Raw genomic sequence first — 144,179 nt, forward strand, 5'->3', positions numbered from 1 at the left:
GCACAACTTTTGTTTGAGCATAGCTTCTTTTTTGTCATTTTGTCGTTGTGTTGTAACATTTCATTGTTAACTCTTCTGGGCTACAGCAATAAATAGCAGCTTTGTCGAGTGCAAAACTGAAGTTAACATGTTCTTTCACCTGAGCAGCGAATCTCTGCAGCGAGATATAACATGGCATTTGCTCTGTTTTTTTTTTTTTTTTTAAGAAAGAGCAATGAATATTTTTCCTTTTACAACACACCTTTTCGCTATGTTTCATGGGTCTTTCACATGAAATCCAAATAAAACACCATAAAGTCTCCGTTTGTGATGTGATGAAATGTGAAACAAAGATTCACTGGTGTAATTACTTTTTCAAGGCATCACAAATGAATGCTCTAAGTGTTAATAGCGGTAGAAACACTGACAGACATTATGACTGCATGAATAACCATAATACATTTTCAGGACAAAAGGATCCTATTATCAGTTATGTTTCCCCAGTCTTCAAGTCAGCTGGACCAAGTGATGTAACTGTGGAGAAATCACTTTAATGTGTCAAAGAATCTGGTATGAAATGAAATGCAGGGGGGGTTTATTGAGATAATGGGACTCCTGCTTGTGTTCCATTTCAATTTCAACATGTGGCCACAATCCTTGCCACACAATAATTTAGTTCAATCAGAAAGACAATAAGCCAATTCTTTACAGTGCTGTAGTTAATGGCCTGAGATGCGATTACATGCCACAAAACCCCCTTTCAAAGGTTCTGGCCTGTCTCATGTCATTTCACAAATACTGTAACGTGTGTGGTCTAAGTTGAAACGGGGCGCCTTCGCTCTCATTGTCGGCGATCAGACAAGCGAAAGCACATTTTCGATTTCAAATTGGGCGAAGGGAAACGTAGACACATTCAAAACTATGACATGTTGACACATCATCAGCGCCACTGGATCCAGCTCCATTGTCCCATAAAGTAATTTGTTAAAAGGGCTATAGTTTACCAGAGTCTATATAGTGTTGGAGCTTAATGCGGGGTAGAGAATTTATTTGCGCTCCAGTTAGGTTCTTCCCAATGACCTACTTGCTTTAAAATAAAACCACAGTCGAGTCATGGCAAACAGTAGCAGCTAAGTTAAGGAAAGGCACAACGATGAAATGACCGCCGTGGAATGATAAGCGCGTCGCCCATACCGGCTTTCCAAAAGCGAACACTCTATTGGAGCCGTTTCTACAGGAGTATCCAAAAACCTACTAGTCCCATGCCCCGTCTCTTTTCTTGTTGCAATAGGCCACAGTGCTGGTTCAGGCTGGAATAAAAGAGGCCAGACACTCTGGCAAAGCACAGTGACCTCTGTTTAAGGAAACCCACACCTTTGCATCAGCATTTCAAACTGGCACCCGGGCATCGACCCAAGTTGGCATTCATAGGAAAAACAAGGTCCATTAGCGCTATATTCTGCCCTCCAGTCAAAACAATGTCTTGATTTAAGCCTTTATTTGCTCGCGCTTTGTTCACAAGAACAAGATGTTCATGTGTTAAATCAGCAATGGCCAAAACAACCTTACCCTGTTCTGGCACTGATATAGCCAGCAATGAAAGCACAAGGAAACCCCCTGATGGGAGTTCAAACTGAACAAATATATAACGCTAAAAACATCATCTGTGAGATCTAAAGGAGGAAAATCAGACAGTATTACCAAAGAACCTCATTATCATGCAAATGCCATTTATTCCATTTTATCTTACCCTTCTCAATAGCCCATATGGCAGCGAGTCCGCACAGAGGAAGACACAGGGAGACCTCATGCTGGGCAAGCAGCCACATCAAAATTCCTCCATCTGTGGTCAATTGAGTTTGTGTGTGTGGATATGTGTGTGCGCCTGTGCAGTTGTGCGCACATGCTAGTACCTGCCTCCAGTCCAGCAACACGAGTGCTAGCCCTCATATCGCACTGAAGATGACTAACCATTGGATCCCCCAGAGGAGTGATTATTGCTGAGCCTGGGCTGAACACAAAGGGATTGATCGTCAAATGTGTGATGTGTGCCCCCCCAACTAGAGAGACGGGGCACATCGCTGGACCCAGATAAGTCGAGAGGTTAAATCAGGCTACTGAAGATGTCTGTTATTGGATTCCAAGTGTGTTCTGGAGTGCAAAAAAAGAAAGACTCGTTTAATAAAATAAAAGGATATAAAATGGGGAAGAAATGTCTTTGGTGTATCCCTTATAATACATAATTAATGAAAGTGAATAAAAGACTATGTGACAAATAAATAAATAAAAGATGACTGAAGCCTTATCATCTTGCAGAACTGATATCTTCTGATGCTAATTCAGTTGTGTGTAGAACATGTCAATGTGTGGATGCGTCATAAGTTTCTCCAACTGAACAGAAACAAAACTGGTAGCACTGTTGCCCTGCAGCAAGGCGGAAATGTTCTGGGTTCAAATCCCAGTCTGGGGTCTTTCTGCATTGAGTTTGCATGTTCTCCCTGTACATGCATGGGTTCCCTCTGGGTACTCCAACAATCCAAAACCATGATTGTTAAGTTAATTGGTCTCTCTAAATTGTCCTTGGTGTGTGTGTGTGTGTGTGTGTGCGTGTGTGTGTGTGTGTGTGTGTGTGTGTGTGTGTGTGTGTGTGTGTGTGTGTGTGCGTGCGTGCGTGCGTGCGTGTGTGTGGTTGTTTGACCTAAGTGCCTCTGTGAAGACTTTCAGCCTTCTGAGGGTGAACCGAGCGTCTTGCACATTGACTGCTGGATATAGACAACAGCCCCTCTGCCACCCGTCAAGGATAAGTGGGTTCAGATCATATTTATTTATAAATATTATAGAAAAAACATGAATCCTTAGATGTGTCACTTATGGCCTGTCAGGTAAAATCCCAAAACGGAACTTTTAAGTTTGCTCTTGTAATGTGACGATTCAAAAAAGTTCAAGGGGTGTGGCTACCTTTTACTATTTTTTTTTTTTTAGTGAGCATTTTAAAGAAAAGCCACTAAATAATCATTTCTCTCTGAAATACAACAACACAACAAAACTGACACCACTGCAAATTAAAATCTGACCAGAACTGCCTGAAACACAAACAGACTCATTGTACACAGAGAAACCAGTCACCGTTAGTCTGATGTGATTACAGTGCATGATAAATCATGAATCTTGACACCAACCAGATATATAAGATAAGCAGTTTTCATGTTGTGTGACGCAATCAATTTAAAGGGAATTACAGAGCTCACTGATTATGATCAGAGCCTATTAAAGTTAAATGGCACTGTAATCAAATTGATTTACACATTTGGGTTGTGATACGACCTCCTTCATAACCCCCCCGCAACACACACCCACTGCAAACAAACACTTCCACCGCACAAACACACTCATGGTAGACAGGCATAGAGTGTATACACACAATCATTGATGCTGCATGCACTAAAAGAGGAATGAGAAATGAACACAGACCAACTGAAACGGAGAGCACTATGACTATGTGAAGATAGGAATTAGGAAATGTGAGAGGTGTGCTTGGGCACATAGGGGAAAAAAAAAAAAAAAAAACATCCAGAAATTAATTTCTGCAGATAAGGAAGCATCGATATTGTAAATTTTATTACTTTGATTAGAATTTTTTTGCTTACTATAATAGCCAAAATCCAATAATGGGCTGTGTTGATGTCAGATTCAATCAAGCTGAGACTATGACTGACCACGCACACACACACACACACACACACACACACACACACACACACACACACACACACACGCACACACACACACACACACACACACACACACACAAACACAAACATTGTCTAAGCTAGTAGTGATGAGTCCAGCTCAAATCCATCAGTTCTGTAGTGAATTGAAAGAGCTCAGATCTCATTTTGTATTACATATACAATATAAAAATGTATGTTTTTCATTTGTTTTTGCGTTAAGTGAGAATTGAAAGTTTGGTTAAAATAATTTGGAAGGGTAAGAATGCAGGTTTCTCTTCTTTGGGGGCCAAGCTTGAAAAGAGCAGAACTTCCATCACTACAAGGTTATATTTCATCGATCTGCAAAACTCTTCCAATGAGTGCAAATTCAGGACGTCTTGCACCAGATAAACCCATAACTACCTACAGCTTGACTTCTAGTATTATACCAAGGTTTTAGTAACGTTTTCAAAAGCAACTAGATCAGTGGTTCCTAACCTTTTTTGAGGTACCGAACCCACCAGTTTCATATGCGCATTCACTGAACCCTTTTGTAGTGATAAATAAAATATGATTTTTTCCCCCCCCAAATTCAAGACATAGGGGTGACCCAGCTAGAGTGTAGTTGGGTCACCCCATGATCACTAAGTCTTCTTAAAAGGTAGAGTCTCTGAGAACAGTTCTTCAAAATATAGTCAGTGTTTTCAGCAAACAGCTGACTGTCCAGGAACGACCCAAGGTATTTAAAATTTGCAACAGTTTCAAAAGGTTGGCCATCGAAAGAAACTGGAACCACTTTAAGGTCTTGTTTAGATAATTTAATTAGCTCTACATTCTTAACAGAATGAAAATTTAATAATAAATGTCATAAGGTGGTATGGTTGGTGGTGAGGAGAGACGCTGAGACCCAGGTTATGGTGAGGATGAAGATTTAATGGTGATGCTCACAGTCCAAAAAACAGGCAGCACGGCAGAAAGACAGGCACACAGCCAAATACCGGTAGCAACTGCGACACAGGACTGAGACGAGAGCTAACGCTATCCAGGACTTCTCAGTTCTACTGGAGCGAAACACAAGACGTGACACAAACGACACTGACTTCGACACATACGACGAGGATCCGACAAGGAACACAGACAACAGGTGGGTTTAAATACACATGGAGGGTAATCAGGTAAGTAGACACACCTGGGAGACAATCAACGGGGAGGACAGGACAGAGACTCACAGGGAAACAGGAACACATTGAAAAACTCAAACACACAGAAAACCACGGATCATGACAGTACCCCCCCCTCAAGGGCGGATACCAGACGCCCACAAAAACAGAAAAGTCCAAAAACACAAAACAACCCAACAGGGTGGGTGGAGGGGCGACGGAAGGAGGGCAAGAGTCCATAGAAAAAACAGTCCAACAAAAAACAACCCAACGGGGTGGGCGGAGGGGCGACGGAAGGGGCCAGAGTCCAGAAACTGTCCAAAACAAAAAACAACCCAACAGGTGGGCGGAGGAGCGAATCCGGCGGGCGTCGCCGGCGCAGAAACCGGAATCCCGGAGGCGGGTCCGGCGGGCGTCGCCGGCGCAGGAACCAGAGACGTGGAGGCGGGTCCGGCGGGCGTCGCCGGCGCAGAAACCAGAGACGTGGAGGCGGGTCCGGCGGTCTCTTCCGCCGGCGCAGAAAGCAGAGACGTGGAGGCGGGTCCGGCGGGCGTCGCCGGCGCAGGAACCAGAGACGTGGAGGCGGGTCCGGCGGTCTCTTCCGCCGGCGCAGAAAGCAGAGACGTGGAGGCGGATCCGGCGGGCGGCGTCTCCGGCGCAGAAGGCCGAGACGTGGAGGCGGATCCGGCGGGCGGCGTCTCCGGCGCAGAAGGCCGAGACGTGGAGGCGGATCCGCCAGGCCGGCAGGAAACTCGGGCGGAGCAGACGCAGGAAACTCGGGCGGAGCAGACTCAGGAAACTCGGGCGGAGCAGACTCAGGAAACTCGGGCGGAGCAGACTCAGGAAACTCGGGCGGAGCAGACTCAGGAAACTCGGGCGGAGCAGACTCAGGAAACTCGGGCGGAGCAGACTCAGGAAACTCGGGCGGAGCAGACTCAGGAAACTCGGGCGGAGCAGACTCAGGAAACTCGGGCGGAGCAGACTCAGGAAACTCGGGCGGAGCAGACTCAGGAAACTCGGGCGGAGCAGACTCAGGAAACTCGGGCGGAGCAGACTCAGGAAACTCGGGGAGCTCTGGCTCGGGGGAAGGCTGCGCTCCGGCAGCAGACTCGGGGAGCTCTGGCTCGGGGGAAGGCTGCGCTCCGGCAGCAGGCTCGGGGAGCTCTGGCTCGGGGGAAGGCTGCGCTCCGGCAGCAGGCTCGGGGAGCTCTGGCTCGGGGGAAGGCTGCGCTCCGGCAGCAGGCTCGGGGAGCTCTGGCTCGGGGGAAGGCTGCGCTCCGGCAGCAGGCTCGGGGAGCTCTGGCTCGGGGGAAGGCTGCGCTCCGGCAGCAGGCTCGGGGAGCTCGGGTGCGGGCCACGCCACTAGCCGTGCCGCTTGTCGCCCAGGCGCCAGCCTGGCTGCCTGAAACCCCAGCACCACGGGGACTGTGGCGACTGGAGACGGGCAGACGGAGCTGGCTGGAGACGGGCAGACGGAGCTGGCTGGAGACGGGCAGACGGAGCTGGCTGGAGACGGGCAGACGGAGCTGGCTGGAGACGGGCAGACGGAGCTGGCTGGAGACGGGCAGACGGAGCTGGCTGGAGACGGGCAGACGGAGCTGGCTGGAGACGGGCAGACGGAGGTGGTGGAGCAAAGGTCCAGCTTGGAAGGTTGGGAACCTGCAGACAGCACCGCCCTTGCTGTCTGAAACTCCCGCTCCACATCCTGGAGTATCTCCACTAACTGCCCCTGAGGGAGATACGGACCCCACTTCTCCAAAAAGATTGTGATCCGGGTGGCTGCGTTCAGCCGACCGGCCGCCGAGTAGGGCTTGGCTAACTCAGCCTGGTACTTCCTGATTTCCCCGATCAGGAAGCGACGCTCTGCTGGGTCCATGTTGTTAATCGCGTTCCTCACCGGTAGTGGTCGGATCCTTCTGTCATAAGGTGGTATGGTTGGTGGTGAGGAGAGACGCTGAGACCCAGGTTATGGTGAGGATGAAGATTTAATGGTGATGCTCACAGTCCAAAAAACAGGCAGCACGGCAGAAAGACAGGCACACAGCCAAATACCGGTAGCAACTGCGACACAGGACTGAGACGAGAGCTAACGCTATCCAGGACTTCTCAGTTCTACTGGAGCGAAACACAAGACGTGACACAAACGACACTGACTTCGACACATACGACGAGGATCCGACAAGGAACACAGACAACAGGTGGGTTTAAATACACATGGAGGGTAATCAGGTAAGTAGACACACCTGGGAGACAATCAACGGGGAGGACAGGACAGAGACTCACAGGGAAACAGGAACACATTGAAAAACTCAAACACACAGAAAACCACGGATCATGACAATAAAGACTTTACCGTATTCTGATTTAGTAATGTAATTATATTAGTTGTGTTACCACCCCCACGCCACTAGAGGCAGTACCAAACCCGAAAAGATGCGACTAAGGAGCAGATTTAGAAGTACACGAAAAGCTATAGAATTTGGTAAAAACTGAGTTTTGCTGAAGTAATTAAAGACACAAGTTCAAATCCATGCTGAGAGTGGAGCTCCTTCAATCAGTGCTCCTCCTCAGCACTGATTGGCTAAGCAATGTGACGTGATCCTCTGCAGCAAGTGATGGCAAAGCGGGGCGTCATCACGACTTTACACAAGTGTGTCTTTACCTCCGCGGCAGAGGCTCCGCCGAACCCCTGAGACCGACTCACCGAACCCCTGGGGTTCGATCGAACCCAGGTTAAGAACCACTGAACTAGATGTTACAGTTCCCATAATTTAACCTTCTTTTAATGAGATGCTAGAGAATGGATCGGAGCGATTGGAGTTTTGTCCTTTTTGCAGAGAGCAGAGCAACAGCGTAGAGCGCTAACCTCACCTGTTTCTGAAGGGTGTTGATTGTTTTCACACATTTTTTTTTCCTTCTAACATCAACAGGTTTGTGGGTTGAAATGTCTTGGCAAAGAAATTAAATGAGTGACACTGATTTCTGCAAGTTTTCTTTAGTCTTTTTAAGGATTAAAATGTTTCAATTTGAGTCATTTCAGTTTTATACCTTAAAAAGTGCCAAATTAAAAGTTGCACCTAGGTGCTAGAACTGCTGTCACAGATTTATATTATATATATATATATATATATATATATATATATATATATATATATATATATATATATATATATATATATATATATATACACACACACACACGCACACACACACACACACGGAGGTCTAAACATGAGAAAATAAATCTGATGTCAATGAATTTAATGTTAAGTTCAATGCACTATTAGTGGTCAGGCCATCAGAAAAGTATTAGTCAACTAATCATACTTTATGTTTTGTGGCAGGTATCACTTTTCACTTCAAGGATTCATGAATTATTATTTATTTCTTCTAAGTCTTTTCAGGAAACCTACGAAAGAAATCGGTTTGCAAAACTAGCTGAATGTGTTTGCAAAACTAGCTGAATGTGTTTGCAAAACTAGCTGAATGTGTTCTCATGATTCCGGTAAGTGAGAGTGGTTTTGTATATCTGTGAGTCTTCTCTCAAAACACAGGATCCCTGCTGGCCTGCTGCAAACTGCACACCTGCCTGCAATTCCTCCAACAAAACCACCTCTCGAACACAGATCCTCATCGAGACATCTCCATTCACACTCCACCGCTGTAGGATCATCATTCCTCCCTCACCTACATCCTTCTACCTTTCCAGCCATCCTTATTTCAGTACCTCCTGTTATTATTCTGCATCATTTTTATTTCTCGCCCAATCTAAGTGCTCTTCTTCCTGAACCACCGCCTGAAAAAAAAAAAAAACAACCTCCTAGTAGTACTCATATTTCTGGTAAATACTGAAAATAAATCACTTTTCATTCTGCCGTCCGCTGTGCAGTTCTACGTGTTGGTCAGGAAAATACCTCAAAACCTGACATGTTTATTATTTAGGGAATTTAAATCAAACTGTTCTTACCCACGACCAGCTCTATGAGGCGAGTGTACATTTAAGGACGTTTGGGTCGGGAGAAAATCATATCCTAATAAAACCTGTTCTAACTAACAATTATGATGCTTACTGCAGAGGCTAACACACAAAATGTTTAATATAAGATCAATTAAATGCTCATGCATATGCTAAAATGCTAAAGGCACCAAGTACAGACAAGTTGACAAAGTTGTGTTTAACTAAGCTACTAAGTAAGGAAGTAAGGTTAACTTATTTTAATTCATGTGGATCTTGAATGTAAATTAAAATATACTTAAAAGTTAAGATGCTACTTCTAGAAATCCTCTTAAAATAAAGCCATTTTGAAGTTACAGTTAGCCATCTGCAGTTGGCTTGTTTCTTACCAAGTTATCTGCTTGGTTTATCTTCTAGGTAATTGTGTTTTACTTCTTCAAATAAGTAAAACAAAAAAAAAAACGTCGCATCAATTGGCTGTAATTCACATTCTTATTAAATCAGCATATAATCTAGCCTGCATATAATTAAATAAATGCAACAAAGTCAAAGCAAAAGCTACTGAAATGTCACACAAATAGCTCAACAATAAAACAAGTTCTCATGTTACACAATACGGATGCTCTGTCTGCGCTGATGAAGACTCGGCTTATCTCAGCTGCCCAGTGTGATCTTTACACCCCCATCCCAATGCACATGAACTGTACAAACATTAAACATAATGGTGTTACCAACTTTAGTCCTATCAAGTCTATGAATCAAAAATAAAATAAAAATAAATGTCATGTAGATTATTATAACAGCAACAATTAATGTGCATTTTTAGAAGTTGTAGTATAATCAATTAGATCATGTGATTTTTTTTTTTTTTTTGGATTAAATGTTTGTAATATTACCATAACTCTAAAAAAAAAAAAAAAGGGTATTATTTTTTTCATTAACATACCGTGAGGACCTCATACCAGCCCATGTACGTTCATAGCTAATAATATATTCAGCTAATACACCACATATGGAAATTATTTTCACTGTAAGAGATCTGTGCCACTGATAAAGACATTGCTAACACTCCAAGGACCAATAAGTTAATTCTAACTGCAGGCGAGCTGCGCCTGACTGCAAGCATCACTTTGTTAACCGGCAAAGCTAAAATGGATTCTGAGAACGTCATGTTCCACTGCGAAGCACCAGCAGTTTCTCAAAATGTAGATTCCCAATTGTCAAAATTTCCCTGGTATGACTAAACACACATCCATGTCAATATTTCCAGGGCCCGGTGATGCAAAAGCTGACAGTCTGGGGTTTATATATTGCGTTTTATCCAACTTAAATGGAGTGACACATCGTGCTCTCCTCCCCATTTTTTGCTTGTCAGTCATCTTTACTGCAATGAATAAAGCTTTGCGCCGGTACAACCTGTCACTCTGCCACTCAAGCGCTTAAAAAAGACTTCATGTCACAATTCAGGTGGAGCTGGGGAGGAATTCCTGCGTCTCATTTGATTTCTCCTTTCCCGTCTAATCTCTCATTTTATGTGGGCTCTGTGTTATCTCCCAGAGGTGGGAATCACATTTTAATTAGGTCTATCCTTGGTTAGCAGTTTATCTCTGCATCTTTCCGCCGTATGTGCTGCTCATGTTGTGGGCTTTGCCTCTTTGTTGAGGGCGCTCAGTCCCCCACTCCCTGTCAGAACATTACATATCCTCTACCTCCCCCCCCCTCTCCCCCACCATCTTGTGCCACCTTTTCATTCTTTAACTGCTCCATCTCCTCTCACAATCTTGTTCTCCCGCTGCTGACAACAAAGAGCACCCAGTCTCAAAAAAAAAAAAAAAAAACCTCTGTGTTTTGCAGATGGGAATAGCACAATAAACAGGCACAACAACAGAAACAATGGAGGGGGAAAAATGCACGTCTTTCACATGCTGAGGATATGGAGAAAATGGAAATGATCAGCTCCTGGCTCTTGGGTGACCAGCAAGCCTGTATATGGAATGACTAAATCTATTTAATGGGTTCTGAAGCAATCTCTGACCTCCACTGGGCCAGAGGGAAAGGCAATATTGGCAAGACTTATCCTCTCCTGCACAGCCACCACCAACTCCATTCTAGAAGTACGGTGTCTCTAATGGACACAAGCATTTCCAAAAGAGATAAATAAACTAAATAACCAGACTCTACCCAGCTGTCAAATAAACAGCCCATGCATCACAACGCAAGTTGCTGGACTAATAATAGAACCCTGCCGTCTGCTGTTCTGCCGTGACGGTGACACGTTTTATTCTTTGATCCCTCAACAGGCTCCTACATTGCTTTGCCTTGAAGAAGTCAAGGATTTTGTTGCACGCATAGATAACAGAGACGCCTTGAAAATATCAGATAGAAGGTAGAAATTATACACCCATACAATTAGCTTTATGTCAAATTACCTTAGACATTTTTTTGTTTTTTTACCACCCTTTAATAAGGTTGTTCAGATAATCTGACGTGGATTATTATCTCTGAAGAGATCAGCAGCAGTTAATATTGTACCTGTTATACAGTAGATAACTCTCTTAGTGTCTTTGACGTGATAAAACTTTACAATAAAAGGTCAAAAACAGCTGAAATAAGAGAAAGCTTATTTATGTTACCTTACAACAGTTTTACTATAAAAGTGTTAAAGCGAGATGAACTGTCAGCACCCTCTTAACCCACTCTGAAACCCTAGTCATATTTTTACATTTGGTTTTTATTCACTTGATCTAATACTAAAACACTAAAATTTGCACTTATGCATTAAATCCATTTATTGTAGTTTTTTTTGATAAAGAAACAATAGATAGATCAATCAATAGATAGATCTATCTATCAATAGATAGATAGATAGATAGATAGATAGATAGATAGATAGATAGATAGATAGATAGATAGATAGATAGATAGATAGATAGATAGATAGATAGATAGATAGATAGATAGATAGATAGATAGATAGATAGATAGATAGATAGATAGATAGATAGATAGATAGATAGATAGATAGATAGATAGATAGATAGATAGATAGATAGATAGATAGATAGATATAGTTCTAGTTGCAACTGCCTCAAAAACAACAAAAAACTAATGCATGCAGGATTGCAAGCAGAGTTTGTATAAGGAAGAAATGGTAATGATGCAAATATTTTAAACCACCTGCCCACCTAACTAACCTTCAAAGTCATGTTGACTTACAAATTCAATTAGACGTGACATTTCATTTGAACATTTCTTTCTTGCTTTTGACTCTTTTCATTTTATGTTAAAAGCTTCACCAATAATGTGTAAAACTGACTTAAAATAGCATGTTGAATTTCCTTTGTTTATCTCCTGTAAAGCACTGTGCGTTACATTTAGCATTATGAAAAGTGTTCTATAAAAAAAAAAAGAATTCTCGATTTGCAGTGTACATTTGTAACTTTCCGAGAGTATCATAGCATCAGTCTCATTGCTGCTATTCGTTTAATTGTAGCTCTTAAGGGACTCTGGGAAAAGGCTTACCCTCTAAACTGATAACCTATGCACAAAAAGAAAAAAGCCCTGCATGATGATGAGATAAAACCACATTAATGCAACAAAGCAGTGATATAAAAACATAATGAGAGAGGTGAGCTGCTCTTGCCCAGCAGTGAAATACCTGTATGTCGAAAACTGGAAATATACCATGTGATTCACTAGCATTGGTAATAAACAAGTACTGGATTATGTTTGGCAGCTTCAGGTAGTACATGGTTAGTGGTCGGTTGTGACATTTTTTCCTTTTCTAATGGACATCCGCTGAGATCATCGGCTTCTGTAGGGATTATTGTGCACAGAAATAATGGCACCTGCAGACCTAAGCTGCTGTGTAGCTTGTGTCCACCCACAGCCAAACATTGTGTTGTCTGCCGGGATGTCATGGGTCAGATTTATTTAGAGGGCAAATGCTCCATTAGTTGAGCTTTTTTAATTAGCGCACTTGCGAGAGAGGGTCATTAAGGATGTCTGACAGAGGACCTGCTGATGAGGGGGGATGGAGGCACTGCTTAGACAACACACACACACACACGCACACACACACACACCCACATACACATGCAAACACTCAAAAAGGCACAGATCTGCTTAAAAAACAATTTTTCACACAGTCAACAACAAACGCGCTCGATGCAGAGGTGAGAACATCTGCACTACGAAATGACTCCAGAGCACAAAAACATCCCTCAGACATACCTGTCCTTAAAAATAATAACATGATAAACTATTCATACATCTTCAACTTTTTTCAGTTTCTCGTGCTCGCAAGCTTTGATGTGTCTTACAGTCAACTACGACATTTGCTTGGCTTGAACATAATGCGGGGATCAGGAGGTGAACACTGCGCGTGTTTAATTCTTATGGCACATCCCGTCTCACTGGAGTAGATGAGAAACCCTCTTCACACTCCGGGGTTACATGTTGAGATCCACAGGGCTCGGTGCTTGACCCAGTTCCCTTTCCTATACGGCAAGAGTTCTGATGAAAATTGCAACTTCAAGAGAGCGACCATGTTTGTCCTCCTTTACTTCTTCATTGGCTCCCTCCTAAATCCAGAATAGATCCCTTAACTATAATCAAGCTCCATTTGTCAGGGATCCAATTGTTTCATTTGTTCCTAACAGAGCTTGCCGTCAGACTGCAGGTGGTTTTTAGAGTTGCTGAAGGTAGAATGGTGTTAGTCTGTGAGGCATGCATCGTGTCCCTCTCAATAGCAATTGGCTTTTCTTTTGTTCTTTCTTTCATCCTACAGACTTGAAAACAGCTTCAGAGCTGATATGCTTAGTTTTGTTTCTCTTCCAGATGAAGCCTCAAAAGGAGCTGCTATTGTCACTAACTGTTGTAAGATTTTTTTTTTTTGTAATATATAAAATACATCATTGCTTTTAGCATGAATGATTGCTTCAAGTCGGTGACTTAATTCAATCTGCTGGGTTTCACTAGAAAATCGTTTAAAGTTGAATGCATTGTTTGACAGATACGATCAATTTGTAACTGTCTTGGAATTTGTTTGAATGATTGGATTGAATTTTTTTTTTCTTTTTTTTTTGAACAACTGCAAACCTTCCACATGGCCATTCACCTGCATGGGCAGAAAGATGACTTGATAAGAGAAGCAGCAAAGACCCCAAAGATAACTTGGGAGGAGTTGTAGAGAGCCACAGCTCATGTGGAAGAACCCGTTAATAGGACAATCTTGTTCACAGTCTACTCCACGAACCTGGCTTTTATGGAAAAGCGAACAGAATAAAGACATTGTTGAAAGGAGGCCAGATGACCACCAAGCCTACTTCTTCCGAGTGATTTCCAACTCTTTCTACTTTTTGCCCTCTTCTCTAGTTGGTTCCTTGTGTAGCCCAATCTCTTGATGTTTGCGTCCAAATCCTATTGCCGGCTATTTTGAGGGAATCCTATCTTCCTCCTTCCTGTGGGGCTCCAAGTCACAGCTTGTGTAGTGATTTTATAAGTGGGCTGGAAAGGAGTATTGCAATTCCACAGCCAACGTCTCCCTCCCAATCTCCCTACACAGGCAGCTGGTTTGTCTATTTCCAAAGGTCACTGTTGTTGATTTTATGTGGCCAACCAATGTTTAGCATGGTTCAGAAGCATCTGTTGATAGAGACTGCCATTTCTTCATAGCCCTGATTGTTATCCTCTGGGTTTCAGGTTTGAAACGGTGTTTCGACCCAACAATGATGTTCAAATCGACAAGTTTCCTGAATTCCACAATTTTTTTTGTTGTTGTTGTTGTTGTGGTTGATTAAATATTGTCCTTGGTTTTGCTAATGTGAGTTTTTACAGCTGCGTTTGAGTCACAATGCCTGGTTAGATGAGACCAGAAAATAAACTTTTTGCTCTGACTGTGCAAAACTTTAACTTCACACCATTCAGTGAAACACGAAGAAGGCAGATTTATGGTTTTGGTATGCTTTTATCCAACAGAAAGTAGAAGAAGCCCGGCAGAAATTGGATAAGTGGTAAGAGAATCAAAACATGATGGAACCTGCAAAAGACTTAAGACTGGGATGTAAGTTTACCTTCCAGCAGAACAATGAAACTAAACGCATTGAAATGATCAAAGTTTAAACTTAAGTTCTGAGCAAAGCACTTCTAATTTCAACATTTTTATAAACAGAATTTGTTTGATAGTTGTGACTTTAACGCAGCACTATTCTAAAAAATATTTTTTTTATTACTTTGACAGTGAAAAACTAAGACGCTTCGGCTTTACAAATGGCTTGGAATCATGATAATAGTTTTCTTTCACTTCACAGTTATGCTCCACTTTGCATGGACCAATGAATTTAAACCCCACTGGAGCACACTGAAGCGTAAGACTGTGCAAAAATCAGAAAATAACACAAGACACGGCACACCGCGAAGCTCAGCACTGTACCGTTTTCTGGGTGCTCTGTTTCTCCAATGCTGCCATCTGGGGTGGTCCTCTCGTAGTGGTCCTCGGGCAGGGTCAGGGGTCCGATGCGAGGACCAGATGAGGACTTGCTGCTGGGGGTCTCCGAATCCTCTAAGCCGCTGTCGTAGTAGCTGTGCTGCGAGGCGTCCTGCAGGTCCTGCACGGGGTTGGCGGTGGAAAAGGTCACGCGACGATGGGGATGCTGCAAAACACAAAGCAACAGATGTTATTTTTTTTTTGCCCCCCCAACACAAGCAAACACGGCTTCCGACTACATTTTCCAGTTCTGTTGTCTCTGCAGTGGATCGCTCCCCAACGGCAAATGTTATACCTGGAATCGCTCCATTTAGCATCACCGATCACCCGCTCTCTGTAAAGTTCCCTCACCAAAAAGTTAGAAAATAGTATCAAATATTAAAAGGTCTTTTGGGCTATTATTATTCTAAATTTTACATAAGGAATAAATATGTGAAGAGAATTTGGATATTTATTTCTGTAATAAGAATGTGCAAATTGGCGGCAGCAGAAATGAATAAACTATCACAAAAACTCCACACCAACTCAGAAGACTTGAATGTGTAAATAGGGGGCAAAGACTGAAACATATTAAATATTATTAGTGTCAATATCAAGAAGGTTGAAAGTCGGTTATTATCTGAAAAATAAAGCATAAATTAAGTCAACCCACTTGAAAACAGCACCCATGTTTAAAAAAAAAAAAAAATTATTTTGCCATCTATAATTTTGAAATCCTGCCTATGTCTAGTGTACATAAAACCATTGTGCAAATGGTTGGAGTGCCATGAATAAAGCATGTACATATGAGATGTTTACCTACAGAGACGATGCCTATTCATATGTGTGAACCTGAACGCAAACATTAAAAGACAAACATCGCCGGGGTGTGTGGGGGATAGCAGAAACCGAGGAGCGTCAAACATATTTTCATAGCTGTTATTATGATCATTAGTCAGTTAGAGGATTCATTTTCTAAATCTGTCACCACCAAATGAATTCTGATGACAGTGATTGGTGCGCTAATCAGTAGCCCCAGTGAGCTTCTTCCTCGCAACACATTTTAATATCCCCCTCCCCAAAGCTCCCCCCCCGCCCCCCGCCCCATTTCTTCTTCCGCACTGTTTGATGTTTAAACCAGCAAAAAAAATAAATAAATAAATAAATAAAAAGCCCAAGCAACATTTTCACAATTTAACACAATTCCCAAGAGGCTCTAAATAAGTATAACAAAAAAAAAAAAAGAACCTCAGAAGAGTACTGAGAAAACAGTTTGGGACAGGCATCATTATGCAAACCTTAGAACGCATTATTAGGGGCTCATTTTTGTTGTTGTTGTTTTATGCCGATAAGGTTTAATTAAAGATTAAAACAGCGAAATGAACAAACAAAATAAAAAGATGAATTCCAGAATGCGATTGCTTGAAGAGGAGCGGAGCGGCGCGCGATGAATCATTGGAGATCGCACCCTTTATCAAATTGAATGGCTTGTAAATACAGTTAGGAGACCATTAAATTTCCTCATCCAAAGATCGGTTTACTAATGGCTACTTACCACCGATCCACAACAGAAAGATGACTCCTTGCAGGGCGCGCGTAGTCTCGCTTGCAGGCCACTCCCCCTCCCCGCCCCCACACCCGCACCTCTCGTAAAAGTCAGGAAAGCACTGATACAGCAGAACAGGCCTGCCTCGGCTCTACCGGTCAGCCCCGATCAATACGAACGGCCTGCACATTTTTTTTTTTTTTTTACCATTTCACCACTTTTCGAGCAAACAGTAAAGAAAAGAAATGCTTTTAAAGCTCAGGTGAGAGCCATCAACACCCTAATGCCATCAGCAATGTTTCCAGGAGGCCGTGCGTCTTCCCATCATCTTTCTTTTTACACACACACACAAACAATGCATTTGTAGTGAAATAATGATTATTAAAGTACTGGAGCAGTGAGCGATTTTATCTGCCTTCACCCCTCCTTTTCTGACGGAGGTACTAGAACAGAGTCCAGTCAATAAAACTGCACATGCGACTGGGTTGAAAACGTTGGATTTTTCATTTAACGGCAACATTACAGTGCCTTGCAAAAGTATTGAACTTCTTCTGCTTGCAATCGCAAACCTGAATATATTTTCATAGGATTTTACGCAAACTACCAACACACAGAGTTGTGCACGATTATGAAGAGGAAGGAGAAAAAAAAAATGCTTGTTTTTAAATAAGTATGAAATGTGTGTTATGCACACAGCATGTGAAGGGACTGGGGGCTTTTATGATTTTTCTTTGCCAAAATTCAGATATAATGGAGTGAGAGCTCTCTTCGAGTCTTGGCTCAAATTTGCAGTTTGATTTGATTGAACAGTATCACTAAGGTTTGATCTAAACTATTCCAATTCTTACTGTACTGCTAGTATTGTGCTGTTGAAAGGCGAACCGACACCCCGGGTTCAAGTCCTCAGCAGCCTGGGCCGTCGAGTTTTGATAGCTTCACAGTTGTACACAATAATAATAATTTTTTGAATGATGTATTTAACCCTTCGCTGTAAGATGTTCAAAGGTTGGATCATAGCTTTAGAACATAACTCTGGTTGGAATGTCTCCACGACCTCGATCCTTGATCTTGCTGTTTGTTTAATAATGTCCTGTAACAAACCTCGGAGGCTTTCACACAGCAGTTGGATTTGCGCACTTCCAATTACAAACGTGAACTCTACGTACAGCTCAGGCGTCCGTTGAAGGCTTCCACTGGAGTTTGTGTCGACGAGTCAAAGTACAGGGGCTCGAATGCATATCTATGCCACATTTTCTTATTTTTCATCACAAAATGATTCCTCCACTGCTTGATTATGCACCGTGCTTTGTGCTGATGTCTGAAACAAAAATCAAAAATCAGGTTTGTGCACATTGAAGCTTGTGATTGTAACATGGTGGAATGGAAGGGGTTGAATAGTTTTAGCAAGGCGCAGCACAGAACAGAAAAATGTGAAGCAGAGCTGTTTTACACAGGAAAATTGTGCTACTTTTTTTTTTCAGCAGCATATTTGCATGTAGGGTTCTCAAAAAAAAAGAGAAAATAGGGCATCGGGAGATTGCAGCTTGTTTTCTTTGGTTTAAAATATGCTCTGTCATTGGTACATCTAGTCTTGTACAAATATGTGCTTAGTAACTCTGCTTCATTCTCAAGAACACACTATAATACCTAAGAAGTACATGAATTTCATGGACTATTTGAAATAATTCCAAACTAAAGCAGGAACATGCAGCAGTAAACAGTGAGCAGCAGCACATCAGGTGAATATGAGTCTGTCTTCTGGAGCCGACTAACGTGGCTCCATATGCCAATGGTGTCCATTCTTAAAAGTGATTGGACGCTCCCATAAATATGTGAATTTTAGGTGCTATTTAGCTGCTCAAATATGGATTCAAGCTTAAACTTCTCCTCCAGGCGTCACTCCAAAGAGTCAGCATGGTATGATAACTAACTAAAGCTGCAGAGATGTTAAATAGATTCTCATTTAAGTCTGTGCAAAAAAAAAAAAGAGAAAAAAAAAAAAGAAAAATCTTTTGCCAGGCCTTGGGGGGCTGCAGGGATGCAGCAAGACGGAAGGATGGGAAGAGGAGGCTGAGCGGGATTGCGGGAGTTGGTCAGGCAGACACGGACATCGCTTTGGCTGGAGGGGACAGGCAGACGGATTAGATTCTGGGAGACTGCAGGCGGGGAGAGCGGGGTTGTTTGGGCATTGTTGTAGGAGCAAGAAGCTGTGGCGCTGAGAATGGGAGAAGGGACATTAACTGTGACATCTGAATTCATAACCCCATTTAGATTGAGCTAAAATGACCTCGTTTGTAATAAAGCAATCCCAAAGCAGATGGAAAGATACAGCCGGATTGTGTCTTTGCAAGGGGGAACAAGACACATTTTAATGCTGTAATAAAAAGCAAAAATCCACTGCCTACCTAGAGCCCAGATTTTTTTTTTTTTTTTTCTTTTCGTAAGACTGCCAAAAAGTATTATCCATACTGCAGTGCCACAGGGTAATTTCAAGTCTATTGATATTCAGTTAGAAACAGAAGCTGCCAATTAGATAACAATGTTTTTATGCCTTTATTACATTACCATATGCAGAACGCTGTGGTGAAGTAAAAAAAAAAAAAAAAATGAAAGTGACTAAAAAAGCTGTTTAGTTTGGAAATGTACAAATTAACATAATTTTCTCTTCTTTTATTTACAATTTTTGGTCAAGAACGGTGCGCTTAGGCTCAGTGGTGGAGCAGGCGCACCGTATGCAAAGGCTTAAACCATGGTTCGATTCCCAGCGCTGGACCATTCGCCACATGCCGTCTGTCTCTGCTCTTCTTCCTGTTTAGCTGCAAATCAACAAAGGCCACCAGTGTCACTAAAACCTTTGAAGAAACTGCAGACCCCATAAATACTCTTCATCGTGTCTGGAAAACATGTTTTATCACCTAATTTATATAGATTGCTTCAAGACCTCGTGAAGCAAATAGACAGTTTTGTAAACTCATACAAAAAAAAAAGCTTGCAAGCTCTCGCTTAAGAATGGCTGCTCACTCATTTGCAGAGCACGGTGTCTTGTTTATTTTGTAGACTAGTTTTGAATTCTTGGAGGCCTCTTTTAATATCTGATCAGACTCAAAGGCTGCTGCACGCTTCCTTCTGAAGGCCTGGTGTTCAATCATACTTCAACAGTCAGAAGCATGCCAAACTAAATCCCTAAGGTTGACATAACAAAAATCTGTAACACTTTATTTGAAGGGCTGTGCATAAGACTGGCATAATACTGTCATAAACATGACATAACACCTGTCATAAGCATGGAGGCGACTTGGTGAATGTCTGTGACTGTTGTCATGAAGTGTCATTCGGGAGATAATGACACTTTTAGAATAGAATAGAAGTACTTTATTCATCATTTAGAGCAAGTTGACGTTTTTAATTAACTTTTAAACAAAGCTTTAGTACAACTTTGCATTAAAATTGTTACTATTTATACCGAAAAATGCCAAGTTGGCGATTTTAACAAACTTTTGATGCAACTCTTAGTACACCTTTGTATTATAAGGGTCATTATTTACCAAATGACCCTTCATGACAACAGTCATAAACATTCATGAAGACTCCTCTGTGTTCGAGTTTGTGACAGTCATGTTAGTCTTATGCACACCCATTTAAATAAAGTGTTAGCCAAATATCTCACAAAGATCTAATTATGTGCACCTAATGAGATACGTCATGTGCAATTTTAGTAATTTTATGTAGGAATAAACACGAGGGCGTGGCATTATTTATTAACATTCTAACATTTTAAAATGTCTCGTTTTCAGTTTTTGTGCTGTTAACATTTATATTGCATATTCGTATGACCAAATGTTTTGTTGTATGGTTTTAATATTATAATCTACAAACAAATGACCTGTTCCAGGCTCCTCCCTCAACCCTCTCTGTTGTACTTTAGTAGTTAATCTGAAACAGTGGCTGTCACACATGAACCATGTTTATGACTACAGCAACTGAAGAATTGGCAGAGACAGAGGAGAATCCGCCCGACTCTGGCAAGACGGCGGGAGAAAGGATTGAAATTCTCTGAGAACTTTTATACAACTGGCACAACTGGCAAGCTCCACAGAAACATTTGCTTGTTATCACCAGAAACTTTCCTGCAAAGTGTGACATGAAGTTTTGGATTTTGTTTGCTCATTTCTGGCTTTAGTGACAGAGAGACAGAGAGAGAGAGAGAGAGAGAGAGAGAGAGAGAGAGAGAGAGAGAGAGAGAGAGAGAACTAATGCAGTTCAGCTTTTATCTCTGGTCTTTGTTGGAATCCCCAACATTTTCTTTTTTCTACTTCACCTTTGTTTAATTTCCCAACCCAGTTTCCACACCTGCCGTCGTTCACTAAAACTGCCGCCGTAATTGTCCTGATATCCTTCACAATCATGCTTTCCAGCCACTTCTAAGTGTGTGTTCCCACAGACGATATTGTTCTGTCTAAAACATATTTCGACGTATCAGATAAAGGCATATCTGATACAAAGTCGAGAGCAGGCAACAAAACGGTGCCATAATCTGGCCTGAAATTGGAACTGATAAGGAGTGAAATGAAATCAAGCGCATGATTGCAAGTTATGATATATGTGATGTAGAAGTTAAATTAAAAGTGCATTAAAGGCTGGGTTGAAATCATTATATATATATATATATATATATATATATATATATATATATATATATATATATATATATATATATATATATATATAATATATTTTTTTTTTTTTTTTTTTTTTTTTTTTCATCAGAAACCTTGAAAATTACACAAGACTTCCTCAGAATATTGGATACTTTACACTGGACCTCAAGCAGCTTGGTTTGTGTGCCCTTCCACTCTTCATCCAGACTCAGGCAACCCGATTTTCGAATGAAGTTTTAACAAATGACCTTAATTTGAAAATACGATTGAACCACTCACTAACAGTTCTTGTCCTCTTCCACACAGGTTGGGTTTCTTTGACGTCTCTGGTTCTGGAATTGGCTTAAAGCGAGGATGGCCATAGTTGTACTCCCTGTCCACCATACATCTGCTCATGGCGACTTTTGAAACACTCTCTCCTTCCACTCAACTTTCCATGAATATGCTGGGAAATTGCACATTGTAAACAATTGCTGATGTTTACTTAGCAATAGGCAATGTACCCTGTAAATTGTTGTTGCTATCATATATGCTTATCATATTAAATAACATTTTTGGGACAGAGATAGCACTTTCTCGGGGGGAGTTAATTAGCTACAAGCTAATGATAATCAAAATTGAAAGAACTACATTCTTGAAATATATCACCCTGTAAGTAATGAATCTGTGTAATTTATGGGCTTCACTTTTTGAATCAAATTACAGAAATAAATTAACTTTTTAATGGTAGTCTGATTTATTCCAAGACACTAGTAGTTAATTTACCCAGAAACATTTGAGGCTGGTATCTGGCTCCAAAAGCTTTAAGCCAACCCAGCAAGGAATGCGAGGGCCAAACCCTTGGCGTAAGCAGCCAGGATAACATCTTGGTGACCAGCATCTCTTTTACAACTGCTGATTTGCAGTACGGATTCCTGCTGGGATAGCAGGTCTCCACTACTGCTGCGCTATCATGTTACATCGAGTTTCGCCCCCCTTCATTCAGACTGCCATGGAGGAATCTGAGACCTCTCTGCCATCAGGTGCCCTGTCACCCGGCCAAGTCTTGCTGATTACAAATGTACTGCACGGCTCTAGAATAGAAAACTGCTTGATTTTCTGTACTTTTGGACAAAAAACACGCCATGTGGGTTGCAGGGTGGTGTTATCATTATTATTATTATTATTATTATTACTATTGCTGTTGTTGTTATTTTGTTCTCTAGCATCTAACTTGAGATTCCAAACTTAATGAATTACATTAACCAATGAATTTTAATCTAAATTGTATGTCTGTAAACTTGATACAACTCTGATTGCATTTCCATTTATGCTTTTCCTGCTGCGCCCCCAAAACATATTTGTATCATCTTTAATTAAAACATTCAAATAATCCTTTTAATCAATCTAGTAATCCATATTTTGCATAAACTGGTGTATAATAATTTAAAAAAAAAGGATGCATCCAATACATAAATCTAAATGAATTTCAGTTTACTGCTCTATATTCCAAAACTGTATCGGGGGGAAAATAAATAAATAAATAAAAATAGTGCGTTTCCTGGAGATGAATTGGCAGCGGTGTAACGTTGAGTAAAAGTTCTTCTCTTCTGTGTCCAGTGAGAAATGTTGTAGTCTTCACAGGTGAAGTGTTGACAAATGTTTTCAGTTAAATTTTTTATTACACTGAGGTGTTGCTCAAGTTCCTCCACCGTTGCCAATGAAGTGAACTGAATATAAGGATTTACGCTTGTGGAAGCACAGGCAAACATGTCTGCATTTCAGATAAATGATTAATAAATAAAAAGACCTCCCACATTTATTACTGAGTTGGCTTCATCTACGAAATAATTAGGAATAAACAATATTTTTTTTCCTATTATAGGAGAACCATCAAATAAGGAGCGACGGGGGGTTGATTCGATGATTTACGCTTACCTGTGAATGTCATGCTAATCATGGACTTTTAATTGTGCATTTTTTAAAATGTTTTATTATAGTGGCCTCACACCAAAAGAATAATAAATTAATAAAACAGAAATTATATAAAAGGTGTGAATTTACTGTCAATCTCCCCTACTTCAAAGAGGTTGAAATTATTTATTTTGACCCAAATAAATATGTGCTCCTATGCTAATGTTTGATTGAACTCTAGCTAACAGAGAGTAGGTCATCCCAGAATCTTAATGTTAGCTTGTTTTGCTAAATCAAAAAAAAAAAGAAAAAAGAACATTTCTGATGTGTTTCGGATTGTGTTTTGCCGAAGCACCCACTTTGTCCACCTTTCAACCCTTTAGTAGCTGATTTCAGGTGACGTTAACGAATTTGGGTGCAATCTTCATTATTTCATCAAACGTTTACCGTGCAAAAACAGAAACTCACTCTCAGCATGATGCTACTCCAAATATGCTTAGCAGTTAGTTCTTGGACCTGAAAGCCTTACCTTGACTCCAAAATAATACAGCATGATGTTTGTCTTCTTTACATAAAACTTTTCTATATATATCTTTAACTGCAAACTGTAACAGCCAAAATAAATATGACATCCTTGACAATGATCAGTCTATGTGAACTTCTGATTGGCACTGGATGTTTTATATAAAAAAAACAAACAAAAAAAACAAAACATGCAGATGGATATGAAGTGAATTATCACCGAGTGTAGTCCACAAAATCTGTCGCAGGGCCTCCCTGCCGAAGCATCAACTTTTCAAGCTGCGGGTAACTCATGTGGCCCTGTTTATCAATACTGAGTTAGGTATATCGTATGTGCACCGGTGCTGAAAGGCAGACTCCTTCCCATTGAATCACAGTTGTGTGTGCCTCTCTCTGATATTATGAAATGGGTTTTCTGCCCATGTTAAAGGAAACGGCTGATGTCTCAGTGCCCCTGTGATATGAAAAATTCAATTTAAAAGGATGAGAGAAAGAATGGTGCACGGCCTATTTTCATTCCCTCACACTGAAAGATATGAGAATGATGTTCCATTGTGTGGAGGAAATGATGCCAATCGTGCTGCAGAGAAATTCCTTCATAATTCAATTCAATTTCTTCTAAATCCCAATGCCAAGCTCCTGTGCCAAAGAGAGGCGGAATGACAGAGACAAAAAAAAAAAAAAAAGGAGAAGAGGAGGGAGGGCTGAAGACTGAGACGGAGGGGAGAGGCACTACAATTTGGGACTAAGACAATAAAGATGTGGGAGACATAATCGCGGAGGGGATAGTCTGAAGGAAAGGTAAGAGAAAGAGGCAAAACAAAGAAGGAAAATGTTTGCGACGATTATTTTAATTGGGTTTAGCCAGTGGAGGAAGAAGCAGAGAAAAACACTGCTTAAATTTAAAAAGGCAAATATCAATCTTGTTTTTCTTCTTTTCTTTTTTAGTATTTGTAATTTTAAATCAGAGCGGGAGTCAGCATGTCCTTTTGGTTCCAGTCTTTGCGGGTACATCCTGGCGCTGACATTTTGGCGTGTATGCGGGAATCAATGAGCTGCTGCCTCTGAAGGCAGAAGAAAAAAAATGAGCTGCACCAACAAATATGACAATGAAGAAGTGCACCTCTCAGTGTACGCAGCAAGCATAAAACCATAAAGACTAAAGCAGTTGCAAAGGAAATTCACATGGAACTGTTTTTTATTTCCCATATCACCATTATGTCCTCCATTCTCATCTCATCTACTGCTCTTTCTCTTTTTTTAACACACACACGCACACGCAAACACACACACGTGCACACACGCACACACACGGTTGTTTTTGTAGGTGCAATAGCTCCGAGGCAAGCAGCGTGGAATTGGAGTCTTCAAAGAGTCTTGGATTATCAAAGAGACAGCTACCAGAAAACTAGGGGACACACTGGATAGGGGGGAGGAGGGGAGGAACATAAGCATGAGGTAGGGTGGAGGGTTGGTGGGGGGGGGTTGCAGAGGAGTCAGCAAGGGTTGGGGTGGAGGATGAAGTGATCAGACAAGAGAAGGAGATTGGAGGAGTGGGGTGGGTTGAGGGGGGGTGGATAAAGACCAGAAGTCCCTTTGTTCGTATACAGTAAATGGAGAGAGAGAAAGACGGGGAGGGGTTGGAGGGGGGGGAGGGCTGGAGTGAATGCATTAAAAAACAATCACACAGACCTTAATGGTCTTGATAGGCAAGACTGGATTTGCATTCTTCAGCGCCTGTGCCTGTTCAGGAGCATTCTCTCGCTCTCTCTCTCTCTTTTTTTTTTCTTTTCTTTTAACCCGGAGAATTTCATTACAATGGGAGCGCTGGCCTTGAAATACCATAATGTTGTCACAGTGAAACCAAGTATTACTGCAGCAGGACCTACCGAGTGTGAACATACCTGCCACATCTAATGACAAATCTGACTGTTCACGCAATTCCGCGAGACAGGATGTGGGGGTGTTGGGGTGAATGCATCAGCCTTCTTCAACAAAAAAGCTCTCCGTCAGCCTCTCTGTCCCACGATGAGTTATGGATGTCTCTCTTTTTTTTTTCTTCTCCCTATTACAAGAACACTTCTCACCACAGAATGCACTTCCAAGTTGGTGTGTAAAAATGATTCCGGTAGCTGCGCTGCTGTCAGCTTTGGGGCATTCTCCGGCAATGATCCCATCCCGCTGCCACTGGCTTTCTCACATCAGAGCCGGCCTGAGGTGTATGCGAACTGTATGACTGCTTGGAGGGGGAAGGCCCCCGAAGGCCTAGTTGGGGGCCCCAGAGCAGTGGGAATCTCCACAGGACAGGTTTACAATGACATATCAAAAGAAAACTTTTCATGTTTTCAAAGTCTTATTTTTTTTTCACTGCAGTTGTACTTTACTAATACTTTAATCATTTCTTCCACTGTTTTTTTTTTTTTTCTACTCTTGTCAGAGCTGGGGTAATATTTCATGCTCGCCTGAACTGTTTGTAAGTAGATCAACAAGTAATAGCTCTGTATTCCCTGTGTTTGCTTGCCAGCTAAGTCCAGTATGAGAGTCTGACTATATAATTACCCTGAGCAAATATACCACAATTTCCCGATAGTTGGACAGAAAGTTCAACATTACGTAATTTTTAAACAAATATCTATATATTACCACTGCTGCTAAACCAAACACTGGTTATTAAAGTTAAAATAGTATATTTAATTAATTTGGTTCACATAAAAGACAGAACTTCCTACTAGCAAAACTCTGAAAACAAAGACTGCAAATGACAATTTTCACTTTTGAAAATCACTAATTCTAATCTAAAAAGACTATAACCAGCATATGTTTATTCAGTCTAGGTTTGAGCGCTCTGTATATTGAAGTCTGACTAATTCAAAGGTCATCCTGACTTAAGAACACTGAAAAAGTCCACTGAACCACTTGGCACCAGGATACATTTTCGTGGCGAAGTCGAGACCAGGCATGTTTTCTGGTTCAAGTTCACTTTGCATCCCCATAATCAGAACCAAATAAGGAGGAGACACATTAGGTTTTCATGCTCCTCTACTGTGGAACAAACTTCCAGAAAACTAACTGCTGAACTGTGGGGCTGTATGTTGTTTTTATGATTTTTTTAAATTTTTTTATTTTAGTGTAAATTGCTATTTTTGCTTAAATGTGCTATACAAATTATTGTGATTGATTGAATGACAGATTGATACACTGAAATTATTTTCAATATACAATAATTTTCCATAGTTTTGGGCTTTAAATATTTTTAAGCACAAGTAAAAGTTGATATTAGCTTGCCGACTGTACTTTAAAAACATCATTATCTTAAAATTGAAGAGTAGAAAACTTCAGTTTCCACTTTATGTTTATCCAACTGGACATACTTCTTTGTTGTAAGGGTGGGAAAAGTGTAACGACTCCTTTTCAGCCAGCTGACCAGCAGTCTCCTGTAAAGCCTGGCCTAGTGGCAGCACAACTCTATGTTCCACAAATTCAGGTAACTTGCAGTTTCTCTGTCACCTTTTCAAACGGATGTTAAACCCTAGGAACAACGTAAAAGAAAAGTTTTGGGTTTTATCTAAAATGGTTCACGAACAGACTCCTGACATTCTTGGTCGTGACAAAACATTAACCTGTATTCCGCCTCTCAGATTCTCCCAGGTGTATAATAATTGGCTTAGCTGAAAATCCCCCCCCCCCCCACCCCATATGAATTTCTGCTTAGGGTCTCCTACGATCTCGGGTCGGCCCTGCAGCACATAAACCTCCCACCTTCACTGACCTGGTTTGAGCCAGATCTGATTCCTTTAGTGTCTAATGAAGGCGTAAAATTCTTCCATCACACGATGCTGAAATCAAATTATACTGCTTAAAGTAATCTCCTCCGCACAACTCATACTGGCAGAAACTTGTGTGAAGAATTATGCCCTCCCTCCCATCCCGCTCCTGTTTGGTAATTTTGGGGCACGCCAACACTGCACTGGTGGTGCAGTCATTTGTTCTGACAAAAGGAGGAGGGGTGCAGCAGAGCCATATCTATGGAGAACAAATTGGTAAATGTCACACGAGCCACATGTGGAGACGTTCTGCGCTGTTTTAAGAGAGGCAATGTTTTTTTTTTTTTTTTTTTGGATCTTTTCCTTCTCGACTCTTCCGGAGTGGTATGCAGCTTGTGTGCGCATGAAAAGCTCAGCGCAGTTACCACGCCCAAAGAGCCCATACAAGGGAGTTAATCTCTCCCACAGGAGGCTGCTCTTCAATTGGCTGTAGCACCTCGTGGGCAGTCCACGTTTTTCATCTGTTATCCTGATACTTAGACCACATTGTGACACATTTGCATAATGTTTATGTAGTTACCCCTTCTGGCATGCTGCACGCAAAAGAAATAACCTCTCTCTTCCAAGCTGCACTCTGTGACCATCACTTGGCCATCTGAGCAGGCCTTAAAGAGACTTCAATTAGCTTGGAGTGTGTTAAAAATGTTCTGCAGGAACAATGGACAATTATGTACATATTTTTTCTTTTTAAATATGTTTTTATATTTAGGAACATTGTTATAAAAAAGAAAAAGAAGAAGAAGAAGCATACATCAACAAATAACTATGCAGATGCAGAGAAATGTGTTATTCGAAGATACATAAAAAACTGCCGTCTTTAAAAAAAAACAACAAAAAAAAACTATATGTCTAATTTTAGATATTTATTCAGTGGGGGAAACTTTGCCATGTTGAGAAATAATTACTCTCAGCAAAATCCCCATTTGGCCAATTATTAGGTCTGCTGCCAATAGTTGGCTGTATAACTCAAGTTTTTCTATAAGATTTTGAGATTAGGACTGGAATGGGCAGCCTCTGTTCAACTGTGTCTCTATGTTGATTTCAGTATACTCCAAATGATGTTTAAAGACCAAGTCATGATTCTTTTAGGTTTACGGATAAATTCCATGATTTTCTTTTTTTCTTCAATTAACATGTCCCTATGCCATGATGCAAAGCCCTCTAACGAAGTTCAGGAACGGTGTCACTCTTGCACAGCCTTGCTGGCACGTAAACGGTTGTTATCTAAACCGAATGACCAAGGTTTCACCCTTTGGTGCAGCTCTTATAGAGCATGGAAGATTGCGCTGAACCTCCCTAAACATCCTCCACACACACATTTTGGCAGAATGAATATGAGTTCTTGTTCAGCCACTGGTGGCCAGTCGCTAAAATAAATGACTCCATGTATCATCTTTTATACCCAAGGCAAACTAATTACTAATTAGAACGTTTTTTAGTCTCACATTAGTGTACCTTAAATAATAAAAAAAAAGGAATTTTTTACATCTTAGAGCAGTAAAAAAAACAAAAAACAAAGATTTTTGTGCAAAAGTATTGAAACAGGAGGAAGAAACTAAGTGCCTTAAAGCCACTTAGTAACTGGTGGTTACAAACAATTTAAATAAAACTATGTTATATTTCTGTTATTTTAAATATGTTGTAAATAACGGAGTATGTTTCTCTAGTAATTATACAATCCTCTATTTGTTCTGTCAGATGTAATTAGCAGAGGTCTCAGAGGTTATTTGTATTTGATGTTTTTGCCGCTGTAAGGTGCATACACTTAATATTCACATAATGACACGACTATCTTTCAAAGTAAACAAATGGGAATTTATTTACTATGCTTTGAAAATGCTCCCTTTTTCAAAGTATAGCAATTAAAGTAAGAATGTATGTGCATTTCAGTGGCAAAAATAGAGTATAATGTCAACAACAAGAAAAATAATTAAAAACTCAGCCAGTTCCTAACAAAAAAATAAGATTAATATGATGCTTTTTTTTCATTGTGTCATCATTTTAATTAGCAGTCCGTGACTTCCTGATTTGCTGAGGTGTAGCAAAGGTCAATATCTCTTCAGGTGGGACGCCTTATTTAAACAAGCAAGTTTAAGTAAAGTGTCTGTTAATCATCACACATCAGGAAAAAAACTACAAGAAAACATAAAATGGCCTAAACCTGTCCAGATTTTCAAGGCTGGAAAAGATCCATTTATACTTTGTCGCCGCGCATAGTGAGAAGGATTTTGAGGAAGGCAACATTTATTCAATTTTGCATTTAGTTTGGGCTTTTTATGCATCTTTAAAGTGGCGCTAATGAATGCGGAGTGCATTGTAAATGACATTTCTGAAACAAGATGACAAGATGGAGAAACAGAAATGTCATATTCATTGTAGTCAGGGGAGATTTGGAGGCGAGGGATCAAGCCGGAGAAAGGATCAGTGGTGAAACTTAATTGGGAAGGCCACAGGATTAAAATTCTGATTGGTTTAAGGCTTAGGGGGTGATGCCTTCCTACCAACACTTCTATTGTCTTAAACCGTGTGGAGTACATATGCTAATGTTAATTAGCTAAAAAGGGCGCCAGGCAATTTTTAGGGGTTGAGGGGTTGAGGAGGTTGCAAGAAAAGCGTTATTAGAGATTTTGCAAATTAATCCATGTCCAAAACACAGGCAGAACAAAGCAAGTTTGATAGGTTTGTCTGGAGGACACGCTGAACAAAGTATGAGAGGAGCATAAAGGGCGAATAAGCTTGAAGGCACTATTAGACATCTGATATCCCAAAATACAGCTCTGGTAAAATATTACTGCACTGAAGCGACGACGGTGTCGAAACCGGTGTTCCCTAAACAGTCATTTCCTTCATCTTTGTCATTTATTATTTACAGTATAAAGCACCACATAAGTTAGGGATGTTATTTGATTTTTGCAATGTGTAGCTTTTTGATGAGCAGACTTTGCACAATGATTTAGAGGAACATTTGTACCTTAACAAAATCTCTGGAGACCATAAGAACAGGTGCGTTTGGAAGAGAACTGGTGGGAATTAGTGGGGCTATATAGCACTGCGGATACGGGCCCGCTGGGTACACAGTTAATGAGAAGCATGGAAGCCTATGAGAATGAGACTAATATTTAGAAACCTCGACTATTTAAAGACGGGAATCTAAACTTTGTTCTTATTAGAGTAATCTAAGCTTCCACATAGAAAGCTATGATTGCTTTGCTTCATTTGCAAACACATTATGCACAATATGTGTTTTATATGAAAGCCCCGGCAAAACTGAAACACTACAAAGATAGTGGTAATGATTTGTGTAAAAAAAAAATACAGCGAGAGTCATTGTTTCCCACCCTAACAAGTATGGAATCACAGCACCGCGCACGCAGCAAAACTGACGTTGATTCTAATGAATAAAGAAATTTGGTTTAAGCTGTAAGCCTGACAACATCTCACCTCAGCAGGATATTTTTGGAGACATATATTTGCACCGTGTGACTCTGCACCTCCGAAACAAGAAAATCACTTGGCTGTTCTGTGAAGTTTCGACGGAAACCCTCAGTCTGCCACTGTCGAAGTGTTCTGCCGGCTTCTTATGTGCCTGATTTCAACGCTGAATGTAGCCTACAATTTATCCTAATTAGACTTACCTCAGCGCACCTCAGGTTAAAGAATGTACATTTCATACTAAAGGTTTGACAAGATCAGCAGGAGTTCTTGAAACATTAAGACGGCACAATATTTCTCCTCTTTCTTGCAAAGTGCTATCCACTTGCTGTCAACATGTGACTGGAGAAAAAAGTGTAAACTATAATTATGAGCATTTGGTATAACTGCGAGTACTTTTAGCTTTACATTTTCTGACTTTTTTTTTTTCTTTATTTAGCACGGCTAAAGCAGTGCTAGTCTGAAGACTTACCCAAAGCTTTCGCTTTCTGCTACACTGTTTACAGTTTGTTCTCAGTCATTAACTTTCTAATCTTACAACTGAATGTAATTCAGAGGAATTAAAAGCAAGAGATAGTGAGGTTTTTCCAGTTCATTCGTATGCATCAGTTGTTAAAAAAAAATATTCACTTTGGAAAGTAATAGCTTTGCAAATGGAAAAATAAAATAAGCAAAAATCATAATTTTTGCAAAAATATCTGGGTTAGCATGTACTGGGCCTCAAGTAAGCATTTAAAAAACACTGCATAGTGTAGTCAAAATTAGACTGGAAGGTTCTACAACAATTTTAATGATTGAAAGGTCACTCTGCTGCTTCAATTTTTTGTGAAAATAAAAAAAAAGTGTTATCTTTGTTATACTGCCATTTCTTCTTCTCTTGCTGTTTTGAAACCAACAAGAAAACTATATATATATATATATATATATATATATATATATATATATATATATATATATATATATATATAGCCCCCCAATGCTGTGGTTATGTTTCTAACCTGAAGAAACATCCCTAAAGCAATGTGGGGATCTAATTTCAAGCGCTGTGCTGCTAAACAAAATGTAATTAAAACAGAATACAAAGGAACTGTTGTAAAAGGGAAAAAAAACGGAAAGGGAGCTGCACCAGTGGAGCCCATTTTCCAGCATTCTGATTGTGTGGAGAGCAAGTTACTACAATACTACAAACGGTTCATTTGGGTTTCTTTGAAGGCTTGCCACCGACTCAAATATCTTTGACTCAGAGGCTATTGAACAAATCACAGCCTTGTCTGACATGGATTATGACTGAAACCCACACTCCACGATACATTTTCTGTTTGTCTAACCTTGCGAGCAGTTGCTTCAAGTTCTGAGCAACCAATCAATATTTACTGTTTTTAAGCCCAGAGCTGAAGCTGCACCTTAATAGCCGTCCGTGGACCAGTATACACTCCGTCAGTGTATTCTTGTCAGGAAGCTAAATTACGCCAGAGTTTATGTCCGCAACCGACTTGATACTTCTTTAAGTACACTCTTACTGTAAACTGTAGGCTGTCTGCGACGCTGTGTGCATATATCACACTTCTCAATGTCTTATAATAGGCTGCACTGTAAAGTTCACATCTTCCAAAATGTCTCTCTGGAAGACATATCGGGAGTTGATAATGCCAGAGGGAAGAGATAAACAGAGGAGGAGATGGGATAAAATAAAGAGTCAGACATGAGATAAATTAATCCTCAATATCCACTCCCTGCTGGGTACCTTATTGCCTCTCAAACTTTCCATCTTCAGAGTCAATATCTCTACTGCTGCTGTATCTGACTGCAAAGCATGTGGGGACTTTCAATTGTCTGAACCGGAAGAAAGGTGGATTAGAAAGCAGGATGGAGGAGGGGGAAGGCTTTCAGCCGCACTTAAAGCGCCTAATGTGCGTGCACTTGTTTGTTTAAGCATACACATGCATGTGCAGCACTATTAATAGCATCTCCTATGGTCCTGCTTGTCTCGACTTGTTACCTCGCACCCAAAACGTCCCAATTGGCAATGCATTCCTGAGAGCCCGGACGATTTGGGGGCAGCGCGTCTCCGTCTCCTCCTCACACTTAGCCGGGTCTCGTTCTAAAGCGACTGAATGAGGGGCCTTCATGCGCCGCCATCGCATCAAAGAACTGAAAAAAAAATCATGCCTAATTAGATTCATAGTGACCTTTTTCATCCCAGGCAACCGGCGCTCAGTCAGTGCCGAAGCAAAAATGTGTTGTCGACATTGATCTTTCTGCAGACCTGGGGATTGAGAGGACCAAGGCTCGGGGAAACAAGGCAGAAAAACAACATATCAAACCCATCAGATGAAGAGATTACTCTGTTTGCCGGAGCTTCTCCCTGTGTCGAGGCCTTTCGCAGTTGGCATGTTTTTTTTTTTGTTTTTTTTTCTGAATATATCTCTGTAATCCACCTTCTGCATCATAATCATATAGCAGGCAAACTCTCACTGAAGTATCAAGGCCCACTTTATTTATCTATTTATTCTTTTGTGGCTGTTGCCCATTTGCCAGACCTACACATGTAATCCCGCTGCATTTCTCACTGCCACATGTTACTTTTCTATCTCTTCTCCCTTTGCATCCTGCTATTGTCCTCCCCTGCTCTTGCCACAACACTGACACTGACCATCAATCTTCCCGGGGATATCATACAAAGGATAATTTACAGCTTTAGGAGGGAGAAACAAAATATATGAGCAGATTTTACAGCTTTAACAAGCGTCATCTCCATAAACGAAGCACAGACATCAAAAACGCACCACATTTGTAAGTACAGTGTATATATATATATATATATATATATATATATATATATATATATATATATATATAAAACAATAAAAAGACTTTTCTTTGTTAAATGAAACGCACAGTTTTTTGTAAAAGTGCTCAACTTTTGTATTTTGTTACATTACAACCACTAACTCCAACATATTTTGCAGATATTTTATGTCAGACAGCAGCAAGCGGTTCAGTATTGTGGACAAAAAAGATGCGTGGGTTTCAAAAGTGTGTGGAGTACATTTCATCCCTCCTCCCATTTCCCCTGATGCAAGTCTTTAGGGGTGTGAACTTTATCTAAAGACTGGAATTTATGCTCATTCATCTTTGTAAAGTAGCTCACGTTCAGTCAGACAGTACTGGTACCATATATGGACAACAGTTTCCGAGTCTTGCTGAAGATTCTCAATCCAAATTTTTTGCCTGATCTGTCAAGGAAATAAAGACTCTCTATTCCTGTCCATTCTATCTCAGCTCTGGTTGTGTGTTTAGGGTTGCTGTCCTGTGAAGAGGCGAATGCCCCCCCCCCCTGTATTGTTCAGGCTTCCTTAGCTTCTAATAGGTTTCCTTTCAGAATTGTCCTGTCTTTCATTTCAGCCATCTTTCCATCAACTCGTACTAGCTTCCCCATCTCCACTGAACCAAAGCATCCTCACAGCACGACGGTTACGTCATGCTGTGGTTAGTTACAAGGTGACGTGCAGTGTTAGATTCAGAAAATTAAGATTCTCTCTCTTATGACCAAAGGACAACCTTCACATTCTTATTTTGTCTCCTAAATTGCTCTTGGCGAAAGGCGAAGATGACTTCTTATGGCTTTCTCTTAATAGTAGCTTGCTTCTTGTCAGCCGTCAAGACGATTGGCAATTACAAAGATTTGTGGAATGAATTGATGATAGTTGCCCCTTTTTACAGATACTCCCACCTGAGCTGTTAATCTGTGCGGCTCCTCCATAGTTGTTTTTTTTTTTGTTTTTTTTTTCTGATTCTTTGACCAAAGTCCTGCCAGTCAGTTTAGCTGAACGTTTATATCTTGGTAGGTTTTCAATTGTTTTATGATGTTTTTAAACTCTTGGAAACTTGGAATAATGTCGTCTTACCCAACTCTCCTTTATACTTTTCCACAGCTTTAATCCAGACTTGGGTGGGTTTCTGCTTCTTCACAATGCAGCTTGTGCATCAGTAGGTGTATTTGTGCTGAGGTGGGCTAAACACAAGACGCTCACTTTTCCAGTTTTCACTGTACACTAAGTCTACCACGGAAGACTCCATGTGATTTTACCATGTCAAAGAATGAAAATGTTAAAAAAAAAAAAAAAAAAGTACAAGCAAGATACTGTAAGCAGATATGTGACACTGTAGCTGTGCAGGGCTGGTAACTCTGTGGGGCGATATTCGACGACACTTGATACAGATGTCTTGTGATATTGATGACAGGTTTGATTAATCCGCTGATGAAATTTGGGTGGAGAGCTCTGCAGTGGGGTTTCGACAGGGCCACAAGCAAAGTATCTAGTATGAATACTCTATTGCCAAATCCTTTCAGAGCTCATTTGAGTCATATCTGACATATTTGTGGCTCATCATGTCATATTGTACCCATCAGAGAGCAAGCACCATGAACCATTTAAGTACTGTGGGCCATGCTGTCATCTCCTGTTAGTAACATATGTCTGATCGACGCATAAGAAGAGGCACTCGAGTTGATTCTTTCATAGTGCGGGTGAAGATACGAGAGGCCGGCACTGGCAGGAGCAGCGTCTGCAAGAATGCCTATTTAGTCAAGTAAATTATTGACCACTGCTCTGTATATTGAATGACATGCAAAGGCTATGTCGGAGCAAAGGGAAACACTACAAATAGGAGTCTTATCAGGATACTGTGTTACGGTATCCCTTTTTTCTTTCTTTCGTTCTTTCTTTCTTTTTTTTTTTAAGTACAACTTAACAGTTGCACCCAAGAAATCTATAATGATCCTTTGTGTGCTCCTTAACAGAGTTGCCTGGCAACAGAACTGGAGCTCTGCAGTGAATTAAAGTGTCAAATGAAATACATTTGTAATCCAAGGGAAACATGGATTAAGTTTTAGACGGTAGGTGTGCCTCATGGACAAGATTTCAATAGCTAAGGTGGGCAAAGTGAATTGAGGGGGCAGGAGGGGAAACAAAAAAAAAACAAACAAACAAAAAAACAAATCAAAACAAAGCAAACAATTTTCTGGTGCCGTAATAACTTTGCTAACACTGACTCACATCGGAACGTGTGAGTCAGTGTTGAATGAGCACGAAATAAGTGCAGTTAATGAACAGCGTAGGTTTAACATTTGTGTCGTGTGCATTGAGCCAGACGCTGAACAAGGAACTGATAAATCACAACGTCTCAGATAGCAGCGCCATACCTTTTTTTTTCCTCCTATAGAGCTGATTGAATCATACACAAGTTGCTGCTTGAACGGTATATTTCCCCGTTTTTGTCAACAAGAAACAGCATGATAGATGTTTGAATAAGTGGTTCATAGAAAACAATGGTGCTAATATGCTTTATGCATGAGAGTGAGGAGAAAAAAAAAATAAAAAAAATAAAAAAAATCCTAGCTTTCAAGGCCCTTATCCCCTCCCCTCTGTCTCAAATGCCACACATACACAAATAAGCAGAGTGCTTATTTTCTGCCAAACAATGTTAAACATTTACACAAAGGGACCCAAATGAGCTGCTGATTGAAGATAGAATCAGCGCCCGAGCAGCCCATCGCAGAGCGCTCTCGATCCCACATATGCATGATTAATACATCAAACAACATCAATCCTCCTTCCTCTCCTGCTTGTCAATGGGCGCACACCCGCTTGTACACGCCCACGTTCGCATTATGGCGGGCAAGCTCTCGCGAATGCAAAGACAAGCGTTCACCCCCAACCCTCACACAAACACACAGAGAGAGAGAGAGAAAGAGAAAGAGAGAGAGAGAGAGAGAGAAAGAAAGAGAGAGAGAGAGAGGGGGGGGGGAGGGGGGCATATTGTACCCAAATCCTTCCAAGACTGCGCATGAAACACGCAGACACTGCCCCCTCCATCATGGTTAATACATCAAACAGCATTAGCTTCCTGGATTCCTGAAGCTTAGACAGATATGGTTCTGACAGCACATGATTCCTCACTGGCTGTCTACCCCCCCCCCCCCATATCCCCACCACACGCCCCTTTCAGCTTCCCTACTTTCTTTATTCCCTATGAAGTCTGTTTGGGTGGTTAAAGAACATGCTGCCAAAATAGATTCACTTACGTATTACCTTTTGCTTTTTGCGTAAGCTAGTATAATGTCATGTTAGAAAGACATCTCCACAATGAGATGACATTGCAGTGGAGCTTAAGAAGCTTGAGAGATGTAACAGTAATACCAACAGGCCTCTGATCAACAAATTATTTATTTTATAACATTTTTTATGACATCACCAGCTATTTTTATTTGTAGATACAAAAAAAAAAAAAAAAAAAGTACTTCTTCTTATACCAGCTCTGGTTTAGGAAAATATGTCCCATATGAATGAGGGAACAAGCAGGGGCCTTCAAATGCATTCAGATTTAACCATTGCAATTCAAATCTTTTTTTTTTAGGGTTGCAACTCTATAGCATTATTGGATCTTCATGGCATGAATAGAACAGGTGGCTCATTGCATCGCAGGCTAATAAAATGGGCATTCATTAGTATATCTTTAGCATAAAGTGCTGTGTAATTACAATGACAGGCTTGCATTTCAGCTCCATTTGATTGTACAGCGCTTTCAACGGCATATTGATTTGAACTTGATTATAAAGATCCAAGCATAAATGATTAAACAGGAGTCTTTAGCCAGAGATGGTCACTCTGGATTCATACTTGGACTATATATATATATATATATATATATATATATATATATATATATATATATATAATTTTATTTTTTTCTTTTTATGTAAACATGTGTGAAAACAAGCCCGTTAATAATAATACAGACTGAGATTCTGATAGGTGATATGCTGCTTCCACATATTTTCCTGTGGAAAAAAAAAAAATTAAATGAATTTGATATATTAGCTGTTGGCGAACTGTAGGCTGTTAATGGTTTATGACAATCTGTTCATCTCAGCTGTAGCTTCAAATAGCGGCCGCACACAAAGCTCTCCACCTAAACGCTGTATTAAAAGGCTTTGGCTCGTTTCGGAACAAAATAAATACTTCACTTGCCTCCAACAAATTAATCTGTTTGTTAAGCTCGCTGTGTCGTCGCAAAGGCACTTCGAATTTACCAAAAATAAAACCACTTTATTTTCTGTTCATCGTCGTGAATTCGACGTTCTCGCTCACGAGAGTCAAGACATTTATTCTGTCTCTCAGAAGGTTTTAAAATAGTAGGCAAATGTTTGTACACAAAAGGTTAAATGTCTGCTTATAAAATTAGCATAAGGACAGACAGCACACAATCTGAGCTTCTTAAAGCTATATCACAGGCAAAGCAGATAGAAAACCGTTGACTACGGTCTTCATACAGTTGAGACCTGAGCTGAACTTGTCGACATCATTTCATATCTTGCACCGAACCCCAGTCACAATAAAAACCATAAACGCCACTGACAAAGCGTCCATTTCTAGGACGTTTTCGCCAGCAAATTAATAAACATTCTGTTCCCACTTGTCTCCATCTGTTTACCAATCTCTGACAGCTCAGGAATTTGAGATAAAAAAAAAAAAACAGCATTTAAAGTTTAAAGCCAAGTAGTTTTCCTTATTCCAATACAAACTCCACCATGCTGTTATCTGCAAACTGTTTGTTATCTAATCGTTTTTTTTCCTTCTTCTTCTTCTAGAGTGATTTATGAATGAGCTTCTTGGGCAACAAAGACAGATTCAGCACTAAGTTTTTCCCACAATACTTTCATTGGCTTAAAGTCGTAACGTTAAGGCACTTAGCAGATTGCTTCATGAATTTGAACGCTACCCAGTGTGCATAGCTGCTCAATAAATGTAAAAAAAAAAAAAAAAAAAAAATGAAAGGAGGCAGTGTGTGTGTGTGTGTGTGTGTGTGTATGCGTGTAGGTGTGCGTGCATGTGTGTGTGTGTGCTATGGATAGCCTACTGAGCTGCTGATAGTGTAGCTTAAGTGCAGGGAGAGTCACATGTGATCCGCTATACTGCAAATCCTCAAAAAAAAAAAAAAAAAAAGAGGATAAAGAGGCTTTAAAATCACATTTACAGCACAGGGGCAGCATCCTGCTGATAAATACAGATCATGGTGTTTGACCCTGTCCATCAGCACACAGAAGTGCTTGTGGCTTCCTCACTATAGAGTCACATAGCGCACGCTCTCTCTCACGAACAGATACGGGGTTACACTTCAGTGACTCTAAATAATAGCACCAGTTTGCGGGACCGGAGGAGCGACCAGGGCCAAGTCAACGGGGAGTCCGGGATTTTTCCACGCTTTTGCTCCCTCTTTTAACATTTCTTTTCTTCTTCTTCTTCTTCTTATCTGCGAGAGTACACGCATACTCCTAATTTCGGCACTGAAACATGAAAGGGACGTCTGGCAAAAATATGTTCCAAGTCACACCAATCAATAGGCTTTTATAACAGCCAGCATTCAAAACGACTTCCCTGTCTGATATTCAACAGCGACCCTGAAACATAAATGCACAGAGAGCCTCTGCTGGAGATTTTGCAGCAGTACCTGAATCAAGTGCACAGAATTACAAAAGTCCAGCAGAAGCAGCTGAGTGGTGGTTAGATAAGTGGTGCACGGTTGTGAAGTGGAAGAATAATGACATGGAATTTTCTCAATGTTTAATCAAATCTGAAAAGGATAGCATGCATTGTTTTTTTTTAACCAACTTCACAGAAGTTTCTCTAGGATCAAAGTGTTGCCACAATTAGAGCTGTAAGGATTTGTCCCTTAAACATTATTTAGAATCTGAAATTTCATAGTTACAGTATATACAGTTAATTATATTGGAAAGATTGTCTGTGAACAGCGATTATCCAGTACTGACATACATTTTCAAATGGACTCATATGCAGACTTTTACTAGACCGTTCTCATACAGGTGTATGCTTTGACATTAACTATTCCATTGTAGCTCTGGATATACAGTATACAGTGTGCCATCGTAGTGTCTCTGCCTCTGCTTAGCTCTATCCATCCTCTAACGACCTCTGAGCGACTTCCCCACATCATGATGGAGCCAGTACCGTGCTACACACGGAAACATGTTCATGGTGACGCGCAGTGTTTGTTTTTCCACTCCACAGAGTGTTTTGCACCACCAATGAACCTCTATTGCAAACAGTCATACACTTCAGTGACTGTAATTAACAGATCCGGTCGTGGGACATAAAGAGCAGCTTTGGTCCCACAAGTCAATATCAACTCCCAGTTTATGTCTACTCTTTTCCTCCTTTGTTTGGTCCTTTTTTTCTTTGAGTGTATTCTGCTACTATTAACCTTGAAACACGAGTGTCTGGTAAGAAATGTGATACAAGTCCCACAACCCAATAGGATTCCTAACAGCCAGCATTCCACATGTCGCATATGGAGCTGACAACCTTAAATGTCAATACTCTGCACCATCTGCTAGACATTTTTCAGTGCTAGTTGAATCACCTCAGCGAGAACACAGAAATCAAACAAAAGCAGCCACGTGGATCTAAAACGTCTCCGAGATGTACTGTCTGCTAAAGGCCCCCTTTTTCTGTCACAAGATGCATTCAGCAAAAAGCGTAAACAAGTCACCGGTTTCCCTTTGCAATAAATACTAATGATGGCATACTCTTAGTGAATGGCTTTCATATAGTTACGTTTAGGATTTAATGACATACATTCCTACAGAGAGATTTCTCCAAGTGTTTATGAAATATTAATTCTGTATTGCTGGAGAGAAACCACTCAAAGCTGCGATGAAGGTAATTAATTAGCATGGTGGGGATTTGTGGCGTTTCATCAACCTTGAAATGGCATATTTTAGGAAGATTTTATTTCTACCATTAGTTCTAATTAGCAGACTTGCCGCTATTCGACCGGTGGTTCTCAGACCTTTTATCAAATGTACATCCTCTACAGAGGTGACTATTACACCTACTTAGGCGGTACACAGATTACTCTAAATATACCCTATGTGGTACTTTATAGGCGTGACACTAATGTGTTTCCTTATTGAGTTCATAAAATGTGAAGAAAAACAATGTCACTAGCTTGTGTTCCCGATAGTAGTTAGGTTGTCAGTTAGCAAAACAAGACCCGCTAGTTTTCTCACACAACTCTTATTTGTGTTTGGTATTATTTCAAGACACACACCTGTAACTTTAGAGGTAAACAAGTAGCTCTTTTTTTTCTTAGTTTACAGTTGTCTGCCTCAGGTTACTCTGTGAGTTTTCCTCTGCCCTTTGCCTTCGAGTAGCTTCTATTGTGTTACAACTAATCATTTTTAGTCATTTTGACTTACTGACTATATTTAAAAACTTTTTGTTATTTACTTTGTAAATGTATGTTACCAACATGAACTTGTACCAACGTCCAGCAGCAGTCATTGGGACGCACCCTGGACAGGCTGCTGCTCAATCATAGGGCAATACAGAGACACAAGGGATGCACACACTCAGACGTAAGGGCAATTTAAATAGAACAACTGACATGACAGTCATGTTTTGAAACTGAGAAAAATGGACTACCGCAGACACTGTGCAGCCCTCTAGACATAACTAATGTAAAATTATGGATGTGGTCTGTTATATTGTAATAAAAATGATTTTTTAAAAAGTTAGCATCACAGCACCTTTTGTGAGGTTTAACAGAAATATCTGAATAGGAGACTACCGATTCAAGTAACGGTAGTCTCCATAGTTGAGGGTTGTATTTGGAGAAACCATTCTGTGTTGACTTCATCATTTCTCTAGAGCAATTACGCTGCTAATAATACAAAGATTTATTTTTAAAGTGTTGGATTTTCAAAAACTTATGCCATTTTTTAAATTTTTTAAACAACGTTTCACCAGGCCGTTAGGATAAAAGCAGTCCCACAGCATCACAGTAACTCTACCGTATTTAAAAGTGAGCATGGACAGCTTTCCTGTGAATATTTGTAAAAACACCTAGTTGTTCATAGCGTCACTTAAATTGACTTTGGATAACTGGTGTCGGGGTACTAACAATTGTTTAAATACAACTATTAATTTGACAATTTTCCCCAAATTAATAAATATACACAAGATCTTTTAGTGTAAAATTATGGTAATGCAATAAAAGATTAATTTACAGATTCTTTTTTTTTTTTTTTTTAAAAAAGCTAATCTATCATGTAACCTCAGATATTTTAATGCTTTTACTGTCATAAAAAAGGCCACTTTTGTGAGTGTAAGCTGATTTACTGCCATCAAAGGTCAAATGCCACGGATCTGACTGAGATAATGAACAACCACTCTAAGATTTCAGCTGTGTTTTCTCCCCTCAAACATTAGAGGCATATGAGAGAAAAAAAAAAAAAATCTCTATTTCCCCCGTGGCATTTTAGTGACATTTTGATGTGAAGCTTCTCTGGTGAGCTGGGCAGAAATCTACTATATATGTTCAAATAAAAGATAAAAAAAAAAACACCCTCTCCCTGAAATCCACCAATTGTATCATCTATGTCAGACAAACTGCCGAAGACAAAATCCACATGCATGCTCTCAATCGATGAGAAAATGTAATGTGTGTTCTTTCACACAGCTTCATTGGGTTTCTCTCATAATTAAAGTGTGTTTTCCCACTGCGATGGGGGCTAATGCTGCTCCTGGGCTTATTGAAGCAATGTCAGGGAAAAAATGTTGCAGTTTTTTATTTATTTATTTATTTATTTTTACGGAGGTTTGGAGGAAGTTTGTCATGATATTTCCCTCTCCAAAAGTGAACGAGAACAGACCTGGGTGACTCATTGGCACTACAGTGGTATGCTCTTGCTTTATTTATGAGGGCTGGTGGTTTTCTCCTGCATGTCTCCCAGGTCCAGTGATTCATGAATGGACTAGGCGCCTGAGCATGCAATTGTGGTGGTGCACTGGGAGCAGTGGATATTGAGGATTAATTTCTTTCGTGTCAGACTGTTATTCCCAGCCACCATCAAATCCATCTCTCTTTTGCGCCCCATCTACACCCGCTTTCTCATTTCTTAGTTTAATAGTGTCAAGCACAATTATTTGTCAACTACCTGACAAATGCTCGAAATATTGCAGCGGAATATGCCTCTGATATACTGTAGTCTCTATTATGCATTCGGTGTGAGCGATGATTTAGATGGCATTAATCAAAACCTAGATTGTCTTTAGGTGGATTAACTGCAGGGTTTCATTACATGCAGTGGGAACCGAGTTAGACGTGAACAATTGACCCATTATCCCACAAGATGATTCAACCGGAGGATCAACAGCGTGAATGAATCCATGTATCTCAAAGTGCAAAAATGCAACAATGCTCTTTTTTGTCCTACCGCAAGATCTGGACATTTTCTGGCTTGCAGACTAAACTGCGTTCTCAGGGTGATCAAATGGGGAATGCCTATTCAGTTAATGGACCTAAATGTTGAAAAATCATGCAATATTCTGTCACAGCTGGAACTGTAACAGAGAGCATTTGAAATGTACCCCGTGAAGCCAGCTTCAGTCACACAATGTGTCCAGAAGCGTCTTTGAAAGAGATGAATACGTCCTGGTTTCCACAGCGTGTGTCCCTAGATATTCAGTTTTTTGGCAGATTGTTAAGCATTCCTTTCAAAGTAATGTTTCTTCTGTATTGTGACCCACAAAAATCAAACGGCAGAACAAACAGCGACATCCACATACGGGGTTATTTCTACAGCTGGTGATGGTTGCTCCGCTGCTGGCATGCCAGTCAATCACGACAGGAATAGTTTAAGCAGTACCTCTGGACTGCGCTTCAAAAGATATGGCAGATACTCTCCATTTCACCTCAGCAAAAAAAAACAAAAAAAAACAACAACAAATATTTAAGAAAAGCTACTATACCTTTTGTCGTTTTGCTCATGCTTTAGCAAACCTAATGCCTTCACTGTGTACCTGCCTTGCATTTCAACGGCTTTGGGAAATATAATGCCTTAGGTAAAATATCCTCCAGCATCACATTCCTTTAAAACCCTGCAACATACAGTGGCAGAAAAAAAGTAATTGGCCTCACCTATTTTTTATTTTATTTTATTTTATTTTATTTATTTATTTTTGTCACAAATGTCTCAGAACATTGAGCACATTTTAATATCAGCCTTTTACAACCCTATGGAGGACACTTACCCTTATTTCTTTAGAGGGTTATTTGCTTGGGCACTTTGGACACGTTTTTTTATTAGGCATAATCTGAGTGTGTTTAAGTTAAGGTCGTTAACTAATGGTCAGATGTGCTTTTGCAAGAGAGCAAAATCCAAGGTTCCATCATTTATAGCAACCGGTCCAAGTTCAAAAGAAGAAAAAAACAAAAAACAAACCCAGACCAATTTGTTTTGGTGTTTGTTTTGATTTTTGTGTTGGATTTACATCAACTGTCATACCACCCCAACCTTTAAACCATTTCCAGTCTTGTCCGTTTAAAGTCCAAGGAGTATTTTCCCAAAAGACTTGATAATCTTTAGGAATTTTACTTATTTATTGATTTTTTTGGTCAGTTGTAGCTTTTGCTTCAGAGCTCTCCTGAATGCTAGTTTTGGGGCAGGACCAGGTTGCTTTATATTAACTCATCATTTTAAAACTGATTTTCATACCTCAGTTTTTCCATTGAACAATAAAATTTTTTCATCATCTTGAAGAGGTTTGACAAAAGAAAACAGAGGAAATCTGCAAAAGGGGTAAATACTTTTATGTGGGACTGGCAGAGGACACAGATCTTTTTTAAACATGTACGATATCCATATCTCTACCTTATCCGTATACTTTTCTTTTTTGTTTACCACAACTATTATAACAGCAATGCCCAACTACTAGCATTACTCAAACTTGTCTGCTCTAAAGGAGATACCTCAGGGTTCCAGATGCTTGAAACTGACAGCACGGCTTACTTTTGAAATAGTTCAGGTTATTACTATCTGACCACTTCCTGTGGCATTTCATCCCCTGGCAAGGTGAGATATCACAACAAATGTAACACGCACCACATTGACACAGGCAATTTCACACCCTTTGTCCCAATACACACACAGACACACTCACTATTCAAACTTGGAGTACATTAAAATCATTATACACACTTCAAAGAAATCACAGAACTCGACGTGCTACAAAAATCAGCTTAATTTATCCACACTTAGACCTGTGCAACACAGATTTTTGAAAATGTCAACATTATTGGCAAGACAGGAAAAACTGTCTGAAAATTAAAAGTAAAGTAAAAGTGATTGAATACCTGTTCAAAGTCGCAGTAGGTCTACACATTGTCAGCTCAATTATTTGCTCCTTTGTTGCATTGTGCGAAGCACCGTAACATGGTAACAGTTAAACTCCGAGATCCAATATCTGCAGTTAAACTGAGCTCAGCCAATAAGATTTACCCAAACAAAGCACTTCTGTTCGACCAAAAGTGCATTTGCATTAATTATAAAAGAAGCAAGCGCAGCAGACTTCAAAAGACTGATGAGACTAATTCCTATTGGTCCACTTTGTGTTGTTATTAGATAGCTTCCTGGCTGATCAATGTGTTAATTTGATTTTTAAAGAACAAGATGTATTGAATTTAGCAATTACTAAGTGCTGTTCAAAATGACAGCGGTGACGCTACACTTACACCCACAAAAAGCCATTATGTGACTCACTGTAGCTTTGATCTATAAGAAAACATATGCAGATCTGCACATAACCCTCACATCCTAATCCTATTTTGTGGTAAAGCAGTTTTTGAAAAATTGTTTCATTGCTGTCATTGTAAATCCAGAGCATAGGTGTTTATGGCATGTCTGGGATCTTCCTGTGTCCCTAAGTTACCTTAGGGAACTTAAAGAGCAAAAAAGTGATGCTCTTCTTAGTTTTACATTGTACTCTGACATTCTCTGAAAAAAAAAAAAGTATGCCTAAAAAAAATCCAGTTTTTGGACACACTACTCCAGCAAGGTAAATATGACAAGGTAAGCTCTGGCTTGCAGTAAGGTGAAGCTAACAACCTTCCAAAACAATGCATTAGGCCCATTTCCCTGAGTTATCTGGGTGAAAATGGAATTCAAAAAGCATATGTGGCACGTCTGTTGCATCAGTATATTTTTCTCCCTCAAGAGACACTTGAAGGGGAGATCGTTTTCATCATTACAAAGTTAGATTTGACAAGACAGGCTTAATTTTCGCAGGAAACAGTAGGACACTGGATTGAATTGAAGCAATATATAATCAATGTTTGGCATGAACCAAAAGAACATAAGTGTCGTGCAGTTTGTTGATATATTTAAGGTTCCATGACCGCCTAACTACACTAAACCAAAGATCAAATCTTTGAGTTAGTGTAGTTAGGTGTACCTGAATTTCCAACCACATCACATTTAACATCGCAGTTTTACAGTTTTACCGCAGGAACACACACACACCTTGTTAACTGTGCATAATTCTCAACAACCGCAGCTTAAAATTCAGGCAATCAAACAGTGCAATAAGTGATAATCACAAATTTGTCTGTCAAGGTCTTTAGCAAAGGTTTCTCTCTCGTATCCAGTGACGTTTCCTTCTTTTTTTTTTTTTTTTTACTTGAGAGTTTTATATTTGAGAGTTTGCTTAAAGTATTTGGAGTTTAACAAAAACTCTGTGTGTCTGTTCTAAACTCTTCTAGCAATATAGATATGGCAACTTTTTATTTATTTTTTTATTTTTTTACAAATGACCCAAACTGTTATAAAAGACATGCCAGGTCTTTATGTACAAATGTATTAAAGTCATTGTAACACAAAAGGAAAGGAGGAAGGCATGGAGCGTTTGGAAACTTGCTGTTGTTACATCCAACATGCTTGAGGTTGAGGGTTGAGCTAATGTGCGAAGGTCCGTTGTGCAACAGCAGAATCGGTGTCTCTGTTCAGTGTGGAACTATCCAGCTGAAGTTTGACTAGTCTAAGTATTTCAGTTTTTAACACGAGCTGATGAAATGTAGTCTAGAATCAATAAATCTTTAGTTTAGTGCTGATACGGAGTCAGGAAGTATATAGTAACTACACCAATGGTAGCAAATAACAATTTCATCCTTTCAGTGCTTACGAATAAGCCATTTTTTCCCCCAACCAAAACCCAAACAATAAACAATTTAGATGTGCCTTTTATTTTAAAATGATTCAAGTCTAACCTCACACATGCTAAGACATATCATCATTTGTTACATAAAGAGACATCAAATAAATATATATATTTTTAAATGAAATTATGAATACCCTAAAAATCTGAAGGTATGCACAAATTCTGAAAACAAAACAAAACAAAAAAAAAAAAACATTGCATTTAATAGAACATATTAAATGCTAAGTGAGGAATATCAGTTTGTTGTGGATTAAAATGAACACATCACTCTAACTGGGTCACAGCTTTCAGCCATTTCCCCACCCCATTTCTGATGTACAGTTTTATAATTCCCAAAGTACCGACTTGCGGTTAGGGATTGGTAGTCCTGCACCATATTTCACTTTAAACAAATAAACTGCAGCCTGAAATGGCAATCTCTAAAAATAAGTTATTGTTTCATATATTTAAACTCTAAGTAAGTTCTCCTTCTGTGTGCTGTCAGACCTGACTAGATGCTCTGGAGGGTTGTGATGAAGCCAAAACCAACACAACTCAGGTAGGCCTGAAGCCAACAGGAAGTATATATATCCTAAGATAAATATTAGAAGAAAAAAAAACAGGCAGAATAAGTCCTTGAAGCTGAATGGCAGCAGAACAACATGACCCAGCTATTCTGTCTCATCACAGCATCTTTTTTTTAATTTATTTATTTTTTCAATGGTAAATTAAAAAGACAGAATTTCATTTCTTCTCTTTTCATTTCTTTCCTTCCACCTTTCCACACTTCACTTTCAAAACCCCGGTGCTCCGTCACTCACTGTCTGCGGTCTGCTGGGTGCAAGGGCATGTCTGACACATTTCCATTAGTGGGGAGACTATTCAATTACCATAGCTCAAGATATTTAAACCTCGCCAATTACCGAACATCTCCTCTTTAAATTATGCATATGCAGAGCTGATAAGGTGGTGCGCAGCGATTTCTGTTTTTGATATGTTGCAAAATGCCCCGAAGTGTCAGACGTGACTCTTCAGAGAGAAAGCTACCTATTTTGTTTGATTAGATCTGCCATATGAGCCTTAGAGTCATAGTGGGCGACGTCAACATGAGTGCTCTACCATGAAGCTTTTCTAGTGCTCATCATGAGAATTATGCATTTTGCCCTTGATAAGAGAATATGAATGTTTTCAAGTTGGACGTTGCTGACCTACAAATTATACATGCATTTGTTAGTTTAGTAAATTTGGGCTTTAATTTTTTTTCTTTTAAATATCACATCTAGCTGACAAACTGCAGGTACTCTGAGAACACCTTATCCTTTTTCATGTCTCCTAGCAACCTCCATTTCAACACAACTTTAACAATATATATATTTTTTGGACTCAATAGTATTGTTGTCTTTTCTACTTATTAGAAACTTAATTTATTCTTGGTTTTGCCAGTTCACTGAAATACCAATACAGAGATGTGAAACTCTTCACAAAACAGATTATATGCAATGTATTGCGTTGTTCATTCGTCCACCAGTCACCTATTTGTGTAGCCATAAAGAAACCAAAAGTTCCATTATTGTGATGTTATTAAACTTTTTAAAAAAATAAAATCTTTTACATATTTTTTTAAAACAGTTTCAATGTCCTGATAGTATATGAGACAGATAATCTGTGAAAATGTTGACTTCCTCATTCTCCTCCCAGTGGTACTATTGCCTTCTGAAGAAATGCACCGCTCCCGGTCAGAAACAACCAATCAGAGCCAGGAGGAAGGTCTTAGCAGCCTTGTGTGCATCCGGCTAAATGTGCTAATGGCAGAGAAACAGCTGTTTATCTGCCGTCATCGGTGGTGATGCTAATTAGTCTGAGCAGACGTGGCAGGCTCTGCTGATGGAGAGAAGCTGAAGCATAGCAGAGAGCAAGCAGGAGGATGTGAGTAGTGTGTACACCAAGATGATTGAGAGCACTAAGATCCTCCTCCTGGCTCTGATTGTTTCTGACTGAGCTGTGAATTTCTGTAGCTAGCACTGGGAGAAGGCAGAGGAACTAGACTTGTTTCACAGATTATCTGTCTCATTGTTTACTGTTCTACTGACATACTAACAGCTTTAATAAATATAACATATATTTTTATAAAAGTTAAATGCCCCATCTTCATTTCCTTGCGGTAGTACTAGAACAGACATCTGTGGCTCTCTGGTTAAACAGGATTTCACTTATATCTTCTTACAGTGATTAAATAATTGCAGAATTGGCATTTTAATTTGTCTTCTGCATCTTATATTTGTGATTAGCACAAGAAGCATGGCCAGTATGGTTCACATTACCAACAGTCATCTGGTGGAACAGTGGGATCCCTGCAGAGTTAATTGACCTTTACGTTAAATATGAGGTTTCTAAAAGACCAGCAGCATTTTCTAATGCAGCAAGACTGATAAAAGACAGAACGGTCCTCTCCGGGTGATAAAGCTGACTGCATCACAAAAAAGGTTGCTCTGTTTGTTTTTTATCAGTTCAATTTTCAATTTATCCAGAATAAGGGGGGGTGGGGGGGGATATTTAGTTGTTTTTAATTGTTCTTATGGATAAATTGGAATTGCTAGAATCTGTGTCCGTTCATGAAATAAGAAATAAGTGCCTCTGTATTCAAATATAAATAACATCATAGCCACTTCCCTTACCACACTGCAAAACGAGGCAATGCTTTAAGATTCATCAGCATTTTTTGTCCCATCTTCTTTTCACAGTTTAAAGATTGTTGCGGTTTCCTGTGGTGAGTGCGCCTATTTTACTGGAAAAAGCTCAAACGTTTCAAATGTAAAATGTATGAGTTCACCTAGTTTTAAGTCTGCCTAAGCAGTTAAGATTGTTTTTTTTTTCCTGAAACACATTTAAGCCTGGAAGCACTCAAACTGATAGAATTACTAAAGTAAATCAACAATTTGTTGGTACCTGGAGAAAGGCTTAGTTGGATTACTGTATCCATTCTGCCCACCACTGCAGAGCAGTAAATTCAAATATATGGAATAGAAGCTTCCACCAGATTTTAAATGGCACATCTGGATGCACAGAGAGGCTATTATTCTATAAATTATACATAGAAGTTTCCAACATTTTGATATTCCACATACAAAAAGGGCCATTTCAGTTTCCATTTGTCTAAATAATCAATATTTAGTCATTGGAAAATGAAACTTTTTATTTATTTCTGTAATTTCATAGTGTTTGTCCCTCAAACTGCCTCCCTGGTTTAAATAAAAATCACTCACAGATTATCTGTAACTGGGTCATGCACTTCCAAAAACAGTAAAAAAAAAAGCCAATGATGGTGCAGCCGTACGCTGTCTGTTTCTGTGAGGCCTCCATGAAGCTCTTGTTGCATGCTTTATCCTAACTGGTGGAGACATTACAGGAAGCCTTGCATATCAGAGCAAAGAACAAGCCTCTGGAAGTGCTTATATCAGTGATGAACAGATGAGCCCAAGGCAGGCAAAACTTTCCTGGATTCTTTTAGCGAGGGAAACACTTATGACCAACACCAGCGGGCATCACAGCAACATCATGTAACCTCTGATCTAATCCTACAGGAAATGACAAACCTTTGATAAGAGGGAAGGGGTGACTTCAGGGAAGGAAAAAGACTGAGCTGATGAAACGCTCGCATTACATCAAATATTGTCAGTGAGCGCCGAGTCCCATGAATTTCTTGGGCTCTGCGAGAATATTCTATCGGCTCGTGAGTCTTTACAAAACAGCAAATGTCATCAAGATGTAGATTAGAGGTGTCAAGCTGTTATAGCTCTAACGTATATATGTAAACACACGCGCACGCGCACACACACACACACACACACACACACGCACACACACACACACACACCAGATTGAGAGTGAATGTCTGAGGCTTGATCTCATTCCAGACTTGTTCAATTACCGCTGTGGTGATTGGTCACCACAAAGAGAAAGAAACCAATAAAATACATAGAAAGTTACATAACACTGCAAAGACAACAAGTCTAATAAGCAGGAATAAAAAAAAATAAGTGTTTGGATGGGTGGATTAGATTATTTTTTCTTGTTTTACGTCAATTAGGATCTGCTAAATTCCCTGATTTTGATGTTTTATTTTCTTTAACTTCAGAAGTTCCCGTAAGTCTCAATTAGTATCATTAAAACAATTTCTGAAAGTCTTCACGATTATCTCGTAGGCATCTGATAAATATGAAGATGCAGAGAAGAGAATTGTAAGACTTGGGCACAAATTCCAGATGCCTCCAACGTGCCTCGTTTGACCGCTCAAATATTTTAAAGAAGCATAATCACACCATGGGAATGTTGTGCCATCATATCGTTCAGGAAGATGAGCGGATCTTTGTGTCAGATATGAAGGAGTTTTGGTGCGAAATATGTGTATCATGCTGAGAATGAAAGCAAAAAAACCTTGTGAAGAAGCTGAATGAAACCATTAAGAGACCATCATATTAAATACAGTGAAAAGAGTCTTTTACCAACACGAGCTGAAAGGTCACGCAATGAGGAAGATAGCATTACTCTACAAGCAATTGAAAAATTGCTGTGCAGTCACGGACAAATGAGTTAATTTTTGGAGATGTGTCTTGGGGGCTGCTAAGTCCAAAGTTAGGGTATTTGGGCGTGGTAGCCTATGATATAATTGTTAAAAAAACAAAAAGCAGAAGTTTACAAGCTTGAAAATGCCTTCCTAATTACGATGTATGGCTGTGGTAGCATTATGAGTAAAGACCATTAAGACCATATAAGGACAGCAGAATTGACAACAGTGTCATTTTACAGCACAGTAAAGTAACCATGTTACCTTCAGTTGTTATAAAAATGTTGCAAATATCAAACATGATTTAAAAGAATTTAATACCTTGAAATTGGGCCTCTGTCTCTTTAAGAAGCTCCTTACTCTTTCCGACACTTCCTGCTCCTCCTCCATTGAACCTTTAACATCATTTTGCACTGAAAAGTAGTTTGTATGATACGCTCAGCAGACATGCAGTTGTACCTGGCGTTTGCCAATTGCCAAATTTAAAAATGAAAATGAAAAATAAAGCCTTTTGCGACCCCGAATGGCTGCCACGAGACATTCAAGGATTTCTCAAACATGCATCAAAGAATCAAGGCAACATTCCAGGTATGTCTTGGATGAGGGAATAACATAACATGATGTAAAGCTCAAAACAAGTTGATTTTACATAACACTGCCCCCTTAAGAAAGTTTACAATTATCTGACATTATAAGACAGAAAAAAAAAACAAAAAAATTGTATGCAAATATCTATTTTCAACTGTACATGCATACTCGAAGTAAACTTATTTTGTTGTCTTACGCCTGACTGGACATTTCAATAAACAAAGTGAGATCTCCCAGCAGACTCATAAATCATTTCAAATGAATGGAGAAGATTAAGGAAGTCTGTCTCCAGCAAAGCAGAAAAAAACTGAAGCCGAAGGCAATCGTGCTCTCTCATGAAAACCTTATGTATATTATAAGAGAGAGCCAAATGAACTCTGTTATGCATTATTACTTAGGAAATGAAGGAAATTAATTGAATTATTTTCAAGTCGTAAGGGTAATTGTTTCTGAGTCAATGACTGTTTCCGACGGGGAGGCAGACAAGCCGAAAGACACAAACAAGCTCCCAGCTGGAGGGATACAGCCACAAAATCACAGAATCAAGCTAATTGCAAAGAGTTTGAAACAAATCCATACGTTGGCTGCATTTAAAAAAAAATACAAAAAAACACAGTCAGTCACGGTGGAGCGGCGAGCCTAAGCCAGATATGAATACAAAAGAGAAGAAGAAAAGGAGTTATTACAACACCGCTACTCATCGCCGAGGTGCAACATTGTGCGCATGTTTGTTCAGAACTGATTCGAGTCTCCTCTCAGCGCCAGCCGCGGTCAGCCCTCAAAACACAAATATTAATCCGTCTGCTTAAGGAAATTCGAACAGAGTTGGGGTCGAAATCGTGGCATTACATGCACTGCGAACACAAGATGATCGCCGTGTGCTTTTACGGAGGGCTCCAGTCAAATGTGGGGCTTATCACTCACTTGCAGCACATTGATTTAAGACTGCCGCTTATCCAGCTCATACAGAATCGCTATTAAAGCCAGACGAGACTATTTTTAACATACTGTTGGGGGCCTTTTCACAGCTAGGCCCTGAAATATTTGGGATTCTGTTATGTTGTATTTGAGCTTATCCATCTCTGCAGACTGTGTGCTACCCGCTTAACAAGGTGGAAATACTCAAAGGGAATGCACGACTGAGTGAGGACGTACGCAGCGCCTGTCAGATAACAAATATACCACAGTGATTGTGTATCATCTGTGCAAATCCAGTAACAGGAGATCCTTTTTTTTCTTCTTCTTACCTTCAGCTCAAAAAGCAAAATATGCCTTTTGTAGATTAGCATTTCTTGCTGAGAATCTTGCAATACCTTTTTAAAAAAAAAAAAAAAAAAAAAAAAAAAGCTAGGGGAATCTCTCGGTGATCAAATGGCTGGGGAGGCAGTCAGGGGTTTTGATGTAACTTTTAATGTGTGAGGTTTTGGCCGAGTCAAAATAACTTGTTTCACAGCTGTAAGTGGTGGAATGTGGACCGACTTTGTTGTCGTCTATCTGCTCTGTTCCCTCAATTTTGTATCTCCCTGCAGCTGAAAGAGATTCAGCGGTACGGGTCGACTGGACTTTTTCGTCCAGTCGAGTCCTCTCCAGTTAGGAAGTGAACTGGATGAGAAATGAACTGCGCTTTTACTAAACAAGGAATTCGCCTTTGTTCGGGATTTCTCTAAAGCAAAAGGGTTTTCATAAATCATAATGTTTTTGTTACTTATTGTTGTCAACGGGCATAGCGCTATGTAATACTTGGCAATGTTTGGTTCTCTTTGCACTCTGTAACTTTTTCCCAGTGCTGGAAAGTCAAGAGCACCCCCTGAAGTTGAAATTACAACTTGGAAAGTTGGAACTTCATGAGCAGCCCTGATTTTTTTATTTATTTGTTTTTGTCAAATATGATTGCTATGCTCAGGAATATAGTATTACCAGCTATTTATTGGCCCATTTGATGGTTTGTATTTCCAATAAACATAGTGCTGTAAAACACTAATTATATTTTTAAGGGACATTATGTTGTTATCAGCTTGCATTTAACTTTTTTGCACCAAAGGTAATTGCATGTCCAACTGTTCACCAACCTGCTACTATAATATTTACCTTCTGACATCGAGTAGAGAGAATATATTAGCTGACTCAACAACTGTGTAGGGGAGTCTGGATTTTAACTGCAAGCTTTTGCAAAACTATAAAATTTTTAGACAACACACAATCCGACTCCAATGCGCCTTTGCGTGGGCTCTGATCAAGATGTCCAGCAAAGCTCAAATAAACAACTCCAGACAACAACGATCTACTACAGAGAATGTAGGTTGGGAATGGTGAAAAGCACCCGGTTTAAAGATGATCATCATGTTTGCATTAACACAAAGTTTGACAAATAACATTTCCAATCTGTTTAAATATGGTGACTTATTAAAATTGTCTGCATAACTGTTTTTTTTTTCTTTTGTTTTGTTTTGTTGTTGTTTTCAATGGTTGCTGGCCTTTTTGAAGTACCTTATTTTGATTCTATTGCCCGAATTACCTGTGGTCAATATAATTTCAAGACTTTCAGTTTTAAAATGAGAGCTAAATGGCATAACGAACAAAAGAAAAATCACTGGCATTCATAAACGCTTGACTGCAGCGGTAGGACTAGGGTAATTGAAAGTCTATATAGACACTGGAAAACTACATAGTTTATAGAAAAAAATGCAGATAATCATCTGAAATATCTATTCATTTCAGCGTCTATTTTTCTTTCTTTAATAACTCCTTTCATGCCAGCATCTTTTAAGTCTATTTTCATTTCAGCAATTAAGTGGAAAATTATGTCTGTCACACAGGAAAACACCAACGAAGGTTGAATAATGAATCATAAAATACTGAGAAAAATACAAATGTTTGATCTATTTGTTATGAGATACCAAGAAATACATGTTCTCTGAAGGTCAGATGCTATCATAATAAGATAATTTACAACCAAACATTTAAAAAAAAAGAAAAACATTGACAGTCCATTGCATCTTTTAATGATGAAAAAAGAAAGAAAGAAAACATCAAAGTGTTTGATGCAAACAGAAAATATGCTTTATAGCTTATGGTGGCAAAGATTAGCTTAAATGTATCACCATGACAGACTTGGACAACACTGCATTCAAGAACCTTATACATTTTAGATGCGGTTAGCAGAGCAACAGCGCTGTTATGATATGCAGTCTTTAGGCAGAGTTCCCATTCGGCAACATGAGATGCATATTTTCAAAAACTATACATAGTTTAGTGTGCAGCAGTGAATGCAGCTGCATTGGACGTAAACTGCCCGAGCCGATGCCGGACAATTGTCTTACTGTAGGGTGCCCTGAAGCTCAAACAGTGCAGTCATGGAAATATCAATGTGCTACAGTAAGTAAAAGAGGTTATAAATGCAACCCCCCACCACTCAGTCCAGCTGTGCATCCAAACTTCCCAGCAGCTGGAGCACAATATACAACACATGACATCTCTATTTCTTTGTCTCTTCTTTCTAAGTTACATTCAGTGATTTTTATTTTTTTTTTTTTTTTCGGGCAGTGGTTTTTTTTTTTAGAGACGCTACGTTTTACTAGTCTGAAACTGAGACATTGACGTCCACTATTACTGAGGTTTATCTACGAAGAAAAAGGCTACAAATAAATTATCAAAGAAAAAAGATGTAATACTATCATTTGATCAGGTCACTGTGATCGCAGCAGTTTTCTTTCTTTCTTTTTTTTTTTCAATGTACTTGAACAGTGCAACCTTGTGCAAGACTTCAAAGGGGGGATAAGAATACGTTTCACCATTTTGGATGCCAGCAAACTCTAATTGCACAGAAACATTATAGTTGGTGTAGTAGTAGCAACAAAGTCAGAAATAAAAAATGGACAGGCGCCTTAGGGAGCGCTCCAGAAAGGCCTGCATCCAAAAACGAGCCAGATGTCTGCAAAACCCATGATAGCTGCAAATAAATAAATGAACAGATGTGTTACCAAAAGCGTCTCCCAGCGATAAGCGAAGAAACGTTTCATGCAGATATTTTCATGGCTTTAAAATGACAGCTTAAAATTAAAATGTAAGCATCTGTTTTCGCAAATACCGTCTTCTAATCTTTTTTTTTTTTTTTTTTGTCGGCGGATCGCATTTATTAACACACCAGAGAATTACACAAACACACATTAAAAGGGAGGGTTTTTTTTTTTTTATATCTTAAAAAGGATAATGAAGAACTAATAGAAAACAGGAGGAGAAGGCGGCTTTGTGATGTTAACAGCATTCCTGTCCAGTGACAAAAAAAAAGAAAAGAAAAAAGAATAAAATAATCAGCTTGATAGTATTAGAAGGCTGCCAGTTATTCTGACCTCGAGACAGCACGGCTCACAATAATTCTTGTGGCAAATAATTAGTTTTATCACACAATGACATGGGTCACCCGTAAGGGCTTGATTAGAACAAGAGAACAATATAAGAAAATGTGCGGTTCAGTGAAGCTCTCAGTGGGGATTGCTTCTTCATATCTTGTCAAATTCCAGATGACATTTCATATGACTGCAAACCAGAAACAATCCTTTTCCAGTGCGAGCCGCCGCCGCCGCCGCCGCCTCGGAGAGTCATTATGTTGAGAGCTGAAATTCCACACTGCAGTGCTTTAGTCTTGACTCTAAGTGCTCTGTTTGTTCTGACACTTAGCAGAAAGCAGGAAGAGACAGAAATCTGATTTTTATAAATCAATGCTGTTTTGTAGGATTCGCTTGAGCGATGCACGCAAAAAAATAAAATAAAATAAAGACAGGAAGACGAAATATGGAAATCCTATGAACAACATTATGACTTGCCTCATTTTCAATTAATCTTTGCCTCTAATTGATTGACAGGACTTATTTGAGGTTCTAATATTCCCCGCTCCCCCCCAACGAGTCGTTTCCTTAATAGAGCGACAGACTGTGACTGCCAAGGAGAAAATGGTGTAGCAGACATGCACATTTTGCTGTTTTATTTACTCTGACTCCAACTGCACCATATTGACCGTATGTTGAATACCATACTCTACTATTTGTTATTCCAATTACATTCGGAGCACTGTATTTTTTAGCTCTGCCTGATGGATTTGCACTCATCTAATGTTTGCAGTGCACTGCTGCTTAAAGGACCAAGAATTTGCATTATAATGATTTAGAGCAGCAATGCATTTTTAATGTTCATAAACAACAGTGTGAGCTGTGTTCCTTTTTATTTCCCGCAGAATATGTTAGTCACCATTTAACCGCAGCATTTGGAGCCACTGCTTAATATAATGTTGTTCTTATTTGTATGAGGCCTATAAAGATTTGGTGAAATCTTAAAAAAAAAAAAAAAAAAAAAAAAAAAAGCTGGGAATACAAGGACAGATGTTAATCTAGAATTCGAGGCGTCTTGGAGGTAAATTACATTGATTTTGGTCAGAGGCGTGGAGAAAATGTGCATAAGCGTACCTTTAAGAGAAACTTGTAGCTGTGTGTCAATTATCATGGCGAAGGAGGAGACTTGATGTTCTTGTGGTGCTTAAATTTTCTTTGTAGGATTGTGAATTAAAAGTAAAATGCCACGATGCCTTAAGGGCTGCCACCAAACTGTATCAGACCATTCCCCGAGGTGTTTTCCCATTGAATGCAATACACTTGACCACTTTTATCTTAATGTACTTTTGGATTGGTTCTGCATTCAGTAGCTTTTGATCGGGAGAGCGCAACCTTCCGCCAACCTTTTGTTCTTTCTTATTTTTTTCTGAGCTCAGGGTATATTAACACTTGTCCCCAATTTTCTGCAGATTGCACACGATAGATTGGAACTCGTGCGGTGCATTTATTTTGCAATTGTTTTGTATGCTTGCTCCATAAACAAATGTTTAGAATAGAATTTATGTCTGGTGCAGAGCGGGAAAACCAGCAGTGACAGAAACAATCAAACTATAATGGCATTGCTCCGGGATCGCAGCTGTAATATCCTGATTTATACAAACAGTATTAGTATTTTTGTCAGTCTGCCAACCGAACAGACAACAACAACTGCTACAAAAGCAAACCATAGGGAAAATAAATCTATTATCTTTAAATATTAATTTACAGACTGGTCCGTTGCCTGTTCTTTCATTACCCTGCAAAATCACATAACGTGTCGCATTTTCTCGTGACACAGCCACAAGCTTGGATAAGTTTTATTCAGATCTTATCTGATACAGCAACACCCCAGTGGCAAGTTCTTGCACGCATAGTACCCTGAGCAATCTCCTCTTGCTGCTTCGTCCACCCAGCCAATGAAAATCCAGGAAATCGTCTGAAGACGTGAGGAGGATGAAATGCCGTGCAGTTTCTTCACAGATCACAAACTCTAAAAGCCCACAAAGCAGTCAAAGATCTGGAGCTACTTCCTGTTTACCTGACCCGGACAGCTGAAGTCGCACAATGGAGCCACAATGGAGCCACAATGAAGCCAACGTAGTCAGACGAGTGTGTTCATGTATTAGGGTGGCCCTAGGCCTGTATCTTATCAGGTTTCGGCCCAATGCACAGGGGATGAGGGCGGGTACAAAAGGAAGTCATGCAATTAATTGTCTTCTCTGCTTGGCATCTCATTTCAACACTGCAGAAGGTCTATTACAGGAGCAAGTCAATGATTAAACCTTAACAATAATCACTGATGAGCTTATGCCTTCATCCTCTATGCTACTTCAGGGTCTCCTGGTTAATTGTGCCCAGCTACGACAATTCCACTCAAACGAAATAATAAAAATGTAGGTACAAGCACAAAGCAATTTATGATATTTAAACACCAGGTTTGCCCCCAGTGGAGACATGAAACAAAAGCTTGAAGTAATTACAGTGTTTGAGGATGAATCTATCAACAAAAATGGACTACATAATCCTCTAACCAGAGAGAATTATCTTTACCAAAAAAGAAAAAGAAAAAAAAAACTGAGATACTTCTGAAGCTGCAGAGAGAAAAAAAAATAGGGAAGGTAAAAGTCAAAGGCGAAGCAGTGTGTGTGCATTACAGGGAGAACAAAACAAAAAGTAAAAAAAAAAAATATGACAGAGAAAACTCACTGAAAAAAAAAATTGCGAGAGAGGTTGAGGGTGCTTGAGAAGAAAATGGCTAGGGAAGCTCAGAGGAGACTAAGGGTGAAAAAGAAGTCTTAGAGGCACAAAAGTGGCAGTTGGAGAAGAGGAGATGGTTCATTTGTCACTGTCAGATCAGTTTGTTTCTCCTTCATAACTGCAAGGACGCGAACTGGCCCACAACCCAGCCCCAGATTCCTCTCCTTCCTGAGCCAACCGCCCATCGAAATGTAGGCTCCAACCTCTGCCAGCACCTGGCCTCGCTGGAGAGGAGGATGCACCCATGCAACAGTGCACATAATGTTATATCTGCCTGTGTGGCCATGCTCACTGAGCTTAATCAAATGTATGTCCCACTAACAGTTGCAACCTATAGCCTCGAGACAAAGACTTTGTCTATGGGCATGTCTAAATAATAATCTGTTTTTTTTTTTTTTTTCTTTTTTGTACCAAAATTTACAAGTCATGAACCCACTACGTCGTCATTCTTTGCAAAACTTACATTATGTATTCGTTGCATGAAAGAATGAATGTTTGAATTAAAGTGGGCATAATGCAAATACTGAACAGCTGCTTGCGGCTCAGCTTGACCATGGGCGCTCTTCCATCTCTATATGGACCTCCTGCAATGAAACTGGAGGCAGCGTGCTGATATAGCACTCCTGGATGCATCACAGGCAGAATGCAACAAACTTTTATTGGCTGAGTGTCTACCCCAACCTGGGCCCTGTAATGAGTACCGTGGCGGTGCTTCCTCAGTAAAAAAAAATCTCTCAGTTGGAGGCTAGGAAATACTTTCTTTGGCTCAGAAAAAGGCAGCGTGGTTGGCAGTCATATTGCATGTTTGGTCCCTTGTGGGTAATGTGCCTAAGCATCCTTCACCAAGTGTAATTAACCCAAACTGTTTGGGGTGTGTGTAGGTAAGGTAAGGCAATTACCGCACCTAACCGTGAGGTGTTTCTGCTGCTCCTGCAGTTATACTGAATTGTTTGTACGAATGATAATTCCCATCATGGTGTTTGCTTCCATAAGGATTCCATTATTTCCTCTGGAATCCTTTTTTTGTTTTGTTTTGTACTTTTTGCTTTGTTTGAAGGATTTTCCTTCCAGCTGTCTTCCTAAGAAAAACAGCCTCTATTGCTTTTGTGCTATTCAAGATTCTTTATAATATACCATTCCTCAATGGTATATAAGTGGTCTGCAAATAAATATGTTTTTTTCTGAAACACTAAAAGCTACAGAAAAAAAAAAAAAACTTAAATTATATCAAATACATTTTAATTAGTTAAATTATTAGAGGAGAGGAAAATCAACCTATATAACAAAAATGAATTTTGGAGGGTATCAAATATTACTTGCTAGAGTTACTTAGTTTTCATGGACACTTGTTTGCAAATTTGAAGTTTTGTAAAAGTTAGTCATATTACATCTTTTTAAATAAAAAGAGATCATGCCATTTTCATTTACTCTGTATGGTAAAACAACGGAGTACAGAAAATGCTTCACTGCGTTTATATTGTGGGGATCTCAAAAGACTGACACTCTGTTCACAGCAGCTGTTCTGTTATTCCATAAAAGTTTTAAACTCGGCATACTTAGGGACGTAAGTACAACCGGTTAATGAATGTAAACTGAACTGAGTGTAATTGCTTCGGATCTTCTAGGTGATGTTAGACATGTCAAAATGTCCGCCAGCGACACAAACAGCGAACTTGACCAAACTGTCATCCCGTGTTACGACTGTTGAGAGAAAGTCTTTGGTGTTCCTCTAATTAGATGAAACTTTGGGAGAAATTCCAATATTAGCTTCTGCTTCACATGCAAAGTGTTGAGTATGTAGGAATTAATGAGATTATTTCCTTTTGACGATTTCTTTCCTTTCTTTCATAAAAAAAAAAAACACAGCCCTGAAGTCATTGACATTTAAAATTCTCAATGATAACAGTAAGTTATTCATTCCCATAGTTGAAATGATGGAGTAAAATCAAGCCATTTTTACCAAATGATTACTTATTATGAATTCAAAAGCCACCACCGGGACAATAATCAGGATTTCCATTTTGCAGATCCTTTCAAAAACCTCTTGAGTGGTGGATAACACGATGTGAAAATGGTGCTAAAGCGACCGAAAAATGAGTAATGCAGACGCATTTTTAAAAAGCTGATTTTTGTATTATTTTAAAGTAACGTGTTGCACAGATGTGGCTCTGCTAACTCTCTCTGCCAGAATTACTATGATTTCATGACTGTTTTAAAATTATGATTTGCATATTTCTTTTTGAGATGCTGACAATTACTCTAAGCATTGAACTCAAATAATAGGTGGCAGGTGTGAAAAAGCTAAATTTGCTCCTGGAGCTGGTGAGTATGAATGCATTTTAGGGGGAGTTTATCTTTTAGAGTTCAGATTTTGGAAGAACAAGTGCTGCTAAAAATATTGTTGTCAAAAACACATTTCTGACACGTAACGCATATCAAAACATTCATTTAATTTCGGTCATCACAACCCGCAACCACCAAGAGAGCAACTTATAGAACAGCACCACAAAAACAGCAGCACTAAATTTGTCGATACAAGAATCAGATTGTGAAACATTGGTATTGGAAGCAAATGAAATGGAGGAGTCTGGATCAAATCTGAGACTAATACACAGTTGAAGAAAATAACTCTTGACAGATGGGTTTTGTGATTTTACATTCTTGTAACACATCTAATTCATAATGCAGGATGTCTTCTTCAAACTACGTATGACATTGGCACCTTGTGGCAGAACATTTTTAGCAACAGGTTTGGTGAAAAACGGGGCTGTGATTTTTCAAACAAAGGAGTTTTTTTGTTTGGTTTTTTTTCATCTTTGAATTTGGACACCAACAACTTTGGTGAATTTGAATTGCCCTGTCGCTTATTTTGAGATGTGACACTGACTTTGGGGAAAGAGGTGCAAACAGTTGCATTATTTACAGCTGCTTTAGAGAATGTTTCTATTAAATCTTCATCTTTTTGGTGCCAGTGTTTATCATTTTGCCGCTATGGCATTTGTTTTTCTTTGCAGTTTTGGTTAATATATATCCAACTCTTTTTGGGTACAACAGGAATAATTCTTATGTACTTAGACAACGTTTAATTGAAAATAATTCTCTGTGATCTACTGAGTCTACAGTAAGAAAACATGGTTATTTGGTAAATGGTATTTGCCAGCAGGATGTGGCTCGGAGTTCCTTCTGTTCTAATATGTCACATTTCATTAGTCAACTTTTTTTTTTTAAACATGAATCAGAACGAACGTGAAATGGAAATGTGGTGTATTACAAAACTACAAAAGAATAAAAAATGCATGAGATTTGAATTTTTATGTGTCTACTTCACGAATAATAATACTTTAACTCCAGAGACTACTGAACGAGTATCTAATGGCTTAAGAGCATGGGTATGCCATGGAAGTAGGAAGGAATGAACTAGCAATGCGTTTTTGACCCAAAATCTTTTGTGAGCTTTATATCAGGTTTGTTTGGTTCCGTAAAAAAGCAGCACTGACTGGTGTTGGAATTACATTTTGATCATTGTTCACTGAATCTGCCTCAAGATGCAGAAAAAATACATAAAAGCTACTGAACAACAACAATAAAGGTTTATCTCTCAGATGCCTTGTGTAATAAAAACTGTTTGCAAGTGTCCCAGGGGTGAGATCTGGACTCCAGAAATATATCACGCTTAGGTCACTCTTTAGTTTAGTTCTTTTGTTTGTTTCTTGTTTTTTTTTTGCAAAATCCTCAGTGCTAAATGTAGCCATATGGGGTGACTAAAGTATGAAGATTTTAATTTAAATATGTGCTTTTCTTTTTATAAGTAAATATGGATTTTCATAAATATTTAAAGGGGCAACCTGGTTATCGCTTGTTGTTGTGGAGTATGCGCAGGCCTTAACATACGGCATAAGCTTGAACATGCCTTTTTCCACAGTGAGAAATTGTAGTGGCAGCATTATGCTGTGGGTATGGTGTTGTTTTACAGGAACAGGAAAGATGAGAAGAGGGGATGGTAAATACAAAAGATGGCAAAAATCCTGTGACCTGGTTCGAAATACCTTACAGCAAGTCCGCAACTCTAAATCATACAGAATTAGCTACAGTCTAGATGAAAGCATAATCATACTTTAAAACAGAAAATTGAGGGGGTGCTACAGCGGCACATGGGGTGAAGCACAACCTGATGACCCTGGCCACATATCTTCCCTCTCTCGTTACCCACTTTCCTGTCTGACCGTTCTCAAACAAAGTCCACTAGGGCCAATAAAACCTTTTTAAAAGCAGATCAGTCATAGTCCAGACCTAAATCCAATTAAGAATCTGTGAGAGGATGACACGGATGTTTAGAGATAATATCCATCTGATCTGCCATATCCAGGAGCTATTATTTTGGTTGTGCAAATATTTCATCCTCCAGACATGCAAACCTGGTAGAGAAACACCCAAAAACGACTCCCAGCTGCAATCGCAATTCCTATTAGTTTACTTTTTTTTTTTTGAAAACCATCTATTATTTTAGTTCAACTTTACAATGTTTGGCGCTGGTCTATCACATAGAATAAAATGCTTAAGGGGTATAAATACTCTAGCACGGCACTGGATGTAGTAAAGCTGGGCTCTTTGAAGGGGAGAGGAGGGCACGGTTGGCAGCTTTACCCAGCTGCTAATCCAAACATGCCCCCAGAATACTTCACAGAGGGTCATGGAGCAGAAAAAACTACAACCGGATGACAGCAACAACTTGCTCCTTTTCACTTAATATTTCAAACTATTCTTTGGTCCAATTAAACAGCAGATGTACAAGTCATTAAAAGGTGCTTGTGAGAATTAATTTGCCGATGATGAGAATAAGTTAGCTGTTACCAAAGGCATTAAAAACACCAAAAAAAAACAAAAAAAACACCCACATTAAATTAATTTTAGTTCAGGAATTAATTGTAGCTCCGCAAAAAGTTTGTTACAATGAGAAACGGCGAAACAATGCTAATTAAAATCCTTCCATTAGGCAGTGCCTGATGTAAAAAAATAAATAAAATAAATAATTGGTTTGCAGATACATAGCACCGTGCCTTCAAATGCACACGTCCGCAACAGCTGAACAAATATTAAAATCTTCAAAGAGAACAGCCTGCTTGAAAGTATGTCAAAGTATCCCCGTTTTCACCGAGCGCCCCAGAAATAGCAGCCAAGTCGGTGATTCACCTTTGACATGATTTGGGATTTAAAATGAAAAAAAAAATGAAAAAAAATGTGTCTGCCTTTAGAAGATTTGGGTCAGGCTCATCAAACATAATAAGCGGCACACTAATCACATGAGAGGCAGCGTGCGGAAGCCTCACAGCTGTATGCAATTGTTCCAATCGAAGGAGGGTGAACGAGCTCCCATTAGCTGGAGAACATGTTCAAGCAGTTACAAAAGCCCCGGAGAAATCTCAGCTGGGATCTGTTTATGCTCAATAATGCTTATGCTAATTTATATTTGTTGCTGTACTTCGCGTCGTGGGATGGTTTTCTAAGCAGAAAGTGCAGCCATATAGCTGTGCGGAGCAGCTGCCAACGTGAAACGTAGATTGATTTGAGGACGGGCGAATAATTAAACAAACAAACAAAAATATAATAATAATAATAATATAAACGAGCATACGGCATTGTGACGGGAAGCGACGCTTTTCGGGCGACCGTGTTTGGCGGTGATCGTGTTTTGGAAGAAGCGCGTGGCTTTTCAATGACAAATCAAATGAGTTTCACATCATATGTAACTGTGCACCTTTGTGGCTGAGTCGTCTTAAAGGTGTCTGTGGGCGAGAGCGCTGCCCTAATGGAGCTTAATGGGTTTTATGGTGCGCTGCGGGCTTCTAATGGGGTAGTATGTCTGATGGGGATGCAGCCCTCACTCCGCCCCCACCCCGGGGACCTGTCTAGGTTCCTAATGTGACCTGAAGAGAATAATACATAATGTCCTGCTGTTTGCATAAGTAATTGCTAAAAAAAAACAAAAAACAAAAGTGACAATTTTTGGAAGGGTTGAGAAGTGGAGGGTGGGGGGTGAGGAGTGGAGTTAGAATATGTTTGAGTATAAAAGAAGCCCAGGAGTTAAACCAGTGGGGAAAGAAATGGCATATTATTGAGGGACACTTTGGTGCTAAGCTGCTTATTGATAAAAGCACTAATCTGCCTGGCAGAAGGTAAGGAGGCAGGGCGGTGTGGTGATATAATATCTTAGCTACACGCAATATCATCAGGAACCTGAGCCTCCACACAGCCTTTGCCTAAAGGAGTTATTTTATTTCATTTTATTTTATTTTTGCATAAAAGGTGGAAAATGGCCGGCTTGCTGGAAGCGTCGAGCCTGAGGAAAAGAGTCGGAGCAGAAGATTGCGTAAACCGCCGGCTTTTCGTCGGACATTTCGTCAGACGTGATCAACAGGCAGAGACCATCGTCTCTTTAACATGCGTATGGATCACATGCATCGCTTTAATTATTTTCCTCCTACATGAAAGAGCAAGTCAGCGCGGCCGAGCCTTTTGACGACGTTGAGAGCGCTCATGTTCGGCAGCCCCTCGGCACACAGAATGAAGCGGCTTTCGTTTCTCTTGAAGAGTTTGGTCAAACCTCTCTTTTCATGATCTAATGTATCTGAATTCAGCCAGAAACTCACATTAATTTATGGGCTAACTCTTTTCAGTGTGTTGCAGAGAAACCATACGCTTTATATCCATCGACAAGTACCTCAGATAATTCTGACGGGATATTTGACCGCTCTTCCTCTACAACAGTAAAGCTCAGGATTTTGTTTGGCTTCCTGGTATGGACCAGACTTTCACACACAGTTCACAAACCTTCAGTAAAAAATGAAAATCATGTTTTTTTTATTTATTTATTTTCTCATTCCAAAACTATTGTTGACTATTTTGACCACAATGAAAAGAAGATTGTTTGTAGACGTTTAGGTGAGGCTTCCAGAACAATTCAGCAACTGCCAAGTTTGACAGTCAAAGCGTTACGCTGACAGTTTGTTTCTTTCCTAGTGCAACAATGGAGGACTACAGTGGACACCCACCTATTTGTAATTCAGTATTCGCAGATTTGCCAGCTTGTAGATCGTTCTGTGGAATGTGACTCAAAATGTTTGGCTGAAAATTTGCCTATTTGCAGTTTTTTTTTTTTTTTTTTTTTTTCACAAAGCATATTTAAAATATTTTAACGAAAAATGCAAGGTTGGGAAGCTGAAATACGTAGCTGCACTGCTTCTTGACACACTATTGGCTAGAGTTTGAAAAGTAGCCAATCAGTGCCATTTATTTCCTTTGACACTGATTGGCTGGAGCCCCAAGAGTGGAGAGAAGGAAGGCAAACGATGTTAAGTCATAATCGGTGCTAAGACAGTTTCAACAGTGCATATTAATGCATCTAGATATATTTTGTTTTTAACTATTAAAATATGCAGCTACAGATCATTTAAGAGGTATCTTCAAGTATTTGCATATTTTAACTATTTGTAGGTGACTGTGGTTCCTAATAAATAGGGGTGGCCCACTGCTGTCTTGCTTCATAAACACTCAATAACTGTGTCCTTGCCAGATAATCATTAAATTCTATTTAGCAAGAAAGCATGCGGTTTCTATACAACTTGATAAAAGCTATTTAATCAAATTAAATACAGGGTATGTGTGTGTATGCGGTATTTGGGCTTCCTTGCGAACTAGATAAAATTCAACATTATTAAAAAATTATAGGTTTAAAAAATAAAACCCATGAAAACATGTTTTTTTTTTTTTTGCACAAAAAAAACAAATAAATCTTTAAAAGCCCTACATTATTGTCACATTTCTGCTCATCAGTAATTTATGTTAACTTCTAATGCAGACGACAAGCTCTTTTTATAACAAGTATTCATAATGTTAATGTCCGTGATGTATATATGTGTGATTTTCATCAGCTGCGAGGTGAAGACATTTATCCGGGTGAGATGTCATTCCGCTGCTGAAATGTTAATCACGTTGTCGTGTTTCATCATTCCTCGGCTACGACTCCAGCAAATCCAGTTTAAACAACAGGCAAACTGGAAGTAACAAGTGTCACATCGTGTTAGCACACAACGCTGGCACATCCTCCAAATTCTTGTAAAAGCTTGCCTTAAAAAAAAAGAGAAAAAAAAAAAAACAGAATACAGAAAGAAAACCACCTTTCGCCCCGCCGCAGAGAACAGTGTGATGGATTTTAGGTAGCGGCATAATAACTGCAAAAGAAAAGATTACCTATTTCACACGCTGAAAAGCTTAACACTCCTATTGAGTAAATGTTTGTTTTTATCCATTATCCACAACTGTCAGTTGTTTACCAAGGCCAGCTGATCCCGAAGGACCAACTCCGATCATTCAGTTTAAGAGTGAGGCACAAATGAAATCAATGGGTTCGTCCTAGTCCAGCAGACCGCTCCTTCATTAGAGAGGCTTGTTGATTGAAGACGTCCACATTTGTTCCATCTCCTTTCCTTTCTCTGTTTTGATCATTTCTCCGTCTAAAGGATTTCATCGGTAACATCTAGAATCAATGCCGAGGGTCTCGAGCTCTAATTCTTAAGGGCCGGTGTCCTTCAATCTTAAGATGTGTCCCCGATCTATCATGCCTGAAACAAATGGTTGAGTTAATTTGTCAGTATGTACAGCAAGGACGCCCTGATCTATGCCTTCTCTTTTAGCAAGTCACTATTTTGAACAATAATCTCATGGATAAACCAGGTTTCGATTTTAGGTCAACTACATAACGTAAACCGGAGATGCACTGATCAGACATCCAGTAACTAACTAGTTCTGTTTTCCTTGAGGTCTGAAGACCGCAACTTTAGCTAATTTGTGTAAAAGGTTGTTTTTAACTTAACCACTAAAACGAACAATTACTAACAATATAACTACAACCAGATATACTGATGGATGTAGTTTTGAATCCAACAGAAATTAAAGGCATGACAAGCTTGTTTCCCATTGAAACGTCAAAGCTCGGTCCAACCTTTTCCCCGATTTTCACTGAGAAACTGTCAGAAACCTCAGAATTAACCATGTATGTATGAGAGCCACACTGTCTGGTGTAAAAGGCTGTTACTGAATGAAGAACACCGAGCTTGAATTAAAAAGAAAAATGCATTTTCTAAACCACTGCGTGGCACGTTTTCTGGGATTCTATGCTGTGAGAGAGTGCAAGAAGCTTTGCAGAAAACAGGAAGGCTAAACAAGCTCAATAAGTATTTTTTTTGTTGTCGTTTATTGTTTTGGTCCACATAATCACTGGGACTTTATATGCTTCTTTGCTAACAGAAAGCATATCTTAGCCAACTGCTCATGAACGATTGCAAAGAAACTTAGTGATCATTTAAAAAAAAAAGACAATTTTATTTAGGATTTATTTGGAAATGTTTTAATTGCTCCCTCCACCACTTGCCCACACACAGCATGTTCCTGCATCCACTCCAAATGTCAATAATTAATACTGCACACAGCAGAGGCTAAAACTAAATACTTTGAATCATTTTCCGATTCTTTATATTTCTATAACAGAAGATGCAGATTAACAATACAGCTAATGGTCAAAAACAACAACAACAAAAAAAACATAGAAGTCCATCTATTATTTTCATTAAGCTAAAATACACAACATAAAACACTATTTAGTGCTTTTAAAACTGTGACTCTTCAATTGTGATGCATTTATTGAGCAGAAGAAAATTTTTGTCTATTCAGGGTTTGAGGTACACAAAATAAGCTAATTCTGATCCCACACTGACTGCCACAAGAAAAGGACTTGTTTTAAGATGCAAATAAGCAGAAAGTATAGTTTATGTCTAACCATAAACACTAAAACACTGCTCTAATTTTCTCCTATTAAAAGAGTTTCCATGTAAAAAATTAATAATTTTTTTATTGTATTAGAAATGCTGAGCAAGGCTGTGTGGGGAATGTTCATTAACAGAAACTGTAACCGGAGTTCCAACAATGTGGGGGGGAAGCATTTCCTGCTTTTTCAAATTGGGTATTTTGTCCCCAAAATACCCAATTTGAACTTGTCATTACATCACATTATTTAAACATCCTTTTCATACAAACCTGCCAGCTGTCTGCATTAGAGGCACTCTATGTACACCAGGACTGTCTTACTTACATCCTAATCCATGGATTCCGACTTTCAACCAACTAAACCCCGCAGTAAGCCAGGCATTCCGTTGGACTCGTTGTGTAAAGCCAGAATTATGAGCATTATTTAGATGAGCATCTTCCGCATTAAGTAGACTTACAGTCCAAATTAAAGAAACAGCCTCCCTCCAAGTTTTGACACTTGATTAGCCTTTAAATAATGAACACATCCTGGAACATGGCAATCTTTTAGGAGTGTACAAGGAACCGACAGCGACACACGGATCCTGCAGCCACTGCCAAGAACTTGTAATTGTGCTGAGTGTAGCAGGTGATGTATGCATACAGCGCTTCTGCATAAACCTTGATTATTGAGCCGTGCCATCTTTTATAATGTGCCGAGCCAGACTGTGAAGTTGACATCCATCTCCGTCTACTGTATCTCAAGGTAACGCGCACACACACACCTCCTCTATCCTGGCATGATAGCCTACTTCAAAGGATATCTGCAGATGTTATGTGAATAATATTGGCCTCTCTTTCCACCTGCTTGGCACAATTTTTAATAGCAGTGAACAGTTACAAGGATGAAGATACAAATGGGTGGAGTCCAAGGATGTAAGACAACAGCTTGCTATTTTTACCCGCTGATATGATTACTTAACCAGCGAAAATACAGCAATCATTCATATGATCGGTTTCGAGTGCCTGGAATGATCTCGGTGCTGTAATTTCACCGACGTGCCAATTTGGGAAAATGTCCCGCAAAATAGGAAAGATTTTAATTTATTTAGCAACCACTAAAGCTGAACTTTTCCTCCCACCTAACACGCTTTCACAGAAATTCAGCACCTATCGGTTTTTTGGATGAGATGTGGCTGTTTCAGTCCCGCTTCGGGTGCTGTGATGTTGACTGACTATTTCTGTCAGCAAGCTAAATAACTTAAAAGATGCCTTCTTGTCTGCTGTGGACTTACACAGGCTTGGCTGCGGGAAACACACAGCAGCAGATCCAGCTGGAAGGTCAAGGACGAACTTTGATTCGAAAGAAGACTTGAAGAAAGTGAGTCAGAAAATCTCCCGCAGGCAACCTAAATACAGTATATGCTGCATGCCGAATTACTGCATGACTTTAAGTGTGGCTTACTAACTTCGTTACAACTGCAGCTTTTCTATAACTAATATCAAAACCCTAGAAAAATAAAAATCCCCAGAGCACATGGGGATTTGGTGAACGTACTGGTATGCCTGTCTCATGTTTTGACTTTGCTACACCACTATCCTGGAAATTCAAATTAAATGAAAAGATTACTATTAGTGGTAGTAGTAGTTGTCACTATGTCGTGACAGTATGGTATGAAACAGATAATCTGTGAAAAAAAAATCAAGCTCTTCTGCCTTGTCCCAGTGCTAACTAGAACAAACCAATCATAGCCAGAATGATAGTTTTAGAGATGTCAATCAGGCCTGTGTACCTGCCGCTCATTAAGACATGCTTAATTAGTAAACCGTGACTTTTTAATGTGTAAATAAGAGTTTCATACAGATCCAATTTCTACTGGTCACTTCAAAATGGGAAAGGTCAGAGAATATATCAAAAGAGTTTATCTTTGTAAGCCAGAAAAAAAGACTGCAACTTGTCCGGCTGTACAGTCAGTGTATAGCTGGGATGTAATAAGAGAGAATGTTATACCCATTTTTTAAAATTTGCACTTAGTGTGGAACATCGTTTTCCAATGTAGGAAATATGTAATACTGTTTGGCTGCTTATCCAGCAGAAGCCCCAGGAAATGCCTGGCATCATACACTATTTAAAATATCAGTACATTTTAAGGAAAAAGTTTGGCAGTCTTTGCCAAAAAAAAGATTGAAAATGTATCAACACTAATTTTTCAGAAGGATCACCTGAGAAAAATCAGCATTTTTTCCATGGCCATCTCAGTTCAATGATCCTAAATATTGTAGAAAACCTGTGGGGTGAGCTAAAGAAAAGAAAGCAAAAGAGAGAACCCAGGACTCTGAATGGTTGATTTAATCATGGTAAGAGGAATACATTCACCTCCCTATGCGCTACAAACTGGTGAAATATAAATAAACCTAGGAGTAGTCTTTAAAAAATAAAAATGATTGTTTGCACGATGCGTAATCGTTTCCTCACTGAACTCAAACTAGGTTTTTCAGTGTGAGGTTATACGACTGCGAGATTATTTTAAACTTCATCATTAAAGGAGCAAATAAATGCAGGGAGCACTGAGTGTTACAGAAAAATACTGCAGCAAAAAACAACCGAAATTCAGTTTAGATATGAATAACAGATATTTGAAAGTCTTAGATTGTTCCGTTCTGTTATTTTCTTTTAAATTAAAACTCACCTGCACTGGATGGGCTTGGAAAAAAATACTAATTGCAGTCTTTCTATAAACCTTTTATTGGTATGAGCCGGCTTTTAGACTATTCATAACTGTCTGAAATGTTCTCGTTATGAAGAAACATGAAGTGTTTTTCTTATCACTTGTGCAATTTCTTGACAAATAAACAAAGAGAGGATTTTTTTTTTTTTTTCCCCCGCTGTTAAATATCCGCAAATCATTTTTAGGACGCATGAAGAATGTTTCGGGGACGCCTTAATGTAATTACTGTCTGCCGGGGAAAGTTGCCAGTCGAGTCTTTGTGTTCACCCATCCTAAACAAAACAAAATTAAAAGCATACAATGTTTAAATGCAAAGGCTCTGGCACAAAATAATGAAAGAGCTCTGGGGTTCTTGGATTCACTTTTTTTTTCTTTTTTTTTTTTTTAATGGGAAACAAAGTGAGACGGCAGCAAGGGAGCAGCTCAAACACTAACAACCCACAAGACCTGAGCAGCTCAGTGCTGCAACCGCGTTACGTTTAGCGTTTTCTGTTATCCAGCACATGACTTGGTGACTGACACGAAGCCCATTGTTGCACTGACAATTTGCATTGTTATCCATTTCTTTCTCCGGCTGTCTAGAGAATACTTGTTGCCGAGATCTTGTCAAAATTACACTGTATTCGACTCCCAAACGCATCTACATATTCGAGTCTTCAATAAACTCCTCAGCTGCATGCGCAGATTTATGCAGCGTTTGTACCCGTTAGCTTTTCATTCATTTTGTCACGTTACAAAAACAAACTTCAACGTGTTTTTTTTTTTTTTGTTTTTTTTATTGAGATGTCTTGCAAATAATAAGCGAGTGGAACGAAAACGGTGGCGGGTTGTTATTATATTCAGTGTTGACATAATCTGACCGAAGCGTAGCATCTTCTTGCATGTTTGCTCGTGTGTCACACGTGCCTTTGAACAGGATCTTCTTCTGTGACTTTGTTACGACGACGGCTTTTATCAGACCACTTTCTCGTGAGGTAGATCTGTGCAGTTCACGACCAACAGCTGTGGCCTCAGCAGACTACTCACTACTTCTCAGATGACAGGGAAGGCCTTATTTAAAGGAAGACAGAAACTTATTGGAAGTTGCGTCATACTGTCTCCATTTTCAAATGACGAACTGAGAAATGTTGTTGGATTTTAGACGCTGGATACTAAAATCCAACTTTTGGGGACTCGGAGTAAAGAGGGCTGACGTGAATAGAACGCTAATTTCTTTTTTCTTTTGTTTTTATTTGCCACCTACGATTACATCCACCCTTATTACGCAGCTGTCACTTTTCTTTCAGTTCGCCAAACACACACACATACACGCACGAGTATCTGTAAGTGTACTCATTTAAATCCCAGAGACACAAATTTAAGTTTGCGCTTGTACAATGTGAAGGGGTTCACGGCGTATCGGTACTCTTGCAAGGCATTACCCAGGAATAAAATCCACTGAAGCAAGACTTTTCTGTCCTAGTTATCTCCACAAAGTCCTTTTTTTTTTTTCTCGCTTTCTCTCTCTGCCGTTTGCCTGCCGTTGTTTGTCATTCCCCCTCTTGCCAAAGTCTGCCCCTCGCTGCATCTCACCTAACCCCATCACCTGTCTGCCGGGCCGATCCTCATCATCAATTAGTCCGAGCTTTTGTAGAGGGCAGCCCACTGCCAGGCTTTGTTGCTTTTCTGCGGGCCAGTCCTCTTGTTATATATTTGTCTGTGACAGTGCCTGCCCAGCATCTCTTTGGCTGACGCACCTGTTATCTATGTGTCAGCATCTCTCCTGACTGCCACTTTTTTGTTTGTTTTTTTGGGGGGTTTTGCCAAGTGGCCTGTCTGTAGCCCCTGTCTTTGCTGTATTCCTGAAGTCCCCCCATTTCTTTTTCTTCTTTTTCTTCTTTTTTTTTGAGGATTGTAAGACTGGAAATATTCCAACACGTCTTAACCCAAGCTTCTAGTGACAGTTACCTGCGAGCCTAAAGTGTGATTTGGACGTTACTAAAGGAGCAAGTGGAACCTGGTATTTATGGAAGCTCGTGGGAGGAAAGCGAGATGATGTAAGAGACGCCAAAAGGCAAACACGTCTCCTGTGTACATTATTTTAAACCTTCATGTTATGTGCTTTCTTCAGTAGTAGATTCCAAGTAAAAAAAAAAAAAAGACTCAGATCTATGAAGGGCTTTCTCCTTGAAATCTACTCATGCCATCTTTGGGACTGTGTTTGATCTAGCCGTGCCCTGCAGGCTGGATCAAAGAAAAGCACATCTACTGCTCGTAACGCAGCGTTCCAGAATCCGTTTCAATGCCACAAACAAATGATCGCGAGTCCACGGTGTGTCTCTCCCGCCTCATATAAGACGGTATTTTAAATGCGCAGTCGTATCCATGCGCTTTTAGAGGAGGCTCGTTTCTCAGATAAAAAAAAAACAAAAACCGTACTTTAAAAATACTAGCATACTTAGATCAGCTAACACCACCCAGAGGCAAATAAGTGCTTTATGTAGAAATTAGATGCAAGCGAGAATGTGAAAGCAAAAAATAAATAAATAAATTTATATGATTGCAATAATCATGAGTACTAATTACTTTTACAACGTATGCTCAGAACCTCGGCCAGGTACTGCTGGTGGTAAAATTCCATCATGCATTGATACCTGATGTGGCAGTTAAAACTAAGACCTAACATTATATTTCTTCTAATGAAAGAGACTCTGAGTACACCACTGTGTCCTTCTACAGCAACGCATTTTCAATAAAATAATCGTTATGACAAATTATGACAAATACCACCTATTGCCATCATCTATAAATTTGTGCAAAGATAGATTAGATACAACTGCACATCGTCTGCGTATTTATGAAATATGTCATTCATCGTTATTTCATCTGCTAGAAGGAACATGTGGCACCGTAAAAGGGCAGAGTAGTAAGCGGTGGTATGGGAGGTTAGATGTGGCTCTGCAGTTACCAAGCTCGGCCTTGTCTAAATAATAAGTAAATAATTAAAATACAATTAGCCATATAAATAATATATAATACAAACCTACATATTGTACCTTGGAATGGAGCGCACTTGGTAATCTAAAATGCATAGTGTGCACGTAAGCATTTGAGAACAATGTAAAGATGTGAAATGGCAGCAGTATTGGGGGCTAAAACAATGCGGAGCTATTTTTCAGTCTAATGTAGTGCCAGCGCGATGCACTGAATCACTCTTTGCCACCAGTAAGCAAAACATGCAGCACAGACAGGGCAAATTACTCCAGCATTACCTCACTTTCATTCCAGCTTCCCCCTTTTTCTGGGTAATCAGCTCGGGCAAATATGTGCAGTGCAAAGAACTGTGAATGCGCGAGTGTCTGCATGCATATGCATAGCCTGCGTGTGCCTGTGTGTCTCATCTGAGGAAAAAAAATACCGGAAGGCAGAGCGGAAACAGAGATAGGGAAAGATCAAGCGAATAAGCCGGCTGCCCTCTGTGCTTACCTGCGAATGTGGATGACATATCGTCAATGACTTTCTGGGTTCCGCCGGTCTTGAGTGCAAGTTAGAGTGAATAATGTGTCACATTCTTGTAGAACAAGTGCAAATTTTGCCTCTGGCTTTGTCTGAAATACACCTCTGCTGACTTCAAACAGCTGTATTGAAGTAAATTGGGCTAATCCCAGCTCAAAGGGATGCCTAAAGTTCACAAAGTGTGGGGCCTGCTTAACAAAGAAGCAGGTTAATTAAGACTCACACTGACTCATTCTGCCCGACTCCTGGCTCAAAGAACCCACTGCACTGGCTTAAGGTAACCGCAAACAGGAATGGAAATGAACGAATAGCCCCGAGGAAGACCACACTTATTCATTGTGGATGAATAAAACATTTTTTGAATTGTGTGTCTGTTGGTGTGTGTGTGTGGCTACGGAGAGACTTCGTTGCACATTTTTCACAGAGACGTGATTGCTGTGCGACGCACGAACTTTGGCGCTTCACACTTTTGTTCAAATGCAGAATTCTCATTAAGCGCGGTGTGAAATAAAAGGTGTCAGCTCTCGGACCCAAAAGGGCTAATTATCAGCTCTAATGGCTGGAGTCACCGGTTTCTTGAGCAACCATCATGCAATATCACACACCCAAAGGTGATGAGGGGTAAACAAGCACAATGCACATTTCTAAAACCCTTTTTCTTGTGCCGATATTGCTGTGCGCTATGATTTCTACATGTTATGAGTCGTGATGGTGTTTCATTTTTAAGCTGCTATCACTGCTGGATGCAAAGGGACACTAAATACTGTGAGTTAAACAAAGAAACACAAACATTGTGCTAATTAAGGACTTGGTGACATTTAAACTTATTTCGATTTTTTTTAAGTGGTATGAAAATTCAATTTTATAGCGAGAGAGAAAGGGAGAGACGGAACAAGTGCTAACATGTGCAGTTTTATTACTATTTCAGGGAAATATGTGCAGTTACATGAGATATTAGCAATAGTTTGCGAAAATTCTAAGTTTTAAGAACTTCAGTCAATATGTATTTGATCAGTGCACCATAAGTACATATATTGTGTCTTTTATGCTTAAAATGTTCTGATTTGAAACAAAAAAGAGAGGAAAAAAAATCTCTATTCTTTTTTAAACAGAACAAATGTTTCAAGTATGAAACTCTTTTTTGTGCAGAATAATGTAAAATGCACATTCTGATGTCAGTAAATTGAGCGTAATATGGGCTTAGATGAAAGCCAGTTCCTTTGCAGACATACACCTTGTTGTTTACTAACGTTATTTCTGAAACAGCTTACTTCAGCATGTTTTCTCTTACATAAGGAGGTCTTTGAATTGCAGTGATGGTTTAGTAAAAAAAATAAAATAAAATAAAATATTGGAGAGAGTTTGATGCTGTAACTGTCCAAAACCTTTGGCATACTTGATTCCAGTAATTAGCCCGTGGCTCCACATGACAACTCCGCGAATCGAAAAGTCACATGTGATAGGTTGCTGTTGCTTGCTTATTGTAAACAAGGTACAATCATGTGCCATAGTTAAGTAGCTGCTTTCACATTTTCGCTAATGTTCATCAGTTCAGAGGCTGCAAGCAGAACATTTTCATGTGTTTTTTTGCTTTTGTACAGCTGTAATTTCCTTAGATTGCTCCAAATCTTTCTCACATTTTTGAAGTGGAGTTACATCGATTAACACAAGTTGCCAGTAGGAGCTGCATAACGCAGCAGCTTGTAAGCTTGATATTTTAAGCAACTACTTTTTACCCAGTGATAGGTAAACATTTAGTCATGAGCGATGATTTATTTATGCAAATAAAGCATGATCTGGATATAGCGCAAAGTAATTTTTCAATCACGGTAATAAAGGGGTAAATATTACCTTCCTGAGTCAACTTTGATTAGCTACATGGAACACAAATTGCCACGTGTTATACATTTATCCGGCGCAGGGTATTTCCCAACATAATTACTCCTTTGAAATCCACATTTTCTGAGATGTGAATGTCTGCCCAGGCTCAATAACAAAATTGTGACACACACCTGAGAGCGGTTCGACTTGCCAAGACCGCAAGGAAAAGTCCCAGTGTCCCTGCTTTAATTACAATATTACCCAAACAGGTGCAGGCAAATGCGAAAGCAACCGTAAGGCCCTCTGCTGAGATTTAGGAAAGCTACAGCATTATTCTAAATCCCATGATTTTCTAAGTGATTGTGGGTTTTCAAAGCATGTTTAATAGTTTAAATGCATATTTCTTAGTATTATTATAACTTTTTCAATGGTATGAAAAATGTCCCCCACACAGATATTTGTAGTAATATATATTTTTTTTTTTTATTATGCTATATTTGCAAAGAGGCTTTAGCTCAGTAGGCAGAAAATGAGCTGTCCATGGTCCTGAATTGCATTGGTTCCAGACATATACTGTGCATGAAAGCCATTGATTACAGCTATGGTAAGAAAAAAAAAATGTCTAGTCTGGTTTTATATTCTATTTCCTAGTTTGTTTATTTGCCCGATAATGTATTTATTGAAACAAATAATTCAAAGAAAATGTTTTACGCTATTTATTTTACCATAATAAGACTGTAGGTGTACTGCACCCTACAGTCTCATTTAGACAGAAGTATGACTTTTGCATAACACCATGCTACACTCCAGAAAACACATCTCAAGAAACCTTTTCCTAAGTGGGTTAATCTAAAGCAATTAGACAGTGGAAAATTTCTCCATGGAGTCTGACAAGATCAAATGTTTCAACATTGATGGCAGGACGACTTCCTAGTGTTCGGAAAGAAAACAAAGGATTGCTTTTGCACATATAGCTGGCACATGCTTTCATAGTACTGTGATCTAATTAGGACATCTAACACATCTGTTGGGGCTTTGGCACCCTCAGCAACCCTTTCTTGGCTATAAAGTATTTAAATATTCAGCCTCGGGCTGTTCTCGGAGCCAGTATTCAAAGGGGAGACGCAGCTCTTAAAATGTAGGAAATCCTCTGGGGAAAATAAAAAAAAATAATAATAATAATACAAAAACAACAGTAGTATATTTTGCTTTGCAAAAGGAAGACTGCACATTTAAGTAAATGTGGATTTTTTTTCTTCTTTTTTTTTTTTTGGTATTCATATAAACTACCTGCAGCCTATTGTTTATGTAACCACCACATATTAGTCAGGATAAACTATGGTATGCATGTTTTCACTTTAAAATATCTCATTATCGTGCAGGATGTGCATCATTACTGCTATACCTGGGACCTCGTTCAGACATTCTTAAGTAAGCCATTATAAACAATTGGCTTACTAAGTTAGTTGCTTAATAAGCCTGAATCATACTTTCTTGCCAAATAGTGCAGTGATCTTACAGAAAAGTGTAGTCTATAACCAGTGTTGTAAAGATATTCATTCAAATAAGCATGTTTATCAGTGGATTTTTTTTATTTTTTATTTTTTTATTTTCTGCTCTTTTTAAATGGCAGCCTAATTGGAGTAGAATAAAAGACTTAAACCAAAAGACTTTTAGGACACATTTGTGTTTTCATTGTGAAAAGAGTTTTGACATTTCCCATTCAAGGCAAGACGTCTGTGTGCATGTTTTCCCAAGCGTAAGTGTAGGTTTGGCTGTTATGCACATGTTTTCAAACCCCCCTCTCACCCCTCCATTCCTCACCCTGTCATTTTAAACCTATGACAAACTAAAGGCTACAAACTTAATGATCAGACCTGACAGATTATGAAGAGTTGTTTCTTGCCCCAGTTTTGCTGATACAGTACAGAACCTGCTGCAGGCAGTAAGTGCACTTCTGACACATCATGCCCCGATCTGATGAAATTAAAATTTAACAATCTACATTTCTCCACCACAGTGTAAAAGTCACATTGTTTTTTTATGCCTGTTGTACCCACCGGAGGTGTCACAATGAGTTTTAGGCTGATCTTGGATAGCCCTTTTTTTGGCCCTTAACTGATTAAATCAATATTTAAACGCTGCATTTTGTATTTACGGAAATTGTCGTTGTTGAATATTAAAATTTAGTTTGATCTAAAACATTTAAGTGGGACAGAAACGCGAAGACATAAAAAATCTGACTGGGAGCAGATACCTAATTTGCAGCACTCTACATGAGACGATGGTGTTATAAAGTGGCAGATGTACTGCTATGATTTTTAGTTTTGCAGTGTTATCCACTAAATTAAGCAACAACCCCCATCTGCTTACCCTATTTGAATTTTTCTTTTTCTGTGCATGCCTTGGTTCCGAAACTGGAATGAATTCTTCTTTGTTAAATCAAGAGTGTCAAATATAAACACACCGAGATCATTGGTCAACAGTAGAAAGTAAGTTGAATTGTGCAAAAGTGGACTAGTACCTATTACACTATCCGTCATTTTTTTAATATACTCTGTTTGACATCAAACTTAAGCTAGAACTCCATTAAAATCAGTGAAGATTAATTTTTACCTGCTTTAAAGAATGCTCAATATTCAATCATATTCTAATAAAGACAACATGCACAAAGGTACGCACAAGTGTCCATGTCAAAAGCTTTTAGAAACCTGGCACGTAAACACAAATGCAACTATGAAACTGCACTCTGAGCCTCAGAGGAAGAATGAAAAGGATTTTCAGCTTCAAATGGATTTAGAGCTAATAAAGTTAAATTCAAATCCTTTTTGTGTTCATAATCTGCGAGCAAACAAGCAGTAATTTTTAGACATAATGTCAAGAAATGAACTGTGCCTCAAACCCAGATGCCTGATCACATTTCAAATGAAAAGCCATTGTTGAGAGCAGCGCAGTTAATTAACGCAAGGGCACGACTCTACATCTGTCACATCACTTGGCAGAGACTTTAATTATATATTTTGGTCAATCTGTTCTTCCTGATGTGAGAGGGTACGCCATACACGAGACAACATCTGCTGAGGTATGTCACATGAGCTCCAGCATCTGCCTGTGTTTTTTTTTTTTTCTTTGCGCCGACTGTCAATCACTTGAGCCCCGTTCCTCATCCGTGTTTGTATTTATGAAGTTGAAAAACTTCATACGCAGCACTGTCAAGAGCTGAGAGCTTACAGCTGCGCCGCAGCCACAATTAGCGCTGCTCCGACTAAGCAGCGAGCCGACACACGCGCGAGCCATCGAGATTGGCACTACACACAAAAAACCCAGACACACCCTGTGGCTCGCAGTCATTTTGGTCCCTTATGCTGTCCGTCAAGCAGACAGTGGTGACTCTTCTCCAAACTGACTCCACCCACCAAAAAGGCTTGTGATCACCTAAACTGTCAGCAAGCATCTGCTGGAACCACCACCCAGTCAACTGGGAGGCTGGCACTGAAGACGTCTCCACAGAAAACGTGTCACCTACACATGTTCAGAACTCAGTGTCGCGTTTTCTCTCCTTCTATTTTTTGCTAATTTTCTTTTTCTTGTTTTTCTTTTTTTATGTCTTTTTTTTATTTTTTTTCATGTGGCAAACATTATCTCCAAAGCCTCAGAGAGTGTCAAACTGTTTTGTACCTGTGACACTGCGACGTGGGAAGCGTCTTGAAAGCTTGTGTCATCTTGTGTTGGGTGGAAACAAATCAGTGTCAAACATTTTCAGATAATGGCCATCCTTAAGAAAAAAAAAAAAAACCACTGTGGGAACATGAATGCGATACCGTTAGATCTGGTTGTCGTGTGATTCTTAAATATATTGCTGGGTGTAGTTCAGAGATGTCAGTCATATTAGGTTGCTAATTACACTCCTTTTGCAACTGTGGTTGTTTATGCAAAAGAAAAAGGCCCTATGCTATGCGCTCTTTTGAAGCAAGGCACCTTTGAAGAAATCTGATTTTTTTTTTGTTTTCTTTTTATCATACTGCAGCAAAGTTCAGTGATTTATAAACTGAAAAAAAAAAGTAAAAATTAAAAAATTGGTGAGTTTCAAAAGCTCCAGTACGGTGTGTTAAATGGAAAGGATCAAGACATCTCAACATTTTACTGAATTATATACCCCCATTATACAATTCGAGGATAATAGTTGCCTGCATAATCCCCATCATGCACTGCAAACTCACATGCACACACATGTACTCGACTGGTCCAACACACAACATTCACACAGTTGCAAATGACACAGAAACCTAAAGACACACTAGCTTTCCATCCCTAGACAGTACTTTTTTTTTTTTTTTTTTTTTTTTTACTGTTTGTAATCCCCTCTGAGTCTATTAATATTTTCTGTTACCATGGCAATTTGAGTCTTGCCAAATGTTGTCGAGATAAGAGGAGATAAGAGCATAAGGAGCTGGGAGATAAGAGCAAGTGACCTGTGGAGATCCAGAGCACTGGAGGTCGGGTGCAGGAGCGGAAGTAAGTAACAGGAAAAAATGGACCTCGCCTGCTCGACTCTGCTGCCAGTCTGATGGAAAAACTAAATATGACAGGCCGCTGCTGTCTTCTGGAGGTACAGTAAATGGACAAATAGTCTCCATTTCCTCTTTTGAACCCTCAAGGGAAAGCTACATGGGAGCATGTCCCTGCAGCTGATATCAAAGGAAACATTTGGACCGGCACGGGCACGCTGAACGGATATGGAGCCTCGGATACAAAAAAAAATAAAAAAAAACTCAAATGAATGTACTGTGTATCCTTATAGAACCTATGCTAGCTTCTACATCAAAATAAGCAACAGCAGCATGTCTGTTTGGTCGGACCAATCCACCAAGTTTCGATTCAGCCACTCATCATCCTATCGCCAGTTCACCACAATACTTGCTGGCATGCCTCAAATCCTTTCGTGTGTCCGTGTTGCTGCTTCTAACATATCAACCTCGAGACACAATGTGCAGCTGCTGCCTTTTATATTACACTGATTAATATGTACAGTATTTAAGAGAAAACCAGTGCTGTTTACTTCCATCTATCTGTGGTCATAACATTATGCCTAATCAGTGTTGAAGCATTAGTCCTAAAACAAACCTCATTGCATTTATTCCACTGTCATGAGTAAGTTGGAACACCATTGATTTATCTACTCTAACTTGTGTTGTACATTAGCTCTCTCATCAAATTACAACACTGAGTAATACTGAGAAAAACTGGAGGAAATGACGAGAACAAATCAGAAGGATTGTTTGTTCTTTTACCACTTGATAGTAACAAAACATGCGCCACTGACATCATTAACGTCTGTTAATATGCTACTTTCCTTTAAGTAAATCATAGTAATTGACAGGAGCTTACATCCATGTACAAATCATTCACTCCTCCAATGGCCCACCGCATTCCTTACCTGTTTGTTGTTATACTTGGGCTGGCTGGTCTTGTAGCTGTAATCTGAGTACTGGTCTGAGCCGGTGGAGTTGTCATCTCCTCCCGTTCCAACGAAGGTGTTGGCTGCAGGGAGGTCCTGCACGGCCTGGTGCTTCTGAGAAGCTGAGGGCGATTGGGCTTGCAGCTGGATAGAAGGTAAGGGAGAGTTGGATCGGTAATGCCTGCCGATGTCGGGGCTTCCCGGGGAATACGTTAAGGGCAGGTGTATGCGGGGACTGTCGTTTACACCGTCGAGATTAAACTTTAGACTCTTTTGTAGGCTGACCTCCTCATCTTCCCCAAGAGGCTTTGGGGACTTCTGTGGCTTGCCTTTTCGCCCTCGTTTGCCTTTGGTGTTTTTTGGCGCTTGCTTGGGAGCATATAGGTCTTTTGTTTCTTTTTTACCCGCTTGATAGCCACTCTTTGTTTCCCTCTGGATGCGGTGGCGAATAAACACCACCACCAAGATCAGCATCACAACTCCCGCCACACCGGCAAGGCTTCCAAATAAAATGTTACTGCGATGGGCAGCGAAACCACTGTCTGGATCACCGGCAATGTCCCTGTCTAGTGGGGTGTAAAGACTGTGTCCAACTAAGGCTTCCACTAAGCTGACATTTGAAATGGTTTCATTGACATAGATGTGAACCAGGGCAGTAGCATGACGCGGAGGCTTTCCCCTGTCGCTCACACGTACTACTAAACGATGCAGGCCTCCATGTTTGCGGGTCATCTCCTTTGCCAGAGTGATCTCTCCAGTAGTGGGGGAGATGCGGAATAATTGGTAAGGATTTCCTCCAGCAATATTGAAGACTAACTCTGCGTTGGGCCCACTGTCCAGGTCTTCAGCCTCCACCACCTCAACATGGCTGTCTGGAGATGCGAGAGGTGATAAGCGCCTGAAGGAAGAGTTGGAGGGTTTGGTGATGACAGGGTCATTGTCATTTTCGTCCAGTACATTGATAGTGACACCAACATAGGAGGACTTGGGTGGTTCTCCCCCATCCACTGCCTTTAGACGGAAAGTATAGCTGCTTTCTTTTTCTCTGTCAAAAGAGATGCTTGAGAGAATTGTACCTGTTCCATTTTGAACTACAAACTTCCCTCCATCGGGTTCTACGGAGAGGTGAACTCGGGCATTCTCACCTTTGTCCATATCTTGGACTGTTACCATACCCACAGGACTTAGAGGAGGCATGTTTTCCAGTACTGAAAAGCTGTACCCACTAAGCATGAACTTTGGCTCATTGTCATTGCGGTCAAGAACTTTGACCACAACTGTCGCTGTTCCTTTGTGGACAGGTGAACCTTTGTCTGCAGCTGTGACCCGAAACTCATACCGCTCTTTATGTTCACGATCCAGTGGGCTTCGAGCTCTTACTTCACCTGAGTTTGGGTCAATCTCAAACAAACCTTTGATGGTTGAATCTGCAACAATGTTGTACAGGAGTTGGGCGTTAGTGCCACTATCGGCATCTGTCGCAGTGACATCCAAAATCCTCTCCCCCGGTTGGTTTTCTTCAGCAAAGTCAACCTCAAACAATGTTGGGGAAAATATCGGAGAGTTGTCGTTCACATCAGTCACCTGAACTTTTAGGGAGTTTGTACTGGACAGTGCTGGGTTTCCAGAGTCCACTGCGACAATTTCCACTCTGTAGTCCCTGACTCTTTCAAAGTCAAGTGGTGTGGTTGTCTGAAGAAAATATTTTCTTTTGTTGTCGGTGGGAGAGTCGCTGGCAGGACGGAGCTGAAAGGGCACATCTCCCGCTACCACGCACGTGACGACAGCGTTCTCTCCTTCATCTTTGTCAGACACTTGCACCAAAGCAACAGCTGTCCCCACTGGCATGTCCTCCGAAATATTGGCCACTCCGTCACTGTGAGTCACCAGACCAATTCCACGAATCTCCACAGCAGGAGCATTGTCATTTTGATCAGTCACTTCGATCGTTACGAACGTCTTAGAGTTCTTAGGCTGAGGGCCCTTATCCCTTGCCACCACATAGAAAGACAAGCTGCTGATTTCCTCCCTGTCCAGTGGTCCCTTCACATAGATAATGCCAGTAGACCGATCAATTCGTAAGAGTCTTGGTACTGGGTCCACTGCTTGGTGAATGGTGTATTCAATTTCTCCATTAGGGCCCATGTCAGAGTCATTTGCTTTGACCTATAATCAAAACGGAAGACATGGTTAAAAGCCTGGACGACATGCATCAAATCGGGGTCAAATCTGAAAGGAAACAAGTGATGGATTTTTTTTTCACTAAAAATGTATGATTACAAAACTGAATGAATAGATCAAGGTGAGCATGAAAACTACAAAATACATTGCATGCATTTCTTTGTGGCCTTTGAACTTTGATATTGATTGTTGTGTCACTGCATCTATTTTGTGTCTTTATTGCTCTTTCCAGATTAATAGGAAAGCATATGGCATCATATTAATAAAACAATTTCATTTATGATAGTCAGTAAAGATTTCACAGCAATATGTTCAGAGAAAGCTGCACAGAACATCTTACGCCTACATCAAGACACTGTGTTGCTGTTATTTCAGGATATTGTTTTAATAAGAAAACAGCACCACAGCAAGCAATGAGCAGCTTAATTACCTATAAAACCATACTGTGCTAAAGTTGTGTTGTATACTATATAGTGGAATGAACAAAAGAGTTAAATGATGGTATAAAAGCTTAAAAAAGACTGTAAGAAAAAGAGTCACAATTAATTCAGAGTGCATTTAAATAAAAAAAAGTTAAAGAAATGTAAGGATTTGCAAAAAAAAAAACAAAACTCAGAAATCACACAATGGACATAGTAAAATGTTCAAATATTTAAACTAAGATATACATTATTTGAGGGTGAAAAAAAGTATTTTTGAAATTTGAAGTCAGTGACACGCCTAAATACACAGATTTAGACTGTAACCCATTCCCCTCTTCATTTCAACATCTCCCATTAAAAGTTGAGGAATAAGGAAACTAGTTGCTAGAGATTTTAAAGGTGAATGACTTTTTTCTATTCTTTCCTTACGAAAGAATGGAGGAAAAAAAGAGGAGTGCCATAGCTAGAATATTATATCACTACAAAATTTGTCGTTCAGCAGCATTTTGCCATCTTTTCCCTAAGCAACCAATGCATCGCCGGAACCGTCGTATGTGACTGCCTTGATCTGGCTGGCTGTGTAAATGACTGTGTCTTCTAAGAAACATTGGACTCAAACCAAAGTAAGGCCTGCTGTCGGAGTAACTGGTGATTGCGCAGTGCCCACAAATTAGACTAGCCACCTGAAACTGGCTGCAGAACAAATCTGAGAATATATCCTCCAAGATGAGTCAGACCTCTGATTACACCAAAAGTAAAGCTCTATTTTAAATAACTTAAATGTTGTTTATTTTATGTTGCTTTCGTTGTTTTACTGTAATATGAAATGTTAACATTTACTGTTTGAAATAACAAATTGTTCCAAAAGCTGAGCCAATTACCAGATGCTATCAGTGCAAGCTGAAGACTGGTGAAGAGCAACTTTGCTCCTCTGTGAGCTTATTAGGGAGATTATTCTAATTTTTCTGTTTTGATTTCCTTTTTTTTTATTAGCACAAAAATATATGACTGCAAAGTCCTTAGAAAGTGGTAAAGATGGTTTTTGTTTTCTTAGCTGCTAATGTTAAAGGCTTGTTACTAATGCTAAAACCCTGCCAAAGCTAAATCTACCATTAGTCTTGATTAGTTCAACTATTAGTTCAACGGTGTTACAACACTCATAGCATGCTGCCAGCACTCACATTAGTATGTTTTTAGCGGTGCATAAAGGTACATGCAAGATTTAGAGAATCACTTATTCAAAATGTTATTGATTTCTAATATAGTAAATAATGATTTAAAAAAAAAGCTATTGGAGCTGGTGGCTTGAGCAGATACAAATATTTCTTTGCTAGTTTTAAAGCTGATTTGGTCTAATTCCCAAATGCCTAAATTACTATCAGCTTTAATTTGTTGGTGTATGGTCTATGAATGTAATAACGGCAAAATGTATAATATCTTGATCCGTGCACCTATGGAAACAACTATAATTAAATTTAGCTGTTGTTCATTTGGGTATCTTGCTTCAGTCTATGCAATAGTGTTGAAATGAATATAAAGCAAAAATGTATGGACAGCCTTATTATAGCTTTAAGAAACAACATATTTTCTATAAATTTAGGCTTTAAATGAAAACAATTTGATCACAGCATTTACGTTTGATCAAAAGGTTTGTGTGAAATTAATTAAGTTATATAAAAATCTTATACTGACCCATTGCTACATAACACTTGCTTTTACAGCCTTATGTTGCCTCCCCCTTTTCTTTAGAAATTGCAGAATTTGCAAGTTTAAATACTTAACATGTTCAACGTTTTCCACTGTGGTTAAAATGTGGGTCTACGAGATAAGAAAATTACTGCATTCAATTTTTATTCACATATTATACAATGTCCCTTTGTTGGAATGGAGACTGAAAATTATATTGAGACAGATTCTGAAAACAAACTAAGACAGATACATTTTCAGCTATTTACATGTTCTTGTTATTTAAAACCATAACGTTACACAAATATAAATATTCCAAGGCAATCTCACCTGTAACACGGAGTGCCCGACTGGACTGTTTTCTAAAACTTCTGCGTCATACGAGGCCTTTTCAAACTTGGGGGCGTTGTCGTTGGCGTCGGTAACAACCACTCTGAGCAGAGCACTGCTGTAGCGCTGAGGGTTCCCTCCGTCCACCGCCTTTATGGTGAGGTCATAAGAATCTTTTATCTCGCGGTCCAAATTGCCGAGGACGATGAGCTGTGGGAGTTTCCCTCCCCTGTCCTCCGCCACTTGTAAACCAAATAGAGTCGCTGCATCTGGGCCCGCAGTCAGCGCATAGTCAGCCACTCCATTCCTCTCAGAGTCCCTGTCAGTGGCTAGAGGTATGGGGAATAATGTCCCCATGATTGTGTTCTCAGGTACCGAGATGGTGAGCACAGAAGAGGGAAATTGCGGGGTGTTGTCATTGATGTCCTGTACTTCAATGCGTCCTTCAATAAGTCGTGGGCTCTGGTTTTGTATCAGGTCTGTTACCGATACTTCAAATTCCAAGTAGCACGGCTTGCCCTTGGCCAGGGACCGGCAGTCCCGGAGGGTCTCTCTGTCTATTGGAATCTCCGTAGTGAAAATGTCTCCTGTCTTCCCATCAACTCGGAGATAAGGGGCGCCCACCTCAAGCTTGTAGAGGTGACCTGAATCTGGCAGCCCCTGGTCCGCTGCCAGACTGCCTATGAGAGTGTTGGGGGGCTGCTCCTCCTGGACTCGGTACAGGATACTGCCATCGACGGAGCCACCATGCAGCACCACAACCCAAAACAGTACTACTCGTAAATTCAGTTCCATTAGGTCATCAGAAGATCTGCCTGTAGAAAGGAAGAGAAGAGAATTTGGGTCATGATGATGAGGATTTCTCTTAGAAACCCCACTTCAGCATTCTCCTCTAGCCGGTTTCCAAATGGAGCAAGTTTCACAGGAAATAATTACATATTTTATTTTAAAGTGAAATCATAGGGCACACATCAGCAGCTCTGGCATTCCAGAATTCAATATTTAGTCAGCAGGGAAAGGGAGAAAATAATTAGATTGTGATCTGGTTGCTGTATGCTTGTAAAGTTATGTATATATATATATTTTTTTGTTAATACTTTGTAGAAACCTAAGCAGACCTAGAGGCGATGGGAGAAAAAAAAAAGAAAGTTACTTTTTTTTCTGAAAAATGCAATAATAACCACATCCCACAATGGCTTTGTTTCTTTCCCAAAGCTTCAAGAGCTTCAATAAATATCTTGACTTTATGAATTCCATGCAGAAATTAATGTCAGAACATGAAATTAAATCTCGCAAGCACACACATAAAACAAACTGGAAAGCCAGTGTGGATTGTTTCAGCTGAATAATCAAATAAAAATATAATACGAAATCTCACAACCAGAGAGACTCATTATTTCTGTATTATACCACTAGACATTGAGTGGGGGAGCTGTGTGAGCTATGTGTGTGTTTGAGTTTGTGTGTTATGGGTAATTGAAACAGGAGCAAATCATTGAGGTTAAGCAGCATGGTCTGGTGCTTTGGAAAACTTAATGGTGGAAACATTTTTTTAACCGCTTTGCATGTGCAGTGCATCGGGGGAGTGCACCACCAACAATCGTCACGTGTTGTTCACGTTGACGCCTTCGGTGCCTGCTGCGAGGCAATACAGTGTTCATGTTAGTAATGCACTGTTTGAATATACAGATCGATACTCGCTCTTACGGCTGAGGGATTAGTCAGGCTAGACCAATCCATAGTCAATACTGTTGCTCTGCCAGTATCTTAACAAAATAATTTAATTTCCTTGTTTTTACTTGAGCTGATAAAATAAAAGGAAAACTAAAGGCTGCATAGCCCATTAAAGGCTCCAGGCCGTCATACTTTCGCATGAAAATCAAAAGGTTTACAAGGGTAAAACATGAATACATTACAATTAACCTTTTAATTGTTCTCTAAGCAGATAAGTGATTTGAAAGCAATGTTTTCGAAAGCAAAACGAGCCTCTTAATGCAAAGATTGGATTATTTCTTGACAAGAAAAAAAATTACCGTTTTTTTTTTTTTTTTTTTCCAACAATTTGTCAAGTATCTTTGTGGTGGCTTATTTGTGACACATAGAGGGGATTTTAGCGAGCGCCTTTAAATCTGTGCAGAGAATGTGGTTTACGCTTTTGGATCTGAATGACCATGATTTTGCAATCCTGCAAAGTAGCAAGTGTCTGAAGAAAAGGCACACAATAAAGAAGCAAGAAAAGTGTGCAGGTGCGGTCAACGTTTTGTCGGAGCTGTAGTTTTGGGCCGGCCAGTATGAAACTCCAGAAGCACATGATTTTAGTGTGGCGTGATGCGTATTTTATTCTTCTTTTGGTCATTTTCTTTTAAATAAATTTCATGCGTGGATATTGTTTTCCTTTTTTTTTTGACTGTATTTCATTATCTTTGGGTATGCAATGAATTTCTATGAGGCAAAATGAATGTCTGAACCACCTCAACTGACTCCTCTCAATGTGGAGAAGCAGTGGCTCTGCCATATGGCCAAGCTTCACATCCCATCTGTAAGGGAGAGATCAGACACCCTAAAAGGTCCTGAATTACTTCAATCCCTCCATGTGCAGTAGGACTTCTTCTCTGACCCAAAGATACTTTCCTATACTATCCTTTTCTGGCTCATGACTATGGCCTCGAATTTGGATACACTGATCTGCATCCTGGTCGCCTGACACCCGGCTGCGAACTGCTCCACTAAAAGGTGGGAATCATGATCTGATGAAGCCAGTAGGACCAAATCATCTGGGGAAAAAAGCAGAAATGGATGCCCTCAACACCTTGACTGTTTCTAGGAATTCTGTCCATAAAGGTTATAAATGGAATCAGTGACAAAGAGGAGCCTTGGTGGACTTTCAATGGCAATGAGCCCCACCGACTGCTGGCAACGCAAACACAGTCCTTACCAAGAGTTCTCACCACAGAACCATTGGAGTAGGGGGTACTCCAACACAGGACTCCTGTGTTTCCCCTCAGGACTCATGAGTGGAAACACTTACTGACTATGTGGAGAGAAGTGAGACCTGTGTAATCAGTGCATGTCTTATGTGTTAACACAGGAGTTTTCATAGTATGACCAGTTTTCTTTGCACTATTTGATGTCTTGTCTTTGCTTCTTTTTTAAATGCTTTTTTTTTTTTACGTATTTCTTAATTCCAGTCATGGATTTCAATTCAGATGTTGTGAGCTACACTTTCTTTACATGATAAAAAAAAAAAAGTTGTAAAAACTGCAGCGGTAAATTCCTTTTAACACTGCAGTTGTGCCATCTTCCCCACTTTCCAATTTACATTAACCCAAAAGAGGATCAAATCAGCCGTGGCTCAGGTGACCTTTTGCAGACTAATACGCAGGTACATGTGAAAAAACAGGATACTGTGACAAAGTTAAATGTTTTCCCGTCTCATATTCTCTTCAGAAAATGAAACTCATATTTGATTCATAACACACAAACATTTCAACCATTAATTTCTTGTAATTTTAATGATTGTGGCTCAAAGATATAATGAACATTGACAATTTAGTATCCTAGAAAATTTAAATATCGTGAAAAGATTAAATACTGGAAACTCACACGACCACATTTACATTACCTAATTAACTCAAAGCACCTGCAAAGGTTTCCGAAGTTTTTAAATGATCTCTCAGTCTGGGTCAGTAGGCTATGCAATCATGGGTAGGACTGCTGACGTGACAGATATCCAGAAGACAATCATTGACACATAGTAAGCCACAACAAGTCAATGTTAAAGAAGCAAGTTATTCACAGAGTGCTGTATCCAAGTTACCAGGGCAACGTCGGCTTGCATTACGCCTCAGCACTACCATGGACTGATCCCCTCCAGGCTGCATTGACGCAGTAATTCATGTACATGGGAGCTCAACCAAGTATTGAGTGCTTAAAATACTTTTTACATTATCTGTAGGCCATAATAATCAAAAATACATCAAATAAAACCTTGAAATATTTCTTCTCGTCACACATGTGATGAATATCTGTAACGTATAGGTTTCACATACTGAAAGAAAACTATAAAACTGATTATCATTATACTTATCTGGGATGTGCCTGTAAATATGTGAATACAACCATTGGAAGCAGACTAAGTAAAATTCATCCCTCCGTTTACATGAAATGACGAGCTGGAGAAGAATAAAATGTTTACTATTAGACACCGAAGCCCAAATACAGAGAAATCCGATGAGAAATCCCATTTCCTTTTGAATACATTGAAATTGGAAGTGCTGGTATTGATGCACTAATTGCTCGTGTATTGATGTGTAAGCTTTTACATTTGTGGGGGGAGACCTCTAGTCAATGTTGCGTGAATGGTGAGGGCTGTGAGTGTGTGTGTGTGTGTGTGTGTGGGGGTGTGTGTGTGTGTGTGTGTGGGGGTGTGTGTGTGTGTGTGTGTGTGTGTGTGTGTGTTCATGAGCGCATGAGGAACAGACCGGCAAAATGACAAACGCAGCAAAGACACTGTGGAAAAACAGTTCCTGCAGTTTCGACTAACATTACTATCGACACTGTAACACTTGTGACACCATTTAGAAATCATCACAGTTGGTAGAGTGCAGCGTTGCTTATATATGTACATACCTCCCAAAAACATTCTGAACCAATAATTTTCAAAATTTATTTTGAAATAAAAAGGCCTTATGTGAACAAAAAGTTTTCAAAGCCGCCGTTTCTTTTTCACTGAATCAGACTTAGTCAAAATATACGTTTTGCCTTTCTTGTTTAGCTTTAGGGAGAATCTGAAAGAGATGTTTGACTTGAGTGTTCTCCGGAGGCTTTCTCCAGGTTTGGACGTCAGAGGTTCTGCTTTTAATTTGAAGAAAAAAAATACAACTTTACTTCAACAGAGCTTGCAAATGACCACTGTTGTATCTGAGCTTCTAAAATCGTCTGTGGGGTGGAAGTTCAGCGGCTTCCACCTCACAGATTTCAATGCGGCTCTCGCATCCAAGTGAAATGTTGTAAATCCTAAAGGTCCAGAATTGAACTTTTACTAACCGTTTTGTTTTTTACATACTGTCCTGTCTTGACAATATGGAACGAGACAGATGATCTGAGACAAATATCAAGCTCCTCTGCTTTCTCCAAATGTCTCCTCCTCGGTTTCTATTTTCATTTAATATTGACTATTGAGTTTAGTTCTTTACAAAATGGCCATTTAGACATAAAACCCCTAATTGATTTCATTATGTGTTGTTTAGCTGGAACTGTCCCTCAGCTATTACAGCCACTTCTAACATGAGCAGGCATGCTTTGATAGTGACATGACTGTTATGGTTGATGACACTCATGACTTAATGCCTTCCAGTTGGCCTCATGCCTGTCTTCCAGATGGCTCTGTGCCTGGCAGCCCAGTGAATTGGTGTTTTCTTTTTCTTTGTTTACATTGACGCTAAAAATTAATGTTGTTAGTGAAACATGCTACCGCATAGCAAGAGTTTCTTACAGTAGACTTTCACTGAAACCATGTCTTTGACATTTTATTTCAGGTTTCACACCTACGAACATTAGACCAAAAACTTCAGAAGTATCACTTTTTTTTTTCCCCACACCCCCAAAGTGCTCAGAGAGTAAAGAGAATTTCTATTGAGGCTGGCGTCTGATGAATTGTGTCAGACTTCTAGACCTGCTATATGTCTCACAAAAGTTCGCTATGTGAGCGAAAAAAAAAAAAAAAAAAAAAATCAAAAATTAGAAGTGCTGAATACGACCAGGAGTGGCGTTTCCTGCTTCTCAGCGCTTTTTCCCTTAGAAAAGCTTGGTTATCATCTGCCAGCCCAGATGGTGTGGAGACCCATAAGACTTACAAGCTGATTTGGGCCGATCGCAAATCAGCATAAAATCAAAAAGAGGAGCAAGGGGTTAGTTATTCCATGGACCGCAAATGTGTTTGTCTTCTTAGAGTCCCGACAACTCCCCTTAAATCAAATGTTTCATAGTGAGCTTCGAAGTAAAGGTCTTAGCTTCCACTTGAATAAAATGTATGATAATGGGGACAATGCCTGCCATGCAAGGCAAAATATTTAAAAATATTCAGGAGGAGTAAGACGGAGAAAGACGAACATTTTAAGGCTTTCAAAACTCAACCTGAAAATGCCCAGAAGCAGAGGTAAGAAAGAAAACACTTTTTTTTTTTGCCATCAGTGAACAACCCATTATGAGTTAAAAATTCTACCAAAACTTTTTTGTTTGCTGCACCACAGGCAAACCTTGATCTGAGTAACATTTGAAGGTGGATGAGGGGGACTGAATGCAAATGCAGTAAAAGTGATGTGTTTTCTGTAAACAGTGTTTTTTTTTTTTTTTTTTTTTTTTTTTTTATGGAAAGCTGGTTCCAGAAAGCCAATATTAATTGTTTTCCCATTCACTATTTGCCATTCTGCTAATGCTGCCATTTCCTTTTTAAAGCTGAAAATGCCCAAGAAATGTTCTCATCAAAACACCTCATTAAATGTGACCAGGAGATGGAGGAATATTTCAGGAAGTAGCACTTCTAATACAATCAAGCGATTTACAGTCTGAGCAGGGATATTAATTTAACTCTAGCTCTGAAGCAGCACTCAGCAAACAGCCACATGGTGTGATCAGCCAACGGTCCAGATGGTTTCAACACAGAGGGAAAACTGAAGGCGTCCCATAACACTGTATGAAAGTAGGCCTTCAAAAACAGCATCAAACTCCATGATGGGATTGTTGCCTTCAGAGAGGAAGGAAGTATATAAGAAGGGACTTAAAGCCGACTATAACTGCCAAGATTCAAGAACGCCGCCAGTTAAAATCCAGATTACTGAAACTATTGCAAGGCCACTCCATTAGAGAAACGTCTTCATGACTCATTCTCAGCGTAGCTGCTGACAGACAATATGCCTTCACAATTTTAAGATAAATGAAAAAAAATTAAAAATATATATATATCTTACTGTTTCTTACAAAACCATCTTGCGGCCATGCATTCAAGCTTCGGGAAAGCGTAACGTAGAAGTGAGGCACGGGCCAGTAACTAATATCAAGGTTGAAGATGTTATGATTTTAAAGCCTTGAAAAAGCACCGTTACATTGTTTCGACGTTTCAAAGAAATTCTAAAGGCACGTCAGAGAAAGTGCCGGAGTGATGAGACTGCGCTGCGCCCCGTGAATTGGCTGAAAGACATCTGCTAAACGCTTACAAGAAAGACAAAGATTGCTGTGCGAAAATATTTTCAGTTGAAAAATCTGAGACAGCCATGGCGCAGAAAGTGAAGGAGCACCAGGCATTACGTGCTAAGATAAAAGTGGTTTAGAATTGATTATGGCAAGCTGCGGGCGGCTTGTCTGTTAAAGAAGCAACTGCAATTTTTACTAAATTTAGAAGCCGCTTCGTCTATATTTGTTCTTTAGGTAATACAAAGCTAAAACATTAGATGACCGTAAAATGACCAGAAAGGCATCTTTTAGGATTTCGAATGCCACATTTTTATTAAGCTTTTCTCTTTTTTGGTTGATTTTGATCTCTCTTTAGAAACTGTAACATAAGAAGACGCAATAACATATATATTTTATAGCCTTCCAGCTGTGAGTGGTCACTGGTTAGTTTTAGTCGCAGAGTTTCAAGCTACTTGTGAGAAAACAATGAGCACAGCATTTACGATGAATATAAAGTATTTTTAATCATCATTTATTTTACACAGAGACAAACACAAAGTTCAGAAAATACTTGAATGCCTTAATCCACAGCAAATCCTCAATTCTCCAGCAGAGAAAGAGCTTTGTGCAAAAACTTGTTTTGTGTGTGTGTGTGTGTGTGTGTTTGACTGAAGATCTCACTGGCTAAATGAAAAGGGAGAGAAGATTTTGAGAAAGTTGTAATATTTTAAAGAGAAACTGCGCAAACAATGATGCACTTTTCTGTATCCCATTCCATTGTCTCTTCTGCTGAGCTCTTCCTTGGCTTGCACATCTAGCGGTTTCCGTCACTGCTTTTCAAAGACAGCACAATCAGCAACCACTCCTTCTCCGTAAAGGCTCAGCCAAGTACTGATGTTGCATTTTTTCTTTTTTTTTTGGTCACTGTAAGGGAGGTGAAAGACTTGCCCTGCTCCAGCTGAAATCTACACACCGTAACGCCGCCCGGCTGACCCCAACTGTTCACGAGAACACGTCAGATTTCTGAGTCCAACGTCCCTGCGCCGCCTCTAAGTGTGTGGCTTTTCTCGGGAGAGCCTGCTTCTCTGCACAAATGAAGCTCAGGTTGCCGAACTCTGCCACGGCAGTGACCTGTAAAAAAAACTCACTACATGCTAAACTTACTCCTACACTAGCCACAGGAAAACAGAAATATTTTTAGCCCTGCTGAGGATCAGCTCCTGCTCATTCATCCTGACTCTGGGTCGACCCCTTCCTAAAACACCTCCACATGCGCGTTTGCTACAGAAACCTTTTCGCTACACGCAGCTGTCAAAACGTGTTTGGAAAATGAAGTTTTCCAGGCAAAGCGGATCATCTCACCATGAGGAAGAAAAAAAAAAGAAATGTAATTTGGCTATTTTTTGCACTGATTATTACATTCAAATGTGTAAAAATCCAACTTTCGATTCAACCAATGGAGTTCCAACAAATTCACAGAGGTGTATTTCATCAGGTAGTACATTTCAAAATCAATAACATCATCAGTCAATTACAATTCCCATCATTTTTTTTTTTTATTTCAGTTAAGTGGCATAAAGATTTAGGCTGTGGAAGCTAAATGTTTTGCATTATTTTAAAGGGTTGTTGAAGATCTAAAGCACTTTTTCTGGATTGAGAAGCAAAAAGGCTGTTAGTGGCTTGTTAAATGTGTGTTATACTACCAAATATGCAAAATGGAGATAGTTAACACGGAGGAAAAATGTAATTGTTTTGCTGCGCATGTCTGCTCTGGTTGCCATAGAGACCGACTGTGTGCGTCCCGAGTCAACTCAGTGAGTGACTGGGTGACATTTGCTCTTTATGTGGGTTTCCTTGGGTCCAGCAGGAATAACAAAAAAAAAAAAAAAAACTCCAGTGCAAAATGAACTGAGGCGTCATCGTAAATGATGTAGCATGGGTGAAGGAGAATAATAAAAGGCAGCCTTTAATAAAAAGATTACTTTGATCTCATTGCCTTGCCCTGTTTTGCAACAACAGCAAGAGGTGATTCTGATCCCACAGCAAAGCCGAAGCCCCCTGGCTCAAACCTGCGCCTTCACCTGTTACATGCAACAAATCAAGGCCGCGAATTCTCCCTGTAGGATGTGCTCATTGCTGCTTAGCCAGCATGGAGAGATAACGGGTGATTTAATGATTTTCTCCACTGATGTGGTTTGATGTATCGGCTGACTCTGCGCCTTTAGCTAGTATAACAGGTAAAATCCATTACCCTCCCACCTGCATGATTTATGATGGGTAGTATCAGAAGCTATGGGTCCCCCTTAAACAGCTGATCCATCCAATAGAATTTACTGCAAAATGTTATGGCTGCACATTTGGACTGAGAGCAGAACCTCCTCCCCCATCCCCCCACAGCCCTGTAGTAATGAGAAAGTGATGGCCTTTGGTTGGAGAATATTTGCTAGGTGCATTGCCATTTCGTTCAGTTAGATGTAATCTGAGCCACACAAAAAAGCTCTGATGGAGGGTGGCTGCAATCAAATGCAAAAAGAAAAAAAAAATCCTATTAACTACATTGAGATCAAAGAGGCTGCAATCAGACATTACATGATTCTGTAAAGAGAAGAATGTGCATAATGATGGTTCATGGTATTCGTATTCCCGCTTCCTTACACAGACCAGATCAGAGCAGAGTCGGACTGAGGCAGAAGCAAACTAAGCCACTGCTTAGGACCCCAAAACCGTCAAGAGCCCCTCCAAACAACGGCTAGTCACCAGCGTGATAGATAGATAGATAGATAGATAGATAGATAGATAGATAGATAGATAGATAGATAGATAGATAGATAGATAGATAGATAGATAATAACCTTATTCTTGTAGCTAGCCCAACTCAGTGCTAGCTAAGTGCTTTCACCAAGCATTTGGTCAGAAAGTCAATATGGACAGACAACAAAGTACGTTGGTAAATACTGAATATTAACTTTAATATCCCCGAAAAATATGTGTGTGTTCTCTCTATGCATATTTGAATTCTTCTTCTGTGTTCACTGGCTTTCCCCCAAGATTTAAAACATGCCCTCGGGCAAGAGAAGGAATTCCTTCACTCATAATATTAGCCTTTTTCTCTGCTTAGCGGTTAGCTCAAGCTAGTGTCTTCAGCATTCACGTTTTGATCAAAGGTTTGGTCAAACAGTCATTACGGACAAGCTATGCTCTACGTGGGGTTTTAAAATCGGGCTCTATTTGCTGTCCAAATTCAATTGCTTGTCAACAAAAGTCTTTTGAAGCACATCAGGCTGTTTTGCTGTTGTACACTTGTTGGCTCTGTATCTTTGCACTGAGAAGGTCCCAGGTTTGACAAGAACCTAAGTTATTGTAGAATTTTGCAATGGCATCAACTGCAACGAATGCACATGTTTCTTACAACACAAACTATGTTCCTCATAACTATGTTTTTAACACACCCTTTACGGTTTGGGTCACTAAGATCTGTAACAAGCACTAAAAAATACCTAAGAGAGCAAATATTGACACCTAAAATAATACATAAATATGACAGACAGACAGACAGACAGACAGCTTCTTTGAGGTAGTCAGGGGTGAAAGTGGGTTACTGTCCTGTTTTGATCTGCTCTGTTCTCTGTTTGAACGGCTTTGAAGACTCGCCTACGGTCCATATGGGAACTTGAACCGCTATCACTATGTGGCTCACAGACTATTAAAATGTGCCTGGTGGTCGGTGGAGTGGCGAGGAAAGAACAACACCCCTGACTCTCAGCAGAGAGGATGCGCTGATCAAAGATCTGTTCTTCCCAATTACGAGCGCGATGCCTGCCCCCCTCCGTAGGAAAACTACACTCGACTCCAGTTATCTTTGCATTAATATGCGCAGAAAACTGCCTTGCACCGGGAAAGAGCGCCAAATTAAGATCCCCCTCGGTCCCCCTCCCCAATCACTAATGATGGCGATTAGTGTGGTGTTTGCGCCTAGACCGGAGCTCAAAATAAATAAATAAATGGAAATCACAGGAGAGAGGGGTGATACAATTGGATCGCATTTTCTGCTTCACAGAACCGTAATGGTATTATAAAAATGCAATCAGCCCGTCGGATTGAAGACTGAAGCGCATGCACTCGTAATGTCGCTCAAGTGCGCTGATACGCAGACTTAATGACTTCATGCCATCACTCACTGGAGGCTGGAAGTTGGATCTCCTCGGATGTGTCTTAATTGAAATGCATCGTCTAATCAATCAATGCGGCGGATGCTGAATGTGGGCGACATATCTGGACTGCTGCCTCTCTCCATCAGCACAGCATCTTATCAACCTGTAACACCAGCCAGCTGCAGCTTATTTCACTGCACGGTGGACAACTTGTGGCATTTACTAAAAGCGTATCGAAGCAAAGCAAATGCGAAACCTCGCCAGCAGAACTTCATTTGGAAAATAATAAACTTGAGAGAGAGAAAAAAAACAAAAAACAACGTATATTTATATTATAAATACCTGAGCCAGAGACTTGTGCGTAAGCGTTTGTGGCAGCTCGTCGGCAGCCTGTATGTCCACAGAGGCAGGTCTCCAACCCTCAAACCTCCGTCAAGGAATCACTTAAAAATGAAAAATAAAAAAATCCACCGCGCTGCAAATCAGAACTTTCTTCATCAAATTGAGGGGATCCTGAGCCCAGCCCGTCGTCTGATGGATCTCGCAGAACGGACAGCTCTTCCTTCTAGTGGGGAAGTTAAAGTGCAGCAGTTCGTCTGAGATCTGGGGCTTTCTCTCTCTCTCTCTCTCTCTCAAAACAAACCTAAATGAAGATTCTCACTCCGTATGGCCATCTTCATTCCTCAAAATAAATGTAGGAAAAGAAGAAGAAGTAGAAGAAGAAAATAAAAACATGATCCCTGCCAAAATACGCATATTCCTTTTGGTCCAAGTTTCTCCGGAGCTCAACACGAACTCTTAAGGACACAGAGGATGTCTGAACGGCAGCGGCAGGAATTGCATTTCTGCAACGTTTTTTTTTTTTTTGTTTTTTTTTTTGCAGCTACTATAAGGAGCCCATCTGAAGCATTTCCAGAGAGCAAGTGATGAGATACTGTGGGTATGTTAGTTGCTCCCCAGCTCTCTCCTCCTCCCGTCTCTCTCTGCCGCCTCTCTCTACTCATCGGAGCGTGGGAGGAGGTGGGGCTCCCACATCCACCACAGCAGCACACACAGCAACTTCACACTCAACATCACATTATGAGCCACGGCCGTGTGCCCGGAGTCAAAGGAAGAAGAAGAAGAAAGGGGGGGAAAAATCAGAGCGATTCCATACAGTTTAAGAATATCTCATCAAAGTGGGTCACATCGGAACAGGGGCGGGAATGCACCTTATTAAATGAGTGCATCATAGAATCACTGCGTGAGCTCTTTACTGTTTTCCTTTCTGCAACAAGGAGATGCACCGTGGTGTAACAGGTAGGCCGCGCACTGACAGTTTACCTGTTGATATGCATTACATGTAGGAATGAGTGGTCTAACATGGGAGCTGCTTGGAACACTGTTTATTCATTTGGCGCCACCCTCAGGCGCTCACGATAAGAAAGACAGGAAGTATCTGGTGGGGAAATGAGAGGAATGGAATGGAGGTGTTGCTATACTAATGCACGCTTTACAGTATAGCATCAGGGGTGTGGTCGAACAAAAATGGCCACCTGACCCCGGTGCCAAAGATTCATTTAGCCTTTCAAAAATAAACATACATTTTCCTTCAAAATCAAAAACTTTAACATTTATTATTGTTATCTATAGTTATTTATATCTATGTAAACAAATTATTGCAAGTGTAGAATTTGATTGAATTAAGCCATTACTGAAAACTGAAGCTGAGCCTTTCAAAATAAAGCCAAACTGCAGAACGGAAGTTCCCTGACTGTCCCCACACTGGGGTAGTTTCTGTGCAACAGCAACAAAAGTGACAGGAAATTAAAGCAAGTGGATTCACACAGAGATAGAATATGAAATGTATTAAAACAGAACAAATAATAAAATAATAATAATAATAATAATAATAATAATAATACTGTACAGTAAGATCAACATTTCAACTCAAATACTGTGCAGTTATTTAAAAAAAAGATTGTGCGGTCCAAAGGTTGCTCGAAATGTTCAATGTTCTTAAAATTTTAATTAATTGTTCAATAGTGTCAATATTTGCAAAAGTAGAATTTGCAAGTTTAAGTTTGCACCACTAATTAATAAAAGTGAGAATATTTACTTTTAATGACTGTAATTATACAGACATTATATAGTGTCTGTGATGGAAAAAAGTATGTTGGTCTTTCAAAATAAAGTTTAAAAATACTGGTCAAAATTAAAAATCTCAATATTTCATATTGTCCATTATTGCAGAGGTATTATTATATTGCAGAGGTATTATTAGATGTACTAAATCAGTGGTGAAAATTGAGTTTTTGGTATTTTGTTCTTCAAAATGAAAGTTTCAAAACTGCAATGTTTCATTATGACTGAAATGGTGATAAAAAGAAGTTTTGCCTTTTAAAATAGAGCTTAAAGATATTTACTCAACCACCTACATACTTCCCCACCTTTAAATGGAGTGTCCTCACTTTAAAGTAAGGTTATATATATATATATATATATATAACCTTACACTCAAAAATAAAAACCAAAAGCAGATTCAACATTACCCAAGGCTAACCCAGCCTTTCAAAATAAAGCTTAATGATACCATCTAGATTTGACATTTTCTGGAGGCACCCATTGCTCACTATAATGATCGCTTCTCAGTGATGACAAATTGTGAATAAGCTAAGTGTAGAGTTACATGTTAGTTTGAAACACCAGCCATGCCTGACACCGAGTTAAAACAGCAGCAGCGTGGTAAAATAATAACAAAAAAAGAGGAAAACAAAAACAACACTTTGCTCAGGGCTATACATTAACATGGCTCTGCGGGGAGTAAAATCCATTCCATGCCACAGTAACTCTTCCTTTCTTCCCGTAAACACTGACGTCGGTGATCGTATCTGTTTAAGCGTAAAGCAACGGACCAGGAGCGATGTGGGGTGTGCCACCAAGGAAAGCCTTGAGCAATGCACTCCGGAGAAAACTTGATTTCCTGTCTTCCCGCAGCTACGTTTCTGCTGCAGCGAGAGTTTATCACAGTGCTTCCAGTCTGTGATCCTTTACACTCCTCCCCCATCTCTCATTAGCAGCAAACACACAGCTGTTGGGTTACCTCTCCAGGGCTCCCATTAAGGGCTGCCACTCAGGCTTACAGTGTCCCTGAGCCAATCATATTAGAGCTCCCGCCCACGCATCCCCCCCCCTGCTGCCATGCTCCCATTCAACAGTCATTTTAATAACATTTAGGTGCTTTCACAGGTGGGCCCAGAGTGGTCTGAGAAGGGTGCAGAAACAGAGCAGAGCTATTAGGAGGGAAAACGTAACTCAACCCAAAAAAATAATGATACAAAAAAAAAGTAATCTCATGTATGTAAAAGTGTAAATAAGTGAAAAAATAATTTAATATGCTAATAATATTTTAAATCAACAGCTATATTAATAATTGTCAAAATAATAAAATAAATACATTGTTAATTCATAAGCTGTTCAAAATAATGTTCACTTGTCTCATGGTGTCTGCAAGCAAAAAAGGAAGAAAACCTATAGTTTTTCCACATGTGCTTAATTTAATTTAGTTAGTTCTCCTTAGCAAAATATCATAGGCTGGTCTACAGTTTAAAACATGGATCTTTGCTCAGGAACAATATAGCAAATAAATATTTATAATTTCACTTACAATTATAATTTTATCACTCAAAGATTGAATTATTTCACGATTTATTCAATAAATTATTGACACATTTAAATAATTTATACATTTAGCTGTGCTTCATTTCCATTTTTATGCAAATGGCTCCACCGCTCACAACATATGTACTTATTGACCTATCGATTTGATTGTGTCACGTTTGACTCTTGTAAAACGGAAAGGTGGGGCTATTTCTATATCATGTAAACAAATAAAACCCAATGAGGGAATAATTAGGATGCTTTAGTGCATGAGTGAACATTGCAACAGAGTGACCAATAGGCCAGAGTGGAATTAGCAGCATCATCTGTGCGGTTCACATGTCCTGGCTTTTGACAGGAACAATGATGGATGTCTAATTAACTATCCATGCCTCTTAAATTCAACAGATGTATCTCCATCCCAGTGATGTCAGCCAGAGGATCTCTGTCGAGTCCATTCACATTTAATCAAAGAAAAGGCATACAAGGCATGGAAGGGAGCGGCAGGGCTGCGAATCATCAGCGGGCTTGTCCACGTCAGGGGCGAGTCTGGACCTGGATGCTGTAGCATGCAACACCTTTATTAGCCAGCCTAAAGAGCACAGTCTGAGGTGATTCGCCCTCCCCTCTTTCTGGTGGTCGTCTTTTGAAAAAAGAGGGGGCGAAAACTGGAAAATGCATGGGTGGTAGGGAAAAGAAGATCAGAAGAAAAGCCTAAAATGACCTCAGACTCTCTCAAATTCTCCCAAAAGCGTTCATACCTTCCATGCAGTATTCAGCCAGGAAATCACAGCCTCACACTTTTATTCTTTTTTTTTTTTTTTTTCCCAAAACTTACTTAGGCCATCCAATACATTCAATAAGCATCAAGTTTTCTTAAAAAAAAAAAAAGAAATATATATATATATATATATATATATATATACTTTTACGTCTCACGCACATTTCTGCCTATTGAAGCTGAAACTTCAGAGCTTGGCAGACGAGAACACTCTCCGGAAAGACTGAGTTTGAGAATTCTAAGGTCATGGTTTGTTTGCTTTTACAGCACAAAGCACAAAAAAATGTGATCGATACACATTCACATCCATTTTCTCACGACGTACCCCGCCCTGAGGACCTTTCCTGTTCCAATACTTATTTTACACATGATATATTCCCAGAGAAAATGCAGGCATAAAGTGAGGTCTGAAGCAGAGAAACATACTGCAAAAGTTTAAAAAGCAAATCCAAAGCAAACTGAAGTTGGTAAAAGAAACAGAAGTAACATTTTTCACTGTTAGTACTTGGTTCAAGGTGTATTCAATCACCATAACATAACATAACTTCTCACTAAAAAATATAAATGTGACATATCCCCTAAAAACGTAATTTTTCTAAAGCATTCACGATTCTTTTGTCGGTTTGTCTCATTAAACACACAGCTAATCTTTTGCTTTAGCTTTTCATTTAAGTAACATTCATGACAAAAATATGGTGGCTACGACAAGCATCCCTAAAGATTTCCCTGCATGTTTTTCAACTATGCATTTAAAACACACACGTTTACTTTGACAAGCTTGGATATCCCATGTGCAATGATTTCAGACAAAAATACCTACTTTGACGCCACAGAGTGTGGTCTGAAACATTCAGGCCCGCAGGCTTTAGTGGAGCAGCAGTTCTCTGCCACAAGGAATCTGGTGCAGATCTACTCTTTAAATGTCACCGGGGGGGGGGGGAGTAAGCAAATAAATAATAAAGTGACATATTTCTGCAGCAAAGCAAAAAACAACAAAAAAACAATCTTTATCTTCTCTCAACTTTCTATCTGTGCTGACAATGAAGAATGTGTTGCTTTAGTAATGTGTAGCAAATCAACTCGTATAGAGTTGAAGCTGTAACAAGTGTTACACCAGCGAACGTGATGAAACTTTGATACCAGGACGTGTAGATGCCCTTATTTTCATCACTAATTGGCAAAAGGAGATAAATAAAACATGCAGGTGCTTTGACCCTTGAAACATTTCACATCTGGACATGTTACAAGTAAAGAATAATTACGAAGTGGACTGAAAACAATACATAGGCATCGAAATGATTTACAAATAAAATCATTTAGCACAAATTCATGTTCAGTAGCAGCCTTCTATGCAATAACAGCTGATTTTTTTTTTTTTTTAATGTATGTTCATACTGGCTTTTCACATCTTGATACTGAAATTTGGTTCATCATTACATTATCTTGGACTGAATTGTGATAATCACGTGTGCACTAAAAAGGAACTTAAAGAATATGAAACTGACCCTCATTATTCAACCGGAGGGACATGTATAAAAGCTGCACCGCCTGAACAGCATCCGGGTAAGTTATGTTGTCACGCAGAGAACCGTGACACATTTACTGAAATATCTGGGTTGAGCAAACACAAGGCTGGCACAAATTACTTTGGCATATTGACTCCTATTACAAACAGAAGCCATCTGGAATATGTAGAAATTGAGCAATTGATGTCATTTCTGAACGTAAAACATTTTATGCTTTCACAAGAAAATACATTGCTGTAGCAAAATATTTACATTATATTACGTTGCGTTACATTGTTACGTAATATCCATTGTTATTATAAATGATAGGTGGGAAATAGCCTAAATGGCCCACCCATTTAGACATCAGGGACGCCGGAGACATATTACAACGGGGATATGCCCCTGCACTTTTTATTTCAAAGTTGTTGGTTTTTTTTTTGTTGTTGTTTTCCAGAGCCATATTAAAAGCACAATAAGCGTACCGGCACTTTAACAGTTGTGGATGAGCGAGGGCAGTGATACACGCCGGTGTGTGTTAGAGTTATGGGAGCAACTAGACTGAGCCGGCGAAAAATAAAAAATAAAATTGCACCATTTTTTGCAAATGAACCAAGTTAATTGAGTGGCTATGCAGTGGGATGAAGATAATGTTAGCTAAACGACTTGATCACGTTTAGCTTGTAACCAAGAATGCTAATGTTGTTGCCTATGTTCAGAGGTGGGCTGTAACTAGACGAATAACTTTTTTTTTAAGTACTTTTACGAGTACCTTTACTTCTCTGTTTTTTTTTTACTTTTACTTGAGTAATATTATAATGAACTATTGTTGCTCTTGCTTGAGAAAATGTCTGGATGCTCTAACCAATACTCTTGACTTCAATAAAGAAAGAACAAACACATTTTAACCAGAAATGTATGAGACACAGACACACACCTACATCCCTGTTTCTCTTTACACAAGATTTGTTGTTCTAATATTATTCTCTATCTGCTTAGCCTGTTGTGCCGCTTGGAGATTAATAAAATGCAGTACTCATTATGTATTGTCATTGGAAGTGCATTAGTCTGTTTTGAGTTACATGATACTGTAAATATTAATTTTATATATAGCTCAGTATAAAAAAAAATGTGTGAGCGATTTTTCTTTTTTTTTTCTTATTCATTTGTACAGGGGATCTGAAGCTTGTCCCTGCTATTGCTGGGCAGGAAGTGGATCAAACCCTGAATTGATGACCAGCCAAGAAAATAGAACAACTCTGCATCCATTCAGTGGCTCCAACATTCAGTTAGTGTCACCAATTAATAGAACATATTTATGATGTTTTGACTATGGAATGGAACTGGAGTATCCAGAGAAAAACAGAGCCACATTTAAACCAGAAATCTTGTGTAGCGACTGCCTAAACCTGTCAAAAAAAAAAAAAAAAAAAAAAACCCTAGCGAGTAATTTTGATATGTTCCATGAAAGCGAAACAAAAAAAACAAAGAAAAAGGAAAAGAATTATTATTTTGAAAAGGTTGAGGTAATCTTGCAAATGAAATGTGCAAAGTGATCTAACTGCCGGAAATGTGTTGACGGACAACAGATTTCCTGCTGGCAGACTGGCATCTGAGGAGATTTAAAAGAGGTGCGCTCATAAAGCTGTCAGCAGCGCATGAGCATTCACCATCACTCCTTCCATGATTTAGCTCGGCGTACGTGGGCGTGTGCAATTACAAAGGCTCAATGATTTACACTCATATTTTCCTCCAGCAAATGTCAAGTTTGTTATCGTTTAACACCGTTTGCACTTATCTTTTCCATACAACGTCAAGGAAGGCATAGCTGATCTGTGCAAAGAAATAAATAGATAAAACTGCATATGGCAAAAATATAGCTAAAGCAACATTTGCATGCACTGTTTAAACAGATACGTGACCTTTTTGTTCTCAAGTTCTGGCTCCGTATGAGAGAAACGATTCTTATTTTAGAGTCTGTCATGATTGCCAAAGTCATTTTATGTTTAAATACCTGAAAATTACAAAATATATACATATATATTTTTTTTCTTTCTCCAGAGACTAGTGTCTCCTTAAACAATTTGGAAAAGCTCAGATGATGATGCCATGGCTTTGTTAGCTTCTGATTCTGATGTAAGTTAAACAGATACACTTGTGTGTCAAAAGAAATTCCAATGAATACAAGGATGACAACTATTGGTCCATCCTTGGGTACACTGTGGAGATACTTGAAAATGCACCGTTCATCAGTTTCGACCAATATTCAGTAAAAATAATTGCATTAGAAGGTTCAGCCTTCATAGCGTTCAGGGAAAAGATGAGTTTATTATCCCAGAAATAAACATGTTTGGGACGAAAATTTGTGGATGAACCCCAAAACAAAAACACAAGGCCATTGGAAGGAGCCGGTAGGTTGTTATTATTAATATCCACAGTGAAACAAGTCCTATAATGATATGGGATGAAAGGCCAATCAACAAGGAAGAAGCCACTACTCCAAAAAAAATGGAGTCATGTTATAAAGCAAGAATTGTTACAGTTTGCAATCCACTCAAAGACTGGCATCTTTATTTTTTGAGACATTTCATATCGTCTGATGAAATGACACATTAAATAATTGGCCCTCATGACCGCCATTACATATGGAGAAAACGTAAAAAAGCGCGCAAGCCTACGATCCCCATCCCTGTAAACTATTTGATTTGATGTGGGGATGTAGCAAAAATAACAAAACAATTACTATCATGATTAAAGAGCAATACGCTAAACTGTTGAAGAGATAGACAGAATGCCAGGAAACTACTGAAAGATGCTTACAGAAAAAATATCACAATAGACCATTTGAGCCAAATCATACAACTTAAAAATGCAACGTCTACCAAATATTGAATAAATAATGTTCTGAATTTATTTACTTTAATTAATGTCATGTTTCTGACATTCAGTAAGTATTGACAACAGTCAATAAAGGCTGATGTCGTTTTACAGGCTCTATTTAAATATCTGGCTTCAGCTGGAAGTATGTGATGTTGCGGCTGAATTTCTCTTTGACCGTTTACTCCGAAAGTATTTGATCTGACCATTAACTCTCCTCCCTTCCAAATACAGTATGTGTTGCAGTGTATCTCTCCTGTGGATCCTCTGATGCCTTTTATTTATTAGCTGGAATGTACTGTGAACTTCAATCAAAACAAGAGAGAGCATTTGGACTTATGTTTGGCCCCATGTGGTTCGGCTAATTAACAGAATGGGCTCTCTAGCAAGTGGAGTATTAGGAGGTGGGAGGATCCACGTTTCTCTTCCCACTTGTAGAAAATGCACAGCCTGAATTTAGGAAAACACGGTGGAAAATGTGCCTTCATCTTGAGGAACGAACGTTTTAGCAAGCACGCGCAGTTTATTGCTTTGTGGGAGAACGTAATCTCATTAGTGACATGTAAACACGTCCGCGCGTTATCGTAGACGTTCCCATTTTTGCGCAGCTCATTTATTCCCGGTTGTGTGTGAACGGGTTAGGATATTGGCATTTTCATCTCTGCGAATGGGTGTTCAGACTTGCCAGGAGCCACTGTTGTTTGCATTTCTTTCTTCTTGCATATTGTCTACATCTGCCACTGGGTCAGGATTATGTATTCACACAAACATGACAGTTAGGGATGCAATAGCAGCAACAATAACATTTCTCTTTGAGAAACAGTGCGCTTCAAACACCCCTGCTGTCATTTGCTCCAGAACACAGCTTCTAACCCCACACAGGGAAGACGGGGAAAAAAAAAAAAAAAAGGAGAGAGAGAGAAAAAATTAAGCGACTTAGCCTTTTAGTCTTGCTAAAAGATTAAATTACGCTGGAAGTCATAAATAAATGGTATATATTTGAATGGATTAGGAAGGAAATGGTAGCATTTGTCTAATGCTGCATTCAGGGACGTACTAATTGAATTATGAGAAATATCCAAACTTGTATCTTTTTTATTTAATTTTATTTATTTATTTTTTTTACTTTTATTAATTGTCAGCCAAGCCATTCAGTTTATTACAGAAAAAGCTCTAACGGCTGTAAAACTATCATAAAGTTTCAATCTTCTAATTTAGTTCATTTCAGGTTTTCTAAGCTCTCGTTTGTGAGTCTGAACGAAAAGCACTTTCATGCGGTGCGATCTCACGGATTGAATGCCTTGACAAAGCACGCAAACTCCTCAAACCTTTTCACGTGTCATTTCGCTTAAGTTTAAATGGATTTGAATTGGATTATAATGCGACAAAGTAACAGTTAGTGGCTTTAAAGTGAACATAAATGAATGTCAAAATAAAACCAAGGACAAACAACCCCATTCAGACGCCAACGAAAGAGCAAACAGAGTCCTCCTGCCGGCAATTTCGTTTCAGTTTAAATCCAGCTATTCTCTTGAAGGGCTCGGAGATTTCACAAGCGCACTTTAGTCTGTCGTTTGAAAACGGAAAATGTGTGCTAGTACTGCAAACAACCACAACACAGCTGTCAATCTAAATTGTCAGTCCGGGAGAGAATTAATCAGAGAAGCAACCAAGGACCTCTCTGGAGGAGTTGTAAACACCAATAACTCAAGTTGAAGAATCTGTCCACAGGTCTCTTGCCATGTAATCCACAAATGTGGAAGAGTGGCGGTTTGAAAGACAATGAATGCAATAGTTATGTGTCAAAATTTGAAATTATTTTTGTGATCTGCATAATGGCATAGTTACACTGCTAAATGTCGTAAGAACACCTATTATAAGGTTAATGTTTATGGGGCAATACATTCAGGCTTTCTACTGTCTGAAGTGATCCAAATGTTGTGACTTTTCCAATAAGCTACATATTAATCAATATGTAATATATAATCAGGTGATACAATCTTAATAAATTCCACAAAATACTTCACCATGGGAAAACACAAGATTGTATTAAATGCAGTTGATGCTTCAGGAAAAAAACATTTTGCTAGTATAGTCCAAACATGAATGAAAGCAATCTCAGGAAAATGTGAACTGGCTCATTTTTATAAGACAACAGAACAACATATAAGATAAATTATACAAGCACATCATATAGATTTGAGCAAATTCTAATAAATGAATCTTTGCTGTTGCTGTGCAGTAATTTGTTCTGCCTAGATAATTATTGTGTATCTTTTGTTCTACGTGTTTCACAGACACTGGATGAATACATCATTGAGCTATAGCATACAGTCATATATGTATATATATATATGTATTCATGAAAATAAAGCAACTTTTGAAGCAGAAACGGAAAACGATTGTCTGACAAAAAAGATTGCTTTTAAGACAACAGAAATTCACTTTGGAACTACCTGCTTTCTGACAAGCTCTTAACTCCTCTCTTAGGTCAGACCATTTTTGCGTTTCACCGGTCAAGAGGCCTCTGAGGATCGCCTGACAAAAGATACTGACTGCTAATAACAATTCTACTAACATCCACTTTTAACAATTATCCCTTCTCAATATTGAAAGTGGCTAGATATTTGCCCCAGGTGGCGCTGAAGAGAATGCTGAATCAAGTTTAGAAGAACTCATTAGAGTCAACCTAATTTGTTCTAACCTAGAAAAAATACTGAATTATGCTTTTCCCGTATTTGATTCCCATTGAATTGTGACTAGATAAAAATCACTACATAACGCATGAGAATACTGGCTCAGATTTCACTCGTGCTCTGCAGTTGTTTCTGGTTGCAATGTTTTTTTGTTGTTTTTTTCTTGTCGCTTTGCTCTCTGTGCTGGAATTTCACTGTGGGAAGAGCTCAGAGCGTTCTGTAAATCTACACACACCGGCACATGTTCATACAGTAGCAACAGCAGGCATCAGGGTGAACTAAAGGTAATATCTTATTTATTTATTTTTTTTCTTTTATATTATCTGCAGAAGAGAAGGTAGTTGATAATGTAGAAAGTTTGGAATACGGATAGGCAATACTGTATGCAAATTCAGGGACTTTACATTAAAATGAAACATTCACTCAACACTGCCAGAAGGTACTAAAGTAAGTTGTCAGGAAGAAGGCGGGTTGTTTTTCCAAGGATAACAATTGGCATCGCTGTTATTACAAGGTGGAGGTTCTCAGTCTTGAGGTACTCCTTTGCCAAGAAGAACAGAAAAGTTGTTTTGCAAAAGTCTCTTGAATGTCAGTGTTCAGAAGTAACACCCAACTTGAGTGTGTTCTGGTTGCAAACCTGAAAACCAGTGGGGAATTTTTTTGTTTTGTGGGCCAATAACTGCTTCTGGCTAAACACACTGATAGCAATTTATTTTTTCTTCTGAAATTCATGCATTGAAACGCTAACACCTATCTAACTCTAGGGTCGCCTCGACAGAAATATGTCTGACGCAACCATCGTTGTCTGTGCCCGGCCACTAGGGACTGTTTGTGATTTCCCCCAGACGTCTGGGTGCATCCCAGGCTTTGTGATCAAATAGGCTGTACGTGCCGAGTGAAACAATACTCCCAGTTAGAGGGTGGCGAAAATCACAAGAAACCAAGATAATGCAAGGTCTAACCATGAGCAACAGCGCAGTGTTGAAAGATACAATTTTTCTAGTGAAAATAATTTGGTCTCACAGACAATAAGGATACAAAACTTGCATTGCTGTGGTGGTGAGAAACCACAGTGCGTCACCTGCCCCCAAAGGGCAATGGTGAAAACTGTACACCTCTGAATACAATGCATTAAAGCAGCAGCAGTAGTAGGAGTGTTTAGTTTTTCTTGAGGTTCAAACAGTTTCCAGGCATAAACCTCTTTCCAAAACTCAGCCTTCAGCACGTAATCACAACAGTATTCGTCCATTATGGCGTTTACAACCGTTCTTAGGGGCGCTGGACTGGGAACTAGTTTGCAGACTTGCAGTTCCACCAGGTGTTTGTTAATTCTTGTCGTCGCTACTCTGCTGGAGCTGAGTAGACAGGAGAGGCGCGCCGTCAGGCGGAAGCTCGGCTGGAGCCTGCAGCTCCAAGGAGGAGCTTTCTGTGAATAGGCAGCGCTTCGTGAGAGCAAGTGTTTAGGCACCACTGAAAGTCTGCCACGGGAGATTCAAGGATTCCTCAAACATGCATGAAAGAATCAAAGCAACACTCCAGGTATGATTTTGATGAGAGAGTAACATTATCACCTGACGTGAAGCTAAAAAGCAAGGCGACAGTACCTCTTCCTTTAACACACACTGTGAGAAGAGGCACATAATCTTTTTCTTCACATTAAATAAGATTTTTTTTTTCCTGTTTTAGGTGGAGTTACGTTCATCAAAATTATTTATATTCACTAAATAGCACAATATAAGGAGGACTGCATGGGAAAAGCCCATGTCATACTATTATTAGTATGTAAGATTCTGATCATTAGGGTAATATACAACATTTCAGTTAAATGGAGGTGATTTTTTTAACACTTCAAACATGGAATCTTATTTAAAAGAAAATTAAATAAAAAGAACTCACCCTTCCCATCAGGAAGAAAGCTGTGGTCCTATCTTTACCCAGAGTAAAAGAAGCCCACGACTGAAAAGACCACTCATAGAGGAAAACCCCAACACACTGAGTATAACTTAAAAAGCCAGAGTAGTTTGCATATTCACAGCTAACACTTTGTTTGTGGAAACACATTCTGTGGTCTAATGAAACAAATGTTTGGCAATAATGGTCATTCTTACATTTGGAGAAACACCATCCCAGCTGTGACGTATGGCAGTGGCATTATTATGGTGTAAGGGAGTTTTGCTGCAGGAGGAACTGGTGCGCTTCACAGAAAAGATGGCATCGAAAGGAAAGAACCGTTTTGCTGAAGAATCACCTCAGGATATCAGCTAGGAGGCTAAAGCTTGATCACAAGTTGATCTTAAAAATGGCCATACTTCCAGATAAATGTCAAAGTTTTGGATTTGGCTTCACAAAGTCCTGACCTCAGTGCCATAGACAATTAGTGAGCAGAGCTGAAAATGTTTGTTTGAGTAAGGCAGAGTAACTTCCACAACGCCAGGCCTGCAGAGACAAATGCGCCAAAAGTCAACAAAACTATTGTCAAAATATTGCGGCAGGACGTCTAAAATGATTGTCCCAAGTAATAGAGTTTTAGAAATGATTCAAAACATTCAAAAATCTCTCTTGCTATTTTGGTATTGAAGAAATATGAATCATTTTGCAAATGCCAACGTATGTAAACGAAGGAGATTTTAGCCTAACTGAAAGAAAATGAGAACTATTGTGCTTTTTTGTTCAGTACATGTAAATATTTAATCTTAACATCATCCTATGATTTTAATTTAAGTGCTCTTGTTTTTTTTTATTTTTAATGTATTTATTTATTTGAACTTTTTTAATGTACAAAATCTGACTGAAATGCACTGGGTAAGAGTTATAGCTTTGCATGATTTTTTAAAAAATGTTCACCAAATAAATACATTTTTAATAACAAAACACATGAAGCTGATAAAGGAACTATGGCCACCCATCAGGATGCTTAACAAAAAGAAATGTGTTCACTTGTGCACAACCATCCTTTCACTAAAGCCATCACAAAATCCCTAATTGCAAGTTCAAACATATGATGAAGCAGCCATATATGAGGCCCGTCTTTGGGGAGAGTAGTTCTTAGATATGAGCCCCAAGTGGGAAAAAAAACAAAAAAACTTGACACAATTAATGTTTCATTGGGTTTATAAATGTTTCACCCGCTAATTGCTGAAACTGGCAGTAGATATTGGCTGAAGAAAGAATAAATTATCTGTTGATTCCCTCCCACGCAAATTCAAACAAAGACACTGGAGACAGACGGAGACACAAACTTCTTTGCGCTTTGGTAAAGTTTTCAAAAGGCTTCTTTTGACCTTCAAAGCCACCAACGTTGTTCACTAAGGTAGAAAAGAAAACGTACGGCCTTTTGCAGCATCGAAAAAAACTCAGAGGAATGCATTCATTCAATCTATACTTTTCTCCTCCCATTCTCAGCACTTTCCAAGCAATTTAAGATCCTCAAACTACACGTAGTTCACAAACTCTGCATCACAAGTTTTTACACAAATGTTACGTCTTCAGCTGAGAAATGTATTTATTTATTTCAGCCAACCAGAGGAGATACAAGTAGTAAGTAAATACACAAATTAAAAGATCTTGCAATATAATCAAAGATTAATATAATAAAGCACATCCAGAACCAAGTACTGTCAAGCAGGACAAGGCAGATCAGAAGAATTGTTGTCCACAAGAGTTCTGTGGTCCAAGGTGTGTGTCATAATGTCAGAATGAAACAGTGAGGTTAAACACCTCTCAACACGACTGGAACCTGGTTGTGTATTACATGGAAATACGGAACTTCTTTCCAACATAGTTGCATGGCTGCAGGTTTTTTCAGTGGCTTCAGGGCATTTTCTCAGAACAGAATTGAGATTCTCAGAACTCCTCAAATCTTCAAATCGTTGTGCCGCTTGCGCGGTCTGCAGCCTGCGATTCCTTTGAGCAGGTTGCAAATGGGTGAACGGCAGCATGAAATCCCGGCCACAGCAACGCAGTGCAACACTGTTATGGCCCTATAGCCTTGTGGCCTGAGAGAGTGAGTTGCTTTACAAAAGACGGCGATGACACGATTGAAAAGACATCGGGTAAACAAAAGAGTGGACTGACACTTTTTGTGCATTAAACCTTTAAAAAATAGATGGTCTTCAGGCTGTATTTTTCCCTCCTTTTCCCAGATAGATGGAAAATAATAATAATAATAATAATAATAATAATAATAATAATAATACCCACCTGGACTGTAAATTTTATTTATATGAAATGGTGGGATTTTGTGTTTGCTTCTGATTCTGTACTTTACTGTTCTGCCATTAGGGCAACAATAGGGGTCGGCTGTTTGTGTGGATGTCAAGGAGGGAAGGCATCAGCATTGCTTTGAGCCAATTGCTTCTAACCGTCAGTCCACAAATGGCTAAAAGGCAATTTCAAAAAATAATATGGAGCCTATCATTCTTCAGTGAGAAAGATTATTCAAGCGGAAAATGTTCAAGATGGTTAACAATTTTTTACAAGAGTGAAGGTCCCGGCAAGACGGACCCTGGCTTATCAAGAGACAAGCCAAGGTTGCTTGACAATGGTAAGCTTTACCATTTAAAGTTTACCACTTTAAATGGTAAAGTTTATGACCATACATATGCTATTTATAGTTCGTCAGAGAGCATAACAGCAAAAAAGTTGAACATAACTCTTGCTGCTGCTCACAACTGACTGACAGACAGACATACAGAGACAGACAGAAGCATGCTCTAAATGGGTTAGGGTTAGACTTTAGGTGCATCTCTGCAATTTTTCATCACCTCTGTGTTGCCAAACTATACAGACCTCCCATTGCAGCTGCTTAAGAGGCTATTTCTTTGACTTTGAAAGGGTTTTCTCATTCAGGCTAAGATGAGCAGCTCAGCAGAGTGTACTTCTGAATGTTTTTTTTTCTTTTTCTCCCGTCTTTTAATGCTGACCATGCTTTCATAAAGAGAAGAAAATCCTTCATCTTCTCTGTGTCTGGTCATTTGACAACCCCTGCGACTGTGGATAATAGAGCAGTACTTATGAAACCCAACAAAAAAACATCTTTGAAAAACGAACGCATCAGCTTTTATGGACTTGGGTTTCAGGCTTTTAAGAAAATAAACTAATGAATGATATAATGTTCATACTGTTAGTGTTTATTTTGACATGAAGTCAGAAACGGTGGTGAATATCTTAAAAGCCCAGAGTTTGTGTTGTACCTCTGCAAACTCTGTTTGCTTTTCTGGAGAGCAATCAGTTGAAGAACTGACGTGGACTGAACGCTGCTGCGGTGTCAGTGAGAGTCTAACATAGACTAAGCATCGCAGCCGTTTCAATTCCAATGAAATTTAAATCATTTAAATGATTTAAAGGGTGAGACATTTATGCTGATGATGAGTTTCTGTACTGGGACTGCAGCTCCATGTATGATTTAAGTTCTTTGTGGTATGGATGATGTAAAATAAAAAAAATAAATAAATAAAAAAAGCTGAAATTTCACAACAGTAAAGAGTTCTGTCTGATCATTTGCAGGATCCACATTTTACTCCAGCTGCTGTTGGGGCAAAATGTAATAAAGTGATACTGGAAAACGCATCACATTTATATATATTTCTGTGCTTTATATCGAAAATACCTCATGAGGGGAAATGGGTTACATCATCAGTGTCTGACAGAATGCAAAACCACTACACGAAAATGGGGTTAGTAATATTCGATTAACTGGAGCACAAACTCCCAGGGATTATCAGCACTGAGCGAATCCACCCAAATATATCCAGAACAATGTATTTTTTTTGTTTGTTTTGTTTTTGTGTGTGTGTGGAAAAGGGAGGAAAACCATTTAGATCAGTACCTCGGAGGTTGACAGATCAGACAACTATGTTCCTGTTTTCATGGAAAACCCTCTGCATTCAGGGGGGGAAAAAAAGAAAAGAAAGTAAACCACTCTTGCACTTTAATAAGCTTTATTATTTAAAAACTATCAGCGCCTTGGGACAGTAACAAGCAGGTTATCTTTTTTTTTTTTTTATTTGTCTTTTCTTCCCCCCCCCCCGGCAGATCCCGGTGGTGCGCTGGAGCATTTAAAAAAAAAAAAAAAAAGTATTAAAATATACCCACGGACTGCTGAATACTTTATTAAAACTGTCGAGCTGTTTCTGGAAATAAAACTGGGTAAATATTTTAATAAATATTGGATTCGTAATAAAGCTGGTTAAAAAAAAGAAAAGAAAAGGAGTCATGCGGTGCCACGCTGACATGCTTTAACTTCACAAAAGAGGCTCTGCAGGAAAGCCATTTGGCTTTGGTTTAACTTTTATCCTCTGCTTCCATCCCTCCTCAGTCAAAAATATCTTTAAAGACAGGATGCAGATTCATTTCATCACCTCCCAACATCGACTACAAACTACTGTTAAGGAAAGCAAGTTCCACACCAACGGATCACAATTTCTAACCAGTTATGTAAAGAAGTGCGAGATGAAAATCTGGTTGGTCTATGACAATAATCTAAAGACTTTTAAAACATGGTTTAATAAAGACACAGTCAATATAATGAACCAAGCGCCACACAAAACCAAAGAATTAGTTGTATCTGTTCACATTGTACTTTTCTTTTTTTGTCAACTCTTTAAAGGATCACTTTGACCTCTTCCACTAAATTAACTTTGTGTTTTTAGCTTTAAGTGCAACACAGCACAGAAGAATGGCTGCAAATGCTAAAGACGACCATAAGCAATAAGTTCAAGTCGTCAATCGATGATCTAAAAATGTCATCCAGCTCAGTCGTTACAAAGAGTAGATGCTGAGATGGTAGTGACCGTTCTTATCTTGTCTCTGCTGCCCGTCCAAACTTGAAGTGCTGTATTTAAATTCATCCAATGGAAGCAATCAAGCTCTGTCTGGGGAGATATCTGTTAAGTGTAAAAGAAAAAAAAGAAAAAGAAACATTTTAAAAACTTAGCTTTAATACACCTAGCTGAAGGAAATGCTCAGATATATGAAAGAATTTCTGTCTTTAAATTGTTTGATGTACAGCTTAACTGTTGTGTCTCCTGCATTGTGTTCAGTCAATTTATACAGACTCATAACCAGAATCTATGAATACGGATTCCTACTTATATATACAAATGTTTGGTTTTCCACATTAAAGGTTTTTCATTCATATTTTTACTATGTATCACAATTATCTAAAGTCTGAAATTAAGAATCAAAATGAGCCACGATATAGAAATAAATGAATTTAAAAGAAATAAAAAATAATATGTAAAAATTTTTCTGTTGCTATGACGAGCTGTCCTTGTAGTTATTGTGTTTCTTTTAAAACAATAGCATAATAGGGAGCTAGCAATATCAAATTTAAATAAACGGATTCAATTCACTTATCATGCAACACAAACATCAGTGTTTTGAGTTTTTCCACACAGCATCAAATCAAAAATAAATGAAATAAAACTTCTTTTTTTTTAACTATTCTTTTGTATCACGTGCAAACAGTGTGTGCAACACACCTCCTAATTAAACAACCTGTGCTTGCGCAATTTGACTTTCTTCCCTTCTTCCTCCACTTGTCAAGCATCTCACCAATTAGGACATACAGCATTTTGTTAATTGGTTACGTTGCAGATCCCTGTTTTATTTCAAAAGTGAACTTCAAAAAGCGGGTGACTAAATTAAAGCTTCTGCTTTGCATTTAAATTGCTTGTTAAAGGAGGCGACTCGGGCTTCAGAGCTGCTATCAAGCCATATTTCCACATACGAAGGAGCTTAGAATGGAGCTGCCAACAATGAGCCACCCCAGCATAACACCTGATTTATTTTTAATGAGGCAAATTAACGAGCGAAGAAACATTTGAAACCAAGGTTAGCTCCGCTTTTGACGGAGAGAGAATAACAGAGGCTTTCAGAACTTTTCGGTGGTGAACCCGAGGGCCGCAGATCAGCGGTTTTGTCAAGCCGGCGGCCTTTGAAATCCATTGCGGGAGTCTTCAATTACCCAAAATGTTTTAAAATCGAAAACCTGTGGCACGGGGTCACTTTCAGGGAGAGGGTCGTGCGGCTCCTTTGAAAATTTAAATGTGAAAACGCCGACTTTACTCAGCCGTGGCACAAAGATGTGTTTGCACGGATTCTCTGGTACCAAAATAGACGGGCCTTCGATGGTTCTGAAACAAGATCGTGATTGAGATTTCCATTACTGCGAGGATTGTCACATGCTGTTTTGAAGTAGACGCCATGATATGGAGGAAATGAGAGGCTTTTAATGTTTAATTAATAATGCTAATGAAACCTAATTAGAGCATCTTATGAAAAATGCATTCAAATGAGAGATGAGCTTTATCCTTAAATAACAAGCCTCCTGTGCAGGATTTGGTGTCCTATTACATGCTAATTAGACAGCACTGGGGACTGTTAATGAGCATAGATCATTTCATCTTTACTACTTCATGGTCTTACCAATTGCTTGTGACCATGTTTAATTGCCTTGCAAAAGTATTCATACCCAATTTATATTTTTTTTTCACATTTTGTCCACTCAAACGTCAGCGCACTTTGGGAGGGGGGAGGGTGTGTGTGGCAGACCGACACTAATTGGTGCTCAATTGTGAAGTGGAAAATGAACGATGCACGGTTTTCAGCATTATATATAGCAAATTAAAAACCTAAAAAGTGTGGTGTGTCATTGAATTCAATCCAGCTTTGATATCCGAAATAAATAAACGTACATGACATAAAAATCCACTGACAACACATCTGGCCTTAGTGGAAGACTGATAAGACTGTTGAGTTTCTGGATGGAAGCGGTATGATGTCCCCTTGTTAGCAATGTCTTCCAGTTTTGTTCATCAAGAGACTTTTGAGAGTTGATGAAAACTGTCTGAAAATGATTTTTTTTTTCAAATCTTGACACAGATTCTGAAATGGTTCTATGTCTTTAACTGGGCCTTTGGTGACACAAGAACAAACACTATCTTGTTTACAACATTTAGTCATCCGCCTTCATAGGACGTAATGTAGTATCAGCCCCAATCTTACAATCTCTCAGTTGTGAGGTCAGACACTGATGTTGGATGAAAAGGGCCTGGCTCATCATATCCACTTTAATTCGTTCATATGGTGTTTTACTTACATGAGGACTTGAGGTGCAGGACAATTAAGTTCTTCCACATGAAACGTATGTGTTCATTTCTTTATAGCTCTTGCTTTGTGCAGCCATGTTGGAGCAGGAAGGAGCCATTCCCACAAAGTTAAGACAATGAACTCCGGAATACCAGTAAATCTCTGTTAACTGGAGAAAACAATTTGCATATCTTCTATGAAAAATTCTCATAAAATGTTTTTTTTTTTCATTCTTAATAATCAACATTTACACATTTCCAGCAATGAGAACAAGTAGCCTCAGAATATTTGGGCATGTTACAATCCTCTGGGATTGTGTCTTGAGACAAAATGCTTTTTCTTTTTTTTCTTTTTTTTTTTTTTTTGCTTCAGGCTATTGACTTACAGTTTAAAATTCTAGAGTAAAAAAAAAGTAAATTCAAATAAAGTTATACTATTTTTTTTTCTCCTTCCACAGAGCTACATTCTAGATGTGTTTTTGCATGCAGTCTTTCAAGTTTCTCATGTGAAGTTTCAGCATCGCGTGTTCGGCAAATAAATGTCAAAATGTCAAACATAATAGATTTCTAATGCAAAAGAGCACACCTTTTGATGCACACTGTGCACAGTAAGTACATGGAGGGTCTTTATGTGGGGAGACGCTGGTGAACTGACAGAGTGTGTGCAATCTTCGGCTTTATAACAGCTTACTAACATCACAGCTCAATTGCTGAAAATGTCTGTATACCCTGCAGGTAAGGGTCTATTAAATCCTCCTACACTGTGATCCTGCACCCACGCCTGATTCTATCTCAACCTGGAAGGCTTTTTGGTCACTAACACCGATTGCAATTTGCTTCCCTTGAATTCCTCCAAATTAACCCTTGCAAAAAAAAAAAAAAAAAGAGGGCGACAAAGTAATCATTGATTTAAGGCCAACACGTGACCGTTCAGGATCTGCTAAATCTGCTGTAAGATGTGTACACACGGGCTAATTAACTATATAAGCAGTGTCGTCTTGGTGCTACAGAAAGAGAGGGGGCTGGATGAATGGGTGGATGTGTGTGCTCTGTTTTACACTGTCAATTTGGCAGACGCCTGCAGGGGCTGGTGTGTTGCCATGGTGATATGAGCAAGGCATGAAAGAGCAGCAAGGTTTGCCTAACAGTACCAGTCTTATAAGGACTGATAAAACGAGGACCTTTCTTTAAGCGCCTCACATAAGCTACATGCCTATCCGAGACAAAACTAGAGCTTCACTCCTAACCACTCAAAGAATGTGACGGATGCGATGAAGACCGCCTCATTTCCTGGTGGCGCAAAAGTAGCTTTGACTACAAAAGAAATGTTCTGATTTTAAACTTTTCATACTATAGAGTAAAGGTTTTTCTTATAGGTAAACAACTAGCATTTGGATGAGAACAGTGGCTATAATAGCAAATCAAACTGCTGTCTTCCCTGTTTTCTTTTCTTCAGTTAGAAACATAACAGGAACAGTGGGAAGCATTTATTGGAAAAGAAAAAAAAAAGAAAAAAAAAAAAATAAAAAAAAAAATATATATATATATATATATATATATATATATATATATATATATATATATATATATATATATATATATATATACATACATTAACATATTTACTTTTTTACCATTTTGTCAGACAAAATGTGTGACAAAAATATGTTTTTAGCTTGTAGTTTTAGAATTACATTTCAGATTAATTACAATTGCAAGTGTTTGCAGTGTGTTTCTACCAGATTCACACATCCAGACTGCATGCTAACGGTGTTTGTCCTGTTAGTGGGTTAATCTGCACTGCAGACATTAACTTTTTTTCCCACAAATATTCCTCTTTCTTTAGGTCTGTTACCCATTTCATCAGTCAAACCTGTTCCCTTAATCCTGGTGGAGAAAACTTAAGTGGTCTCCTCAGGGTTGCGCTGTTTGTTCCACCTCACATAAACCATCTGAAGACAAAATTTTTTCTGGATTGGATTTTTCTGAGAAAAAAACCCCCAACAACTTCTTCCACATTTTTGCCCCTGCTCTCTACATCAAACATTCCCATTTACTTAGTCGTTCAGTACCAGGTCAAACAGAAATAGTAAGAACATTGAATGATTTCTATGCTACTGACAATCAATCTGTGAGAAATATTTTATTCTGAAAACTGGATCTATCCTTTATTTCTAGTCTGCTAGGTTTTGCCATTCTGCAAGCGGCAAAAGGTTGGAGGCCAACGCCATGTGTGGCTTGTGGAAAACTAAGTGGGACGACTTATGACTTTAAAAATCCCCCGAGCTTCGTCTCTGTGATGCTTTTCTCTAACAAATCTACCACATCTTAATCATAGTGAAGCTATGTGCAAGTTAATGACGAAACGTGATTTGCTGCAAGGTTTTGCAGACAAAATCCCAGGTGATCTTAATGACATATTGTCCCCGTTTTACGCACAAAAACAGTCGGCCGTCTTGTGTGTTTGTGGCTCCGCATTCGCAAAATGAGCAAATGAAATTCCCAGCGACTAAAACAGATAAAACACATCACAGCAGAGGACGGAATAGAATTTGGTCATTTTCAGTGTGTACCTTCAGGCATTTCTGTGAAGAGACCTGATTTATTAATGCAGAGTGACCAACATGACAGAGGAAATTGCGCCTGACATCTTGTGTCGGGGGGGGAAAAGCAGGTGTGAAATCCGAAGCCCTGTTGTATCAAACACTCGGAACGAGAGACGAGTGAGATTGAAAGTTCGCCTGAGAAAGAGCGACAACGGAGACGCACACAAAAGGTGCGACACCTTTTTTTCTTTGGGGGACCAATTCGATTTGAACAGAAACATAAACATAGTAGTGAAATGATAATTAGTTGCTTATCCAAACCGATTTGATTTTAATTTAACGTGACATAATTAGTTTGTTAATTCATCCGATTGTCCTCTCATCGTGGTTTTGTACACATTCCTATTTTGATCTGCTTTTTTTTCTTGATTATCTTCAAATTTGTCTCGATAAGGCGTAATCAAAAATCTTCTAAAGTGTTTGACGAATGCATAAACAGAAGAGCTATAATATGAGGTGTTGACGTGTGTCTTCAGTGTGACTGAAGGGTCTGAACCACTCAGGCCCTTTTGCAGCGTTCTGGACCTTCCTTTCATTCTTATTGGCAGGATCGTTTAAGCTCGGTCAGGCTGCATGGGGACTCTCAGTGCTAAGCCATTTTCTGCTCCACAGAAATGCTCTCATGCGTTTAGGTTCACACTCTGGCTGGGTCACACTTGATCTCAGTATTGTGTTTTCTTGGCAGTATGTTTTTGAATCGCTGTCCAATTAAAATGCAAAAAAAAAAAAAAAAAAAAAAGAAGGAAAAAAAAACCCTCTAAGTTTTGAACTTTGAACTCATTGGAAAAGGCTTTTATCAAAACTTCCCAAGATTTTTTAGTATGTAGACTGCCCTTAGGTACACTTCTTCAACATAGCAACTGGGCCCACCATAGTGGATCCAGATGCACGATTTGCTGAAGTTCAAGCCAAGCATTAGGAAGGTGAAGAACGATGTTTAAAATATGTTGCCTTTGTTAATTATCCTCAGTGTTAGGAAAAATGCAGGTGAGATAAAAAAAAAGTAACTATAGCCCAAATGTCTATAGTATGATTCACTTCTGCTAACTGACCCAATGGGCTGCGTTTTTATTATTTGATTCTTGCTCCATTTTCATTGTGTTCCTTAGTTTCTTATTTTTGCCTTGTTTCTATTTCACTTTACAGCAAAATAAGAGAGCATTAGTAAAGATCTCTGTAAAACCCTTATGATGGAAATTGTACATTAATGAGTCTAAACATTTGCTCTTCTGTTTGCTGGGAGATTTACGCTATCTATCTAGGTATTCCACCAGGACTAAATATTCAGCAATGTTTTACCCACACAAAGCTGCTTTGAGCCAAACCATGCTGGGATGTCAACAATGTCACTGCCATCTGAGGCAGCCTAAAAACAAGCAAACACTTTGCAACTATCCAAGTTGTTCCAGACACCCTGGCGCAATCCCAGAAAGGATACAATCTGACTTGGCCAGACACCCTGTCCAAATACAACCGAAATCCTGCTCAGACACAAATTCAGCAAAGGATCGGAGCCTCTGCCCCGCACCCCCACTGATCGAACAGAATGGGATTTTTAAGGAGTGAATAATGTGCCGTGGACATTTGGAGCTCAAGTCAAGCTGTCAGTGCCTCTGTCATGTGAAGAGATGCAGATGATGTAACCCCATGCTTATGTGCCAGGCTCACACCTCTACATGCAAACACAGGGAGTAGCCTGCAAGCATGGACATATGGCTCACTGAGTAAGCCGTTACCTATGGGGATAGAAGAAAAAAAAAATATATATATATATACATATATATATATATATATATATATATATATATATATATATATGTATATATATATATAAATGAATTGACATACACTTCTTAACTACGTATAAAGTGAAATGTACACACAAAATGAGGACAAGGCAAAATGCATGAGCACAACTTTAATAAAGCACAACCTAAAGACACTGCAAATGCATTAATCAACATTGTGTCCAAGTCTTATTTTATACTAAAGAGATAAAAAAAAATTGTAATATAATCTCTACTTAATAATGCAATAATTGCATGTAGTCACTGTAACCATATTTTATTTATTTTTTATTTGGCAGAACAGATCAAAAAATGTAACTTCATTCATCACTGCATTTAAATATATATAAAGATAGATCATTACATTTCCAGAGTCAGCAGGAAACATATCCAGCAACTCATGGGAGGGAAGTGGCACCTCTCAAGTCTTTTAACACCAAGGCAGCAGGGGGGCTTGAGAAATATTTGTGATTCTTTTAATCAGCAATGCCTCTCCACCAACACACGTTTGATCTCCATGGTAACCGGTGGCTGTGCTAGCCGATGAATGGAGGCAATCTCCACTACTTCCATTAACGCTTTTTTTTTATTTTTCACAGTTTTCAACACAGCATCACGATAAAGGGGTTCTGAGCAGACCGTTGTCATCTATACGTGCAATTTAGCTGCCAGTCAGCTAGCGCACTTGGTTGGTTTCAGAGATGTTGCTATGGAAACAGTAAAAAATAAAAAAAATTAAAAAAAAGCACACCAGACTCTAGAAGGCATGAATGCTGCGTGTGTGATTGCAGCTGTAGATATCTCTTCATTTTCAACTGATGAATATTAGCAGGGCAAAATTTAGAGCTGGCCTGCATGGAACCACACCACCGCTGTTCCCTGCTAACGGTTTCTGCTACCACAGTGTTGCATTGTAGCGTAGAAACTGAAAAATAAATTCCATCAAATTCTCAAGAATGGCAACGTGGATGTAGCCATTCTTGAATCAATAAGCGTGTGCATTATTTATTTATTTTTTTCTCTTTAGATGTCGCTTCATAAAGAGCTTCCTGAAGAAGATTTGTTTCTCCATCATATTGAGTTTGTATTTGATTCAGTGTGCTGTCATGCAGCATACGTGCTGGAATTTTATTGTACATGTGCTGCCTAACATAAAAATCATAAGAATATCCAGTTCTGTTTTTCTTTTTAACCTCAGTAAAAAAAACAAAAAAATCATGGTCTCTTTTCTCTTTTAGCCTCAGTAATAGAGAACTTACAATTCTCATTAGTCATTTGCCCCATTCAAGTCATTTTTTTCCCCAAATGACAGGTCAGTGTACCCTTTGGGTGAGCCTAATTCTGTTATTTTTATGCTTGGGTTCAATCACTGTTTTAACAAACGGACATGGCATTCAGGGAAAACCATACACTCCCTTATAGCAACCTCAGAAATCCATAAATAAGGATTTCCAGCCGGGACAAACACTGGAGAGAGCCGCGAACTCACTAACAACCCCTGATAAAGTCTCTGATATCATGACTGAATCAGGCTTTTATAAGCTCGCAGAATGGTCTCCTAGTGGGAAAGACTCTCCAGCCTCATACGATCAAACACATGAAAAGGTCTAAATTGGATGTTCCTCGGGTTCAGAAAATATTGATAGATGAGGGAAGTTAGAATGTTGGATCAATCACTCTTGGTGCAAGCAGCAATGACTAATGCAGCCAAGGATTCAGAGCTAAGACTTTTCTGGAAGTGCTAGCTCTTCATTGGTCATATGATCTGTGAATACTCCAGGCACCAGGAAGCTCCAGAAGGCATCACGCTCAGCCACCTCCTAGTGTCAGCTATTTTCAGCTGTGTTTATCTAATCAAACCAACTGTCACAGAAGAAGAGGAGATAGTCTGGACCAACAAAAAAGCTCCAAAATGTTTTTTTTCCTCCATTTTATGAAGTTACTACATCAAATTAAGAAAATTGTGACAGAGTTTGAGCTCAAAGTCTTCTCTGATTATCACTTGCGAGAACAAACTAAACCGTAAATGTTGTGCAAAAGTTTTCACACCCACTTAACTTTTCCACAGTGTGTCTCATTACACCCATAATGCATTTCGCTGGGACTTTATCAGACAGACCAACAACAAACTAGTTGTGAGGTACAAGATTCCTACGTTTTCAAATGTGTCAGTGATAAAAATCTGAAATGTTTGATGGAAACACTGAATAATCACAATCAGCTTTATTTCATCACGTTTGTCTAGCCAAACAAGTCCATGACTATCCTTACAGGGTTGTTAGGGAGGTTGTACCGTCGCCAGCCAGCTGTGTGTACTAAGCACAAATAGTTTCATTAGGAGGAGTTTATTACAATTTCTTTTTTTTCTTTTTTTTTTTGTAAATTGCTTAGGTGCATTTTTATGATCACATTTAATCCTGTGTGCTCATTGTAGTAGCATTTTCTCATTCTTTCTAACAAATTGCAGATCGTTTAGGACTTGCATAAATTGCTTCCATATAATTACCTGCGGCTTCATATCGTTATCGTTTGCTCATATCACATCAGACAAAATGAACAGTGCTTATGGATTTTGAGTATTCATTCCCTCTGGAACTACGTACTCGTCGTCGTTTCGTTGCCTAAGGACAAACATAAACAGCAAACCAGTTCTCAATATCCGTCAGCTTTTATGCTTTCCTTTACCATTCGTACCCAAAAATGTCTCCCAGATTGAGCAATTTCTCTCAGGTGAACATCAGCTTTAACTGCTATTGTTGGCAGTTGCGCAGTAAAACTGTGGGCAGCGGCCCGTCCTGCACAAAGTGTATTTTGTGGCTTTTTCTTTCGTATTTTGACAAAAGAGAAAGGCCTGGTTGAACGTGTGCAAATGCGAATGGCTCAAAGCTGACCGGCATCTGCACACGGCAGCCTCTTTCATGGTCCACTTTGCAAAAGTGTCGCAAAGGGCTTACGTTTACCACTAATGCAGCACGATGTGAAGTTGTTTGGTTGAAAATAGAGACAGGCTGGCTGGATAATTCTCTTCTGAGCTGATGCTGTGACGTAAGATTAAGCTGTAAATCTGAACGGTGCAGTGAGTGGCGTGTGTGTCAGGTTTGTGTTGTGATGTAAGACTTTATAAGTAGTTACTTTAAAAGTCTAATCAGAGTAGTGCAAGTTCAAACTACACAAGAACTTGGTCAAAGATCAGCATGCAGCCTTTTGTGTAAATCTTTATATTCATTTACTTATTACTATAATGTTGTACAGTAATGCAATGCAAATGTATTCCCACACTTTGAACCTTTTTTATTTTATTATTTTTTACATACTGCAAAAAAAAAAAAAAAAAAAACTTCGGAAACCACATTTCCATTTTCTTTAACCTCAGAATAATGAGCTACTATGTTGTGTTCTGTCACATGAAATCCCGGTTTTTCTGGTTAGTCACGTGACAAAATGTGGGGGAAAAAAAAAACAAAACAAAAACATCAAGGCCCGTGAATCCGTGTGCAAGACACTGCATGTGTGTTCAAAGGTTATTTTGTTCTGACAGAGAAACAATCCCAGTCAAGCAGTTCTGCTTCTCGCATTTTCCATGTTTTTTTCTTTTTTTCTTCCACAGACAAAGAAATGTGAAGTGGAAAGTTTTCCCCTCAGGACTGTTTGTTTTAGACAGAATGCCCACCGAAAAGGAAAAAAACAAAACAAAACAAAAAAACAAACAAACAGATAAATTAAAGATAACCCTGTTCTATAAGCTAGAAAAGGTTTGGTCCTTTTTGCAAGATTTATGAATAAAACGAGGCAGAGAAAATCGCAAAAATATCAAGAACCCAACAAAAACACATGACACGGTCCTTTGAGTTATCAGCAGGTCATTGAAGCAGTCTGACCGCACGTAGCTCAGTGGATTGAGTAACTGTCTTTATCTATTGGTTGTCGGTTCGATTCCAGTTTCCTTCGATTGTATGTCAATGTGCCCCTGGGCAAGGCACTGAGCTCCAAGTTGCCTACTGGGTGTTAGTGAGTGCAAATGTATTGATAGTGTTACGCACTTTAAGTGGTCAGTATGATTGAAAAGCATTACGTCAGTTGACCTTTGCATTTTTTTTTTTTTTTATGTTACACAAAATTTGGTTAAATAGCATTTATTCTTTATGGTTTCTGTTTTTCTTCACGAGTCTCAGCTCCTCTTCATTTATTAATTTGATTTTTTAGCACTAAGTGGTCATCTTACTGTCCTCTTTTATTCCTCCTGATGTGTCTTGCTCTCCGCTCTTCTCTTGTGGTAGCTCCTCTCGCAATCCTATCTCACTCGTGCTTCTCTACTCCTCTTATTTATTCCAGTCCTCCAGCTGTCTTTGTGTTCATTACTGTGTGCCTAATCCTGTGCTCCCATTTGACCATCTCTTCTTTATGTCTCCTATTTTTTTTCCAGCTGTACTCTCTCCCACACTTAAATTAACATGAGATGCGAGTACCAAGCAGAGAAACAATTGGGGAGGCTGCTGAATAAATTCGTTTCTTTCTTATTTTTTTTTAAGAGTTAAGATAGAAACTGCCTGAAAAATTAACAAACAGAACAGATCCATTTGTGATGGCGGTTATACTTTTCTCTAAATGCGAGAGTTCGAGAAGATATTTTTGCTAAGATGAGGACGAGGAGGCGTCAATAGGGAACGCGGAGTAAACACCAACTTGTCAGTTTCTTTTTCTTTTACGATTTGCTGTGGTGTGACCGACAGAGCTGGGGAAACATCGGGAAAGAGATTGCCCGCATTAAAACACCGGTGAATTACTCTTCTGCGTTAAAAATCATTGGATTCATTGGGTTTTGACTCCGCATACTCAGCCAAGAGTACGCGCATGTAGGTAGGGACGCAGGACGCGCACCACGCAATCTGCAGCTTTGAAGATAACGTGCATAAAAAAAGGTAGGATTTCCTCTGAAGAAAGCCGATACGTCCTACTGCAGTTTGAATCAGTCAAGCTGCACGTGTTGAGGCTGCACTCTCAAACGGCTATAATTGTTAATCAAAAAAGGTGATCAATGCAGAGAGGTTCTTTTCATACATTCCAAGCCATGCTAAGTATTTCATACCGAGTTGAGACTGTTGTTTTAGAAAGTGAGCAGCTTTAAACAAACATTACATAAAACATAAAAAATATGTGACCCAGTGTGTCAATTCGGAGCAGACTAGAAGGAGCCTCATTATTCCTCACGGACCGCCCTATTGAACCGCACACGACGACGTGATTAGATTTAACTGAACCTATAGTTGCCACATTTCAAGCAGAAGAATTAAACAACGCTTCACAGGGCGGAGGGCTGTTTCACAAAAGTAGCATCAAGAAATCCAGGAAAAGAGACAAAACCAGGCTTGAAGTAGCACCACCAGTTCATCCTGGCTTTATCCGTTTCACAATAACAACAGTATTGTCCCATTAATACAGCTTGAGGTTCTTATAAAGAAAAACTCATGACCACTGCATAGAATTTGATTGACAACTGTAAATTATTGACATTTAGCTAATCTACTACTTTACTTTACAAGACCTGGCCTGTCTTATTAAGCTTCTGTTAAAAGAAAACTTGGGGATTTGACATTTTTGTATTGAGTTCCGTATTATTTAGCCTCGGTTCAGGTCCCTCTGGTCAAACGATGCTAAGCAGTTGAATTTGAACTTGCTGAAAACGGTGCAGATTTATATCACACGGTATAGTTTCTTTTGTTGCACAGCCCTGGATTCAAGAGTTAAAGCGCCTCACTCCAGTCTCACGGCCCCACCTGGTGGTGAGTCAGGATTTTGAATAACGATCGTGGCTGCGGTGAGCGGTGATCGATAACGATGCTAAGCTAAGCTGCTCTGTGCATTGGTGACGACATGCTGAAGGAGTGGAAGGGGGAGGGACCATTGCTCAGGTCACAGCAGCGTTGTTGCCAAAAAAGTTTCTACCAACACAGAAAGAAGAGGCTGGATTTGTCATTAGTTGATACTCTGGAGCAGTTTTTTCCCCAACCCTGGTCCTCAAGACACCGCCCTGCACGTTTTACACGTGTCCCTGATTCAAGACACCTGATTCAGATGACTGCAGCTCAACAAAACCCTGTAAATCAGGCATCAATTGAAATGATGTGTTTGAAACAGAGAAACATCTAAAACATGCAGGGCAGAACGCCTTCAGGATCAGGGTTGGGAAACAATGCTCTAGGGGAGCGTGTAAAGTTGCTAAATGTAGTGTAAAATACAATACTTCTTTTGACCAGACCACAGGAACAATTTTGTGTATCAACGTGGTTATGTGTAGGTATTCCTTGAAATTTGGTTTATTACTCTGTTTATTCTTCCTTATTCGCGCATCTGTAAACGGCTTCTGCAAAGTCTGCTGAAAGTAATAACTGCACAATTTGAGAATATTTTAATATGAAAACCTTGCGTATTCCTTAACAAGTTTGGTGGTGTTTTTTTTTTCTGCCTGCTGCAATATCAGCTAGTATTAGGCTTGCCATAATCACAGAGGTGTCAGCTAACGCACATCTGCTGTGGCACTTGTAATAGTGGAGTCACTTTACACCCTGTCCTCACTAACGTGAATATTTTGCAAACGTGATATTTTCTGTAATGTTTGCACCTCTTGTCAACTTGCAAACAGATTTTTTTTTTGTCTGAACAAATGGAAGCAAAAAAAAAGTATCATTTCATAAATTGCGAGAGTCGCTATTTTTTAATGATGAGATATTTTTTGTCTTTTTTTTTTAATCTGGTGATAATGAGAAAATTATTCTATCGTCTGTAATCACAAAAGCTCTCACCAAATGACTCCAATGAAGTTTTCTGTTGACAATAGCCAGTGCAGATAAATTACGTCGTTTTCAAAACTATTCAAGTCATATTTATATGTAAGAATAAGCAGGAAATTGTTGTACTAAGAGAGAGAAAGTCATTATCTCTTGATAATAATAATAAGACTAATCTTTACGATTTTTATCTTGTCTTAACATGAAAATTATCCCGCTATCACAAGATAAAGCACAACAATGGCAGTCTTCAAGCAAGACCACAGTAAAGATACCAGCTATTAGAGGTGAGCCATTTAAAGTCATTCTAGAATGAATCATAAAGGTTTACCATCTATGTTTGTGATGTATATGTCACCAAATGAGAATATTCTCACAAAAATGTATTTATTGTATTTATTTTATAGTTTTTGCATTTTGTCTTGTGTTAACGGTTACGGTTGAAGCCTTTCCAGCTAATTTTAAAAACAAACAGCCAGCACATTTAACCATATAGGTAGTTAATAAATAAGTCAGTCATACGAACATGTTCCTGTTATCACATGAGAACGATGAGATAACACTAGCCTTTGAGCAGGACTGCAATAAGTAGCAGTAGCTGTGGGGATTTTTGCGCCCAGTAATGTCCTAACTCAATATCTGTATCACGTTCGGTTAAATGCTGTAGGATGTTGGGCTCAACAAATTTGTCAGGGAGGGTACGATAACGCAACAGCAGATAATCGGCTGTATTTGTACGGAAGGTATAAGCATCACAGTGTGTCTGCGGGGAAGGTAAGCATAGCGGTTGGGGCGCAGCCTAACAAGCCTAGAAGCAATTAGGAGCAGTTGCTCTGGAAGCAGCTGCACACACGACAGCAAACAATGAGATAACACAACCTGAGCTTATTTATTTATTTCCTTACCTCTCTGCGGTTTCTTATCAGAAAGTAAACTTTTATTCAGTGCAACAAAGAGATGTCCAGTATGATCCATTAAACCACTGCTTTCTATTTCTAAAGGGACGCTATGTTGTGACTTCAAAGGTAGTGGAGGCTACTTTTTTTTTTTTTTTTTTATATCTGAAACAATTTCATTTTCAGTGGTGGCAACAGGTTTTCCATAAAAAAATAAATAAATAAAAATGGGCCGATAACCACATCCTAAAACTGCACTTTGCAAAGTGGCTTTTTTTTTTTTTTTTTTTTTGGGCCATTCCCATTAGTAACAGAATCACCACATGTTACCAAAAGTGCATGTTCGGTTGAGGACGAGTCTCTTCTAATGGTTGTGGCATAAGTCTTAAAGTATAAGCGTACTTTCAAAACCAGCAAATGAAGCTGTGCTCATTTGTCACATTTGCTGAGAAATGAAGAAAACATGAATAAACAAAGAAAAATTTAGCACAAGTCAGTAAATGCCATTGGCTGTACCAATCTATACTTACACAAAGATTTCATGTTACCTTGCAGGTATGTTCCAGTTTGCTTTATTTTAATAAAAGACTACAGGAACAAGAACATGTCACATTGACAAACTACAATCTCATCATGCGGGGACAAAAAGACCCAAATGAACATTATTGTGGAAGAGGGAAGAAGTGGGTCTAAGATGACACAATGTGTCTGCTGTTTAATCAGATGCAGCAAGTATCCATAAATCCACTTTATATGTTGGAGAAAAACAAGAAATTTGTGATGCTAGAAAGATTTTTTCCCCAGGTACTATGATTATTATTATTTTGCAATCAGACCGGATCTATAATCAGCATTAGCCACAGTGCACTGAAAATCTCACAGAAAAAAAAGTGTGTGTATATAAATATATATATATATATATATATATATATATATATATATATATATATATATTTTTTTTTTTAAACGTTTCATTATGTTCTAAAGACAAGCAGCCAATAGAATATTTGTTTTTTTTTTTTTTTTCATGGAGATTTTATTGAAATACACTTTTGTTATTCCTTTATTTTTGGATCCACTCAGAGGCCTCTCTGAATTCTTTCAAGGCCCTGAACATTTCCACCCAATTATACCAGGCCCCCAGGTGCATGCACCACTAAAACTGCAGATTGCAGAATGCAGTGGAACAGTTAGTGCGCCGTAGCACCGCTCGAGGCTTGTTTGTCCAGCTCCGGCCCATTATGCTCTTCTGTAATCTTGTGCTAAAAGCCAGAGGCAGGTTCAGGTTACCTGCTGATCAACAGACAAATCAAAGGTGGAGTTTGAAAGCACGAGCTCTCAGAACAGGTGGCATTCAGAGTACACGTTCGATAATCCCAAGGTTAAACCTGTTTGTCTTGTATGTGGTGCTGATGTGGCTGTGATTAATGAACATAACCTCAATGGAGACTACGAAATAACAGAAAGGACAAGAGTACGGACGTAAACAAGGAACACGTTGACGTAAAATAGTAGAAATGAAGCAGGTGTAGACAGTGGACGGATGGAAGTCTAGTTTCAGAGAACACCACACTTACAACAGCACAATAGCAGTACCTTAAAGTGATCCTAATATCTTACAGCGGATATGGGGAATATTCACAGTGCTCCACATTGTATTAAATTAATCTCTTTCGTCAAAGTGTTGCGCAAAAAATACTCCATTGTGATGTGGAAAATACTTTTTTATTTTTTTAGATTTTTGCAGACTTATTAAAAATAGAAAAACAAGAAATCACATTTAAGTATCCGCAGCCTTTTCCACAAAGCTCAAAACGGAACTGTTTCCACCGTTCAACCTTGAGACGCTCTTACAACTTACATGGATGTCCACCTGTGGGGAATTCAGTGGACTTGAGAAATGCACACACTCGTCTATTTAAGGTCCTACAGTTGGCATTACATGTCAGAGTGCAAACACTAAGAATGAAACCAAAGAAACTAGCAGGGTAGTCAGGATAGGGGGAATGATGAATGCAGCAAGTTGGAGAGATAATTACGATTCTTTGTATATGGATACGTTTCTTAACTCTAAGAGCTGAAAACAGCAATCTAAAAATATATTTATTCCTGCTGCTGTAAATGAGATAAATCCATTATATTTTAAACTCCTTGCGCTATTATTTATTTATTTATTTATTTGCTAAGAATTAAGGTACCAATAGTGGCATGTTCTGTCGTGTTGCAGAAGAAATTAATCTATGAGTATAATCTGAATCATATGTTGGACACTATTTATCTGCTGCATTGTATAATATATACTTTATAACAGACATTTTATTTTCTGGGTCACCATTTTTTTTAAATGTTTTTTTTTTCAGTCTAGACAAAAGAGCAGACTCTGTAAAGCAAAGAATGGGGCCCAATATTTTATTTATTTACTTTCTTAAACTATGAAAGTCCCATTGAAATTAAAAAGCTCTTTTTCAGTCTTTTGAGTCTTTGGTCAGGAAGTAAAAAAAACTACACAACAATTACACTCGGTGACTTACATGTACAAAAATGATGAAAAACTGTCGCAATTTAAGTAGGTCATCTGTGGCACTCCCAATTTGGACTTAAAAGTGCTCAAGGACGTAAGTTTTTTTTTTTTTTTTTGTCTGCTCCATGTAGACGGAGCTGAGTAAAAACCAGCCCAATGTCAATTAAAACACTTTTAAAAGGTTGTAATGGATGATAAATTGTTCTGCTTTTCCTTCCCATGGTGGTTTGCCACTTCCTGTTCCACTTTACGCTTCCAAACAAGCCTCAAGTCAACAGACAATGTAGCCATGTTCTTTGGATTTATTTATGTCCTCTATGATAATTGGTTCTCCAACACAATAAGAAAGCACACACATCGAATATGTTCTTCTCCGTTTCAGATGAAGCGCGGGACATGGATTCTTATTCTTTTAACTTGATTCTTGATCTGCTCCTTTTGTTTCCCGCAATTTTTTTTATTTTTTTTTTGTTACAAACACAAGAAAGGAGGGAACTTTATGTTCCCTTCTCTACTCTAATGAGTCCCTGAATATCATATGACAAGGTTTTGGCACAATCTCCCCTTTTGTATGCAAACAGCTAACTAGAGCCTACAAATAAGGATTGACTGTCAAGTGCCTACCTGTGGGTGACTTAGATTTTAAATTAAGTAAAAATCATAAATATGAAACATATCTGAAGGCACCTTTTTTTTGTGCCTTTTATCAGCTATCATAATGTTATCTGTGGCAGGTTCACTGAGTAGCAACTTATCTGTTTAAAAACACTTTTGCTGGTGAAGATTTGGATCCTGGCATTATTACTATTATGAATATTTTGGAGGCAAAATCAAACCCCCACATGGCAACAGACCGCCTCCACAGTAGGAGTGCCACCATCAACACACCAGCATGGCTCCCAATTGAAACTGCTTCTCAGCAACTCCAAAATTACAGCAGAGTCTGAGGCGTAGAACTGGCTTCAGATCCCCATTGTGTACCACTTTGAAAAGATATGAGTACGTCTATGTTAAACAAGGCCGATCTGCAAAATCACCAACCAGAAGTCGACACGGTTACTTTTTCCACCAACATCCCATTGTCTGATCGTGCTTGTCCCTCTCATGACTGGTTGTATTATGTATAATTAATGTATAAAAAAATAAATCTAATATGTGATGAATGTTCATAATGTTAAGCATAACCAATGCACAGTTCCTCTGAGAACTACACACACTCGTTTTTTTTTTGTTTCGTTTTTTTTTAAATGATGAGACCATGATGTTTATTGTCTCATGATTGTTCCCCCAACCCACCCGCCATACAAATAGTTTAACAAGATCCATTCCTCCATCCCAAAGCCTGTGTCCTGGATCTCATCGATGTGTCCACCATCCAACACTGCTGAATTAATGCATGATCTGGTCATTCCTGGTATAGTCATTCGTCAAGGAAATACACCATGCAGGATTTTTTTCCTAAATTCTCGTAAGAGTACATTTTAGAAATATATGTGGTGCAAGATCTGTATTAAGAATGCAGCTGAGTTTCTTAGATATCTATCCAGTCACTGCTAGGTTGCTGGTGGCTATTTCAGTGGTTATTGGGTGAGAACATATAACCAAGACAGGTCAACAATCCATCACAGGGCAACACAGAGATACAAACAAAACTATGCATTGCCACCCTCATCCGTAATGACAATTTATATTAATCAGTTGACCTAACAGTTGTGTGTTTATGGAGTGTGAGAGGAAGATGGAGAATTTGTAAAGAACTCACGGTTGCACGTAAACTCCATGGAACCAAGCATCGAGACCATTAAAAGTAAATAACAGCTTTTCCAATGGTATAGGATGTGTTGCCAAGAAGCATTGTCACAGCAAAGAAATAATCAGCCAAGCACAATTTTTTTATTTGTGCTAAGTTTGTGTCAGTATCTTTCAAAAGCCACTTGTCCTCCGGTTGTGTTTAATGTCAGCTAACATGCTAAATCGTTCTGCCACTTCAGATTTCATCAGCCCAAATACAAACAAAGCAGAATCAGAAGATTTTATCTCCAATGCATCTTTTTAGTGTTTTTTGTAAAGTCCTGCAGTTCATATTCGAACTGCTTCACCCACCCCTGCCTTTATAGTCGGCATACTTTCTTTGCAGCAATAAAAAGAACCAACCACTGTATTGTCTTTAACTTACAGCCTGAAAGTTCTGTTCTAGTAGTTCTGGTGGTCCGCAATTGAAACTTTAAGCAGCACATTAACATGATTATGCACGCCAAGATATCATAGAGTGAAGAAGACACAAAGATCCCGAGCTCTGAAAGAATCTTCAATGTGTTAAAGTTTCCACTCCTTGTGAATCCTGAAACTAAGCAGAGAAAGGCATCATCTGCCACCTGCTGAATGTTTCTTGGTTGCCTTTTTTTTCCTCTTTTTTTTAAAGGATTGCCAACTGAATATGCATGCCATTTTCTAAAAATGTCCTTCTTCACACTTACACAGTTTTACATTCACACCTGCCACTTGCCAAGTACAGCTGCACTGTGCTGACTGATGACTGCTCAAAAGAGAGAAAAAGAGGACATTTCACATGGATTACAAAAAGAAGGAAAACAGACATATTACAGGAATACATTACATGCATTGTTTTAATAAGATTTTGATTGTTTTTACTGAAAGCAGCTTTCTTATTACTTGGCTAAGACTGCATGATTGTTTATTTTTCTGAACAGGAATTTACTTGTGTTTAGAATGTATATAAAAACACAAATATAAAGATGTATTAAAATCCTGTATGTGTTGCTCATTTTCCTCCAGACCAAACTGCTGTAAGTAAGTGTTAAAGCGTTGTGCGTGTTCAAGCAAGTTCACATTGAAAGCTGATCACAATATGCCGAAATAAATTGTATAAAATTGCAAAAATGTCATCACGGGACCTACTGCTGAAACTTGAGGTTTAACTTTCATGAGAGGCGCCCAATGAGAAAACCTTTGTTTTGTTTTTTTTTGTTTTTTTGTTTTTTGTGGGGGTGGGGGGCTAAGAATAACATGAAGGCCAGAACAAAGTTTGTTTGGCAGAAAATAGACAAAGACCAAGACGTGTGGGTGAGTGAATTTATTTTGTGTGTCAGAAGGTGCTTAAGAAAAATGTGGGAACATCGAACAAACAATTAGAGCAGAGGGAAAAAAAAAACCCTGACCCTGCCACATGACAATGACCCAAATCTGATCAGTAAATCCACCAAAGACTGATTGAGAATTAAGAATCGGAAAGTTCTGGTGCAGTCAAAGCTCATGTCTCGACCTTATTTCGATGCATGGTATAAAAAAAAAAAAGTAAACCCTTCTTAAGTAAATTAAACATGTCACTATTATTACAAAACATCATGTTGCCATGACAACCAGACATTTCCACACTGTGCAGTGATCACACTATGGCACTTGAGTGGCCGACCTCAGTTCCAACTTGAGTTTGGAATCTTTAGAGCATACGTCTGGTGTCCTTGTCGTTTTGACTGAAGTGCAAACTGTTTTAATACGCGTGTCATTAAGTAGCCATGAAAATAATATTGGAGTACTGTGCCTCTCTATGTGTTCAGCAAATCCTCTTTAAAGGTCTCTGCAAATCCTTTTGCTTATATTGTAGGGCTGCATGCATGCAGGGTGTAAGCCTCCAGCTCCCCTCTCTATTACAGTCTGGGATATTATGTTGGACCCTGCCCCCTTAATGCATAAATACACACAATCAATACACAGTTGCACAGAGGAAGAACGTACGTTCGATTACATTATTGCCAACTTGTGGGCTGTTGCACCAAGACTTTCCCTCTGCGTATAATAAGTCTTGCCGCTGGACTAATTTTGCACTTTGCAACAGTGTTTTCATCCGACCTGCTCAATTTTCCAATCTAACCAGACGTGAGGATAAAGGGCTTCTTATTCTGTGAAACAAAAGGGGGAAAGCGAGTGGATTTTAAAAAATAATACAAAAAATAGTACAGATAACCAGTAAATAACCTGTAGAACCGACGCAGTTCAGTGAGCGTCACAGGAAACAGACATCCCCCTGTGCATTGGCTAAAACTAATATTAAATCTCTGTATTTATCATAGTAATGACAGTAATGCAAAATCCATATCATGGTGGAACATGATACCAGTGACTCTGCAGAAGCCAGAGCACCATCAATCTCTAATGTATATTTACATGTAAATGGATATGTGGAAGTCCACAGAATCGCCGACTCCAAGCCGGTCCGTTCCTCTTCTTTTCCTCTCCTTCCAACAAACACTCGTCATTACAAAGTCGAATGAGAAAATGAGTGTTAATGACTCTGGTGTATTTGTCAATCAGGCCTAACGGTGATTATGAGCGTGGCTCTACATATCCTCCCCGTGGGAGTATCACACAGGGCCATATATTCTGTTTATTTGCACGGTGTGGGCCTCTGTGCTCTCACTGGTGGGTATATGTCTGTTACCACATCTCTGGAGGCTGTGTCAGAGAGGAGACCATCTGTTTGTTTTGTCCTGACATCACCCCTGCTTACAATACCCCAGAGGCTTGTATTTTATTTTCTGTCCTTTTCTTTTCTTTTTTTAGAAAAAGTAAAACATAATTTAAAGAGCACATGAAAAAACGGATTCATTCAAAGTGTGTACTTTTTCAATTTGAAATTATCGTCAATGTTCCTCCAAACATTCTACTTTTCATAGTAGCCGAATGCCTACGTTTCTGTCCCACGTCACAAGAAAGCGTTTCACCAGAAGGTATTTTTGCTTGCCAGTGTGGTAACAGCAACATTTAGTTGAGCTCAAGTATGTTTTGATGCAGCTGCTTTATGTCTTGGTCAGTCAATGCAGAAACAGCAGTAGCACTGGTCTTCCAGCTGTTTCCAGGTCATGTCAGACATGAGCTTCATTGGCTCCATGGTTGTTCGTGAAAATCCCGACCAACTTCCTTTTATCTTAATGTGTCAGATTGGGCTACATGGTTCAAACTTGGGTGTTCCAAAAACAAACTAAAAGTTTTTTAGTTCCATCGTGGGAAAACCGACCACTTTACAGCTAATTCAGCAATAATGATGCCTCCATGAGTAAGTGCCGCATGCAGATTGCATTCGTTGCCCCTATCCCCATTACATACCCAGTGCTTTTTTTGAACTGTGTATCATTAGGAAGCTGGACAGTTCCTTTCATGTATACCTCTGAGGAGATTGTGGCCGCGATTAACCCAGAAGAATTTCAAATCTTCGTCACAGAACAGTTTTCAAATTTGCCTCAATCCCCATTAAATTGTCTTGGACTCTTCGTGTTCAACGAGGAACCAATCGTGACAAATTCTTTCTTGGTGGCTTCAAAAAGCCATCCTCATTAATGAGATTATAGAAGTCTGACTCACATACCGAGTTGGCATGCTTTGAATTCATTTCCAACGTTATGTAAAACACTGCAACATGACTCTTTAGCCACTTTTTTTTACTTATTATTGATGTTTACGTACCATAATGTTACAGATATTTTCAGCCAGTAATTAAAGAACTCATACAAAGTAAACATAGGTCTTCTGTTGAAGAGAATGCACTCCCTCTGCCATGTATAATATAATTTCCATATGTGAGAAAAGTGGTTACCATGAGAATTTGAAATGGATGATGTTCCTGCTCTTAAAAGTCCACTATTAGCCTGCCAAAAAGTGCAAAGATTGCCAGCCATGATGGAAAATTAATATTAAGTGCAATACATCATTCCTGTCTGCCTGGTGATATGGCAGTCCTGGGTGGAAAATTAATTTGGTTTCCACTACAGCCTGACATTGTAAAATGAGGAGCAGTTACACTCTCTGTATTTTCTGCTTGTACCAATCATCACAGTGTCAAGAGTTTGAGATTTCTGATGTGTATTTTTTTTTTTTATGTTGGTTGAATTTTACTCGTTTTTATGTGGCATACAAACTCAGTAGTTTATAAGCTTAAAAATAAAAGATACAATTCACAAACATTTTCTCTGATCATTTTTCAATTATTTAATGCTTGCTGTTATCTCAAGTGCACTTTTTGTGCTATATATTGGAATGATTCTTTAATTGAAGAAGAACGACAGATTTAAAGACTGGTGAGGAGAAACCCATTCTTGATGGGTTTCAGTTGGAAACTGCAACAAGAAAAGTTAGAAGCACAGAAAAACAGAACCCAAGATTTCATATCTCCTTGAAAATACCACCCCGATGGTGAAAAATTGTAGAAACAACATCCATGCCATGTCGGGATGCCTTTCTTCACCACGGACAGTAAAGTTGCAACTGAGGAGAAGATGGTAAAGCTAAATGCAGGTTAATCATGACAGAAAAGCTGTTACAGTTTGCAAATGATCCCAGACTAGAGCGAGGATTTGCTTTCCAGCATGACAATGGTCCTAATCACACAGCCTAAGTACCAATAGAAAAGGTTTACAGATGTGTTAGAATGTCCCTGTCCAAGTCCAGACCTAGTTTCAATAAAGAACTGTTCTTAATTACTGAAAGTAGCTTTTCACACATGCTCTACATCCAGATGCACAGCTCAAGCTCTGTTGCTAAGAGCGATGGGCAATTTTAGTCTCTGGAAACTCAAAGCTGGTGTTGAGACATGTCCAACTTAAAGCTGAGGTAACAGACAGTGGTTACACTGGAGGCGCTGAATAAAATGCACATCTCTGATTCCAGATGTTTCTTTGTTTACTTTTTCCTTCCATTTCACAATTTTGCACTACTTTCCAGAAAAATGCATTAATGTTTGTGGTTTTAAATGTTGAAGAACATGAACAAGTTAAAGGGATTTTTCTTGCTAGATAATATATATGCTTTCTCTGAGTTTCCTATTGAAACCCTGTTTGGTAAGCAAATGTGCAACAGTGCAATAGCCCCTGCTGTTTCAGCTGAATCCTCCTGCCTTTCCTTTACAATCACAAGGGGGTTAGCTTCCCCTTTTAGCCCACAAAGACTTGCAGCCTTCACTGAAAGCTTTCTTAGTTTTTCAAGTCTTGTTTTGACACACTGTTCCCTTAAGTAGCATTTCTTTAGCATTTAGCCCTATGGAAACAGTAAGCTGGTACCTTTGTACTCTTTTTCTTCTGTGTATATGCAGCTGGGTTTACCTTTATGTCACTCTCTAAAAACCTACAACTGTATTTCTGATTTCCGAATGTTGTCTTTGCTGTCGAAACGCTGCTTTCTAAACTTACGTTGCCAAGATTTCTCTCATTATTGCACAAATTTTAGTCAGTCCTAAAGGACATAGAACCATTCTTTATTATAGCTCAGAGGACATTTAAGTGACATATTTATTGAAAAATCAAACTGTTCAAAATCAAGCTTACTCAAAGAGCATTTCAGTAGTACGTGCCGCACAGCTCTCCATCAAACAGAACCCTCCTTCAGCTTCACAGGAGTCCATGAAATGTTTTCCCCTGCCTAGTGCTGACCAAGTATCAATAAACCAGTAAAATTGCATGTGTGCAACTTCACTGGTTTTAATTCACTCAGTGTTGTGATACTCAATCAATTTTAGCACCACAACCCAATATATTTTGCTATAACAAGCAAAAAAAAAATAAAATATATATACTTTTCTTCTGTGAATTACTATTGAGACATTTAAAACGGAGGAGGTAGTGCAACGGATCAACTACAGCCCTTGTGGCATAGCGTTTGGAAAAAAAAAATAGAAAAATCTTACCCCAATGACTTGGTTGCATAAGCTCAGAGCCGTTATGCCTCGAGTGACCCACAAGGAACTCGAACGTGCTCACAGTCCAGAACGGCACACTGCCATAAATGGAGGGAAATAGAGACACTGCTTGAAGACTAAACATACACAAGTAGCTGTAAACTATATAGTTACACAGTGACTGTAGCTCTGGCGAAAATTGGAACGTAGGTACACATGGGCAACTGGGTAACTTTGGGAAATATTTGGAAATGTGGGTAAAAAGTCTGCAATGGCTTTGAATTCCACCAGATCGTTTGTACTGGTTTGAAAAAGATGGGCTCGTTTTGTAAGAAAAAAAAATAAAAAAAAAATATATATATATATATATATATATATATATATATATATATATTTTATTTATCAAAAAGGCAAAGGAAACAGAGCAGCATCTTGAATGCAACGTAACAGAAAAAAAAAAACACGAGGCTGGCTTTTTAAATTAAGTAGAAAAAAAGGAGAGTCTTTAGTACAGCATTTTGAAAGTAATATAACCGTAACTGTATAGTTTTGATTTGTTTTCTTTGAATGTCTGGTGTCATATCGGCGCAATATGCAGATTCTCTGTTACCGTTTAGACGAAGCTTTCAAAGACTCATTCCAAAACATTCACAAAACACAGTGCCTGTGAGCAGCACAAACTAATTTTGCTACAGAAGAACAAAACGCCTCTGTGTTTATCATTCATTCACATTCTGCAGTAGAACTAAAACTAATAAATATCCTTATTTTTAGCTCACTGGTTGTACTAAGAAAGCCAAGCTGCTCTGACATCTGACTCTCCAGGAGTAAATATTTCGATTTATAACCATGAACTTAATTAAATTGCTTGAATTTGTCCTGATCTCAGCAAAGTCATCGAGTCTGGGATGTCCTTACCTGCCTTTAATTTCACGGTACATGTCTTTCCTTCATCTCCTGATAGCATCGTTTTTGTCAGATCTATTGACTTACCGACGACAATGTCACCACAAGCATTTGCTCCCTCTCCACTCCGAGTTATGATTCCTATCTGCAGTGTGACTTGGCATTATGAGGTTCGCCACGAACTCGGGTATCACTGTTGTTTATGAATATTACAAGAAAGAGTTATTCGTCTTTAGAGAGCTGCTTTGTGGAATTCCCTCTTGTCGTTCCAGCAGAATGAGATGTTTGACACTGAATGAGAAGTGAATGCTGTGTACTTAGGCAAACACACTTTACACAGTTTTGTTTTCTTATTTTTTTTTTTTGTCCCTTTGCTTTCCATATGAACAGTCACCACACAACATTCAGAACCATTCAGAACCAAATTATTTCTTGATGCTTGGGGCGACATGTAGTGTAGTGGCGCAGCGGGGACTCCATGCTGAGGCGTTGAGGTTGCTATTCCTCAATGCAGACCTGTCACAAAGGTTAGGAGTTCGATCCCTTCCCTGACCTTGGGACCTTTTCTGCATCCACTAAAAATATAACGTCTCAAAAATCCTTCAACACGTTTTTTTTTGTTGTTGTTTTTTTCTCATTAAATCATTGTCTGTCTTCCAAGAAATTATCCCGTGTGTTTATGAGTGTGTTTTGGCCATGACGTCCTGTAATGTTTCAAAGTCTAAGACTCCTCCAAGATCCTTCTTCAGTGCATCTGCAGTCAGAAGTTGGATAGAGTTCTAGCCAACGCCGTCTATGCTACAACTAATTTGCTTATTACTTCAAAATATGAATCTCAAACATGGATACAGAAGGGAGACTATTTATCTGTATTATATGTAAAGGTCCGCTTCTCATATCTGAAGTCCAGCATATAGAGAAACCTGTTACGTGAAGTTCATTCATGTGTTTGTGTCACATAAATGACATAGAGAAACATGAAAATAATTTGTCCTTACCCCTGCTAAACCATGCACTTACATTATAGTGATTGCTTTTTCTTTTGCATAGTAATTATTTATACTATATTATAACAATGCTAATAGCAGTGTACAGTCAAATTATGATGAAACATTAAATAAACAGTTTCTCTGGGACAATTAACCCACTATTTGACATCAAGAATCTTCTAATCTAGGCCTCGAGGGCCTGCATCCTTTTAGAAGTCTTTCTGCTTTAACACGCCTGGGTCAAATAATCATGTCATTAGCAGCACGCTGGAGAACTGAGCAGATAATTTGAGCTATTTGATTGAGGTGTGCAGGACCTGGGGCACAGTGGCAGTTTCTAGAATGGGTGATATGGGCAACCGCAAAGGGCAGCATCTTGCATGGGGCAGCATAAGATTCCACCTCCCCCAAAATGGGCACCAAAAAATCTCAAAGTTGCAGGAGGCCTGGATCTGAAGACCCTGATTATAGAGATCAGTGAGATGGGCTTTTCTTTTTTATTAACTAAATCTAGAATTTTTAAAAAGTGTTTCTTTTATATATAGTTTCTGATTGACAAAGAAAATTGTACTATGACTTACAGAAAGCTAGCACAATTCTAAAAAATTTTATATCACTGCTTTACCACACTTACTGCCCAGTAGAGCTGACACAAACAGCATCTCTGTGCTTGAAGTGAAAAAGAAATCAACTCCACAAGC

General features: G+C 39.2%; 1 protein-coding gene across 1 annotated transcript; it reads right to left on the bottom strand.

Moving 5' to 3' along the window:
- Positions 1–6,211: 6,211 nt before the first annotated feature.
- Positions 6,212–88,191, bottom strand: LOC106920353 (protocadherin-1-like). Its single transcript, XM_088012611.1, has 5 exons — positions 87,397–88,191; positions 82,757–84,943; positions 15,218–15,457; positions 6,468–6,803; positions 6,212–6,283 (listed from the first exon to the last, which is right to left on the bottom strand). The coding sequence occupies exons 1-5, from the start codon at positions 88,189–88,191 to the stop codon at positions 6,212–6,214; spliced, it is 3,630 nt and encodes a 1,209-aa protein (XP_087868737.1).
- Between the last annotated feature and the right edge of the window lie 55,988 nt (positions 88,192–144,179).

The sequence above is a fragment of the Poecilia mexicana genome, unplaced genomic scaffold (assembly GCF_051168715.1).
Source record: "Poecilia mexicana isolate PSO_F unplaced genomic scaffold, ASM5116871v1 scaffold_14, whole genome shotgun sequence".
Classification (NCBI taxonomy): Eukaryota; Metazoa; Chordata; class Actinopteri; order Cyprinodontiformes; family Poeciliidae; genus Poecilia; species Poecilia mexicana.

Coding starts and splice junctions, on each gene's coding strand:
- LOC106920353 (XM_088012611.1), bottom strand. CDS start 88,191: ATGGAACTGAATTTACGAGTAGTACTGTTTTGGGTTGTGGTGCTGCAT. Junction 6,804..15,217: donor GTACAGTGCTGAGCTTCGCG/GTGTGCCGTGTC, acceptor CCTGGGTCTCAG/CGTCTCTCCTCACCACCAAC. Junction 6,284..6,467: donor ACCTTTGCTCCACCACCTCC/GTCTGCCCGTCT, acceptor GCCCGTCTCCAG/TCGCCACAGTCCCCGTGGTG.